The 106701-nt window shown below is 40.2% G+C and overlaps 4 protein-coding genes across 11 annotated transcripts in view; 2 read left to right on the forward strand and 2 right to left on the reverse strand.

Annotated features, from left to right (window-relative positions):
- Nucleotides 1–19114, forward strand: part of LOC127370674 (zinc finger and BTB domain-containing protein 7C) — a 20065-nt gene extending 951 nt beyond the window's left edge. Inside the window, exons 1-4 of one of the 2 annotated variants that reach the window (XM_051412935.1) lie at nucleotides 8258–8674; nucleotides 15120–15857; nucleotides 15961–16634; nucleotides 17092–19114. In XM_051412935.1, coding sequence (XP_051268895.1) covers nucleotides 15141–15857; nucleotides 15961–16634; nucleotides 17092–17713 — 2013 coding nt within the window. In that variant the 5' untranslated portion in view covers nucleotides 8258–8674; nucleotides 15120–15140 and the 3' untranslated portion in view covers nucleotides 17714–19114. Of the gene's footprint in view, nucleotides 1–8257; nucleotides 8675–15119; nucleotides 15858–15960; nucleotides 16635–17091 lie in introns of those variants that run through there. The other variant, XM_051412934.1, reaches the window with a different exon arrangement.
- Nucleotides 19115–32416: 13302 nt separating this feature from the next.
- Nucleotides 32417–36164, forward strand: LOC127370603 (sphingosine 1-phosphate receptor 3). Its single transcript, XM_051412814.1, has 2 exons — nucleotides 32417–32686; nucleotides 33119–36164. Exon 2 carries the CDS (start codon nucleotides 33193–33195, stop codon nucleotides 34336–34338), a length of 1146 nt encoding a protein of 381 aa, XP_051268774.1. The 5' UTR covers nucleotides 32417–32686; nucleotides 33119–33192; the 3' UTR covers nucleotides 34339–36164.
- shc3 (SHC (Src homology 2 domain containing) transforming protein 3) lies at nucleotides 36079–59501 on the reverse strand. Of its 2 annotated transcripts, XM_051412813.1 has the most exons (14): nucleotides 59487–59501; nucleotides 56403–56570; nucleotides 52158–54955; nucleotides 48158–48228; nucleotides 45010–45073; nucleotides 43422–43541; nucleotides 42378–42431; nucleotides 42080–42131; nucleotides 41864–41993; nucleotides 41608–41761; nucleotides 41369–41462; nucleotides 41069–41260; nucleotides 39110–39435; nucleotides 36079–38922 (listed from the first exon to the last, which is right to left on the reverse strand). In XM_051412813.1, the coding sequence occupies exons 3-14, from the start codon at nucleotides 52791–52793 to the stop codon at nucleotides 38794–38796; spliced, it is 2022 nt and encodes a 673-aa protein (XP_051268773.1). In that variant the 5' UTR covers nucleotides 52794–54955; nucleotides 56403–56570; nucleotides 59487–59501; the 3' UTR covers nucleotides 36079–38793. The 2 variants fall into 2 exon arrangements, with proteins under 2 accessions (XP_051268773.1, XP_051268771.1); XM_051412811.1 differs by lacking the exon at nucleotides 59487–59501 and having other exon boundaries at nucleotides 56403–58922.
- Nucleotides 59502–61537: 2036 nt separating this feature from the next.
- On the reverse strand, nucleotides 61538–101616 carry sema4d (sema domain, immunoglobulin domain (Ig), transmembrane domain (TM) and short cytoplasmic domain, (semaphorin) 4D). 6 transcript variants are annotated; one of them, XM_051412578.1, is made up of 20 exons: nucleotides 101444–101616; nucleotides 92066–92182; nucleotides 73972–74105; nucleotides 71966–72111; nucleotides 71826–71888; nucleotides 71591–71689; nucleotides 71373–71466; nucleotides 71092–71208; nucleotides 70749–70900; nucleotides 69708–69883; nucleotides 69401–69557; nucleotides 68972–69194; nucleotides 68561–68673; nucleotides 68045–68217; nucleotides 67765–67811; nucleotides 67067–67438; nucleotides 64981–65235; nucleotides 63590–63802; nucleotides 63361–63452; nucleotides 61538–62367 (listed from the first exon to the last, which is right to left on the reverse strand). In XM_051412578.1, the coding sequence occupies exons 2-20, from the start codon at nucleotides 92101–92103 to the stop codon at nucleotides 62347–62349; spliced, it is 2685 nt and encodes an 894-aa protein (XP_051268538.1). In that variant the 5' UTR covers nucleotides 92104–92182; nucleotides 101444–101616; the 3' UTR covers nucleotides 61538–62346. The 6 variants fall into 6 exon arrangements, with proteins under 6 accessions (XP_051268538.1, XP_051268539.1, XP_051268540.1 ...); XM_051412579.1 differs by lacking the exons at nucleotides 61538–62367; nucleotides 63361–63452; nucleotides 63590–63802; nucleotides 64981–65235 and adding an exon at nucleotides 84625–84683 and having other exon boundaries at nucleotides 65747–67438; nucleotides 101444–101615; XM_051412580.1 differs by lacking the exons at nucleotides 61538–62367; nucleotides 63361–63452; nucleotides 63590–63802; nucleotides 64981–65235; nucleotides 101444–101616 and adding exons at nucleotides 84625–84683; nucleotides 95587–96032 and having other exon boundaries at nucleotides 65747–67438.
- Between the last annotated feature and the right edge of the window lie 5085 nt (nucleotides 101617–106701).

Raw genomic sequence — 106701 nt, forward strand, 5'->3', positions numbered from 1 at the left:
TGACATTCAAAGTTATTTCACTCTTTCCACCTGTGACCCTGCCACCAAATTCACTTTTATGGGTATTATCAAAGGGTGATAATATACCATACCATACTAAATTAGATATAGGTATTGCATTGTTCCATCTTCAGATCTGAGATACTAGTGGATGATTAGTATAATTATTAGAATCTGCTGTATGTCACGTGTCACCTCATTTTCCTGTTTGTGACAATAGAACTGGGGCTTTAGTGGTTACTTTCAAATGAACTGGTGACGACTACATTTAATATTTTACTCACAACTCAATTCAGGTCCCACTTGTGGTCTAAAAACAGATAAAAAGGTGATATTAATACAGCTTATCAGCAGGTGGACCACATTAGTGACAAGTTAATCCAGGCATGTATTTCTGTTGTCAGACTCATGATGGAAAATTCATGAAATACAAAAAAAATAACAATTACTAGGCCAATGTATAGGTGTGAGGTAATAAAGTGTGAGAAAAACTGAATGAAAAGCTACTTTTTCTTTAAACCTTTCCATACTTCAAATCAGCACAGATTAAACAAACATGCTTCAGCTTGAAATCTTTATCAGCCTTAATCATTAATGAAAAAAAAAAGCAAGCACAATTTATAGAGCTCTCTTCCTGTCACATTGGGGGTTAGATGGGGATAAGGTCTTGTAGACTCTACCACACCTACTCTCGTCACACACCCTGACTACAGGCCTCTGTCTGCCTCTATCTCTCTCCAGGATTAGGTGAATTGAATCTGAACCTTTTGGTCTTTTGTTATAGGGGCTGTGTGAGTTTAACAAACATTACCTGAGGCAGATTTCATTCACACTTGTACAATCTCATCTATAGCATACTGTATAAGATAAACCAATATATGAAAGTAACTCTATAAAGGAACAGACATTGTATTTGTACCAAAATCTGAGTGTCTAAAAAGTGTGTGAGAGCGCAAAAGCACTTGATTGAGAGAAAGAGAGACTTAAGTGTTGTGGATGAATGTGTCAAGTGAATGAGGATGTAGTTTCATAATTGCAAAATGATGCAGTGTGTTCATTATGAGCCTGACAGAGTGAATGAGTCCACACGCCTTCTTCCCACCTGACAGTGTGTGGGCATGCCCATGTAACAGCATTTACACGAGGATACACAATCTGATTTTAACCTCCTATGGCACAGATGTCATCTTGTCACAGTTGTCAAAAATCACGTTCAGTGTTTTCAAATCCTGCTCGGACAACTAAAACTGAATCTTATCTATGCCAAAGACTGTCATCTAATTAGCTACCCCTCCCCCCTAAAAAGCACTTGTATTCAGGTTATTACATGCATCATGTATGTCCATAAAGGCCTGAGTAGCCATTTGTGTGTGCATGTGTGCGTGTCCGCCCTCATCCGTAGGATCGAGGTCCAGGTTTTGTTGTGTGTGTGGAGTTGGGCTGGGTGAGTAAGCCGCCCCTCACAGATGAATAGAGGATGGGAGGAGGCTTGAAGAGGCTGCCGTGGGTGGGAGGCCCGAGCCCTGCCAAAAAAGCTCCTTCTGTGGGATTTGTGTACTTTTGCGTTCCTCACGAAACACAGCGCCTGGCTCTAACGACAAAGCAGCCAGGGAGGCAGGCACTCGCACTCCCAGAGGTCGGCTCGATCGCACCCTCTCTGCTTTCTAAGCTTTATTCTTTCTTTCCGTTTACAATTTCTCCATTTCCACCGTGCTCCTCTTTTCTTCTCCCTCTTTCCTCACTGCTGCTTTTCATCGCTTTTCAGTATTTATTTTTTGAATAAATGACTGATTATGTTCACATACTTAAACAACAGCAACCTAGGAGTATGCTTGATTTGTGTAGAATCCCTGCGAGGATTAATAGTAAAAGTTAGTCTTCCTGAGACATATGAAATACTTTTATTTAACATTTGACTTCACTAATTCCTTATAATGCTATAGCACTTATGTCAGCATTACATTTACTAAATCACTGAGGAAATATACTTTTCAGTGTCTTTTCAACTTCCCCACAGCGTCAAAGTCATCAGAGAAATATTTTTTGTCATACATTCCAACATCTGAAATGTCAGTGGCAGCCACACTTTTGTTATGTGGTTGTGCTATGAAGCATTTTACATACAATTTGTAGGTGTTTCCTGAATGTTACCTAGATAATAGAAAATAGGCCCCTGTAACCACTGGCAACCCACCTAGCCTCAGCCTAGTGACAAGTGCAAAGAGACATGATTTTCTGCTTGGCAATCTTGGAAAATTATCACCTAGTAAATGAGAAAATTAAAGCTTTACTTTATAGAACAAAGCTGCAAAGATCATGCAGGAAACACAGAGTCGAATGTCATTCAGCATCAGGGAGTTAGGTGAAGAAAACAAGAAAGGGAAAAAAAAAAAAAAGAGCACGATTTCATAATGTCTAAAAGAAAGATCTGGGTTGAATAAGTGGGTCCACCCACCTGTGTGTGAGAGGCAGCGAGAGAGAAAGCAGGGCTGGATGGCAGTTTTAGAGACATGAGTGTGTGGGTTAGGCTAGCTGGCCTGCTTATGCTATCTAATCACTGGGAGAGAAAGGAGAGCAGCATGCCTTGATCCACCCACCCACCCCAGACAAACAGCAGTTAGCCTGCTAAGTACTATATGTGGTCGCCTGCAGCTCTGGGCCGAACATGGGGCAACAGAGACAAAATGTGACAGAGTCTACAGGTAACAGACATTCAGCACAATTATGTCTCATTCTGTGCTGGGGAGAAAGAGAGATGTGTCAATCTGGAAGCTACTGTGGGTCACGACTGCATGTGAGAGAGTGTGTGTGAGTGTGAGGCAAGCTTCGTGTGTGTCACTGGTGAACATGTTGGCCATGCTCCAGCAGGTTTCAGGTAGAAATAAAACTAATGAGAGTTCATTGACTGATTTTTAGAGCAAATTAGCCAAATTTGTTGTAACCTAAGGCTAGCCACAGAAAATAAGAAATGATTCACTCCTGAAACCAGCATATACACACAGGTCTGGTAACAAAAACATTAATGTTAAAATGTTCCTTGTGTTCGATTATTAGTAGCCTTATTAGTGCGATTTATGTTACTGTGGTGTTGATTTCACTGCTTCTCTTTTGGGTCAGATACAGATTAGTTACCTGGGTGATACCTGAGTGGGTGGGATGAGTCCAAAAATAGCTGACCTACGCATCACACTTGTGTATTTGTGAGTGTGCATGTGGTTGAATACGGTCCGCCACCTCGTGCGTGTGTGTGTATGTATGTATGTATGTATGTGTGTGTCATGACAGGCATCTGTCTCCCCTGCCCTGCAGCCTGACTGGTTTTAATTAGGAGGTGCCAGAGTGCCCGAGGGCTCTCCTGCTGACACACACACATACACATGCGCGCACACACACAAACATGCACACACACACACACACACACACACACACACACACACTACCCGAGGGCAGACAGAGGCTGTCCCACCAAGGCTGGCCTCCTTCTCGTTATCACCATAAGGAGTTGTCCTCATTCACCCCACGACCCTCCAAACACACAGACACGCTCACACACAAATATTCACACCGTACGCAAATCAAATGAACACAACACTGAAATGCATTCTGAAGCAGCGGTGTGGAAGTTGTGGCTCTTTGTACATTTTGTTTTCAGGACCCAGAATTATATTCCATATTTTAGCGTAAAAATAGAAAAGAGGGGTTTTATACATAAACAATAATCATATTTGTCTTCAAACATCAGCATTGGGGCTATACTCACACACAGCAGTGAATTCATACAATGTATTATGGCCATCTGTGAAACACTGTAACTCCTTCAGCACTCGCAGTTATAAATATGCAGCTTGTGTACTTTACCTCCCTTCTGGCAAAGCTTCCAATACTGATTAGGATGTTTGAAAAGAAGACAAAACAGGAGAAAGTAAAAAAAAAGCACAAACAGACAGGTCAGCAGAAAGTAAACGCCCTCATCTCACTCACCCAAATGGCATGCTCCAAGGTGAGTTCTAATGATCTCAGTGCAATGACAGATGTGGTGTGTGTCTCTGTGATTTGTCTGTGATTGAGCGAGGCAGCAAGTGTACAGTAGGTTTGCACACATGCCTGTCTCCATTTGTGTTTAAGGAACATTGAATCTTTGTGTGTGTGTGCCTCTGTCCTTGGACTTCTGGAGACAGGAGGTGTAGACCTGGGAGGCTGCTGCAATGCTCTATCTCTGGACTGTGGGGGGATGATTGCCTCCCTTTCCTGCTTCTCTCCCACACCAGGCCACACCTGGCATCCGACAGACACCAGGGTAAAGGGCATAAGTCGCGCTGGTTGTGTTTGTCTGTCTCTGCAGTTATTAATCCAGCGAAGGTCTGCTAAATGCTTCCCTGAACTCCTTTTTTCCATGTTATTTGCCATGTTCACATTGCCACAAAATTATAAACCTGTTGTGTAGAGTTGGCCAGTGAGCTGTTCTAGTAACCTGGGATTGAAGTTGCCAGTATGCTTCATCAGAAGTGTTTGTGGGATGGTCGAACAACTTCAGAAACCCCCTCCCCCAACACCTTTCCGACATCAGAATATTCACGCACAGTTCATGCAGGGATTGGCCAGCTGTGTGGAGGTGACAAAGGAAGAAGCGTCTGAACTTCTCTCTCTGGTTCTCTTTTCTCGTTCCTGACACAACCACTTTGGCCACTTTTGGAACAATATAAATACCTTCCAGGAGCGACTGTGTGAAAATGTGGGCCATCATCCCAACGAGTCCTCAAAATTACACGACAAAATACATTGTTTGTCCAGGCCCTCCAGAACGACACATATAACCTCTTTTTGTTAACCTTTAGGGAAACATGATGGTTTGGGTTGAAGTTACTACTACGCTAAGATTAAAGGATCTTCGTCATCATGGTTACAATAATAAACACGTGAGTCAGGTTTAGGGGATAATCGTAGTCATGGTTTAAAAAGAAACAACAATGACATATATTATTCATGTAATTTGAACATATGTCGTTTTGGGGAACTTCTTGAAAAAAACAGTGTTCAGGAGGACAGTTGGTTGGACAACACATCGTATATACATTGTAGTTCTTTTGGAACAAAACCCAACCCTTAACCAAACTATCTACTTTGTTTTTGTTGTACCAGTGCAAAGGTACATTTTTTGGCTCTGATAGTGCAAATAACAGCTGGAATATATTGTTTATCAAGAAAACACACTCATTAGTTTTGTGGGTGTTGCTGCGACACTGATGTAATTAATGCACACTTGTGTACCAAAACAGTTTTAAGGGCTAATGCTGTGGAGCTAACAAGAGCACTTGATTAACGTGATTAACTGAACGAATGATGCAGCTCACCAACAGTTTTTAATCAAACTCTCCTTGTTTTTCTCATAAACCTTCAGCTACAAACTGAATGGCTATTTCTGTGTGCTGTGTGTCAAACAAACATCACGCAATGAAGCTTTCCAGAGTGAGAAGTAAAGAGTCCGTCTGTTATGTCTGCTAATATTAACAGAATTAAGTGATCAGCATTCAGGGCTAGTAGCTCTTAACCTTCAAGAAACTGTATTTATCATAACGACAAGCCTGTAAGTGAGTGTGTCCTTTTCTTTAACTGACACATGCAAATTGGTGCTCTGTGGTATGTGGCTGTATTACAGTAAAGATATTCTGATGATTAATTTTTCGGAGAGCCAAATTTAGTCAAGTTCAGATTCACGATATGTTTCCATTAGTAGTCTGCTCACTGTGTTTGTGATACTGCACAGTAAGCCGAGTTATGTACAGCATCAAAGTCTCCATGAGATCAACTTTATGTAATGATGCTTCACACCCCATCCCTTCTCCAAATTGCCAATCTGGTGTCCTGGTACGTGCATCTTGCTGGGCGCAGCAGGAGGCAGTAAACAGGTACGTTGAGACGCCAGACAGACAGACAGACAGACAGACAAAACAGATGACTCTTACTCAGCCACCTCGAATCCTCGAGTCTTGTGACTGTTAGCACTCAGACTGAGCGATAAGACTCACTTCTTGGTGTAGGCTAACACTCCTGAAGGACGTAGGGGGGTGGGGGGAATCAATATTTAGCCACATAATTAGATTACAGAAATATAAAACACTGCTCTCTAGATGATAATATAATTGATGTAATGATTGCATTAAAATATATAAAACTCTCCATGTACAATCATCATGTAAACCAGCAACCTTTCAACCCTGTTACACTGTGTGCACATTGCAATTGGGATAAAACCCTTTACTAAAACAATTTACACCATAAAAATGAGCCGCAGAGCAATTTAGTGTATTTTACACCATTATTTTGCACCATTAGACCACTGGTTTATGCCAATCACAGCCTATGACAGTTTGCAGTTTTACAGAGTTTAGAACAAAGCAGTACACACAGGTACCACTTACAGTGTGTTGCTATGACGGCAGCGGCGTGTTTAGAATAGATAGCCGATCTTATAGGATGGCAAATGTTGTTTTTCTGGCAGTCTGGCTGGCCTGCTTGCAGTTAGTGGCTAACCCTGTTTATATATACTAGATGCCAATGTGAGCTGACCTCAGCTCTCACCCTGTACAAAACAGTGTAAACCACCGGGGCATGGGCTGTGGTTTTCTTTGGTCCATGTTTTCCCCAGGGGGAAGTGGGCATAGCAGTCTGATGTACACTCTGATGTCTACTTGTTTGTGGAGGCTAACTCAACACAATCTGACTGCTTTCATAGTGTGATTGTCAGTTATGATTTATGGATGGTTAGAAATATTTTAGTAGATTTGAAGGTCCAGTAACCACTAAGATAACAATGGCTGACTGCATATTCTACCTTTATGAAACAGCTGGGGCTTGTTCTTAATTGTATGTGAAATTCTTAAATTTAGTTTTAATATCTCTACCAACTGTTTGGGAAAAGCAGCCCTCTTTAAGTGCAAAATAAATCACTCAGGTGGTGAAGCCTTCCTGCTGTCAGCAAATTTAATTGAAAAAAATAAAGTATTACAAAAGGCGTGGTTAAATGATGTCATACAGGAAAGCCAATGGCTGTTTCAGATCCTGTGAATGTGCTATGTCATAACATTTGGCCTGTCTGTGAAAGCAAAGGAAACACTCTTTCTACCTTTTTATTTCTCTCTTTCTGTTTCTCACTGTGTCACAAACACGCACACACTTGACAGGAAGCAGTATTGGTAGCCATTCTCTATACCGTGGCATCTCTCTCTTATTGATGTTAAAAATCTCTCCAAACTCGTGCTAAACAGTTTTCCTCTGCTATACTGAAGTCTTTACAATCTCTATAAGCCTGTATAAGTCTATACAGAATGGTTTATATCGACACCTTTCTGCATAAACTTCCTCCTCCTCTCCACAGACTGAGGTTGTGGTGTTTTCTCCAACAGTTAAGTTTCTTTGTCGCTTTCTGACTCAAAACATGAATCTGACGTTGGCCTTGTTCTCTCCTCAACCTGGTTTTTTGAAACCCTTCGTTAAAAAAACGTTTCAACTAAAAGGAAAAAGAGTCTGTAGAGTCACTTGTGGCGTTTTTCAGTGTTTGTGGTGTAATTCTGTCTCAGATATAGTCAGCTTTTAAGTAATATTTCCGTTAAAATTAACACCATTGACTATATCAGTCAGCTTTACGGGGTTCTCAATGTACGGTGACACATGCCAAAGTGTGTTAATGTTTTCCAGTAATTTGTCTGTTGTGACTGAATATTTCTAAGGGCTACATTTACCTAGTGTGCATCTCATCGCCTCTCTTTTTTATCACATTGTCTGAACACATGCACAGAGGTTTGAGAGAGCTTGTTAAATGTTAGTTTGATTATAGAAAAGAGACAATGACCAGGCTCCAGTTTAAACAGGTGTTAAACTGAAACTAACCGGCTTTAAGTTGCACTTGTGTTTCTGCTTCTGTAGTACTACTTTTGGTCTTATACATCTCTTCATCTCAGCTTGAGACTAACCGACAGAGGTGCACAAAATAGTTTTCCAACTTTTCTCTCTCTTTCTCCTTTCCTTTTTTTTTACCCTCCCTCAGTCTCCCCAAACAACCCCTTCGAGTTTCTTTGCCCCGGTCCCTTTATACCAAAATCCACTCTAACACAACTAAAAATTCATTTTGTCTGACCTAAATCAGAGGGTGTCTGCGCCATGGGCTTATTACACAGTGCGCTTAAACTTGTGTTGTGGAGGAGGATGGGGTATTATTATCTTCCAGCTACCCACCCTGCTATAAAAACTAGTGGTGCGACATCTCCACAGCGCAGTGCTGCTGCCCTCCCTCCCTTCCTCTCACTCTCTCGCTCGTCCTACATGAGCCACACACAACAGTGAGCCTGACTCTTAACTCCACACCAGCCACTCTGCTACACAGACAGACCCAAGAATCACACTCTGCTCTCCTCTGTTGCGCTGCTTTTGCTTCTCTCCATTGGATATTCCTCCCTGGGTGTTTCTTTCTTTTATTTTTGTGAATGGGCATCCGTGGCCGGTGTGGGGAGCTTGTGAATGGACTGACTGCCTGGCTGACTGATTGACAGACTGGCAAAGAGAGAGGCAGCTGTGTTTCAATTAAAAAGGGCAATGCTGAGAGGTCAAGCGAGGAGCAACAGAGCCTCTTAGTAGTCTGGAAATACAAAGACACGTGAGGGGAATCGTGAAACTGAAGGTACGGTAGGTGATTGTTGTTGTAAGCTGTGGAATGCCGGGAAACGTATCAAGACATGTGTGAATTTATGTGGATGCCAGAGTTTTGGAGCATGCACATGGGTGTGTATCTGTGCGTATATGTCCATGATAATTTGTCACATTGTTACAGAGTGTGTATGTGTGTGAACAAGCTTGCACTTGTGCGTTGTGTTGCAGCGTGCACACGTGCATCACTTAGCGTCCCTATTTACAGAGTGTTTATACGAGTGTTGTAGCATACGGTTCTAGATCATAAAGGCCTGACAAGGTGCAAACAGGTCAGTAAAGTTGCTTAATGACTCATGTAATTATTTAGGCTGTAGTGTAAATATTGTGCTATAAAATTCTGGAAATAGCATGAGCGTTTATAGCATCACAGCACGTCTTGGAATTGTCAAACATGGTAGTTTTAGTGGACTTAAGTATGTGTTTTGTCTCCAACAGTAATTATACATTTCAATTTTAGATATTCCATATCTATACGACATTCTCCTTTAAATCCAAAATAAATACTCAGGTAATTCATAAAGTTAAAGGGGATGTTTGTGAGTTAGGACAAAATAAAAACATGTTATGGATTTGAGGTTTATCTGAAAATTACTATTTACAACAGACTTGTTGTCAGCCGGCTTATAGACCTCTTACCTCATGTAGTTACAAAATGCCATCACCGGTATTAACACAGAAATTGTTTACAAGGGGTTGTTTTTCATTAAGAATTAAGATTTGTTTGTACTCAATAAACCTTTTATTGAAATTATGAGCAGGGAAATTACAACTATAATTTGGTGCCAGGGGGAAATAAAATATAGAAAACTGCAAATAAAAACACTTGAATTGTGTTTCTGGTGTTTCAGAAGCTGGAACATTTATTAAGTCACTTACCTGTGGTTTAACTCCTACTCAACAGGCTCAAAACTGTGACAGGAAATATATTACAGATCAATGTCATAACAAAGACATGTTTGCTTAATCACATATTGTAACTTCTCATCTCATTAGCTGCAGTCAGTTTTTAATCCACAACTGCCAGTGCGTAATAAGGGTTTTTAAGATGTGTTAAATGTTTGTTTTTATTAAATGTTCGATACATTAGTGTAATGTTTTTAAAAGCTGACCTTTTCCCATTTGGGAAACCATTTTTTTAAATCAGAAAAATACAAATAAAGACACATACATTAATCAAGGCATAATTATAAAACCGCAATAATATCCCTGCTTCAATATGTAGATTTCTTAATTTAATACTGTACCATTTTCACTTTCTGTACTGAATTCAACCTTCTATTCAGTCCAAGCAAAGATGTGGAGAAAACATAAGGTGGTGTAAATTAAGAAATAATCTATCCTTCGTTTCACGGCAATTAGTCCAGGACCAACATTCTTAAGCACTTAACCGATATTCAGCAGCGAACCATAAACTTTTGTTTACTTTAGGGGTGAGACAGATAATGGTGTGTAGCTATGGGCCCCCCTGAAGGCTCAAGAGATGACAGTTAGTGCAAACAGGAGCAAGTTGAATTGGCCTCCAGATCTCTTGAGACCATATCCAGTGTTTATTTCAAATTCCATTTTAACATAGTTCTAATAAATACAAATTACGTATGAATTAAAGGCATACATTGTGGATTATCTGCTTACAAAATTGTGGTGAACAATAAAATATAACAATTAATTTATTGGTACACCTACTGAAACATTTAAACAATAATCTGTTGTTTAAAGCGAGGTTTATGTAGGTATAAGGACATTTGTTGAACTTGCAGGCCGATTTTCCCCTAAAATGACAGTAAAATGTATTATAAGTCAGTCTATACTACCATTAATAATGTGTATGGCAGTATAATAATTGTTAAAAAACCCAGTTTGTTTTATAACAGTGTAAATGTGGTGTAAATGTGCACCAGACGTTACATAAATGTTTCAAGAGATCCTCAAGTTTTAAGCGAAACTTGTGCATTTAAAGGCTCAAATGTGGCCCAGACTTTTCCTTATTATTGTAAAGATAAATACACAACCCATGTTTTGTAACTGGCATTATATACTGTTCGCCTCCTCAAATTGACAGCAATTACGATACAATTTAAAAACTCTCCCTATGCGGCCTATAGGCTCCAGACAATTGTCATTTAAAACACCAACCAAGGAAGTGTCTCCCCTCGAAAAACAGGTGCACTGGTGTTTTACTGGTGATAATGGACTACCTTACACAGTAGGTCAAATGAATGTCTTCTCCTAATAAGGGGGTGACTTTTGGCTGTCAATACTATAAATTATTGGCTGTGCAATTGTCCGTCTGTGACAGTTGTTTAGCAGGTGTTTGCTATGGGCAGTTGGTGACAGGGGTAAACTTTGGCTGCTGGTGATTTAGCATGTGGGTCAGGTGGATGCACTGGCCTGACAGGGATAAACTAGGCTTTGGGTGTCGTAGCTTACAGGCCAAATGAGTGTCTGCCCGTGACAAGGGTTGAGATGGACATTAGCTGCTGATTTGTGGCCTGAGCGGTCAGGGCTGGGGACAAGTAAGCCGCCCTACTCTGGGCATAATGATGATACAGCTGCAACAGGGACAGAGAGGAGGAGGAGGAGGAGGAGGAGGAGGAAAAGGAGAGGAGGAAGAGGAGAGGAGAATGATTAGTTGAGGTGTTGGTGGTGGTCAGAGCCCTGAAAGCAGATGAAGTTCTTGGGAGAAAGACGACACTGAATGGAGGTGACACATAATTTGGGGTGGGAGTGCTGAGTTGAAAGTGTTAGTGACTAAGTGAGGCATGAGAGGAGACGTGGCCGGTACAGGCAGGCGGAAAGAGAGGAAGACAGAAAGGCAAGAAAGTCCATTAGAGGTCAGTTTAATAATTGAGTTGAGCTCGGTGTGAATAGTTTTCACGCATGGAACGGAAATTCCTGTTAAGTAAATTAATTCAGCGATGCATGTGTGATAAACAGAAATAGGTGCCCCTGCTGATGACTGCAACAAAATATGCCTTTCACTATTTATTCATTAAAAAATGCTGTCACCTATTAATGGCACGTTGTTCTATTGAACCATTAAATGGTCAAATAAAAAAGGTATTGAAAAAGTTGGAGTGTCCTTCCGTAACTCTGCTGGAAGAGTGAGATGGATAAAGAGCCAAATGACTTAACCAGCAATTATCAGAGACCTTTCACAAGGCGTCCCCACCCTGGCTCCGCTGATGGGTGGAGGGGTGTGTGTGTAAAGGGTTAAGGATGTTTGGCTGATGAAATGTCGCTCCAGGACCTTGTGGTGGGAAAGCTGTGCCCTCCTCCCCTCCCTGTCTATGTGGCACATCCTCCTTAGATCCTCTCCACATTGTAATTAGGGGCCGGCCGCTAAGAGCTAGCGCTAGCTAGTGGCAGGCAAACAGTGGGAACCGAGGGGAGTGGTGCTCGCTGGGACACCAGGCGAACAAACAGCAACAGCAGCACGTGTCCCATAGTTCCAGGAGTGGGTGGGATGGATCGAGAGCAAACGAATGACAGTGGGTTCGCCAAGCCCTCCCAGTCAGACTCTTTTTCTCTCCCTCTTATCCACTCAGTGTTGTTCCAAGCTCTGCACTATTGTTTGCCTTGGCAGGCTGTTACAGGGAGGGGCCCCTCCACTGGTGTTTGTGCAACCTGTTAGGGAACTTTTAGGGCCATCTGATCTCTCCCTTGCTCTCTCACTCGAGATTCTCTCACCTTTTACCCAGGCTATTACTTTTATGGATGTTGTACATGGTGTGAAATATAATAGAACAAGGATGTCATTCTGTCTTTGTAGAGGCAACGTTAATCTGCAGAGGACACAACAGGATCAGTGAAAGAAGTTTTAATGTGGTGTGTGTTACCGGAGTTTATAGTACAAGATTTGTATGAAATTGAATACAGGTAGAATCCCTTTTCCTTTCATTATTCATTATTTCTATTTAAATATACAATTTCATCAGCTGGCCTTGCCACTGCAACTTTCTCTTTTGTTCCAGTTTTCCCATTGAGGTAGTTTGAGATAGTTCTGTGTTGTAGGTCTGTGGGCCTATATCCTATACCACCACCCCCTCTATAGACATTTTAATTATGTCCACACTGTATCAATGGCATGAACATAGCAACAGTTACCTAGCAACAAGATCGACAAGAATAAACTACATGTAAGATTGGTATCCAAGTTGTATACCTGCAGGTGAACTAAGGGATTTTCTGAAATTGTTTTTTTTATTTTTTCCTCCTATGGTGAGATTTGCGGCAGTACAAAAGAGAAAGCAAGACACTCTCTCTCTCTCTCTCTCTCTGTGTGTGTGTGTGTGTGTGTGTGTGTGTGTGTGTGTGTGTTGTGTTTGTGTGTGTGTGTGTGTGTGTGTGTGTGTGTGTGTGTGTGTGTGTGTGTGTGTGTGTGTGTGTGTCTGTAAGTCTGTGTGGCTTCAGCCCTAGCCCATTTAGAGCCAGTCAACAATGCAGTTGCGGTGAGCGGGCCCGCTTCAAAGTATTTATCTACACATGCCTCCAGTGACCACCGAGTGTGGATGGCTAAGTTTAAGCTCTATTCATAGATGTGAATGAATGAGCACTCTGCCAGAGGAGGTTTTATCACCGTATCTGTAAACAACAACACAGTGAATCAACAGGTAGGAACTCAGGCAGCTGTGGAATGAAGGTTTTGAGAAAAGTGAACAGAGACTTTTGTCTGTGCATTGAAGCAATATCTGCTGGATCGAGCTCTTACTCACTGTGCTGTAAATCACATGAGCGTGGAGAGGGCAGGCTGCAAAGTAAGCATTTTGACAGGATACAGTATCTGGAGTACAATCTGACCTCTTTTGTCGTTCTCTATATTTCTCACCACAACCCAATCACACTCTGTATTGTTCAACTGAGGGTATCAGCTTGCTGCGTGCTCATATCTGACAGAGACAAGGCAATAGGGATGGACATTACACAAAGAAACACTTGCGCAATCATCATCAAACCAAACTGCATGTTTAAATGTACAACAGGAAAAAAGTAGTGTTTGATTTAATATCTTATCAAGATGATGGGTTTCCCTAACTCGCACAGTTGCAACACATTCCTACAAGAAATTGTGATAGCACAGTCAAAAATAAATATTACCCGATGTGATGTTTGCTCAAAATGAGACATGCTGTATTTACCACTTGTTGCCTTTGCTGCACAGATGGCACACAAACAAGCATGCCTACGGTATATTTTAATAAAGCGAGGCTGTCACTCATTGTGTTAACAATTTTCAAATATCAAAGCTTTTTGAAAATCCTTTATCTAATGATGGGATGCTGCTTATTATCAGGGACAATTCATTTCAAACTGAGGCACAGGTGTGAGCTAAGCCGTGGACCACTCCTATTACACTCTTTAAATCAGTGTTTCAGATGCTATTACATTATCTGTTTTAACATGCCCTCATCACCTTCCTATCGGTGCTTCCGCCTCAGGAGAGTCCCTGCTCCAAAATCAAATGCTGCTTCATGCCTCTGATAACTTAAATGTTTATGATACTGACTCTTTGTTTGCTAAGGAAGTGAGAAACCAACCATGTGCATTTCAGAGAAGTGTCACTGACGGCTTTGTGTCATTGTGAAAATGAAAAATGAGTGTCCAATCATTAAATGCCAAGAGGAAATCAAAGAGGGCATGTTTAAATGAATCATTGTATAACATTTGCCAGGTATTTTCACATTTCTCCAGTGTCCGTCTGTGTGGAACTAAAGATATTTTATCAGCTACACACGAAGAACTATTTTTTACTCCTTTCCCAAGTCATAGCTCTATTTTTTTATCCAAACCGAGATGGTACCCTTGTGACATATTTCCTTGTTAATTAGTTTGTTAAGCTTTATTTATACAGGAAGTCTCATTGAGGTCAAATCGCTTTTGGAAGAAAGACCTGAGAACAAATTGTACAACATGAACTGATATTTAAAAGTTTTTATCAAGTATTATGTATATTAATGTTTTTGCGTTTTACTATATTTTTTGTAATAACATATTTTTGTATATTGTATAAAATGGAGATATGTCACGCTTTTTCGGAATTAGGAAATAGAGTCGCAACTCCGGAAATGTGTTAAAAATCTTTTTTATTGTGTGGTGGACTGAATGTTTTTGGATCGAGATCGTCAAAGGAATCTTTAAGGATTCTCAAAATACTTTCAAAAGTGTGAAATGACTTAATGGGGTTTGAAAGATTACCTATCTTATCTTTCAGAACAGAGGTTCAGCTCTCTGACTCAAAGTTAATGATATGACATGAGAGGCACAACACTAGAGACAAGACTATTAGTGAAAATAAAATTACAAGTGAGGATTAATGGAGGCTTTGAGAGTAAAATGTGGGTTCCACAGAGTAATGCCTTCTTCAGTTTGACCTTATTTAAGTGTCACTAAACAGCTCATTGCTATTGCCTTCTATCTAGATCATCAACAGAGAGAGGAGAATGGTTCATCACCAAGAAGAGGACCTGATTGGGATCCCCTTCCCGAATCACAGCAGCGATGTCCTCTGCAGCCTCAATGAGCAGCGTCGTGACGGGCTGCTCTGCGATGTCATCCTCATCGTCCGCGACCAGGAGTACCGCACCCATCGCTCCGTTTTGGCAGCCTGCAGCCAGTACTTCAAAAAGCTCTTCACAGTGGCCACCACTGACGGCGGAGACCACCATCAGACAGCGGCCGTGTACGAAATCGACTTTGTGGCTCCGGAGTCTCTCACAGCCATCCTGGAGTTCGCCTACACTTCCACGCTGACCGTGACGGCGTCCAACGTTAAAGAGATCCTAAACGCGGCTCAGATGCTGGAGATCCCCTGCATCATCAATGTTTGCCTGGAGATCATGGACAGCGGGGGTGGAGGCGGCGGAGGAGGGAGGGTGGAGGAGGGAGAAGAGGATGAAGAGGAAGAGGAGGATGCGGAGGAAGATGAGGAGGAGGAAGAAGAGGAGGAGGACGAAGAGGAGGACGTCGGGTCGAGGAAGGACGAGCAGGAGGAGGAGGAGGACAATGTCAGCGAGAGGTCACTGCAGTCGTCAGAGAGCAGGGGGGAGCGGACGCCACCCGGGATGGAGGACTCCCCTCCTCCCAGCACCTCCACGTACCGCCAGCAGTTTGATCTGTCGTCCCAGTCGCAGTCTCCAGACACCATGAGAGGAAAACAGGTATAGTTTCTGTTACTAATCTTGTATTTTCAAGACAAAAAATGAGACTTTAAAAGGACCATTCTAAAGTTCAAAATGCTGATGACTATGTCTTGTGTTGCAGGAAAGTATGGAGAGTCGAGCTTTGAAGGATTTCTCCATCGAGTCTCTCCTCCAGGAGGGGCTGTACCCCCGCATGTCAACACTGGACAGGAGGGCCAACTTCTCCCCTCTCCTCCCAGGCTTCTACCCCTCCATGTGGGCCGCGGAGTTCCCAGCCTTCCCCAAGCAGCTCCTGGACCCCAGCCACCACCAGCATCCCCACGCAGGAGCCTCACCGCAAACCAGGCTCCCCCACGCCTTCCCCACCTCCGCACCACTTGAGGCCTCCAGGCCCCTCGATCTAGCTGTGAAAAGAGAGATCATAAAGGAGGAGATGAAAGAGGAAGTCCCGCTCAGTCTCCTACACGGCAACTTCCTGAAGGAGTTTGTCAGCTCGGGCCTGGGCAGCACCATGAACGCTGGGTCAGTGCCGTCAGATGGTCACGCTCTGGGTCCGATCAAGGATGAAGCCGACTTCCGGTCGTACCTGAGCTTCCTGAGCTCTGCATCCCACCTGGGGGCGCTGTTCCCTCCCTGGCAGCTGGAAGAGGAGAGGAAGATGAAGCCCAAAGCATCGCAGCAATGTCCAATCTGCAACAAGGTCATCCAAGGAGCCGGGAAACTACCACGACACATGAGGACACATACGGGAGAGAAACCGTACATGTGCACTATCTGTGAAGTACGATTCACCAGGTATGTGAAGCAGCAGAGTTTCATATTCATACGCCACATAGTGGTGTAATCATGCTGACATCTTCTTGTTCCTGTGCGTTCTGACTACAAAGCCCCAGCTTATGTAAAACAGCAGGGTTAGCGGAAAAGTACCCCTTGCTCTTTTGGCTGAGGTTAATCTGTTTCACCAAATCTGAATATCAAAGAGCTTGAAGTGGAAAGCCCCCTCCACTTGTTTCTTTGCATTAGAGACATCTCACTCACCTACATCCTCCTGCTTTGGCATATTTTCCACCTGTATTTTAGAGAACAGAACAGAACTTTAATGCTGTCAGTGGAGACAAATCATCCTTACTGGTGGCTTTTAAACTCCCTTGTGCTAGATAAGATCAAAAAAGTGAAAAGAAATGCAGCGTTGTAATTCATGTGTTAACCACCCACAACATACTGAAAACATGTGGTTTTCTTCTTTTCTCAGACAAGACAAACTCAAGATCCACATGAGGAAGCACACAGGTGAGCGCCCCTACATCTGTCTCCACTGCAACTCCAAGTTCGTCCACAACTACGACCTGAAGAACCACCTGCGTATCCACACGGGTGTCCGTCCATACCAGTGTGAGCACTGCTACAAAAGTTTCACACGGTCCGACCACCTACATCGACACATCAAAAGGCAGAGCTGCCGCATCTCCCGCCCCCGGCGAGGACGAAAGCCAGCTGCTTGGCGGTCCACACCCACCAGCAACTTCCTTTGCCCCCCCACCACTGCCACCAACCGGTTTGAGGAGAACGGGTTAAGCCCTGCATACCAGGGAGTCAAGAATCACGGACTTGGGGAGATGCTCGGGCTCGGAAACAGGGGTCTGGGATTTAAGAGCGGGGACGGTGCGGGAAGGGAGAGCAGGGAGGAATGGCGAGCAGAGGGGAAGCACGCCACAGAGGAGGATAAGGCAGGAGCAGGGAGGCAGAGGGGAGTGTTTGCCTTCGCCCTGGCTGGAGAAGAAGTGCTTACCCACTCTCCATTTTATGCTTCGACCTCTGACCCCTGGACCATGAGACTTGAGCGTGCTCCACCCATCCCTGAGCCGGCCAAATGAGCTGGGGTCTGTAGAAGAAAAAAAAAGAAAAAAAAGACAAAAGAAAGTCTCTTTAATCCCTGTGTCTGTTCTGCTCCAGGAAGCTAAAGCACCTTTTTAAAAAGTGAAAGAGAGAGATCAATGAACCTTTGAAGCCTGCTGATGTGGCTGTAGTAAAACAGACTTTTTTTTTGGGGGGGGGAAAACACAGTCTTAATAAATAATTTCACAGATGTCATATTGAATAATTGTTTCAGCCCTGTGAATGTTTACAACAATTTTAATAGCATTTAACAAAAGGCAAACAGTTTGACACTGCTAGTGAGGAAAACATATCGGAATGCTGTTATATATATTGTTTGCATTATTTATCTACAAGGTTGTCTAAAATGCTATGAATTCAAAACTACATAATTATACAATGTCCTCTGAAGCAAGATGAGATGACGCTTCTATACTGAAAAAGTATTCATATGCAAGAAAATATAAATCTATACCCAGAGCAGAACCTATCGCAATTTTTACAACGGTGAATTAGTGACTATGATGAATGTAAAACAAATGATTACATGTACAAAAATAATCAAACATTTATTGTAGAAAATGTTTATTTTAGCATTTCATTATGAAAGGGAAGTGGAGTAGACATAAATGAATTAACTAACATTTAAATAAATAAGCCTTCATCCAAACAAATCACAATTTTATTTTGGATGGTTGTGTTAAAAAGTGTTAAAAAAGGACCAGTGCTTTCAAAAAATAAAAATAAAAATCAATAAAAAAGCATCCATTAAAAATGGTTTATTACCGCAGGGCACAGTCTGGCACATTCCCTGCAAGTACGTTTGATTCAAACTTGGTTATTTAATAATATTCCGAAACAAAGGGAACCCACTTGAAGTCTAATAAATCAGGATGTTTGATAATGTGTTATTATCCTTCCACTGCCTTGTTCTGATTTACAGTAAGCTCCTCGTCTGCACTATTGTACATAGACACAAACTTTTTGGCCATGGTGGTGTTAATTACGGTTGCGTTGCTGATAATGTAAAAAAAAGTTTAAATATTGCTCTTAAAAGACTTTGAGGCATCCATCCAAAGATGTGTACTTTGATATTTCACAGACTTGAATAAGACTTTGTTTTGATGTTAATGAATATGTGTCTTCAGAGGATGTATATTTCTGACTAATCAAATGCCGCTTTAGCTATACAGTATGCTTGTGTTTTTTCTGCTGCAACAAATCAAGAGGGTTTCCACCCTGTTTTTCATATAATGTTCATCTCTGATTTGTGTATAAAGAAGTTCAAAAATGATTTGAATTGAAACGGGAAAGTATTTTCTTGCTATTTATGTGTATTTAAATGAATGAGCCTTGGCTATATTTTGCAAATCTGTTTTATAAAGACACTAAATGTTGAACTTTGCTCTGGTTTGGGAGTATTATTTCATAAAATAACCAAGTTGTGTGTGTGTGTGCATTTTTGTACTCTCGTATCTTTCTTTCTTGAGGACCAATTTGAGATTTAGAACTTGACAGTGACAATATTTTTGGCACTTTAGCCGGTCTTCACTTCTTTAACGCATGAAGACTTGGTTTTAAGATTAGATTAAAAAATAGGTGGTGTATATCCAATAAGGTAAGTTTTGAGGTTTGGTATATAGTTATTGGATCTTGACAATGACAGAGAGAGAGAGAGAGAGAGAGAGAGAGAGAGAGAGAGAGAGAGACAGAGAGATAGATAGACAGATAGATATCATTATCATCAGAATCATTAATTTATTCAATGTTTATCTGTATAGGGACAAGTATATAGCATGGACCAATAGTTTGCAATACCGGTCCCTGAATGTGTCTCAACAAAACTCAACAAGAAAATATTACAACAGCACAAAACACAAACAACGATATGATACAACAAGCACCAGATTCATTCATGACAATGTGACTGATCACACTGTTTTACCCACAATCCATTCTGATCTGTGGGTGAGGAGGCCCACCTATTAATTCTCTGCACAAATAAAGACGTCTGTCCGAAGGAGGATTTACAAAAGGGCACCTTATTTGCTTCACTAAGCACCTTAGGAACTTGGTTATTTTGGCTTTTATGGATGAGTTTAATATTAGAAAATGTAATTAGCATATTTAGTATCTTAATAGAACGGCAGTAGTGGGATTGTATTGGCTTCCTGGACTAAATTTAAATTTCATGATTATATATCATTTTAAATGTTTATGTACTCATACATACACATAACACATAATCTTTGTTACCGCGGGTACTCTACACTACCTGCCAGCTAATAGGCACGTAGCATTTAGTCAAGTCCACGCTGAAGTCAACTGTGCATTTGTGTCTTAAATACGTACACATATGAAATATGTCATTAATCATTTATGATAACACACAAAGGTCGCAGAGAACAGACAGACAGGAAGTTGTGATGGGTGGGACACATCCGATATGCTAAATGTGAATCGAATAAATTGTTCAGGTTGGAACGCTCAATATAACTCAACACACTGTATGTGAGCTATGTATGACTAAGTACAGTGACACACATTGTGTTAAGAGCACTGATTCAATAAAGTAATTAGACATTTAAGCTGAAGGAAATTAGAATCAGGATTTTTTTTTTTCTTACACAAAAGGTGCTCATCAAGTAGTTCATAACATACATAATACTCTTTAAAACACTTTTAAAGAGGTGGAGTAATGGAAAAATAAATAATTTAATAAAGCTGATGATCATGCTGCTGAGATTCATTCAGTCCTGTCTGATAATATTGACCCTATGGCTTTAATATTTTATATTTATAGGTATCCATCAGATTTTTTTTGTTGGGTAATTCACAAAGGTGTAGTTCTGTTTTTGACTGAGTTTGCCTTGTAAATGCATGATTACCACAAAGCATGTTGCCTTTTTTTATAGCGCTAATGTCATTGGTTATGTTTCATACAGTACACTACTCGTCTGTTTCTTCACCCTGACCTCTAGTGGAAAATAAGTGGTACTGTAACTGACTGCTTATATTCCCTATATTAGAAGAATATCCAAAGTTATGCCTGTCTGAATATACTGTGACATTTAATAAATAGAATGAATGTCAAAGAAGTGACCCAAATATATTTCTGAACATAAGATTAGCACATTAAAAACTACTGTTCCTGACTCTTTCACTGTTTTAAATGATTTTCCACCCTGTGGCTCATTAAAGTAACAAATTCTCATTGGTTATTTGGAACGTCCATCCTGGTGCCGATTTGTCCCTCTGGAGGGCGCTAAAGTTTTAAGTTTGACTCCTATGGCAAGTCAAGAATTTGTGTGACTTCAGATCCTTCCATGGACGTACAGTGGAAGTTACTTCAAAGTTAGTCAATGATCCACAAGCAGCATCGAAAATTTGTCACAAAAACATGATTCCAGTTGATGAGGTGTTTTCATCCTTTTTCTTTCTACTTTAAACATTCTGGTAAAATAATGCAACATAAAATAAAGATTCTGTGGTAAAAGCTTTTTATAGGACACACATATAGCACACCACATCCTTTTATGTGGGACAGAGATGGTCTGCAGCAGCTGCTTCCTGATGGTGTCACTTATTTCTCTGCACAGGGTTTATTGATGGAATGAATGGTTGCCGTGATAAGCTATGCACCTACAATAATGACTAAGAAGTGACTCATGAAATGTCACAGGAAGTTGTAGGTTACATTTTAAATGAATTCAAACAGAGCAGAATTTCATTCTGTATAAATTTGTTTTCACAGCTGTCAGCCACTGTTTAGGTTTAAGTGATTTTTGGGGTCTGATGAAACAAACTTTGACCTTTATGTAATTTGATTTATTCATTTAATTTAATCATTGTCCTTTGACTTAAAGGACCAGTGTGTAGGAGTTAGTGGCATGTAGTGGTGAAGTTTCCAATTGCAACAAACTGAACACCACTGGCGTCTGTATTTGACGACCAATGAATGAGGCGACCCGTGACGTCACTCTAAGGTAACAAAAACACAACAATTCCAATTCCAAATTGCATTTCTGCCAATAGATCCTCCTAAATGGACCTTCAGCGTTTGTTAATCTCTTTACCTCCACAAGTCGATGGTGGGGATCAAGGAAATATGAAAACACTGGAGGCAGTTTCCCTAAAGGCAAAAGCAGTGTAAATTCTGAATAAATGAATATGCCTTTGGATGCACAGATAACATTCAGCCCTACTTTAACTACTGGACGCTTTTCCATATAGCTAATTTTTAGTTCATTTTGGAATATTTAAAGTGGAGACAAATACTATTTTATTTTATGTTCTGCACCATTATTTTTGCTATGGCCAGCAGCTCATCTAAGGTTATAGCTGAGGTAAAGGCAAACAGCCATGTAAGGATAGAAAATAATATATGTCTGATTACCCTTCAAATGTAGATTTTTCATATTACAACAGAATAATACATTTGCAAGCACTTGAAAGGAAAGTGTTAAACAGATTTTTTATCAGAGATTATTTATAAAGGTAAACGGTATTTCTGCTGCTGAGAAAGGAAAAAGTTACTGTTTTAGTTCAATAGCCAAATATGAATAGGCCTCTTTCAAAGCACTTCATTTTACTTGTCACAGTAAGAAGAGCATAGGTGGTAGCAATAATATTAACAATGGCTTCATTCTATTAAATTGTCCCAGTATTCAATTTTTTTTATTTCAATTCAACAACACCAAGACCTCGAAACTGAAGTAGTTTCAAGTGACATGTCATAATGTCTTCTGTGAAAAACATTCCATATTTTATACAATACATATTTGTTGTGTTTGAGTGAGTGTTTGATATAAATATTAAAAATAAATATCAAACCACAGAATAATATTTGAAAATAACTGGAATTAAGTCTTACTTGACCTAATTTGTGAACAGTCAATAAATCTTGCTGTGTCTGGTTGGAGCATTCATAAACTGTGAGTCAAGAAAAGTTAGTTGCGGAAAGTTTACAACCGCAAGACAAATTGCATGACTTCCTGAACCCCAGCCCTCCTGAGGTGTGACTTCCTGACCCATTAACCTGCAGTCCTTTCTGGGTTCCTCTCTCTGTTATTACTTAGTCAACACCCTGATGATCCGTATTGGTACACACAGTGCTCCTTGCTCTGTCTGGTTGTGTGTGTGTGTGTGTGTGTGTGTGTGTGTGTTATGCTTGCACACACAAAGCATTTCTAATGGGACATCCTCTGAGGAAACAGTGTGACAATGCAGCTACACAATGCAGCTTCAAGTTAGACCACAGGGACTGTTGGAGGTAACAGGGTCTGATGTCCTCTGTGGGGTTTCTGTGGGGCCAATGAGGAAACACCTTCAAAACAAAGGGCCTCGAAAAAGCAGTTTGCCTGTGACAAGATCTCAAGTACAAGGAACAATATGTAAGACAAAATTAGACAGTAGATTACTGACTTCTACGTCAGCACCTCCCAATTTACTGAGCACTCCAAATAATTCAGTGCTGATAGAAGACTTTATCTCTGTATTATTAAAATATTTTTTGTGTTGAATTATATAATGATCACAAGTTTCCTTTAGAGCACAAGTTAGTTGCACTGACCTTCATTCCCAAACATTTCTTCTTTCACATGAACACATGGAACAAACTTTAACCTTTATGCAATTTTATTTATTAATTTCATTTAATCATTGTCCTTTAACTTAAAGGACCAGTGTGTAGGATTTAGTGGCATCTAGTCGAGACGTTTCAGACTGCAACTAACTGAACACCGCAGGCGTCTGTATTCGACGACCAGTGAATGAGGCGACCCGCGACGTCACTCTAAGGTAACAACACCATTATTTTTGCCATTGCCAGTTGTGTTCAGCAGCTCCTCTAAGGTTTTAGCTGAGATAAAGGCCTGTATGGATAGAAAATAATATATGTCTGATTACCCTTCAAATATATATATTCCATATTACGACAGAACAATGCATTTGCAACCACTTGAAAAGTGTTAACAAGATTTTTTATTGAAGATTATTTGAAAAGGTAAATGGTATTTCTGCTGTGTGTCACTCTGGACAGAGAAAGGAAAAAGTAACTGTTTTGGTTTAACAGCCAAATATGAATTTGGGAAATTACATCTTTGAGAATAGATAGAAACAATAAACCTTTTTCAAAGCACATCATTTTACTTGTCACAGTAAGACAAGCACAGGTGTTACCAATAACATTAACAATGGCTTCATTCTATAATTAAAGTTTCCCAGTATTACATTTTTCATTTAAAATAATTCAGTGCTGATGGAAGACTTTATCTATATAGTGGTTAAATAAAGCAGTCATGCGTTTCCTTTAGAGCACAAGGAAGTGTGCACTGACTTTCAAACATGATGGTCAAACATTTCCTCTTTGACATGAATACATTAATGCTGTTAAAGGGCCAGCGTGTAACATTATGGACGATCCATTGACAGAAATGGAATATAATAGTCATAGGTATGTTTTTATTATAATATATGATATTATCATATGATAATAATAATACTAATAATATGAATTGTTGTGTTTTCATCACCTCAGAATAGTTTTTATCTATAAGAGGAAGTGGATCCTGTAGAGTTCACCATGTTGAACCACCAGGTTTCTACAGTAGCCCAGAACGAACAAACATAAACCAAACATGAGAAGGAGAGCGGACTATCGACTGTTTCAGTTCTGTGTGGATGAGCAGGGGACTTACTTCTCCTTTGAGTTATTTTGTAATACGTTTGATGATTAACATTCAAGGGAAGAAAAAGAGTGATACAGTGACATGCAATGTTCAAGGTTCTCTTTTTTGTCTTTTGTTTGGTCACCCTCAGAGAAGCTGAAATTATAATTCAGGGTTAGTTTTGACTGAATTATTTGATACTCTTGTATTAGGCAAACAAAACAAACAGCAACTTCTAAAACAAGCCATATGTTAGTTTTCGCATATTTAGTACTAAGTATTAAAAACACAGAGGATATAAGTGAATAAGGTTAATGGTTTAATACCTGTTGTAAACTTGTAAACTAAATGATACGTTTTAGATTATTGCTGGAATTGATCACAGTCTGCAAACTTACCAAATACATTCTTGCAGCAGATAGCAGTACTCGACTACGTTCTTAGAAAGGATGTTTACACTTGCAGCTAAATTCTTAAAATATATAAAGATATCACAGAGATTAATCTGATAACCACAGTGCAAAACCTTCCTCTTCCTCAATACACCAAACACATTATGAGAAGCTCACTGCAGTTACGGGACTGAATCTCTGTGAGCTGCAGACAGTATGTCAGCTCCTTCTCAGTCTTTTTTCGTCGGCACCAGACAATCACTTTGAATCCGAGACAATCCTCCCTCTCTTGTCAATGGCAGACACTAAAGTGTGTGTGTGTGTGTGTGTGTGTGTGTGTGTGTGTGTGTGTGTGTGTGTGTGTGTGTGTGTGTGCGAGTGCTCTGACAACATCGGGGCCAGGAAGGCACCAGTCATATGGCAGCTAATGAAATATGTATAGAGTTTGGGAAAGGGATACTGTATGGTCAAATCCCCTTTAAATGTGTACATGAACATCTCAATCGTGAAAAAAATTCCCCAGGACGTAAACTACAAGAAAATATCACAATAAAGTGAATGACTCCATGATGACTGATTCTGCTTTTATAGTTTATTCATATCTAATTTTAACAATGATGTGATGGAGCCACAATAACCGACAGTACTGCACGAGGTATTGTTCTCTTTCAGCCCTAATTTCACGGCATTGGCTAAAATTGGATTTTTCAAAGAACACACATTTTTATCCTCCTCATGATTATGATCATGATGAGTATGTGAAATAACTTCACATATCTGAAAAAGTAAAAAAATATATACATAATATTAATAAAATAAAATAATAAAACATTTTTTAAATAGTGTAATACAGTTTTGCATCTGCAGAAATATGTTGTTCATGTGTGAAAAACGTTGCATACACAGACAGGAAATTTGTTCCTGTCTCTCTCGTGGTAGACTGTGAAACCTCACTGTTAAAAATATTCATTAGAAAACAAAACAGTTCGTCAGTTACAAAAAAACGTTATACACATGTGCAAATCATATCTCTGTGAACAAAATATTTTACACACAGTTTATGCACAAACACATGCATAAAATATTACATATAATAACTACAGTATACAGTACATAACAACTCAATGCTAAATTCAACTGCTTTAAAATCAGTGGATATGTGAGGTACCTATACTGGCATTCGTGCTGTGCACACAGCAGGAGTTTGTAGTATAACCTAATGTACAACTACATATAATCATTCAACCTATAATGGTTTCCTGTACACTATGTAGGTTAGTAATTCCCTAGCAAGCTGAATAGCAGTTAAATTGATTCCACCAACAGGAAGCAAACATATAACAAATATTCTTTCTTGAGAGCAGTCAGCCTAGAGTCAGCCTTAAATCTCAAATGAAAAATTTATTTTATCCTGAGTTCAACTGTGTTGATAGGAGATTAAACCACACATACAGAAAACGAATTTCATAATATTGTACAGCAGCAGCTACCATGCTGTGTCTAGAGGACGTAAATGGAGATACCCAACATTGATCCAAAAGAACGTCTACTTCAGATAATCTTATTATATAAAACTAATGTTGTCTGGTCTGACTTGTGCAGATAAGCAATATGAACATGTTAAATGAGGCTTTTGTTGGTGTATTTTAGACATGGTTTCAAATATGCTCTTACGGTTACAGAATTAAGAAATGAATGAAAAATGAAAAGCAGTGATGACAGAAACATTGATCTGTGATGCATTTTGAGTTAAGTAAACAATTTGGCTCATCAATCATGTGGCTTCCCAACATTTGCTCAACTACAACATGAAATATTGGTTTTGATTAGTTCCTAGTTAATGATGTCAAAGCTTTTGTTATACTAATTGAGGAACAGTTTAAACTTCCAATTTAGTTTAGTTTAGTTTTGTCTTGTGGTTACACTGTGGTGACACCCACAGACAACATCAGCTTTTTAGTAAGTTAAGAATCAGCAGAGGACTAAAAGAAGACTGCAGAGGAGTCAGGTATAGGTTTGCCGCCAATTTAGAATGAAGCTGCTTGAGTCACTGCCAAAACAATGAACAAAGAACCCAGGTTTAAAAAATATATAATTGAACTGGTAAAAATTATTCTTTTCTTTATATGTATTCCTGCATTATACATCAGATTATATTTGGTTTCAGGGATGTAATAAGGAAAAGGACGAGAGGAGTTATGATCAATAAATAAAATGCATCTAAGAATGTGATATTTGGGGTTTGCTCCATGCTCCACAGACTCCAGACTCTTCTCTAGGATAAAGACAATGTAATAGCCATCCATTCAGTAGTTAGTCAGGCAATGACCAATGACTGCTGGACATCAATACAACAAGCTCTGAGTACTGTAGACCTAATGGGCCTGAGAGAGAAAAGCACTGCCCTACCTCGTGCTAAATGGACTATTGCTCTACACTCACATTAACTCTCTGGAAGGCCAATACAATTGCACTCAACACAAAAGAAAGGAAACGGCTCGCTACCTAATGCAGTTGCGGGGTAGTAGCCTGGACTACCAACTTATCGGGGCTCAACATAAGGTCAAGACAGGAGCTGAATTACAATATAAAGCACTGATAAGAAAATTGGTCTCAAAATCTGTCTAAAACTCCAGGAACCAATCACACTTCCCTATTTTGACAAATATTGAACAGATTTACCAACTTTCAGCACACGCTAATACCATACCATTCACGCTAATGGAGAATGAGCCGACTTTTCACTTGATTCATGAGATCAATAGACAATTCCCTAACAAGTTTATGGTCTCAGTCACTTGTTGTTCAAGTGATCTTCCATACATTATGTATGATTTGTAAATTATGGTCCAATTTAGAGTAAAATAGACAATAAAGCCGCGTATGCTTTTAGGTGTGGCTACCTTATGATTGACAAGTTATTCTCAGTGAGTCTGTCCAGCACACAAAACTCAGATCAAACTGTCAAACTGTCAACTAGATAGGTTCACACTTGGTTGTAACTGATGACTTGCTCCAACTCTTGGAGCCATTAATATGTCACGTTATGTCTGCATTAACAGATTTGTGGTTTAGTCCTCTACAAACTTGAATGGGGATAAAATGATTTAATCGTGCAGCTCTTCTATAAAATTTGTGACACCCAAGAAAAAACTATTCACCATTTGATGTTGCCATTGCTGCCATTGCTTACACGGTTTGGCCATTATGTTGGCTGCAAAGCTGACAAAAAACACAAAATTATCTAAAGCCACTGTTTGTTTTGTCCGTTCTGAGCTACTATAGAAACATGGCATTCAACATGGCAGACTCCATAGAAGAGATCCCATTCCCTCTGTAGCTAAAAACACTGATTACACCAGTGAAAACATACCTATGAATACATCCATTTCTGCCAAAAGACCATCCTGAATGTTACACAGCAGCCAGAGTTAAGTGCATGTCATTAGGGGCTAGTTAAGTTACCTCAGTCAGCCGTAAAGTGTCCAGATAAGCTCAGGCATAATAGTAAATGAAAGGGTGTGTATTGTGTTCTGCCACAGGAGATAAATAAAATGTCCCTGTTCATGCAACATTATTACAATGTTCCTGCATTCATCACAGCAAACTTGCAGCTGCAAAATGTTACCAGCAGAAACACTGGAACCCTTCCCTACTCCTGCAGGCTATCTTACAGCTGTAGCTACTCAAAACAGCCCAAACTCTCTTCATGACATGACGTGATATAACATTATTTAAATCAGCGCCAGTGATCTTGATAAAGGGGGAACAAAAAAGATGGACAGATTAGTCTGTGGATACTGCTGGAATTTCCCCTTGGGGATGAATAAAGTATCTATCTATCTATCTATCTATCTATCTATCTATCTATCTATCTATCTATCTATTTAGAATTGAGTACTTTATTAATGCCAATGGTAAATTTTAGTATTCCAGCAGAAAAGGTACCACTTTCTAATAAGTCACCATTTATGAAGGGTTTATAAGGGTTTTAAGTTTTAATTAATTCAGTAATGATCAAGTCATTTAGAAATGCTTTATAGATAGATTTACAGTTATAAGCCCTTATCAAGGGTCTACATGATCAATGAAGCATAAGTAAATAATGTATTAGGCATTAATAAGGTCATTGTGAACCCTATATGAATAGGGTGTACAGTGGTACAAAAATGTATAATATCAGATTCATTTCAAGATAATATTGCAGTAATATTCTCCATATTAAATGTAAAATATTTGGGTGGTGCTGGTTTGGATGGTGTATAAAACTGTATTTCTGATATTTTGTTGTCATATCCACGTACGTCGAGGTGAGGAAAATATTATGTGTGCTCACATGCAGCAGAGCAGGCAGTAACCTTGGCTGAGAACCATGCAATTATCACGGAAGCCCTTAAAGTGAGTCTACTACAGAAAAACTGTGGCTTCTGGTTTTTTTTCCATGTTCAGTGTTAAGTGATTTCAGTCCATTAAATTTATGCTTGTACAGTAATGGCAGCCAGTTTGACACAGGATAGTCTGGTGAGGACCCACTGTAGTATTACTGAAGTCAGACCCATTGGCAGAATTTAAATAAAACCATCCGATTAACCTCTCTGGAAGCATAAAATGGGAAATTAAAAGCACTGCAGTTATGGTGAAAGAACTAAAGGTAAGAGCACTAAATATCCCTTCAGCAAAAGGAAGTGACAGAACTAAAGACCTATTTCTGTTTGTGTGGCCTTCTAAAGTTGGCAGATCCTAGACTAAACTGTGCCACAGCTGAAATTATGCCTCAGTAATGTCTTCGAAGCCTTGTTCTGTTAAGTTGCATGCAAGAGACCGCCGTGCCTTGAAATACTGCCGCCACAAAAGCCACAGGGCAGGAGGGGACTGTCCGCCTCAGATTTGTAGCCCAGACTCACGGGGCGTGTTTTTGCCTCAAAATGGCGAGGGTGAAATTAAAGGCAGGGTTGTCATGTAATTGCACATGGATGTGCCCACTGCCCACGGCTCTGACCCCAGCTCTTGCACTCTAATGAAGGGTTGAGAGCTTGAATAGGGCAAACCCCGGCAAAGTAATGGCTACAGTGATGCTGGCCAAATAGATTTTGTAATGTGCTTATAGTACTAAGCACAGGGCCCTTATCTTTATCCTATCCGGTCATTCTCATTTAACCATTAGTTCTGTGCTTTGAATGAGAGGCTATTATATTACCAATTGCATAAACTGCATTATAATCAATTATGAATGTCCTTCGAATATTTTATATGTGTAGGCATTTGTGAGTGCGCACTGCTTTTATATTGCATTATGATTTATTAATAATGGATATTCCGATATGTTTATGTCCTGGGTCAAGTTAGTTAAACCCTTTCTATCTTCATCTACGGACAGCAAGCAAATCATGTACAAAGCTATTTAAATTTTTAAAAAATAGGTATATTTTATGTCAAATATCTCAGCTTTAATCTCTGTATTATTTTATTTGTTTTACTGTCGACATCGAAAAATCTCTAGCGCTGGAATTTAACAGTACAATTACTCAGGTGCTCTACTGAAGTAGAATTTTGAGGTAGTTGTACTGCAATTGAGTATTTACACTTTACCCAAGTCTATTTTTTTAAGTTACGTTACAAGTTGTTCACTCATCAGCAATAAAAACGGATTAATACAAAAATACTTCAGAATCTTATGGAACCTTTAAATTAAAGATCTAAATACTTCTTCCAGCCACTCACAATGTCCCCCATACTGCATACTGTATAAGGTCCAGGACAGGCTGTAGTTGAGCAGTGGAAACTTTCCCCGAGGAATGATTTTACCAGCTGTGAGGCCAGCTACTCTGAGGGAAAGAAGGTTATATAGTACAGTACCTTCAAATGAGGGGCTGTGGCTTGTAAGTTTATACTTAAATAATATAGAATTATAATGGCAGGAAATCACACATACGGTGTATTGATGATTTAGGGGAGATGTTCAGCTCCTGATGCTGGAAAATGGCAGCAATAGAGAACTTTAATTACTGTCCTGCTGACAAACATGACAGGAAAATTCAGCCTCGCTTAAACCAAAGACGTGGTTGCCTATATGTCTAACATTTTAGTGAGGGTGGTCCTGCAAAAGTGAAAAACCCTCCACCCATGCTCCTCTTCTTCTTAGTCTATGAATATACATAGACATAGACTCACTCTAACCACATATTATGGGTTTGTACTTGCTGATGGTTTCATATTTGGCTCAAAGTTTATGTAAATGCAGATGTGAGCCCAGCATCACTGCAGTTTGCTGAAAAACCCAAGGTTTTTCCGACCATGTTCCTGGCCTGTTAATCCAGCTGCCTTTACGTAGACCCACTGTGTGATTGGTCCCAGATTTGCTGCGGGTACAGAGTAACTATTTGGCTTTTTCCCTGAGATTTTCCCTTTGCTGCTGGCACAGTGTGACCTGCAGGAAATGACAGAGAATTGTGACTGTAACAATGGTAATGGACCAATGCCAGACCACAGCTGTTTATTCAACCACACAAAACATTCCTCTGAGTTAATAACCACAGACACTGGAAGAGATCTACTATTTAATGATTTGGTCTGTGACACAGTACAATATGTGCTTCGTTTGGGGAAAATTGCAAGCAGCCAAATGTGTGGCACCATATGAAGTAAAGCAAAATTCTTAGCGTTTGAGTCATATTCACATAATTCACAAATGCAGTCCACGATGCTCATGGCTCCATTATTCATGCCGCAATTTCTGGATTTTGTTTGAAAATAGTTTATTATTGTAGTCCCCATTTGGGTCATTTTATGTTTAGTCTTAAAACCTATGCAGTGTAGATTCCCACTTCACCACATCTATTTCAAAGAGTCATCATCTGTCTTTTCTGCCTCCCAGACTCTCTGAGTCCTTCTCCTTGCAGCCAGCCCTGCCCATCCTTCCTGGATATGAGGTCAGGACAGAAGGACCAGAACAAAGGCTGCAGTCATCTTAACTTAAACTCTTACAGCACACTCGCTCACTCGCTCTCTTCTTTTTTGTCCATGTCAAGGCGGGAAAAAAATCAGCTACTACAGACTCTAGGTCTTTGTTAAAGTTAGCTATATTTATGATCTGCAGAGACATGGCTTTTGTTGCATTGCATTCATTTTGTACTGAATATCACCGTGCTCTTAGTTGTTAGAGAGCGTGGTCTATTATTTCTCTGTCAGTCTCTGTCTATGCAGCCAGTTAGCTAGCTAGTTACTGTAGTAGCTTAAACTAATTTAAGCAAGCCACCTTATTAGCTGGTTAACTATTTTATATTTATTAAACATTCAAGCAAGCTAGTTAGCTATCTTAAATTCAAAGACTCAAAAGCTTTACAAGCAAATGAAGAAAAATAACTTTAATGAACCAATTTCTGACCCATGTTTTGCGAAGATAAATGACTAAACTTATAGTATGGACTTATAGTAGATGTGGCTGACTAAACACCTGAATCGATAAGAAATGCTAACAACATACTACCAAAATGTAATAAAAGCTCAATTATATAGAGTTTTTTATTTTATTTTTTAATATTCCTGGTTTTAACGTGTATGGGACACGTCTTAAAGGCATTATGGGTTGGCACATACCTCCGAGCTTCGATATGCTTCGTGGATTGAGCTGACCCCTCCAGCCTCTCTCTGCTCTCCCAGCCCGGGTTGGAGGAGGGGAGGAGAGGGGGGTGGTGGTGGAGGTGTGACTTCCAGCCAACCGTCGACGAGCTCCGGAGTTTAGAGATCAGTGAAAGATGAGGAGCTGCTCTCTTCCACGGAGCGAGGCAGAAGACGGAATTAAAGTTCAACATCAAATCACGGAAACACGGAGAAACGACAGCTCAGCAATGAAATGTATGTCTTTGAGTGTGCGTTTGACTATCAACTGAACCCTGCCTGCAAGCATCCTACGGTAAGTGGAGTTTAAACAGGAGTTTGCACACCTACTTTGTGAAATGTAATCGATTATCTCTAAAGTGTGTATTTGTGATTTAAAATGCAGCTAATTTCATGTCTAAAAAAAAAGCTGAGGTGAAGATTATTTACATTTTTAAATGAGCCTTTGGAAGTTTGGGCAGTGGTCCAAGATCCCTATGTAAACAAACAGCATCGTGGTATATTTTAAGTATGCTGTAGACTATATGTTTACTATATTTTCAAAGGTTCTCTGCAGGTATGTACTGGTTTTAATGACATCTTGTTGCCATAAGATTAAGGTAAACTTGATTATTCAGTTAAAATCCATCAGACAGATCTATGAATTGCTGTATTAGTAGGCCATGACAACATAATAATCTATGAATTTGCTCTATAATAACACCCACATTCCTCACATCCACTGCAGCTGAACCTGAATCTGCTGACACTGGACTCCTTGCTCACTTCTGACATCCAGTGTCAGCAGCCGGTGCTTTGAAGATGATCAATTCTCAGATATACCTCCACTACAACTACACAGGGAAACTGGACCACCGGCCCACCATCGGCACAAGCGAGGGCACCGTGGACACCAAGACCGTCGTTTTCCTCATCATATGCAGCTTCATCGTCCTGGAGAACCTCACCGTGCTGGTGGCCATATGGAGAAACCACAGGTTCCACAACCGCATGTACTTCTTCATTGCTAACCTGGCACTATGCGACCTGCTGGCTGGAGTCGCTTACCTGGTCAACTTGCTCCTGTCGGGAGAGAAGACCCTGCAGCTCTCACCCGCTCTCTGGTTTGTCAGAGAGGGAAGCATGTTTGTAGCACTTGGTGCCTCGATTTTCAGTCTCCTGGCTATTGCTATAGAGAGACACCTGACTATGATCAAGATGAGGCCTTATGATGCCAACAAGAATTACAGAGTGTTTCTGCTCATAGGGACCTGCTGGTTGATCGCTATATCTCTTGGAGCTTTGCCTATTCTAGGCTGGAACTGCCTGAAGAACCTCCCTGATTGCTCCACAATCCTCCCTCTCTACAGCAAGAAATACGTAGCTTTCTGTATCACAGTGTTCATGGTTTTGCTTTTAGCCATGTCAGTCCTGTATGCCCGCATCTACATCCTGGTTAAGTCCAGCAGCCGAAAGGTGAGCAAGCACAGAAACTCTGAGCATGCAATGTCCCTGCTGCGCACTGTCATCATTGTAGTTGGGGTCTTCATCGCCTGCTGGACGCCCCTCTTTGTCCTGCTCCTGGTGGATGTGGCATGTGGGAAGCACTGTTCCATCCTCTACAAGGCTGACTGGTTCATCGCAGTGGCTGTGCTTAACTCCGCCATGAACCCAGTCATTTACACTCTGGCCAGCCGCGAGATGAGACGGGCCTTCTTAGGTCTGGTGTGTGGCATTTGCTACAGGGGGAAGGTTTCTGTCAACGACAGCGGGAACAAGCAGTCTCTGGAGCCCAGCCGCAGCAGGAGCAAGTCGTGGAGCAGCCAAAACAACCCCAACCAGAGCCAGCGGAGCTCCAGGCAGGCGGAGCCGGAGAAGGAGCAGGAGACAGACACGGCCCATGGCGAGGTGTCAGTGGTTGCAGGAGGGGCTGCTCACGCCGTCCTTGAGAGTGACAGAAAAGACTGATTGAAGAGAACAAGATAGCATAGGAAGATGTGGGTGGTCCTAATGTGTAAACTCATTGAGTTGTGATTGATTTGTGGATTTCTTTAAGGAAATGTAGACATCAGGAAGAGGCTGCAGGGCAGTGGTTTCTCTTTTGTGTTATTTTATACATTGGCATTCCATATTTGGGACACTTATGTCCAAACTTGTCATTAGACTGATTAATTTATGAGGCCAATATGTTCAATTACACAATCAATAGCACCTCAGTAACACTACAAAGAGCTCATATTTCATCACCGTCCAGATAGAACAATGTATCTACAAATTAGGTTATTTTAAAGGAAACTAAAAGGTTAAATCCTTAATTGGTAGAGAAAATAAACAGAACAACTAAACTAAAAACCTCTTGGAGTATCTGAAAAAATATATATTTGTAGCTCATAAAAAGTGGATGTTTTAGAGGTGGTTTTTGCAGGACAATGACAATTTGTGAACAACTGGTGCTCTAACCTTTGGCAGAGGAATCATTTACCTCTGTGGTTACAGACATGACCATCCAAGACTAACAAGTGAAAGGTCACCTACAATGAATTAAAGTGCAATTATAGTTCTACAAAATAATGTAATGAAAAATGATTGTAGACAATTATTAGTGTAATGTCAAACAATAGTAATTATTTATTATTCTATGCAGTCTAATTTTGTATTTACTCAGTAATACTACAGTATACGGTGCAGTTACTGTAATTAAAACTGCATTATAAGTTGTATATGTGATGTAAATGAGATTGAAAAAAAACACTTGATACCCTTTCCATTATAACAGTAGCATCATTCAAACTGCGTTATTCTGCAAAGAATTAATGTAACTGATGCAGTTCATTCAACATCAGTAAGTCAGTGATACCAGAGCTCCATCTGCTGGTTAATGATGGTAGTTAATATCATCATTGCTGACAAGATACCTTCACAACATTCTGCATGTTCAGTACAGAATCCTGATTTTAGTACCAAATTGAAACTTAAATTGTGTGAGTGAGTGTGTGTGAGAGAGAGAGTGTGCGTGTGCGTGTGCGTGTGTGTGTGTGTGTGTGTGTGTTTTACCTGATCATTCCTGAAGTGGAAAACAAATGTAGCAACTTTAAAAGCATGAAGCTGGTAAACTGGAGAAAGAGGCATGTGAATGCAGCATGCGAAATAGAAATAGTGTGCTACGTGCAGCTTTTTATACGATGCGAAATATTATCTTTGACACAAGTAAAATGTAAGTAAACATACTGTATAACAATGATTCACCTAGATCACCCCATGTTGCCACAGAGTGCAGTTAATTCAGGTTGATTCACCCAAATGTTTAAGAAATTGTAGTGGTGTCTAGCCACGCAGGTAGTTTTGATTTTGTATGTCTAACTTTCGACACATCAGTTACTGCCACCATAATAAAGTGGAGGTGAATGGATTTTTGTTTTGTTGATAAAAATCAACATAATATAATAATAAATAAAATATTATAATAAATATTCAACAGCAACATATTTTACAGATATAGCCTCCCTGTTTCTGGATAATCAGAAAATCTAAAAATCTGGGAAAATACACAAAAACTACCTGGATAGCAAGACATCACTAGTAAGTTGGAAAATATTTTAATGATTTGGATTAACCAACCCAGGAAACTGTGATGACACTATGGCTAAATGCTGTCTACCATAAAATGAAATATGTTACTGATTATTACAGCAGAGAAAAAAACAGAGATTCTACACATTCACGGTTTTATTGCCAACAGTCATACAGAATAATGATAAACCCATACAACCAAAAGATTAAATCTGTAAACATCATTTGGACTTGTTGTTTCTTTGTTTTTATTTCCTTTTTTTTTTTTTTTTTTTTTTTTTTTACTATACCTGTTCCAAAATAGTGAGTTTCTGTGTGATTCCCTCCGACAAAGATTTATATTTAGAATCTGGAAATGATACATTTATAATATATAATAGAGAGGGAGGGAGGGAGAGAAAGAGACAGATAGAGAGAGAAAACAGTAGTCTCAAGCAGCAACACGCAGCAGGGCAAAACACAACCTCTAGTGAACAGGCATGCCCCATTGAAGATCAGCTATTGCACTTTGAAGAGAGAGAAAAAGAGAAATAAAAATACCATTTGTACAAATAAAAGGCACATTTTCATCAACAGAAATCTGGAAAGAAGCCATGTTCTTTTTGTGTCCCAGCGTGTTTGGTTGTATAATTTCTTTATGCCACACAGCTAATCGTCATGTTATCAGAGAGATTCAAGTATGGAGTTGTTCCTGCTGTATATGCTTTGTTCAAAACTTTGCACATTTTGCCAAGTTGATTCTACAAATTTGCTCTTTAGAAATAAAGACAGTTCTCCAAATAATTCTTTACATTAGCATAGTGCTTTCTTTTTTTCCCCTTTTTTAAATTTAGCGCATTATTCCTTCTCCCAAGATATTAGATTTGATGAAATTATGTCACCAAGAATTGGACAAAGTAAAAGTTAATGGCGGATAAGTGTAAAAAAAAAAAACTCAATTATTCTTTGTGTCCTTTTCTTCACACCTTTCTCTCAAAACTGCCTCTTCCCTTTTAAAGGGACACAAGGAATTAAGGAAAGTCTTATCGGCTTAAACCAAAATGGATCTGGTGCTGGATATTTTTTTTTTATAACAATCCCAATACTGCTCTTTGCTAAAATATGTGTTGTTGTGAGATGCATGTACTGTACACTCCCTCTTGCAGCAAAATACAGGCACGTTATATTACATTGCATCTGTCTTGTCAAACTCATTGAACACATGCTGATTTTGGTTCAACTGAAGTGGTCCAGTGCATATCAAATACAATGCCCCATTCATTTGGTATCCATCAGAGTATTGACAATAGTAAGGATGAGAGCATTTAAAAAGTCTTTTTTGCCAGAACTGCTGTGTACTATTTCTATAAGCCGTTTCAAAATTTTGATTCCCACTCTACAAAAACAGTCCGTATAACCTAAATACAGTAAACTGTTCTGAGGAACGATTGTGTACAGTGGACTGAAAAATGCAAATTAACGCTGACCTGGCAAGCAATAATGGTTGAAAACTTGCTTCTTAGAGTGGGATTTCTCCCCTGAACTGTAGTAGTTGAAGCAATACACAGCCAGCATCCTTTGCTACTTATAAGTGATAACACAAGAGAATTCAAGTGAGTGTGACAAGGGGGGTAAACAAGCATTTCTGTGTTGACATCTTGTGGCAATAAAGTAGTCTTACCATAAGATATCCACACACATCAATAAGTGACGGTGATCTAATATTAAACATTCTGCAGTGAGTGCACACTGTGTGAACTCAAACATTCCTCTAATTCAGTAAAAAGTGTAAATTACGTCTCAACACATCGGTAGTTTGTCTTGGTACAACTGACACAGATGATCTAACTGATCTAACTTTCTGATTGTGCTATTCATTTGTGATCATTCAAAAATGATAACACTAACTTTTAAAAGTTCACAAATTAAGCTGAAAATGTTAATTAAGAATGTGAGAATATCCATTGCATGACTCAAGCCCCCAAAACTAATCATTGACTACACACCTAAAAGAAGAATCCAGAGAAAACCAATTCAGAAATAATCACTGGTTGAAAAGCATAAATATTTTTACAGTGTCAGCATACACAAGCACCTCTTTCAAATAAAGGGGTATCAAGGTCTACGAACAATGTCCACAAGAACAGTTGATTTTAAGTCATGCGACTGCAGTGACACAAGAAAATACTTCATAAAAAAAGTTTATCTTTAAAGCCATTGACAGCACTATGAAGGATGTCTGTTTGCACCCCAACACTTTGTGACTACTGCAAAGCAAAACACATTCAGTTCTAATCCCCAATAAAAGCAGATTTCATATAGTGACTAATTGAGTGAGCTGTCACGCTATTGGTGAGATTAAAGGACATTTTCCCTAAAGTAATTCATTATAAATAGCATTTGTTGTCCAAACTGTTTCTGTGTCCTCCACCTCTTAGCCAATGGTTCCTGTAGAAATGTGGTTGTGCTTGACAGACAAAACTAAAATTTCAGGTTTTTATTCTAAAATACTCTTGTTAACACCTCTTTGAGGTTTGATTTGCACTTCATCTAAACTAAACTACAATTGTCTTTTTTTTTTATCTTTTAAAACACCAAATCAAGATATTATGTCCAAATGCACCTATGTCTTCTCAAAAATATAGCATTTCAGTCATCACAACAAAATAATAACAGTTCTATAAATTATTTTTCATCTTAAACAAATCTTGCGTCTTTCCAGTGCCTCCGGTAAAGTAACCACGGGCCAATTTCCCCAAAACACTGTCACGCATGGAGCCTTTAAGCATCTACTCTTCGTGTTTCATCTTCAAGTTTCAGGATGGTAGGAGAGACTGTCCAGAGCTTCCTATTTCCCATCAGGCATTGCAAGCATCACTGTTTCCTTCCAACGGGCTGTAGGAGACACAGTTCACTCCCAGCTGACACAATCGGCAGATTGTTGTCACGGTGATGGCCAATTAGATGGCTTATGCTGTCAAATACATGATCTTTTGTCCGTACCTGTGAAAAGAGAAAGATATGTTAAATGTCTGTTAACATATCTTTTAGCTTTAATTCATTTTCTCGCACAATCAAACTTCTTGAATTGTATGCATTCTCACACACTGACACCTTCACAAATCATTCACTTCTATTAGCAGTATCTCCCTGAAATACACACTCTACATGTCCTTTAACCCCGTCTTACCGTGCCCTCAGGGTCCACCAGCAGTAGGTGTTTGGCAAGTCCATTGTGCATGCCCGTCAGTACGTAGGACCCTGGGTTGGTAGTGCTCTTACGAACCAGGAAGTCCCCATCGTCTTTTAGCAGTTTTTCAGCGTCACGGCGGCTCATTTTGCCATGGTACCATGTCTGGCCCTCCAGCTCCTCCTGTGCCCGGAAGGCTAGCGAGCGCACAAGAAGAGGGCTCGAGTTGTCCACGGATGCTGCCTTGTGAAGTCCAGAAACCTGGGACTGGGCTTGCCCTTGGGACGCCGGGTGGGACTGCGACTGAATGGCATCCTCAAAGGGCTCTGGTACAGGTGAGGGCAGTGCCAAAATGATGAATTAAGAGAGGAAAGATGTAAACAATGCAGGTTTTAATGTAGGTTCAAAACGTAGGCTTTGCAAATACTTTATGAAAAAGGAGGTGCACTCCACACATTTGTCAGACCTCAAGGATACACACAGAGTGTTCTGGGGAGCAACGCTGCATGCAAGGCACCTTGAACTTTCAGGAAAACTGTCACTTCCACAGAAACAGGGAATCTGGTGGCCTCATGTTGCACCAGTAAGCACAAACCTAAATCTAATAATGCCACTTGTAAATGACCCTGATCCTCTGCCTATCCTATCAAATTAAACCACTCCTTTGGAATAGAGTTTAAAATAATTCTAATAATGTTATGTCCAACACAAACATCTTGTTTCAACAGGAAATACATCACATTAAAAATGTCAAGATCCTGTTTTGTCATTCACTACTGTTTAAGCTAAATGGGATAAAGCAGAGCTTATGGACACCTTTTACATTCATATGAGATGTTTGACTGTGATCCTCTGTGAGCTCCGGATTAATTCATGTTAATTTGTGTGAAAAATCAGGATATCTATATCAGATACTTCTGCATTCTGGCAATTTAGAGTTACCAAAGCATGTATTTGTATCATGACAGGATATGGACAGAGGTAGACCATACAAACTTTACTCATAAAGGACAAGAGCAATGTTTAAAACCCAGAACCTTCTTGATATTTGACAACATAACCACTAAGCTTATTTCAATAGTCTCTTACTTATTTAATTTTGTATATATTCATATTCTGTTATGCTGATGATACACAAAACAGTATTTCTAAAAATACTATAAAATGATTTTTGCTACTCTTAAACAATAAATATAATCCACACAATAGGATGAAGGTTGGGGATTATTTTTCTGCTGAGCTAATGGTGCTCACTTTTATGACTGACTAGTAATGGTCAATAAAATGTTCACTACTATCATATAATACTGCACTTAATTACTTATTTAATAACTATCAGAATCCAGTAACTGAATTGTTCCACATTGTATTGTACATTAATCTGAATCCAATTTGATTGAATTATGACTTTCTGTCATGCAAGTGCTGGAGTTTTTTGGCAGAGGAACAAAGTAAAAAGTGAATGTTAACAGTTAAAGAAATGCAATAGGTGGACAATTACACCTGAACTTTGATTTCATGTAAGAACAGTTCACTCCAATAATCGTATAGTTCACTGCTCACATGTAATTTGCTTCATGGATTCTTCATACATAGTTACACACATCTTTATTTAACAGATCTTTCCATGTATAATAATAGCAAGGCTAAGGTTGACTTCGAAAGGAAGAAATAATAAAGCTGTACACTGACATTACAACTGTCCTCCTATTGTCTTTATACTGATGGGGTATTATTATAATGCCATACTAAAGGACTGAGGAACAAAAGCTAGGAAACCTCTATAATTAAGAACTCTGATTAGAAAATCATCTTACGAAGTAATTCTGAATGCAAGATCCTGTTCAGATACTTTGTAGTGGTTCAACAGGTGAGTCTTAACGAGTACCTACAAATCCACTATTCAGTTCATGTGACCAACAAAAACTCAAACTTCACAACACACCAGCCAACACTTACTCATGTCAAACAGGTCCTTCTGTGGGCTCTCTTTGGCTGCAGCCGCCATGCCCTTTGTCACATTTTCCGCCTCTGCCTGGAGTGCTGCAAGCACCTGGGCGTCAATCTGCTGAGTGTTCACATACGCTGGCATCTCTCCTGTTTTCGTTGCCTGACCTTTACTCTCGGGCAGACTGCATATATCAAACGATCCTACAGTAGACATTTGGAGAAACAACCACAGCCACAGTATTTAATTGATTGAATAAATAAAATGAGGCTTGTGTACTTAGATAGTGGGAAGCATGGATTTGTTCTTACCCTGTTGTATGAATATGGGCTTTCTTTCTTCTCCCCAGTTTTCTCCACAGTGCCGCCCTTGGTAATACGTCTGATCTACTGAACCTGGGCCCATCTGATGACATACGGTTATCAGTTAAGATACATTACTCAAATGGAGATCCCGAGTTGACATTTAAAAAAGATTTGGCATTTTGCTATATCACGTGATAACACAAGATTTTCTGTTCAAGTTCCTGAGATGAATCTATGAGTTGTACCTGGCATCCATCTGCTGCTGCATTCTGATTGGTCAGCCGGGTGTCGATGAAGCCTCCGGGTGGTGGCATCTTGCCAGGGATGTTGTTATAGTAAGGATGTTCTGCTGACTCCTCCTCTTCCTCTGTCCATGGTAACTCCTCCATGTTTAATACCCTGTGGAAAAACATGGTTTGATCATGAAGCCCAACGCTGTCTGTGCGTGTACACTTGTGTATGTGAATATGCACTTTTGCGAGTGTATCATCAACGCCTCACCTGTCATGTGTGGAGGACAGTTTGCTTGAGGGACACTGCAGGTACTGCTGGAAGCGAAGGTCAAAGGCCTGGCCGATGGTGCTGATGACGTCCTGGGCCAGCCCGTCAGAGCATTCCAGGATGTGACATGCTGACGAGGGTCAGAGCAAAACATTGTAATAAGCATGTTGCATGTGGGATATGAGACACTCTATAATGAATTAAAAGAACACCTACCTCTTCTGTTAACAGGATCCTTTGCTACATAGGCAACGTAATCTGTTGTGTCCTAAAAAACAAAACAAAAGACACATTACAACAGTTGTAGGAATCTACAACTATAAAAAACACAATACCCTCATACCACAACCTTGATTTTCTGGTTAAGTCACTTTTTCAGTACCAATGATGGAAAGGTTTAAACTTTCCAAACATGGAATAACTAATTCACAATGTAACACATTCTGGATATTTGGTTATTAACCTCGTTGCCATGTTTAAAAAGGGATAAACATCAGGCCATTGAGTTACTTACAGGGTCTCCACCTGATGCAAAGGAGATGGATTGCATGTGATGGTTGGCTATGATCTGTCAAGAGTAAAATTATACAGTAAATAAGAGTTAGCCAGTGCATCTTTATACATACAGATAGATAAAAACGCACATGCATTAATTCTACACACATATACTGTAAAATGTATATCATAATTTCTTTAATTTCCTTCCTTTGCCCTTTTATTCAACAACAGAGGACTGTCTGCTATCTAACTATGAGGCAGCCATATTGGAAGTATTTATTTAGCTTTAAAGGAATAGTTCGACATTCTGAGAAATACACTTTCACTGACTGGACAGTAGGAACTTTAGGAACTTCATGTTCAACATATTTCCATTATAATTTGCTTCATGAATCCAGCCAGCTTCCTACAAGAGTTGGTTTAATTTCACCTTTCTTGAGCTGCAAATCAGAGATTGGTACCAGAAAGAAAAGAGGTTGGGTGAGTTGGTGTTTTGTCAACAGCTACTCTGAAGCATTCTCTGCATTATCACCAAAGGAACGGGCACTCAAGACATCAGAAATAGTATTCTGTCTTGTTTGAGTGACATTGTATAATAGTTGATTTACTCTTTACTTTGGCACCATCTGCTGGCAGTACCAAGAAGAACACTGTGGTAGACAGCAAAGCACAGTGCAACCACTGACCACCCATGCCACAAAAAAAAACTGACTAAATATAGTGATGTGCACATAGAAAGTCAAGTTGCCAACCTCCTCTGGTAATTCTAGCAACATCTGGAGAGATCATGTGCTCTTGCTTGTCTTCCTCTTTTAACTAACCTCATTAAACAAACATCCATAACTCTTTAAAAATATTTTTAGCAAGCGCTATGAATAAGTTTTCCTTTATTGCTGCTAAATTTGGAAACGAACATCCTCTGATCACTTTTTTTTTACTTTGTCTGCCGTTGAGATGTATTCTTAATCTTGACGACGGGGGTGCATTCATTTTTATCACATGTATGTGGCTCACATAATCCTATAATTGTTTACAAAGGTTGCAAAGGTTGCACACTGACCTGTTTGCCGTCGGGGGTCATCAGGTTGAGGCTACTGGTGGAGATATTTAGGTTGATGGACATGCCAGCAAACTGCAGGTTGCTCTTCCCCAGGATACTGGACAGAGCTTTGGACGGTGGCTGAGGATCAGAGGACACAGACAGACACAAATAAAACAAATTACAGCAACCAATTATACAGTATATCTTAAAGCAATAATTTGACATTTTTTTTGGAAAAAACATTTTTGTTTTTTTGGAACAGCTAGCCTGCCTCTGTCCAAAGGTAACAAAATCCACCTACCAGCACCTCTAAAAGTCACTATTGGATACTCTATGTCTGCAACTATTGCTTATTCACTGTGACTTAAAAAAAAAATTTACATTACACAAATTTGTACACCTTTTGCACAAATTAAACAAATGAGAAATAATGTGTTAATAGGTAAGCAGATTTTATTATATTTGGACAGAGCCAGGCTAGTTGTTCCTCCTGTTTCCAGTCTTTATGCTAAGCTAAGCTAACCGGCTGCATGCTGTAGCCTCATATTTATTTTCTCGGGGAATAAGTCATAAAAATGTACAACTATTCCTTTAGGGAGTATCCAATAAAGTGTAATTTTACCACTAGGAAATTAATACAGAGGAAACATTATTGTTCAATATTTGTATCGATTACAGATGCAAATTTCATCTAATAATGGGGGTGGGGGTGAAGTGTTGGATACTTAAGATACTGTTGTGAGAGGTGATTCTGATGAGGAGAGAGGAGGCTAAGAGGCCAGATAAAATTAGCCAAACCCATTCAAAATTCCCAGTATGAGGCTGATGTCACCATAGTGCATTTGTCACACAGCCAAAATAACATTATCTTATATCTTACATCTAGTCTGAAAGAGAAACTAGTCGGCACTGATTTTGTGTTATATACTCTTCCCTGACATTTGAACAAGCTCTAGAGAGCAGAGTAATGCTTCATTTCACACCCCACATTCAGACACAGTCTCCTCACACACTATGGACACACACCACGTACACGCACGCACGCACACACACACACAGAAGACAGACACGAGCACACACGAGCAAACACGCACACACACACACACACACACACACACACACACACACACACACACACACACACACACACACACACACACACACACACACACACACACACTAGCTCAGCCTCCTGATCACAGATATTGTGCACTACATGAGTCACTAAGCACTGTGCACGGTGTGCAATGCATCGTGGGCTGGAGCTACGCCCACGCACATACAGTCCCATACCTCTTCATCTCTCTTCTCTCCTCAGCCTCTCTCCTCTCTAAGTACAATCTCTCTCTCTCATCATTTCTTCCTCTCTCTATCTGTCTCCGTTTTCCATCTCTTTTTACATGAAGGAAGGAAGAGAGAGAAAGAACTTACAGAGGCGATGCTATATATAGAATGTGGAAGGGTAAATGAATATCTAATGCTGTTTCCTCTTTTTCTCTCTACTGTACCTTTCACTAACAATCATTTTTCTCAGCTCTCTCAGTGTGGGCATCACTTCCTCCGTGATCACTCCATCTCCCTCCCTCCTCCTTCCCTCTCCATGTACCTTTCTCTTCCGCAGAGCTCCTTTGGTCCCTGGAACAGCCTCACACACCAGGCTGATGGCTTCCCTAGAGGGAGGGTGAGAAGACGATGAAGCCAAGATGGTGACCATAGACAACCACAGAATCACAGATATTTTGGCGTTAAGTCAGACTGTATTTACAGTTACTTGCCATGATTACGTACATTGCCAAGATAACAAAAATAATATTTTGTTATCTTGGAAGTAACAAGAGTGCAAAGCCATGCTCTGTGTGGCTTAATTTAGGCACAGCAGAACTTGGCTAAAATGCAAACAACCCCATGCTTACATGCTTTCAATGACCTGATGTTTATCAGCTATAACGTATATCATGTTCAGCATGCTAACATTAGATAATTAGCACTCAACACAAAGTACACCTGAGGCTGACGGGAATGAGTTTTGCAGGTAGAAACCAAAGAACTGAAAAGTTAGATGACACGTTAAGAGATGAGCAGTTATTACAATTCATCCTGAAAGGGAGATTTCATAGTTATCCATACAACAGTTGTTGTAAGATTTCACTTAAAATGCCAATGTCACCCTCATGGTTCCCAGACAAAGCCAAGTCAGGGGTTCACCAAAGTCAGAAGGATTCAGCACCTGGGGACCATGAACATATACACCGAATCTCATGGTAATCCATCCAGTAGTTGAGCTAGTTCATTTTGGACAAAAGTGGTGGATTGGTAGATCCACACCTTTAGCTTGACTAAACATTTCCAACATTTAGGCTATTCCTTAATCAGTTATGAGAATTATTTCTACATGAGAAATCTCTATATTTTGAAGATTTTGGGTCCTCTTTCTCTCATATTTATAACATTTAAATTGTGATAACTGTACTCACTTGTACATGGGATGATGTTGTGAGGCAAACTGTCAGGCAGATTTTATTTTAAGGCACATGAGCTGGTAAATGTTTTAATTTTAGTGCTTTGTAATCGTAATGGTTCAATTCTTACTGATTCAATTGTTTCCCATCAATTACTCATTATTACGGATAAAAATGTTTAAATCTTCTGTTCACCTTTGCAGTCTAATCTGAGTTATTGGACTATTCAGGAAACCTTGGGAAATGAAATATTGACTAGATATACAGTAAGTGCAAGTTAATATTTTTCAGACCTGGCATGTGAAACTCTTGTTCTTATTTTAATTTACTATATTTCTTGTTTTCTACTATTTAATATTCTTGTTTTAATTACAAATCTTGTAATTTCATTGTCTTGAAAATAATAAAAGACAAAAAAGTAAATAAATACACTCAAAGAAAAAACAAAAAGACTGTATTTACAGTATGCCTGAACTCTACAGGTTGTTACACATAAAATGAAATCACCTTGGCCACAAGAGACATGAGTCAAGATTCAATATGCAGTGTAGAGTGGTTTATATGGTGCCATAGGGAATATTGCAAACGCACTGCACCTCTTGAAACCTCGCAACTGTATCTGTTATACAGTGCTACGCATCACAGACTGAAATCTAAAACTGTCTTTAAGATGGGAAATGAACCGTTTTACCTGCACCGGCCATCACCGTGCTTAATTTTTATGTAAAAGACAACAATGTGTGGTTTGAATAGTGGCTAAAGATAGAGCTTCTTTAATAAAGAAAAGTCAAATTCTAGTGAATATTCCAACGTGAATATTGGTTTCACATTAACGTTAATTTCTGTATCTACCTGGATAAATCCCACACAGCAGTAGGTTCTTTTAGAAAAGGATACATCTAATAATAGCAACAGAATGAGATATAAAGCTTTATCTCTCTATTTGTCCATCTCTTTCTTTATTAGAGGGAAACAGAAACACACATACACACATTGAGAGAGCCTACCACTGTGTGGCCCTGTAAGCTAACGTTAGTCTGGACTGACTTCAGGAAGTCAAGCATAAAAGTGGACATGACACAAACCGATTCACTGTTGGCCTTTGCCTCACTGCACATTGGTCAATGATTTCAAAGATACACATGGAGTCAGAAAATTCCCTGCAAACAAATTGTGATAACAGGCAACCTAAATGCATTTTTAGAAGAGGTGATTTGATTTAGACACATTTGGTTACATCAAACATTTTCACTGACCAGTTTGAACTGATAATATAGTCCATAAAGTTTTACTAACAACAATGCAACAACTTTAAATTCATCCATTTCTGCTGTTGCTTTCTGTTCTGCAGTACATTTTCTGCTGTTCTTCTTATCGCTTTTCTGCCCCCAAATTTACTCTTACTCTTTTGCCTGGACCAGCTATAGAGTCACCATTGTCTTGTTCATTCAAGACATGGCAAACAGTTATATATTATCTCATAATAACAGTATAGTTTGGAATAATAGTTTGGAATTTGGTCTATAAGAAGATCTTATAAACATAAAATAATGCTGATTTGGACATTCAGCTTAAATGTGTGCTATTCGAATCAATTTAGAAAATGCTGCATGAGTATATTTGGGGTAGTATTTTTCAACCTGGTATAAACAGTTCTTTCTGGATTTAACTGGCATGAATACATAAAAGACTATTTAATTCACAACAAAGTTGAGGCTTGTGTAATATAACTTTTGATGGAAAGATAGCTAAACTGCAGATCTTCATTAGTGTTACAATTTAAAGTAGAAAGGGTATGACAAAATAGATATGAAACTGGTTTCAGGCTGACCTTTAACTTCTCTAGTTACCATGGCTCTTTTTTTTTTTAGCAATGATGGTGTTGTACTTGTAGTAAGAGGTATATTAACTTTTATACAAGAATACATTTAATTTCAACAAAATTTCAAATGAGATACAATAGTCAATGTGCTAATGATTGTTGTTTGGAAGTGTCAGTAGATAGTAACAAAATAAAATTGAAGTAAATAGCTAATTTAACCCATGCAAGTTTTTTTTTCTTTGAGGTTAAAGTGCTGTACACAATAAATGGTGTCGAAATGTTTGACAACTATATTGCTAAATCTTCTGAATTAGAATCAAAACATGCGCCATTAAGTAAGATATTTTTACATTTCAAATCTCACACATACTACTAAGGCTTTAAATCAGCAAATGGACCTTGGAGCTTTTTTGATTAATTTAAAGGGAAATCAAATGAATCCTGAAAAATCTGAAAAATAAGTGCAAACATACCTTGTAATTTGTGATCTTGTGGTGAAATCCAGAGATCTCATTGACCGAAGGACTTCTATACAGCCCAGATACTGGAAAGCAAAAACATAAAATACACCTTCATTCAGATTTTCACCACTAGCACATCATCACGTACAGAAAACACACCTGATTTGTTGGATTGGACGTTAACATCCAACTTGACGCAGTTGTTCAAAGTTGTGTACAATTATGATCTCGAAGGTAGCTGGTCTTAAAGTTAATGCAGTTATCTCAATGTGTTGATATATTAAATGTATGTTCTTACACACTTGGGTTCAAGATCTGGATCACTGATCATGTGTATTGGAAATTAGAATAAATTGCCTATAGGTACGCTATAACAGTAAATAATAGTAGCCAACTTACATTACAGACTTGAAAAATTTTGTTTTTTCTTGAAAAAATACATCTCTTATCAGGCACTTAATCACTATGCAAACATATAGGTGACACAACCACCTCCATACTGTATGTCGGAGACAATACCATATAGATTTCTTGTCTCTCCCTTTTAACTGTAACTTCCAGTGAAATCTTGTAGCCCTTTCCATTTGGTTTAATCTTAAAGATTGTATGGTGCTTCTAATCTTTCACAATGCGGCCGTAGATATATTTATCTAAAAAAAATCTCTACACAATCTAGTTTCATAGACAAATCTAGTTGTATTAAAATACAAAAAATGCAGCAATAAAATGTATTGTATTTTAAAATCATCAATAAATTGCCTAAAGTGCTTTTAACTTTGTAATACTGGTTGAGCCCCCAGTTGAGAGTTGGAGCCTGAAAACTGGTCTGGCACCAGGGGTTAGGATCAATTTAACTTGCCATTTAGCAGGTTAGTGTCAGGACTTCAGTTGCCATAGTAACAGACACATTTTCAGCAATTCTGTTTTTTGAAACAAAAGCTTTCTTTGTTTTAAGACTCAAAAAATCTCTGATTTAAAGGTACCCTGTGGAGTTTTTGACCACTACTAGCGCTATGGAGCAGTGTTAACGTGTGTATGTGTTTATTTATTATTCACAATACTTCACAGACTGACCAAGATACTTATGCCAAGAAAAGACAGTGAAGAAGAAGGCTGCTACCTAGCAAACATGGATGTAAACAATGCCGGATTGAAATGAAATAGAGACTTTGCAAATGTCCTATGAGGAAAGAAATTCATGAATAGTTTGTTTTTATTGTTATGCATCAAGAACACATACAGTGCATTTGTTTGTTTACAATAAAAACTCCACAGGGTAACTTTAAGTTGCTTTTTGCAATACCCAATACTCTGAGTACAAATTCTTTTAATACGCATTACTGATCTTACAAATGGATATGTAAGGGATGTGACTGAATATTCAGTTGGTAATATAAACCCACCTTCATCTGCATGTGCAATAAGATATAAAGAATGTACTAAGACATAAATCTGTATTGCATCAGCAAATGTGTGTTCATAAACTTGCTGGTATCACAGTTTTCTACTTTCTAGTTGAAAATAGAAAAAATCTAGCAGGAGTCTGACACAAAGTTGATGCAAAGTTGGAATAAAGCATCAAGTCAGAGCTTGTTCAAAGGGATTTGGAAAGTGCATCAGTGTGTTACTATGCCACATAAGGTGACTGTAGTCCTATCCCATAAAACCATCTTCAGCACCAGCCACCTACTCACATTACAACACCTCTTCTGATTAATGTTGCACAGACTGGGAACATTTTGTGCTGACGAGTTCCTATTGTTATCAGAATCACATTCATAATCTGGCTGTAAACAAAACAGACATCCAGACACACTAGCGTTTCTATTTCCACTCCTTTTCAGAGAGAAGTGAGTTATTAGAATCATAACTTTCATATTATGAGGCCCCTTCTCTCCAGTGAGCGTTTTGCAAGTACCAGCAAACAAATACCATTTTGTCAACATGACGTTTGCACATTTTTAATGTTATCTATTTTAAGAACCGTGAGTTTGAAGTGCACAATTCAGCAGGGCCAAAAATATATTAAACAGTTCTAAAATTGGTATGGACCTATTCTGAGCACAACATGAAGGCATTTTTCTCTCATGCTGTACAACAAACAAGTACATGGTTCACACAGGAAAACTGAACTTCAAATTAATTATGAAAATCAATGGGAGGCCAGCTCTGAAGTGCCCATAAATGATCCCAGTGAACAACACAACTTCTGAGTGATGCACTAACAAAACCATACAGACCTAAATGTGTATTACACAGTACTGGCTTTATAACAGGCACATACCTTCTGAAACATTAAGTCATCTCACACTGGCTATAGCTGTTGCTTACTGGAGTTTAGATGTGCTTATAAATGTAAACATTTAGTTTATTTCCATATATAAAAAGTGACTTTCATATCATTTAGTTGCACTCAGGTTAAAGATGTCACAAAACCTGTTGTACCACAATTATGTTGTGCAGTTCTGTTCAATGATATGTCAGGTCAAGAGGATAAAGCACTTGTTTTATCAAGAGGCTAAATAAAATAGGTTGATGAAATGAGTATTAATAAATGTTGAATGAATAGAAAAATTTGCACCACACACGGATGATGCACAGGCATGGATTATAAGATGAGCAGTAAAGAATTACAATACACTAACCAATGCTAAAAGAATGGTGATTGCTTATAAAAAGGGTTGCCAAATTTGCAGTTCCCTAAGCTTTACGGAGCTTTATTGTTGAGGTTTTTAGCTCATGTAGCTATTTGTTGTGGGGCAAAATTTAGACTGAACGTGTGTTTTGTTTTTGCATAAACACATAGCTACCATGGGCTAAAAGTGTGAGTGTAAACAGTGCCACTGTCAATCAATGTCCCTTAGAGTAATGGTGCATGATGTGCGCAGAGTGACCACATGATGCTAATTAAAAGTGCTGTGAGCATAACACCACGTTGAACTCAATACACACAGGACTCAAACCACAGGAAAAGCAGAGGGTGGGGGAGCACAGACCGGACCCATTTCCCCTCTCACAGTGTGGCAGCAGCATTGACTGGACAAATAAGCGCTCTTGTCCTTAATGCAGTTAATGGAATGTCACAGATACAGTAGGCTTTGTTCAGGCAAGTTGTAGTAGGTGTCATATGATGGCAATCACACTATGTAACTTGATTTGGAATATAACACATGTCACCACGCAATGATGCTCAGTATGCTCTTTCAGCCACCCAAAAACTAAATGTTGCTTTTTGTTTAATGTGCTGCTTAAATAAAAGAAACGCTGAGGCAAATGCACACTTAACTGCTACATTACGGTATCAGTGAAAATGGTTTGTTCCATTTTTTTTTTCATTCACTTTACACCTTGAAGAGCCAGGGCTCAGCATCATCACTCCTCATACTAGTGACTCATTGCCGGCATGATGACATTCAAAGCTCTCGCAGTTGTGCGCCAACTTGTGCTCCTTTAAGTGATGTATGATGGCTGAACGACATTAACATGAGATATGGATGTGATGAGACAAACATGCGCTGCGTGTCTTTTTTTTTCCTATTCCACCATTTCACTATCTGCGAGCTAAAACAGCTGTACAGCTCATAGAGATGCACAATGTACAGAAATAACACATCACCATGGTTACAAAAGCATAACGCTGCGGCTCCACATACACAAAGACAGAAATGTACCATAAACTGAAATGTTTACAGCATGCTCAAAATGCTATATCAATGCTATTTCTGTTTTCCAATCACAGATTTTTCTCTGCTTTTCGCCAATGTTGACCTTCTCTATTTCCTGAATTATTCAATATCTATTTTCTGGTCGCTGCTCTTTCACTCAGCCTTCTGCTCTAGCCACCCTACATACACCTACTCAAGGGCATGTTGTGATGTGCCAATAAAACTACATTATCTACCCTTGCAGGTAGCTAAGCTGGAGTCATTGAAAGAAAAGAGAGAATGGGTGAAGAATGGAAAAGAGGCAGAGGACAAAAATGGAGACAGCATGAGACAGAGGGACCACCAACCTTCACAATGTATGTCACTCCTGGACCAGAGATCTTCTCGCTCGAGTGTAGCCATCCTCTGGAGGGTTTGTTCACCAGTCCACCACCTCCACCTGGATTCCAGTCCTCTCTGCCAGGCTGGAGCTCGTCCAGCCTGCTCTTCTTGCTCATGCTGACGGCTGGCTCCAGCTGTGAGCAGGGGGTTGAATGGGAGGCCGAGCTGCACAGAGAGCCGCCCACACCAGAGGCTGTCGCTGCTGTAGTCGCCACACCGGGGCTCGGGCCACTGGAGCTGCCTGAGCCCGATCCCCCACCCACCTGCAGCTTAGACACAGCCAGGTCCTTGACAGCTGAGGGCAGACCCTTGATGCCCAGCAAGCTGCCTGAGTTACTGAATTTCAGGCTGGACACCTTGTTGATGAGTGTACAGAGGGTGGTGCCTCCATCTTCCAGGTGGTCAGAGCCGTGGCTGGTGGGGGTGCTGGAAGCAGTAGTGGTGGAGGAGGACTGGACCTCAGTCGGGGGTGTGTAAGATGTCTCGGCTGCAGACTGGGGGGTGGCCGAGACCTTGGGGTTCATGGACAGGCCGTGGAGAAGCTCATCGACGGATGTTACTGACTCATTCCTGAAGCGGTTGTATTTGGTACGGTGAAGCATACCCTTCTCTCTCTTGCTCTCTCCCCTCTCTCCACCAACCAACACGCACAGCCTGCCTCTTTCACAAGTGTGCTGGCAGACGTGGCTGAGCCGTGCTGATTACCCTCTCCTGTAACATAGCAGCAGCGGTACAGGCAGCAAACGCCTTTTAGCAATCACAGGCCACCTGACTGTAATTTTCTCTATTGAGGTTACAGTGGTGGATGTGTTGAGCTGCTGCTGCTGCTGCTGCTGCTGCTGTCACCAAAGTCCAATCTGCTCTCAATGAAATCCAGAGCTGCAATCCAATCCGTCAGAGAGAAATACACAGACACAATCCATGGAAACACAGCATTGAGGCAGAGGAAGCAGAGGATGGAGAGAAAAAGGTCCCTAAAAGGCTGCCAGTGTTGTGGTGCAGCTTGTTTGGGTTCCAGCGGTGATGCTGCTGCTGCTGCTGATTTCTGGCGTCAAAAATCCAAAAAGTAAGAGAACAGAGAAAGGTCTATGTTGTCGATGATCACGGATACTGCGAGGGAAGAGCAAATACTCTCTACTGACTGCTGCCTGCCTGCCTGCCTGCCTGCCTGCCTGCCTGCCTGCCTGCCTGCCGGCTCAGAGCTAAAGCATGACTCACTGATCTGAGAAAACCTTCTCAACAAAAGGCTTGCTGAACACTGCAAATCACTTCCTGTCGGAGGGAGAAAAAAACCTCCCACTTACAGCACACTAGAACCCATCAATTTTTAAATTCCCTAGTCTGATATTTATTTCCTGTAATTCTTTCCGTCGTATTTGTTTTTCTGAGAAAAGGAAATGAGGAACGAGCGGAAGTTTGATTATTTAACTTAGCAACATAATTATTCATAATAATTTGCTTGAATTCCTATAATACTCAATATCTTACAAAATGGATGAACCGGTAAAAATTGCAATAAAAGTTTGACACGGACAACAAACTAATCACAGAGACAATAATGAAATAAGTAATGGGAACTAGCCTACACCTAATTTACAGATACAATTGTCTGCCAAAATAAAGACATCTTTGATTCAAGAATAAAATCTCTATTCAAACATTTCATTAAGATGTCCTTTTCCTTATAGGATGCAAAATAAACCTCTATAAATCACTGAAAGCAAAAACACAGGAAAATTTTGACATGACTGGAAATACGCAACATCATTAATATATTGTCCATGTTAATTTATAATAGCTGCAGAGTATGGGCAGACATCACTCCTGGTTCTCAGTTATGTACTTTCAAAAACCTATGACTAAATAATACACTTGTTGTTTCTGCACAAAATGTTTATAATCAGGCATTAAAGCAAAACTGAATAAAGCTATTTATTTCCATAAAATTGTTTTGAGACCATTTGTCTAATGTGTAGCACTAATTCTCCATTTGTATCCTGCAACAAAGGAATAAAACATTCAGTTGACAACTAGGAAGCAGATATAATCTAACAGCTAGTCTAAAATACACAGCAATTGGTCCAGGTTGAACTACATGAATGATATTCAAAAAAACACAACATGAATGACATGTTTCTCAGGCAGATGGGTCAATGAAACAACCAAAAGGATAACAGAAAAGGCCAATGAGTCTCCTTAAAACCAGCAGCAAAGAAGCATCTTTGTCTCCCCGGTAGCGGAAAGCACACAGCCAGACACCATTCATGTAAAATGTCCTCAGGAGCATCTAGCAAAGCCGAAAGACTGACACTCATTCATAAGCAGCTTCCGCTCTCACTCTGCTGCAGATTTCGCACTGCAGTCCCTCCCAACATCTCTCTTTCCTGCCTGGCAAACATAGAAAAAAAAAAAAGACAGCACGTCTGCCTTCTCTCCTCAGAAAAAAAGGCAAACACAAAAGCAGGGAAGAAAAGGCAGGCCCTCGCAAATCAAAAAAAGGAGGCAAAAAGACAAAGGAGGATAAGAGAAGAGGACAAAAAAGCATGCAATATTTAGTCTTTTATGTGAATGAAATAGCAGGCTGGCATACCAATGTTTCTGTGAATGGAAGCAAGGCCTTTCTGCCTCTGCAAGGCAATCCCTTGGGATGGCATGGTCTTATCCAATGAGGAGCCAGCTGGATGACTCATTCAGGGGAGGCTTGCAGAATAGTGGAAGAGACCATTCCAGACGCAGGTGTACATTTTGTTTTCCCTTGACTGCCCTTTAAAAATAATGCGTACATCGTCGGATATGAGATTCTTGCATAATTTATTAAGAGAATTTTATGTTAACAGAATGAGAAACAAGAAAAAAATCCAAGCAAGAAATTAGCAAGTAAAAATGCCACCCCCATGATTTTGATTGTCACCATTATCATTTTTTTTTCTTTTTTCCCACATTCATGTGAACAGTTACCACCTACACATTTAATTAGTGACTTACTGTTTATATGTATGAGGGTAGATAGTACAAATGCACCAGAACAACAAATGTATTTTGGGTTGACAGATATAATTAGATGTATATTTGGACAACTTGAAAATACATAATCAGCATCCTGTATAAATGTAATAAATTGTAATGTGAACTTAACTTAGCAATTTTATTTTTAAATTGGCAAACAACAACATCAATGAAAATTAAAAATGCAAACTGGGCTTTTTCATTTGAATCTGACATCAGTATTTTAGCTATATTACATTATTAATATGAAATATAAACAAAATGGAAATTTTGCAGTTTGGTGGTTTTAGTTGAATGATGCCAGCATTTTACGAGGCTTGTTTTGTATAATCTGTCAAAGTCACAGGACAAAAAATCTACATCTTGTAAACCCCTCCTCCAAAACAATGTGTGTCCAATCATGGCTTAGCAACCCACCGTACATAGACATGGCAGGTCTGTCAAGTTTCGGCTTTCTCCCATGGATGTATTAAAAGAGCTGAATAAAGGCCATTAAGTTTTGCTGACAATTTGTCCCTGTGGCCAACTGCAAGTACTGCAAAAAAAAAATAATCCCCTGCAGCCCAAAAAGCATTTTCCCCATAGAGGAGAATTATAACAGAACTGTTGATATGTCCATCTGAAAACAAGGTCAATTATTATTATTTATATAATATATTTTTTTAAAACATTAAGTATTCATGTTTGAGTTTAGAAAAGCTATTTTTTGTGTGATGCCGAAGCAAACACAGAACCTAGTCCATCCATGATGAATGACATGATTGATATGGTTCTCCACATATTGAAGCAGTGTGCATGGGGTTGTTATAAAGGCTATACCAAAACTGGGGAGGATGGTGTCTTGTTTTCTTTTTCTTTTTTTTGCTTTTCTAAAACCAAAAGCACAACAGCAATGTAAGGCATGGATTTTGTGGGGCAACAGACTGTGTTATAAAAGCCTTAAGTAGAACGTTCACTACCTGCTACTATATCACAATTTAACATATGTAGGACCGTCCTGCACTTTAGTGGATTTGGGGAGGTCTACACAACAGCAACCTTAGCATGTTAGCATTGTCACTGTGAGCATGTTAGCATGTTAATGTTAGCATTGAGCCCTTTAATCTGACAGCCACTACTGTTATTCACATAAATAATATCTAACATGCAATCATTTTCTGAGGCTATTGCATTGTCTAAATGTGGAAGTGAGAGAGTGCACCCACCGTTTCCCTGCCCCTGTGGAGAGAAACACAAGGGTGTCGAGTTGAAAAGAAAAGGCGGGAATATCTGGAGAGGCTGACAAACCCAGTCATCCCTCAGCAGGAGTTGGTAGTGCAGCAGGTTGCATAGGCCACATGGTGGAGCTTCCTGTAGTGAATGATGGGATCCATCTGTGGACAGTTCAGAGAGCGTCTATAACAAATCATAAATAAGATGGCACAAACATAAAGGACAAATTATCCTGGGGTCCTCTTTTCCAATGTTGTAAAGTCTTAACGCGCAGGTAAGTGACAGGTAGAGCTTTCAAAATAAGAGTGCTCTGAAAACATAAACAGAAATGTCTCTTCTGATAATTAACTGAGAACATACACAAAATATACATATAAGTCATCCAGATAATCAACCAAATTTCATAGCATTTAATAGATTTATAACAACAACTAACATAATGTTCCACTGCAATTCAATATCAGTTTACTATCTCATTTTTAAGACATACATTAAGAGCAAATGAGAAAGGAGAGACAGAGGAAAAGAGCATCCGTTGGCAAAGGAAAGCAGCAGACACTTCTCCACTTGACTACTGTTGCCAGGTTACCAAAAACATTCAAAAAAGCAAGAGTTATTTTCAGACTAGCTAGAAGCAAAATAACCAATGTTACAGAAAGGGCAGACACTGGCAACTGGTAAAATGTGACAATTTTTTGTCATTATTTTAAAAAGAAAAATGCATTATACAGCAACAACACCAAAAGCTCCAGAGATCTGGCTCATGATTTAAGTTTGTAATGTTTGCACTCGCAATAACACTCACAATAAAACATGAACATACGGCACAGATAAGAGTAGACTATGAGCAACATTACATATATTTTAAACAAGCTTTCTTTAAGGCTACCTGATATTCATTCTCCAGAATCTGACCAAAGATTCCCAAGATTTAACTTCCACAAGTGCAGAAGCCTTTTTCCCCACCCAAAGTGTAGTCCTGGGAGAATGTTGGGCATTGGTCTTCAGTATGTCATTCCCATATAAGTGGTAGCCTATATATCATTGGGTTACTGCCATGAAAACTTAACCACCCCTAATTTAGGCTCAGTTTATTGTGGCTACATGTCTGCTTCCACAAGGATTTGTGTCAAAAATAAGTTTCTGGATTCCAAGTCGCTACAGTTGAAAATATTTTGAACAGAAACTGCTTCTTGGCCATCTGACGCTGTCGGTTGACATCGCCGCAAATCCAGAGAGCACAAGACAAATACAAAGTTGATCCCTGGAGTTTAAGGTACTCTTGAGGAATCTACACTTTACAGTATGAAAGCCTACTTTTGGTTCAAGCTTCAAGTATTGGACAAAAAAATGATGTACACGAAAAGTCAAGATATTGCCAAAGTGGCAATAATTCATCCTGAGGGGCAAGAATGTCTGGACCAAACCACTTTTCACTAAAAAACACAAATGTGAACCTCATGGTGGCGCTACTGGAAAAGTCAGTGGACATCCAAAATCCCCAGAGCACGGCCCCTCAGGGAAGCATAAACGTCTGTACAAAATTACATGACAATCAAGTCAACAGTTTTTCAGACATAGCTCGGACTAAAATGATTTGTTTGTAATGAGTTCAACATCTAAAAAAGTGCAAGCTCAGTTTTGATTAAATAATATTCGAGAAAGAAAAAACATTTAAGTCCATCCAGTTTGGCGCCACTCATTTGCTTCATATTTAACACAGATACTTTATGTTCATAAAACCATCTGCTTGTTTCACTGTGTCTTACATCCCAGTACAACTTTTGTTACAAGTTATGGAATAATGACAACAAATAACTGACCTATATATCGTCTATAAATCCCATGGACCAGACAAACCTTTGTTTGACGAAAATATAAATAAAAGTTACATAACATTTGATTACCATTATGTTCACACTGAATGGAATTTCTAGACTCATTTTCTTGGCCTGTCCATGACCTAATATAAGCATGTTTGTGACCATATTTCAATAGCATTATTGCCTATGGTTATACAAGTGTGTGTCATGTTTCCGAAAAGCTCAATGAAACAAAATCAAATGAATAGCGAAGAGGAACAATGTTGATAGCCTTCTTGAAGAGAGCAGAGTGATGTAAGAATTTCCTGTGTGGACAATAACATCCACGGCCTTGAGAGCTCATTTTCATAATTATGTCTGAGGTATCATTTGAGCTTTCTGTGAATGCTTCATTAAAAAAGCGGCAGAAGCAGTAGAAGCATCAAGAGGATCATAGGTGCATGACGACCATGCAAGCCATTATGTAAACCAACTAACCAAATAGTGATAGAAAATTCAACAAATTAGTAATTGTCATATTTAATTTAATCTATTTAGTGTATACTGCACACCATATGAGTTTATTGTGGCTATAATATTAACACAGTACAAGTGCACACAAGACCTGTGCAATACAGGAAGAAGTCTTTCCATGACGTCTATGTCTAAACTATACACTATAAACTATATGCTATTTGTTTCACTATTTTTTATGTGATAGAGATGTATAGAGGTATATCCATTAGTAATGTTTAAAAAATTACATATGTAGTGGGACCATGCAACCAGCCCGTATATACCATATTTTTGCATAGGCCTAGATATATATGTTTTTTCTGTAAAAAATATTGTATCTATGAAAAGACTTATTAGGCATTGACATGCAAAACATGTGGGAACGAATCAAGGTTAAATTAATCTTAATTTGGCTCTCCTAAATAGTATAAAACCATTTCGCACGAACTAATGTATGAGTGAATTGTTGTCATTTACTGCCAAATATGAATGAACGAATGAAATGAAATTAAAATATAGCCCCAAAGGTTTTGAACTTCTTTAATGCTAAGAGTTTGTTTTTTTGTACACATTGCATCTGTGCTCCTAAAAACTACAACCCCATGAAATACACATATTCTCCGTTTCAGATAAAAAGTTATGATAAAACAATTACCAAAAAAAAGTATTAAACACATGACAACTGAGACTGAAACATATTTTACAGACTAGACAAAAAAAGTGAGAGAGTGAAAAGCGATGTTAACATGAATGACTCACCTGTTATTTGATGACGGCATGGAACCTGGATGGCACGAGATTCTGGTCACATGACCTAAATCATCCAATCACAGCTCTTGTGACATTTAAAGCAATACGTTAAACGGCAGGTGTGACTTTGAAACGTTACCTTAGTTAGTTTGTTGTAAAATTTCTACAAACAAAGTTTATAGTATTCAAACAGGTACAACGACGACTCCTGCCATGTCTGTTATAACTTACTGCAAACATGGAAGTTTTAGTTTTAGCCATTCATTCTTCATGATTTTTCTTTTATAAAATATAAAAATGCTTATTGAAAACATGTTCGTTAAAGTATAAATCTCACTTTAGTTAAGAACTGATAATGTCTTTTTAGTTTTTTAAAGACCAGACATGTTCTGCCTCCTGTAATGGCTAAATATGTAAAATGTTCTGCATCTAATGTCTGAAGACGACAGGAGACACCTGGGAGTGTACAGTGTGTAATAACCAGTGATGCCTGCCTACTAAATGGGGTCATCCAGTTTATAAGGCCCCGTGGTATTAACAGTGACATGACTGCTCCTGCATATTTAGCTAACCCCTAAACGGGCCTGTAGTATTTGAATATTGTCACTTAACTTCTGCTGCTTGACTTTAGGGAGTAAGGATCATTAAAAACTTAACATTAGTCACAGAAGAGATGCAGCTTTTACAATTAATACTGGCCCAGAGGGCTATAAGTATTTCTTATCCCTTACCCCCTCCACTGAGGAAAACCAGATAACTACGTCATATGCCATCCAAGGAAAAAAAAACCAGCCTGCACTACACCACTGTTTAACCGTTATTGGGTCCCACAAAACCTTCAATGCTCACTTGCCTTGAAAATACACTACTTATTTGTTCTAAAACAACAAATTTGAAGTAGCAACCATGGTCCCCTTGAACAATTAAACAGGTGTGCACTCTCACACAGTGCAGCAATCGGTACATATCATTTGTCTGTCATTGTCCTTTGAGAGACGCACATCCTCGTATTCAGAAGACCTCTCTACCAATACACCATCCTACTGTCACTCATCTGGAAGATTCCTCCTGTGATTTTAGTATACAGTGAAGACTTTCTAGCTCCACTTAATTGGCTGCTGTGTATTAGCTGTACTTTCTCAGCCACAGAGCTCAGACTGTATAAAGATGTCTGTTGCTCATTGCAGCATATGGAATCCCACTGGCCCTGCTGTTGTGAAACACTGCATCTAAAGTGCCTGAATGATCAACTAGTTGAAACAATCCATAAGACCGTTTCTGTTACTGAACTATGTGTTAAAGGGAGCTGCATTAGTTCACAACACTGATTTCAATCATTCAGGAGGAAGATAAACTGTCTTGTGACTTTGTGCCAGGATCAGAAATTTGGGCTGAATGTTTGGATGATACAAAAGCAAATAGTTTAAATAGTAATGCTGCTTTTTTGTGATAACTAAAAATCTACATGGCTTTAGTTATTCTTTCTGTGTGCCTGGAAATTGTTGGTCCACTATCTGTGTTTTCTGTTGTTTTTCCTTTTTTTGCTTGCACTCCTTTATTTAGTCACAAGAGGGTGCCATGGCTCCAGTTGTGTAGAGGATGCTATGAAAAATAAAAAACCATTATGCAGCCATGGTGAGCTATGGAAACTTGGCCTTTAAACATCACATGTAGGGTTTTCCTCAGTTGCATTTGTTACACATTAAATGTCTAATACAGCTATCTAACCTCTAACTCTCTAACACTCTTCTATAAATGTGTGGGACATAATCGTCTCAGCATTGTATAAAGTAAATACATTTTCAATCAAGGATATTTTATATGCTCAGAAAATGACTGACTTCAGAGGAGAAAAAGCGCAGTGGAGGTTGGTTAATAATTCACATGGTAAAAAGTGTTCCTGCAGAAAAGGGCTGACTGGTCACCGTGGCACTCCTGCAGGTTTAATAACTCGTTTATAATTGGATCTATCAGCTGATATCAAAAGTGATAACCATGCTTATTCCAAACATGCCAAAATATGGGATGCATTGATGTTTTAAGACAATGTAAGCAACGGATAAAACAAACTCCATTTATTTCTGCATCAAGGGCAAATATGTATTCAGTTTCAATGAGAAAAACTAACTGTAGACAGAAAGCAGTAAGGTGCAGACTCTGTTACTCTATTATTCAACCTGTGCCATCCTTGGCATTTCAGGTGCTGGTTTTTTTTTCATATTTCAATTGTGGTGATATAATCTTGCTTAATGCCAAACACAAGATGTGTACTGTGGTTCAAAAGAACCCTGCTTCCCACAGTAACCTACGCTGAATAAGCTTGGGCTCTGACTCTCTGTAAGGAAAAAAATAAAGATTAAGGGCACTGTATAATCTAAAGTGAAAATGTCAAGACTGCAAGGTAGCTTTGAAGGACCAAACTGAGGCTTCAGAAGGCAGTAAAGGTGCAAACATCTGAGACACATGTAAAATAAAACAAACTACAAACAGGCCTGAACTGTCATGGATGCTGCATCCCTTACAAATACAGATCAGTGCTCCTCATATACCATCCGTTTTATTGTTCCATACAAGCACTTCTTTTCAGGATGTTCATTTTCATCAGTAAAAATAAAAATAAGCTTCATCTCCTTGTCAGTTTTGGAAGGAGTCCCAACACCATCATCACAACCAGCCCAGGTGAGCCCCCTGCAGAAGGCAGGTGTTGTGAATTCTTTGCTGCATGGTCCATCAAGCTCCTGTGTAAGAAGTGAACACTGACATCGTATTCCATCTGTTTATCATAGTTTAAGTGGCAAAGATGTGGTCCACCTGGGCTGAGGACCATGTTAAGCCAACACAAGTGAAGCTCAGGACATCCTCTCAGAGCTCAGTGGCCTTCACAGCTTTCCTGTGGAAGGGAAAAACAGAGTTGTACTGTGCAAGTAAAGGAGGATGTAAACATGGAGGTTTAGGGATTGACCTTATTAATATTAATAACAAAAGGTTAAACTAGCCCGGTTCTAGACCTCTGAATCGCTGCCCACAACTCAGATTTTATCAGTAATTCAAATAATATTTAAACAAAATGGTAATGGAAATCAGGAGAAAGTTGAGCTGTTTACCATTTGGAAACTGCTTTGCAATGAGGCAGCTTGCAAAACTTTATACATGCATGTAGTCCATCTCCACTCAAACAAAACACAGAGACAACTCTGAAACTGAATGTTTATCCAAATGTGTAATGTTACAGCTACAGGTGGGTGTAAAAACAGAGAGTCCCTTTTAATGTGAAAGACACTACTAGAAAAAACCTGCTATAAAAACTATAACTTGATGGGGGGGGGGGATTAGAAACAGGAGAAAGAACTGTGATGTAACTGAACTCAAATCTACTGTATATTTATAGATCCAATAAAAAATTCAATAAGTTCAGACTTGTGCATGTTCTTGGAGGAATGCGTTAGTAATCCTTTTAAAAAAGGAACACAAGTGTTTCGTTATACGCAACACAATAAGCTGAATGTAGTTAATAGATATTGAACAGAAAATGTAGTTAAATGTACTGTAGTTAAACGTAATGGCTTAAGTAGTTTAAAAAAAGCAGACTGTGGGAAACGCAATCATTTGCAGATTACTAAACCTGTTTATTTAATGGAATATCAATCAGCTGGCTTTAGCTTTGTGTCCCTAATTATTTGCTGTTGCCCCAGTAAATCTGGACTTTGCACTTCTCTATTGCTCCTGAGAAAAATAAAATCCAGAGTTCAAACCAGTTGCCTAAAGCCAAACATGCAGAGCAGGTTAAAACTGGTGCTCATGATGTAAGTCGACCCAGGCAACCGCACAGCCACTTTTATGAAACTGGGACAAAACACACTCACATGCATGAACATAGACCTACCCAGGCCTTTTCCCATCTTTTTAGCAGTTGCTCATGCTCTGTGAGTGCACCTCTCCACTGGTTCAAATCCCTGGATGGAATGCTCTCCTCATCTGTCGAACAACAACAGCCTTTATATATAGAAACCATAACAGATGCCCATCGCTGGACTAATAAAATAATGGCAGTGCTGACAACCAATCCCAGGCACTCCATAGCCAGCCATCACAACAACATCGGGTCCAGATACCTCCAATAGTGAGGCGGAGGTCCACCTCAGACATATCATTCCCTGTGCTGGCCTCCGCGACACAGTGGTAACGGGCGTCCTTGATCAGCGGCCCCTCTCGGAGCCAGCTGCTCACTAGTACCTCCCTCTGACCCAGTGGCTTGCGGTACTCCATTATGGGGGTGTCCAGACTGTGCCCATTTATAAGCCAGTGAATGTGGACATCACTTGGACCTGAGGGACAGAATCAGACTTCATGTTTGACCCCTGATGGTCGAGACACTGACACGCCACTGACACTCCACATAGACGTGCTGTACATGAAATGGAAATACTTGCCTTCAGTAGGTCCATTTGTGGGGTTCAGTTTCTAGAGGTTGGACTGGATATACATGCAGTTTATATGTATGCACAATGCCTGATATCAGCTGATATTCAGTGCATTTTTAACAGTTTGAGACAAAGCTGTACACGTATATGTTTGCATAGAATTTATATAATTCGAAGGCTAATTTGTCACTAGGAAGAATAGCTGTATTTCCATCAATTTTTCTGCTCATATTTTCAGTATGTGCAATGGGATCCTGATCTTGTAGCCACATACAGTAGTTTGGTTCTGGGGTACATTTTGCCATTATGCTCACAAATGAGTCCAAAATACAATGCAGTCAAAAAATTTAAGCAAACGAGCCAGTGTTGAAAACATTTGACAAGATTTATTTAGCCTCCCTACCAAGAGCAATAGTCCCAGAATGTCTGTCCCCTAGATTTATGTACATCTTCAAAGGTATTTTTCCATATATACAAATATATTTACATTTGTTTACAGGCACAAAAAAATGATCCAGATAAAGTATTGAGATGTAAGACATTTGAGCATACTATAATTTGATCTGAGGAGAGATTCTCAACCCCTTGGATGAAAAAAAAAAAAAAAGGATCTAAACTTCACACGTTTCACATCAGAATGCTGTTAAAACAATAATATAAACAAAACTGTACCTTTCGTTTACATAGAGTTGAGAACTGTTTAAGAACCAGATCACTGAGAGGTTGACAGTTTAATATCAGAACCCAGCTTTGTCTTTTTAAAACATTCACTCATTATACGAGACACCATAAAAAAAAGGAGATGAACAGGGACGCCTGTTCATCTCGAGTCAGACACCTTAAAGCAAAGAGCAGGCTAGTTTTAAACAAAACCAGAAACGCACACATATACACACACACACACACACACACACACATTCCCAGTTAGTTTATATTTGGGAAATGGTAACATGCAAGGTGTAGAAAGGAGAGAGAATGAGTGAAAAAAAATAATGGCACAAAAAAAGAGGGTTAAGATTTCCAAACCAAGCAAGAGCAAGAGGAAGAGTTTGGATTGTGTCAGCGTCACAAGCACCACTCACCCAAGGCCAGGCAGAAGAGCAGGAAGGCCTCCTGGGCATGAACCCCCCAAGCTTGGTCCTTCAGCAGGGGAGGCAACAGTCTAACCTCTGCCTCCCGGGCCTCCACATAGTGGGGCTTGGTGGAGGAGGAGGTGGAAGAAGAGGAGGAGGAGGAAGAAGAAGAAGAAGAAGAAGTGGAGGAGGAGGAAGGGAAGGCGGAGGGAGTGCTACTTCCAGAAGAGGACAGGGAAGATGAAGTGTCGACAGGAGAGGAGGCTGTGAAGGAGGGAGTGATGGGAAAAAAGAGAGAGTATTGAGGAAAATAGGAAATCTAAACAAGGGGATGACATGCAAAACAGACAGAGGGGAGACTAATGAATGAGGGCTAGGATCTAAAAAACAAAATTGGCTGCAATAAATAAAATAAAAAACAAAAAAAGGGGAAGATCACGACTACTTACACAATAGACAAAAATGATATTACCACAGACGTGACTCATCTTAAATAATAATTCTCTGAAAATGTTCTAAAACTTAAAACATAATTACAAAAAAATAACTTCAGATTGTTTCCAGGGCTGTTTTTAGAAAAACAACAAGTGATGATGGATATCGCCAAACATCGTGTCATTCTGAACATATTTATGTTATTAACAGACCACAGCGAAGATGACTAGTAGAGGTTAATACACAGAACCGTCGGAGTTGTCACCATGTAGGAATGTCGAATTCACAGGGAGCGAAAAAATAAAATACAGAGAAACTCAACACTGTCACTTTAGACAACTCCACACAGGACAGTGGTTGGATTTATACCAGCATTTTTCTAATGCGCAATTCAGCACTTGTCCGCTTGTTTTTCCTCTTTTTCTGACCTTCAAACCCTACATTGCCACCGCACTGGGTGAGATTAAGGCCCACATACCAGGTGCTGCAGATGGCAACACTGTACAACAAAGCCAGGCTATGATGTACTGAGCAAATCTTCCCTGAGAAATTACTGTAATGTTGAAGCATTTACCCATGTCCAATAGCCTACACATTGCTTCGGAAAAAGAAAAAAAGAAATTAAGCAAAAGCTTCAAGAGATTATTTCTCACCCAGGCTGTACAAAAACATGACTCCAATTTGGAAAACATCAAGGTAACTTACCAATTTGGTAAACAATGTTTCCAATTTGGAATTTAAGAAATAGCTTTTCTTGCTGGACTAAGCTGAGGGGGGGCAGCTTTCGTGGATACAGTTTTTGCTTTATCATCATTAGCCCTAAATCAGACAGCAGGATTTAAATCTCTACAGGCAAGTGGGGCGCCTGACTTAAGCATTATAATGATTAAACTTCATCTGATGCTGTACACTTAACATACTTTCACATAGGAGGAAACCACTTAGACTTATAAGTTGTGGGAAGATGCAGCAAAAGCGTGACCCCCATAAATAGTCTCTAAGAAAAACAAAAACAAAACAGAGGCTTCTGGCTAGACGTAAAGTTAATCTGCATCTGCAAACTGGATGGGCTGAGATTCACAGTCCACATCGAAGGGTTTCTCCTGGGAGGGGCTGTCATCTCCAAAGCTGTGAGAGGGGATCCGACCATTGCCGCACTCCGGCTCGGTCTCGTACCCAGTGTCACGGAGAGCCCGGAGGTTCTGAGTGGCTTGGCTGCCGTTCTGCGTCGGCTGCTCCGTCATGTTAATTTTGTCAGTTGCAGACGCTTCCATTAGACCTGCTTCACAGGCCCGATACTCGGGCTGATTGGCGCTCTTGTGACTGCCCAGCAGAGCAGCTCGCAGCCGCAGGCAGGGGGCTGGGAGGTACTGCATGTAGCAGTTGTACACCAGTGCGGCCAGGAAGAGGAGGAAAAACAGGAGGAAGAGGAAGAGGAGGGCGGTGCTGTTGTTGTGCTGCAAATACTCAGCCGCTGGGTCCTGGCTGCCTGGACGAGGAGTGCTGGAGCTCGGGGCCAGATGTTGGAACTTGATTGTGCTGCTGGGGGGTGGGGTTAGTGATGAGTCAGTTTGGGGTGGGGAGGTGAACTGGACTGTGGCTGTGAAGCTGGGAGGGGCGAGGGCCGAAGTTAGTGGGGCTCTGTCTATCTTACCATTACCTTCAGCTGCGTGTGCGCTAGATATCTCCTGGCTGCCGAGGGTGGTGGTCACGTGGCCTGTCTGGTGCGGGGGTCTGGGTGGGAGATCCAGAGTCAGGACATATGCAGCCAGAAGGCGGCTGAAGTTCTTCCCGGCGGCAGGGGCCCATTCCACGGACCAGCACTCGTAGTGACCTTGATCCTCTGGAGCCACGCTGTAAATAAGGAGACCATTTTCGCCTATGAGGTGGAAGCGAGAGGCTTCAGTGAGAACCGAGCCATTGGATTTCCACATCACCTGGGCCAGGTTGGAGCGCACCAGGCACGGCAGCTCAGCAGAGCTCCCCGGTTTCACTTTCACACTATGGTAGTCCTTCAGAGACCGACCTGACACTACAAGGCAAAACAGAAAGAAAATAATGACTTTTGGGCAGTTTAAGTCTGGTCTAGTCAGAGATTTACAAACAAGGCTTATAATTAGGATTGAGGATGAACACAGCATTTAAGTTATGTTATGATAATTAAATAATCAGAATCCAGGATGATGTTCATCAATGTACGCAGTGGGATGTTTGATGTTGCTGCAATTTTGGGAAAAACAATTTCCCCACAGTGTTGCGTCAAGAAGGTAGTAAGCAGTGATCGCCTACTTTCGACTCTCACTGTTCACGTTACAAAAGGTTCTCATTAGGTTGTACGTGAGCATGTTGAACCCTTACCTGAAGGACACTTGTCTGCGTCACCATTCAGGCTTTGGATTAGACTCCTGAAAAAACAAACAAGCATTATTTTCGTGACGATCTAAAATACATACACTCAGACAGTCTGAGACAGTAAAGCAGGTCTGACTGGATGGATTATCAGCAAAGATGTCTCTCGATAGTGGGTTTTGCTTTCGTTAACCAGTGTAGTAATGCATGAGTGGAGTACCGGTATGTAGAGGGGAAAAAAAGAATGATCGAGAGTGAATGCTGTAAATCTAGCTTAATGGTGAGTTACCCATTGGGTTTGCTGGGAGCATCAAAGATGTTGACACAGGCAGCAGTGTGCAGGTCCCAGGCGCAGTATGGGTCACGAGCCAGGACACAGTCATCGCAGGACAGATACCTGCCGCAGAAGGCCGTGGGTGACTGGACTACGCCCGAGTCTGAACCAGCGTACAGGGATCGTGTCTGTAGAAGCACAAAGTTGTTCACGTAAATATGCCACAGAAAGAAGTGAACTGAATTTCAAGTAAAAAAAAAAAAAAAAACACATATCAGATGAAAAACACTAGATTCAAAAGTCGAGAAAAATTTGTGTCTGCAAAAGTTGTACCCGCGTGACTCCAACCACAGTAAAGATAAATATGCAGTCTCATTTAATTTAGAGAACTCTTCTCAGCAACTTCCTATTGTGTTCTTTTTTACAGCAGAGTAAACACACACGCTCACACTGCATAAACTGCTGACTGAGTCTTACGTCTGACACCTACTAATTCTGTTACTGCTGTACAGTTACTGGGAAGTCACTGACCTCAGAGGACAACAGCAGGTTCTTGATTGACTCGGAGTTCTTCAGGAGCTGGATCTCCTCCACAATATGCACTTCTCCTTCAAACACCACTGACTTGTGCAGGACACCTTTATCTAATGATGGGAATGGAGAAATGTCAGTCATTCAGATTCAAACGCCAGATATTAGCCAATACAGGATGTACTAAATGAACTGTATACCAATGTGACCAATGTTGTAAACAGACATTATCCACAAGTTCTGCTGTTGAGACATGTCTTTTAAAAAGTTTGCAATTATTTCAAACTGGAAAATGAAATCTGTCCAACCCTCTTTGACAGCTCAAAATGTAATCTATGTAAAGATAACACACGTAAACATAATAAAAACATCCTTATTTACAGTTTCAAGGGTTAACTGATGTGTATTCACCTGTTCCAGTGAAGATGACATCATAAATGTTTTGATCGAGCGCCCTGACCCTCTCCACAACGATCTGAGTGTAGTTCACGTCTTTGGTGATGAGGCGAGGCCCGTTGCCAATGGGCAGGACGGGATCCTCCAGCAGGGGGTGGTCCTTCACAAACTGAAGGGTCTTGTCTGGCAGGTGGAGAGAGCTGCTAATGTTCTGCTGTCGCATCAGGTTGTTGATACACTAGTGGAGGTAAAAATGCATGACATTTTTTTATTTTAAAAGTATGTTCACCTCCACTGTATGTGTAGAATAAAATTAGACATGTTTTTCTGTCTGTTTCATAGTTACTAAATAAAGCATTTACTGGACCTGGACTACACAAAATTTGAACAAACATGACACAAAACTGAACTCTTAATTATTTGTGCAGTGTTGAAGGTACTTACGGCTCCTGGACGCGGAGAAGGAGTGATGCCGTTGTACCGGACCCACTTAGTGTGGGACTGCTCCACTGTGGCCTTCTGCATGTACTTGCCCTTGGAGAAGACCTCTTCCACAGCTGTCATGTTGTAAGCACACACTGCTGACAAACCCACATTACCCCTGGGGGATGAGGATGATGATGGAGTCGGAAGAGGAGTGGGGGAGGAAAGAGAAGTGAAGTTAAGGACCATGCATTATATCAAAATATAACACTTTTTCCCCTCCTTTTCTGTCCCCTACTGATCCTCTACTTAAGATCAGAACACTGACCACTGGGAGGTGAAGACCCCATAGATGACCGTGTCCCTCCAGTCTGCCCCCTTTAGGATGAAGACATCATGTACTACGTTGAAGACGAAGTTGAGCTCAGGCATGGAGCACACCAGCTTAGCTTTCAGGAAGGACGTCCATTTCTTCTGCAGAGTGCGCTGCCCCCCGAGGTCACCCTGTGGAAGAGAGGCCCATTAGGCGGTGTGGGTGGAGGAAAAGTGGTGGAAAGAAAAGAAACGAGAAGCGGGAGAGGGAATGGCAGGTGATGATGAGTATGTGTGTAATTTCCATTAGGGGTGGGGGAGGGGGTGTCCCTCACTTTTATTGTGTCCAGTCGATTTTCTTACCAAAGTCTTGTCAAAATTCCCCAGATAAGAGAATTGTTGACAAATATGGCTGATACAATCGTCTGAGCTGCCTTCAGTTATTATTGTTACCTCGAAGCTATAAGCCCAAGCAGTACTAATCAATGCCATGACTTTTTTTTGCCCCCGTTTTCGCCTCTCAGGCTACCCTAACATATTGGTGAAGGTTGCCGGGGCTGTATACGTCAGATAGTATCAATTTACCCTTGAATATGTCTGACCAGCTTCTCATTATAACGTTTTTATGAACTCTCACAGGAACATTAGGATTAGTGAGGTAAAACATTTATTTTCAAACTTGGTCTTGATGCTAAGGCATGTTTTTGGAAGGGAACCTTATTTTGTCACAGATTTATGTGTTAAGCTTAGGACACAAGTTCTTTGTTTGAAAAATGTTTCACTACTGCAGTAGTATTTTCTTCACTTATCGTCCATGTGGGCTGGGCACTTGAATGAGCATGACACGATGACACAGTGAATAACATGACTGACTATCTGTAACTGATTTGCACCATGATATGAGCTCAGGTTAGATAAAGAAAGAGATACATGATAACAGAAGGAGGCAGAAAGAGGGATCTAGACAGAGAAACACATGCACGCACAGACAATGGGAACATAAGGGCTAAAGACGGATGCTGCTGGTATGTGCAGATGGTACATGACGTGTACTGACCTTACAGACGCGCGCCACCCTGGGGATGAGCAGCTTGCCAAAGAATTCATACTCCACTGACACCTCAGTAAAGAAGTAGTAGATTTTATCGTCATCACCATCTACTCGGTTTGTCCCTTCCCTGATCACGTCGGCAAAAACAAAACTGGGCTCTGCAAGGAAAGCACAGAGAGGGGGAGAGGGAGAAACGTATTGGTAAAATGGAGTATAGTAAAGGAAGACAGAGACAATGGATCTGCTATTGCGAAAACCTCATTGTAGTGTAAAAAAAATAATAATTCCCGGCAATGTAACAATTTTTCTTTCAATTAATTCTAGATGTTCACATGTTGTCCCAACTCACCATTGAGCCATGATGTGGAGTACTCTGTCCTCAGCAGAGACTGCGATGGAGAGTATCTGGAAATAATCGGTTCACTGCCTAAGAAGTTATAAGCTGTCCCCGAGTACAGCTCTCCGTCTGATAGAAAAGCATGGAACAAAACAAAACAAAAAGTAATTTATTGTCCAGCATTTGCCCCCCCCCCCAAAAAAAAGATTATTGGGGATTACAATGTATTTTACTGCAGGGCTGATAACCACAATAGCTCTTTGTGAAATGACACAAAACTGGCCTCAACTCACCAACCATGACAGTAGTAAAGCTTTGTGAGGGGTCAAAGGAGCACTTCCCCCTGCCATCTTCAGGTCGACCGTCCAACGAAAAGTCTGCAAGGTTCTGAAAGAGGGAGTTCAAGATTAAATTTCAGTTAAAGGTTGCTGCAATGATTGGCGAGCCAAGGCACATGTTTATTTGTGCAGTGTGATGTTACCACTTAAGAGGGGATTGGCCATTAACCTACCAAGTAGTCACACTGAGGTTGAAAGGCGTGTGTGCCGCAGACGTACAGACGCTCATCGTCTACGACTTGGAGCACTCGAATGTAGTTTAGACAATCCCTCTGGAAAGCAACATTCAATAAACAAATTAAAATACTCTCATATTCTATTGTAGACTGTTAGTTTAAAACACTAGAAAGTGTGATTCTGACACAATATAGAGTAGGTTAGGACAAACATATGAATTATTGAACTAACCTCTTTTGATTTTCCTTTAAGCGTGCACATCATCATAGGGTGCTGTGCAACTGTCCACTGAACCTAAAATGAGTTAAGAATATTAAAATTTTGTAACGTATTTCATTTCTGTTGTCACAATCTTATTCATATTTTGTTACCTTGTTGTTTCTGACTGTCACATTCTTCTTGCTGAGCTCAAAGATGGCCTCCCGGGCTCCCACATACAGTGCATCCTTTTTTTCACTCAGCAACAACGTAGAATAGTTGAAGATGTCAGGCTCTGAAAACTCCATCAGATCTAAATCTGAGCACAAAACCATTGGATCAAATTACTTTAACATCCAAGATGACCATAAACTACAGTAAACATGCTTAGTTTTACTTTTAACCTGTGCATTCAACAGTATTGAGAATTTTATTTAAAGCTGCTATAATCAACAATGGCTCAAATGACATTTGTAATGTGAAAGAGGTTGTTTGCAATGACGAACCCAAAGATAATTCTCAGCCATGCTCCAGTTCCCCTCAGCTTTACAAAGCGTTTTAACATCTTTCAGCTTATTGTTTTGGTTTTAGAGGTGGGACTGATTCCAGTTGCATTAGGCAGGTTTTTAGAAAACAAAAGCTCTGATAAACCCACAATACACTACCTGTTTAGAACAGTCACTATTAGCAACTAGCTGGTGAGCATAAACAGAGCTGATCTCTGTTTGGTGGAGACCAAAACAGAGCTGAAAGAATAGCAAACATTGGACTGACATCAGGTGGGCAAAAACACGACTCCAAATGAATGGTAACATTGCTCCATGTGTGGTGAATGTATAAATACTTGCCATTTTGCACAACTAAATAAGCTAATTAAATGTCAGTATAGTTTTTACAGCCTGTTTCCACAGCCCACAAGTGGCCAAAAACAAAGAAAAGTTAATGCACCTCGAGTTCTTCAGGAGGAGTAAATGGGTAAATATAAACTATTTCAACAAAAGGTGATGTAGTCTTGAGATAAGACCACCAAAACACAACTGCCTTTCTAAGTGAGACAAATAAGTATTGTGGTGAGTGCATCTCTCGTTATACTCTGTGATGTGATTCATGGCAAACCTAGCAGAGAGTTCGTGTCTGGCTGGCTTTGGTTGTACCAGGTGCAAGTGGGTTCGGGTTGCAGGTGCCTGGACATAAACACCACAATGATGAAAGCAAATACCCTCACTGACTGACTGAAACAGTGACTGTGCCACAGCGAGTGGAGAAACTCGACTTTGTTAAAGGGTGAGCTGTGCTGGTTCTCACGGATCGAATGAGTTAGTGGAGCTATTTATGTAAACGGAAGTATGCAAACAGAACTTTCAACTGACAGTGAGTGCTCTAACTGGAGAGCCTGTGGTGAGCCTGAGGTGAGGCTGAGTGAAGTCCCTTGAGATACATTAAAAAATTTCAGTGAACCATCTGTTGTGAACCTTGATATATCTATATAGTAAAAAGGCTCAGTTCTCCACGCAGTGCTAGTAAAGCAACTGAACTTGTGAACCGAAGATGAAGCAAACTTGTGAATACCAACTTACCAAATTGAGTGCCTTCAAGCAAAGTTTCAGTTTAAATCACAGCGATTTCAAAAGAGCATTTACCTGAAATAGTTTAGATTCTTGAGAATTAAATTTAATGTAAAATGCACACAGATGTATAGGGATGTTATTTTTATTTTTTTTCACATATTTCTATGTACATTATAGTATATTATAGTGTTCTTGTTTTTATGTCTATTTATATCCTCCTGTAACTTGTTCTTGGAACTGAACTGATACTGAAGTATACTGAGAATAATAAAAAACCAGAGTCACATTCCTTGTAAGTGCACAAAATCTTGTCCAAAAAAGTTGATTCAGATTCCAATATAAAAAATATGTGATGACTTGATATATTTATCAATTGATTGATTTGAGAAAAAAAGAAAAAAAACACTAACTTAAAATAAAAAAGTGTATTTTATATATTAGTAGTAGTAGTAGTAGTAGTTTCTATTATCAGCAATACATCTAATGAATGATTTGTTCACCTAAAGAATGATTATCAAAACTGCTACCGATTTTCTGTCAAATGCTTAACATTGGATGGATAAATCTTTTACATATCTAAAATTAATTATTAATAATACATTCAGCCTTACCTTGGTGTCTCCAGGAGGTTCGAGGCACAGCATGGGGTCCATGGGTGGAGACCTCTAGGAGCAGCCCCAGAAACACTCCCAGCACACCAAATCCCATATTGGACTCTGATAACTTTGGAACTGTGAAGTTTCCTCTGTAAGACAAACGTGACGAGATACAGTTAAAACCTGATGCATTAAAACAAAAATATTTTACAAGCATATAGAAACAAACAAATTCCTCACAGGCTGATCTTATCATGCAGCACAGATACTAACAGAGAGGCATCAAATCCACTTCCCTCATACTGAAAGCTGGCAGGACTGATTCATCCTCTTTTGTATCGCTTAGGAGGTTAGTACAGCACGTCACATGCATTTGAATAAAATCAATGAAGACATTTTGGACAGAAATAACACAAACAGAGGGAAGGGTGCAGCACGCTATGAGGTCCTGTACTAAAGTGAAATACAGTGGCTGAAAAAACCCTACTCTTGTTTGCACAATTATTACACACGCACAGTTGGTCTGACACTATGGCATGCAAATGAATGCATATATTTAAAGTCTATTAAACAGCGTAGTTACTGTGGTGTGTCTTATAATCAGTGTATGACACTTCGGTTTTAAGAAAATCCCCATTTTACTGAACACATATTATTCTGCACCGTGTTACTGTTGAGACACAGTGATAGGTGCATTTGTTTGCCTCGGACGATGATGATGGCGACATCATTCCTGGTAGTTATCAGCTCTTATTAATATGCGGGTGTCATTTTCCATTTGCCAATTAGCATTGTGATCTGTCTGCCTTTTAACAGCCCTCTACATTCACTTCAGGATGTGCCTGATAAGGACTCCATTAAGCAGCTCTTTGCAAACTGTGTAAACAAAGTGTTTATCTTGTCCAGACTGACCTCAGGAGGTTGGTGTTGTTATGTTATGATTCTATACACTAGTAAAATCAATAAGTTATTCCCTTCCCATTCCCCTGGGGGTATAGCGTTATATCACTTATTAATTCCAGTATAAGTACGTAACTGTATAATAATTGGTAAACATTCTCTCGGTTTTGCTTTGGTTGCAGTATCACCTAAATATAGAAGATGTGGTAACTATAACTAATAATATTTTAGTGTTTTCGGTCATTTTGTTGGGACTCATTTGTGTAAAATGATAATATCTTCTGGTTGAACAAACGCCTGTTTTAGGTCAGCAGAAAAGCAGGGGGGGAAAAGCTCATGCTTTAAAGCTTAAGTAAAATATTAAAATAAATCTCTAAATCTGTTCTCAATCCTGCTTGTAATACATGCAATGTTTGCCAAATTTACTCCAATGCAGGGGCATGTGCAAAATAATCTTGAGGTCAATTTTCATGATTGTCAACCGAATTCCCTCTGACATTGGACGGAAGACTGATTACCTTCTTTTACTCTGCAAATATTATTAACACTGAAATGACATTAACTCAGAAAGTGATTAACTGACATAATTCAATTGTAAGGATCAAGTGCTTCCTTTCTCTTGATCCAATCATGTAAGAGGAGCAGTGTGGGATGTTTCAGCCTCTTTGTACCGTGGATTTTCTCTCACTTAACAGATGAAATTGGCCTTGATTAATATTAGACATGACTCTGGATTTCTTGCTGGCATGTGTGTTCACTGAAAGCAAGTAGTAGGCAGAAGGCAGGTGGGTCAGGCTGGTCAGGTGACTGCGTGCACTTCTGAGCAAGTAAAGTGATTTAGAGCAAAGCAGGTTATTCTGGTTTTCCACAACATGCTAAAAGGAAGCTGAAATACCCGCAACACACCTCCGCAAAAAGGGTGGGTCGGTCACGCGAAGAAGAATAAAGGTTATCGGATGTCTTTTAAGATGAGGTTGGAGATAACAAAACCTTTTCTCTCACAGGAACTAACAAGCAGTCTCGTAATGTCCCAAATTATGTGGATTTAATTAAAATAATTTTGTTCACTAGAAGTTGCAATCAAGCGGCTGAAGGGAGATTTAGTGAATATAAATGACATACAAGACAGAAGTGTTTTTACTACTAAGAAAGGTAATTTGTCTTAATTTTAGATTGTATAACCAAAATTATAGAACAAAAGATAAGGTCAAAGGACAAATAAATCATTGTCAACCACGTTTTAATGACCCAGCAGCACCATTGGGGCTAATCCCACTCAAATATAGGTTAGTAATCAGTCACCCAGCCAAGGGGGAGATATCATGTGGTACAGCAAGTATAGACAATCAATGAGGGCCACCACAGCTAGAGAAAAAAAAGGAGAGAATGATAATTGATTATTGATGTGGTTGTAAATAAGAACAAATAGCCCCAGAGGTATGACCCTCCTAATACTGGCTTTTTACAGAGTGTTTCTACCATCTAAATCTGGCAAAGATGGAATTCCATCCCAGCTTCAGCCCTAGCCATGGACTCCTCTCTGCTAAAGAGGGGGTCAAATATACAAGGACCTATTGTTTACTGAAGATGAGGGTAGCCTCCACTCCACTCAACCCCCACATCATCACTGCAAGAGTATTCAACAATGAACACAGAGAGAGAGAGAGAGAGAGAGAGAGAGAGAGAGAGAGAGAGAGAGAGAGAGAGAGAGAGAGAGAGAGAGAGAGAGAGAGAGAGAGAGAGAGAGAGAGAGAGAGAGAGAGAGAGAGAGAGAGAGAGAGAGAGAATCACTTCTCCATCTCGTCTAGTTCTTTTACAGTCTTGCCAATCTAAATGCCAGGACAGCTTAACCCTGAGCCAAGCCAGTGTTTTCAAAGATCACACAGGCCCATGAGATCTGGAAGCACCCCGTAAGGATGCTCCATAAACTGTCTGTTGACGGCAGTAGAGACTGCTACTGTTGAACAGAGGGAGAAAGAAAGGGAGTGACGCAAGCACAGTGTGAATGGACGAGATAACAATACTGAATCAACGATGAAAACCCCAGACAGACAAAAATTATCTTGTTTTGGCCTTTGAAAAAGCCTCTATCGACACACTGAAAAGCCTCAACCATGACTCATCCCACTATCTGTGCACTCCTGATGCCCTCCATCAGTCTTACCACTCTGAACCCCATTTAGGGCAAAGGTTTTTAAAAAAAAAAAAAAAAAAAGCTCCAAACCCCTTTGAGTCAGTGTTACAGTAGCCGAAAGAGCATATTGGCAGCTACCCTATGCCGCTGAGAGATTTAGGAGGAGTGGCCACACTGGCCTGGGATATTTAAGACGGTTACCATGCTGGCAGGTCTCTTTGAGCCCTTTGTGTTCCCCTCTCAGCTCCTTTGGTCGGGCAGGGAGGTTGACACCTGCTTGGGGCCTTGGGGTTCCCAGCACTGTGCTGTTAACTGGGCACACACATTGGCAGGCTGCCCACTGAGGACAGGGGACAGAGAGGGGGCTCTGCCTATCGGTACACAAGCACTCAGAATGTGTTGGTGAGTATGAAAGAGAGAAAAACATAAATTTACTTACTCCGGGAAGTGTTTTTATGTCTTTATGCGACACCGTGCCAACCATTTCATTTTGATTGAAGCCAGTCATCATAATAAATCACTGTAACTAGATTTAACTGGGTTGGGGGTTTGCAGCTATGTTTTTTTTTATTATTGTTTCTTTTTGGCTAATTACGCATGACCACAGTGAATTACCATGGCAGCCTACTACAAACCACACTCTTTCCTAATTGGCCAGATCTAAAGCAAACGAATACAGTTTGTTTGGTCTTACTCAGAGAGCAGGGTCCTCGTAAAGGACAAAATGAAAAAGAGATACAGAGTGGCAACTTGACAGCCAAACAATCTTTTTTTTAAAATGCTAACAGTTGTTACAAGATAAATCCATAGGACTGTAATAAATGGGGAAAACATAAAGAAAAACAAATTCCCTCTTGTGGATGCAAATGAAATGCTAACTCAAAGTTTTTGCAGCACAAAAAGACAACAGACTACAGTGCCTGCCAGAAAGTGAGAACTGGGCTCAACACAAATCCAGTCCATTAGGCACGATAGCAAAAACCTTTGATTCCAACCAGGTGGAAATTTTGAAATATCAAGGAAAACAAGCTGGCAGCTCACAAATAACCAGATGATGTGTTTTAACACTCCAAGAAACTGGTTAGAAAAGTTGGGGTATTTGACTGGTTCAGGTTCAGGCAGCGCTGGTTGCCATCTTCTTGTCCGATGAGTTTTTCCTTCTAGAACCAAACTTTCTGCTCACGGTGAGCAAATACAGTGACCAGACAGAATAGTCTCATATTCAGCAGTAACAGTCAAAACACGATACAGCCTCATCATATATGATGCAACAATCAAGTGCAAGCTTGTGTTCACCATAAATCTGGCTTAAGTGGGGGATCAAACCAAAAACAGCAACGTGCAAGTGCAACTCTGAAAGGTTATCATGGCGGCGACTACTATTCCTTTTATTCGTCACAACGGTCGTCTGGTGAACTGTAGAAATACGCCGTTCGTGTTACAAAGTAATCCACCAGGAATGTACACTTGCAAGTATTTGATCGGTCAAAGCATGATGTGACATTGCAGCAAAAGTTAAGCCTGGTTCGACTTTTTTTGCTTGCATTATTTTGCTGGATCCCCGTGTCAACGGCCTGGATTCATTCAATCAAATGGAGGGCTCAAGTCAGTTTGAACACATCTGATTTTGTTTTCAGTGATTGTCATCCATTAAAGTAATAGGAAAGAATGGGCTAATAAGTAAATAGTTTAGGTCAATTGAAGCTGTATTAACAAAACCAACTCAAAAGGGAATCCAATTCACTGATGAAATGGTGGGATGACTTGTCACGTAAGACCCCATGGGGGCCAGTGCACCGCTTGCCACTTCATTTCCAATGCAGAGAGAAAAGAAGCGGCACATCCTGTGAGCGGAGAGTATGTGAGGATACACAGAGTGTGATGGAGGGTGATGTGAGGGAGTTGGACATTCAGTGCCTGCCAACAGCTCCAACCCCTCACTTCTTTCCCCTCACTGGCTCTCTTTTCCATGTACTCACTCACCATCAGCATCAATGCACAGAGATGCTCTTCTTCCTTTTGCTGCAGCACGCCAAGAGGCTGCTTCTCATTTTTTTTGTCTGCTCCGTCTGTTGCTTTAGTACCAATTGGTCTAACCGCGCGCAAACAAACAGTGTAATGGGAAATGTGCTTCAAGTAGCTGATTTTATGGAAAGAATGTCTCTTCTGGCAGTTTAGTATGACATGTTCATGCTGTGCTGCACACCAACTTCGCTTTAAGTTGTTCTCCTTCCCCTTGGTTAAAATAATGGTTACTTCTGCAAACTTCAGCATTTTGTGGTGCTATTGAACCGCATTACATATGATTATACCAACAGGCGTTTCTATTGTTTTGTCCACCCCATTTATATCAACATGGGTAGGCTAAATGACAGGAATTTTTCTTTGTACAATGTAGTACAGTTCCAACAGCACCACAAACTTCCTTCCAAAAGGATCAAACAGTTCGAACACCACCTGTCTTTAACAAAAGCTGAACATTATAACCTTTATAAAAAGGTAGGATAGATAGCTAAAACTAATACAGTCTAATCCTTAGTGTACCTAATAAACCAATAACTGAGTGCATATAATACAGTTTCTTAGTTGTATGATTGCTGACTTAATCCACCGGACCATCTGTACAGTACCCACCCAGCTGTGGGAATAATGATAACACAGCACTGACAGTTTGTGCAAATTAGGGTGCTTTGCTGAAGGTTTTCTAATAACCCCATCACATCGCGGTACACAACTGGTAATAATGTAACGATCACGTGACTGTCGGGTCAATATTGCTGCATAATTGAATCAAGAGCTCGATGAAAGCACATCTTTGGGTTTTGCGCTGTTGTTTGTTGTCGGACAAAACATTTTAAAAAAGGTCACCATGAGCATTTTGCTTGTTGTTTGATCGATTAATTGTTGGTCTATAGAATATCAGAAACTGAGAAAATAATCTGTAGATTTAAAAGAGAAAATGCCTTTAGCATCCCCCACAACACATTTTATGTATTGCATATTTGTCAGCAATCACATGGCACAAACCTTCCTTAGACTCGCATCGGAAGGTTTGTTTTGCAATAGAAAAGAAAAATGTCTGTAGGACTCAAGTACTGTTGGTCCTTCCTTCTATAACAGCACTAGGGCTTGATCTTATATTCCCCAGGGGTATTGTGGGTTATTTGGAGCCAGGCCTGGATGAGAGTGAGTGAGCGAGAGAGCCTTCACTTGAAACAAAATACTGAGACCACAGAGGATGACACACTGATGGGGACAGATGTCTGCTCCAATGTCATTTGCAGATTAATGGCTATTGGCTATAGATGTGGCAGAGACTCGAGTGCGCTCACATGTGTACACGATGATGCCAACTGCGGGCATTAAATCCCTTCCTATAAGACCAGACAGGGACCAAGAGCCCATCTTAAACTACTGCCAGCTGCATCAGAGTTTTGGGTTGCGTTTCCCCACAGGCTGATGAACTGTTTTTGACATTTCGAGTGTAGACAACCAAGGCTGCTACTATAACTCCAGCTAACTATTACACTTCCATCTGATGATCAAGGCTACAGTCGGTCTCCAGTTTTTGTGCCACTCATGGGCAACGTCTTAAACTACTCGCCCCGATTTAGCATTACACTCCTGTAACATTGTCAGAGAAAATATAAAATCAAACCAGCGAAACAAGAGATACAGCTTTTTTTTTATTCAACACACTTCCTTGTAAAAACGTGGCACCTTCATTACCCACAATGCAACACATGCGGCAACATGTCACACTCACTGTTTTTGTCTTCAGCCCCAACTGATACAGACCTAAGTGACATGTCTTGAGGCAATATTTCAGACTTCACACGCAGCTCCCTCTGAAGCCACCAAAGTTTTATACAACTTTTTTCACATATGCAGTCCTGGTACTCCCCTAGCACTGGGAATAGACTTCGATGTGTAAAAATCGGTGGAGTTCCCCTTTCTTTCAAGACCAGTCAGTCAATTTCTAAAATTATCTGGATAAACAGACACAACAGTTCAACCTGCAGCTCTGGTCCGTGTCCAAACCACATGGAATTCACTGAAGACATCAATCTTAACGTGCAAAGTGCAAAGATACTGTGTCATGTTAACATAAAGTCATCTGAAAGCCAGTGAACAGCTGTGGGACCTCCACTATGGACTATTGGAGAGTGGACTATTGGTCAGATGGAGAAAAACCATCATTAAAAACTGCAACAGATGATGCAGCAGTCATCGCACATTATCCACGGTGAGCTCAATGGATGACAGATGGGAGGAAAAGTTCAACTTTTAAAAAGCCAGATCAAGGATTACCAGCATGATCTGCTGCAACATCAATTCACATTTAAGGCTGCGTGATGACAAGAAGGACACGATGGACATTTCTGATGTGTAAAAGGCTGGAAACTGGTACAGAAAATGAAGTAGGCAGAATTAAAATCTAGGTAAACCATCAATGACAACCCAAATGTCTAAATTGAGGAAAAATAGCTTGTGTGAAGGCAACACTATACAGGGGATGTTAAATAGAAACCCTCCTATATAATTACTAGTTGTAGGGCCCCTGCTGAGCTAGCATGTCGACCTAAAGTGGCCACAGCAAAGGCAAATGAGAGGTCAGGTCCAGTAAAGGGTATATTTAGTCTGTCGATGGCAAGCTTTTTAAAAACAACACGCCCTTTCCCTGAGTCACATGGCTCTGGAAGATCTGAAAAACTTCCCTATAAACATACAGGCAAATGAAGTAAGCTAACTAGAGGAACAAGGATTGCTGTGTGGTGTTCCCCGTCTAAGTACCAAATGTGCCTCTGTAGCCTAACATGAAAACATAATGACCATGCGCTTTTTCTTTTAATTAAAAAGGAGAAAATAAGTGGAGGAGTTTTACTATTGACATCTGCAACAGCAAAAATAACAATAAAGGGACTTTTGAGGATCATCTGCTTATGCATTTACACATCTTAAAATTGCTTTTTATATGTCGTCATCTGGTAAGTATACAGTTTTCAGACAGCAAGGCATCACTCCTGTACAAACAGCCGTTTCCCTCTGTTTATATAGATATAGGGTTTCAGATGCAAAATGTCAATATTCCCAATAATGCACACAGTAGTAAATGGATTTAAAAAATATATTTTCCTGGACGAAGACAATTCAAACTTTCAAAACTAAGCTAAGCTGCTGTGAGGAAAATGCACAGGTGATACTGCTCTTCAATAAAGGTGCCATTGAAAATGCTGTGAAAAAAAATTGTTTTGTCACTTATCTTTGGATGAATACACAATATAGCCTGGGGTCACATGAAAGCCACCACTCAAAGTTAAGTCATAAACCTTTCACTTGATGTAATTTCCTTGAGGCTACTGTGATGCCAGCCAGGCCTCGGGGCGTATAATGTGGGACTATTTTGGGAAGCTGCGAAAGCCCAGCTGAAGGTCTTGTGGTCCCCAGCTGAAGGCCTTGCGGTCCCAAACTGGTGAATGGTAGTTGCATTGGTGGTAGCTTTTAAAACAGTCCTCTCCAAGGGCAGGTGACTTCAGCTCCCAGAGTGGAATAAATCTCTAGGTCTGTGTTTTGAATCAACTGATGTGGGGGAAAAAAAAAGAGAACCAAATTTGATTTCCCTTTGTTACAATTGCAAACATTTGACAGATTTTTTGGGCGCACTGCTGAAAGAATACAAACAAATCAAACTGTCTGTCGCATTACAGTTACTAGACTTTCCCACCAGTCCGGGGACATTTGACAGGGGTTGTAAACATCACTAAAAACCCTGCTATATTTTCTCCTCTCCTTTCTGGCTTTAAGAAGGAGTCCTTTCTCTTCTGCTTTTCTCTCAGCGCAGTCTTCAGCAGGCACTGATTTCATGGTGGTAATTTTGGCCGGCAGAGACAAAAACCTCCTTTGGAGTGCTGTGTGAAATCTCACCCCATCACCCACAGGCTGCCACAACACTAACAGTGTGTCCTTCTGAACTTGGCATACCAGTAGATAAAACACTAATTTTACCGTTTCCTTCACAGCACAGAGAGGGGTAAACAACACAAAGCCAAGCCCAAAACTTTAAAAACACTTTCATGGATTTCTCGTGATCTGGCGGGCAGATTTAGGGCACACTTTCGTCATCATGGTAATGAAAATAATTGAAAGCATTTTGGAAAATTGGATCACTTTGAATTCAAGCAGCTGAATAAGCAAAATAAGTTGAAAAATATTACTCCATCATAAAAGTAATTGAAGAAAAAATGCATGGGGAGCACTTAGGAAAGTCCTGATCCCTTGGAAACAGATGTTGGCAGCAGCTGACCCTTCAGTAAGCCCCTCTTCCCTTAGTTACTGTTGCTATGAATGTCAAGCATTTTACTCTCATGGCAGATAAGCAGTTTGCAATAACAGGGGCAAATTTACTGGAAATTCAAAGTTAAAGTTACTTTTTTTTTTAAACAATGGGACCTTGATTTCACACAGAAGTCAACAAAAGCATGCCAATGACAGTTGATATGTTATTCATTGTAGCTAGCCAGCTAATTATTATAGATTTTGAGGTGTTCATGTAGTGCAGTGTAGATGTAGGTAGGCCTAGTAATATAGTTTAGTATTATAAAAATGGAATTAAAATGGTATTGTGTTTTTCATGTTTCATTTATACAAGACAACTTTTGAGGATAAGGATTAACCAATTTGTGATACTTTTTAGGAAACATAACGCTGTTATGGGTAATGAGTTATTTAGTTGCTGGAGTACAAACTTTCCAAAACCGAATAAAGAGCAAGACAGAACTGCTATCATTACTATTAAGCATTGATATTTTGGCTCTGATTAGGTGAATGTGGACATGTAGGCCTAAGCAGAATGCTTCCTCTTTGGCATTGGAAGTAACATTAGGTAGCATACTGGTTAGCCTGAAAAGCTAATATTGCTGACAAACACACTCAACTTGCACTCGTGTATTTGGCTTTGTTTTCAGACGATAAAGAAGAAACCACCCTCCAAACTGTTGAGTTTAGAGCGCCATTCACACTGCTTCAGCATTTAGAGAGAGTCAAAGCTTACCAGGCCTGCTGTGCCTTGTTACCGTTGCTAAGCTATCATTGGACAATCACTGTCCAATCAGTGGGGAGGGGGTTTAGCAAACAGTCAATTGCAGAGCAAAGGTACAGAGCATAGCTGGTTATCCAAAAGGCCAATGGAAGCAAACAGCTGTGTATATGTGTGTGTACATCATGGATGTCACTATAAACATAATTAGATATAAGTAACACAGCAAAGACCATCAGCTTGCTTCCAAGCAGATATAAAACAAGAGAATCCAGCTTAAAAGAGGAAAGGAGAACCAAATCACATTGTGAAGGCAAAAGACAAAATGAGTGGGTAAAAGGAAAGTATCATTGCAAAGGATTCAAAATTTGCACCACAAGCGCCAAAGAAAAGCAGGATAAATTCAAAGTTGGATTGCCAAAGGTGTGGACAAGCAGGGAAATAAAAAATAAAAAAAAGGAGTGAAGGCCTGAGGTGGTTATAAGGGAGGTCGGACAAGCATGCAGCATTCGTGTTGAAGCATGCGGGCCCACGAGCAGCTCAGTGTCGGTCTGCACAGCAAAAAGGTGGAGGGAGGGAGAGGAGTAGAGTTTCTGACCTGTGGCTCCTTACAAGATGCGACGCTCTTCCTCCGGAGAGAATTATAAAATCCTCAAGCTAGGGAGGGGGGGAGAAGACAGAAAGATCAGACCAGACAGTTATGTAGAGAGAGTGTGTGTGTGTGTGTGTGTGTGTGTGTGTGTGTGTGTGTGTGTGTGAGTGTGAGTGTGAGTGTGAGTGTGAGTGTGTGTGTGTGTGTGTGTGCGCGCGCTTACAAGAGAGGAAGCAGTTCGTGTGAGCATGTTGAGTGCATATATGTGTGGTTAGCTGTCTAGACCTTGGTTAGACAGATTTGATGATCAATGAAAAACAAAATGAAACATTTTGCACAATAAAACTTACATAATTTACATACAGGAACACACAAATATCACCCACTTACCCAACACACACAGACAGACAACAGGACAGACAGACACAGACAGACACAGACAGACACACACACGGGTGAGGGTGATCACAGCATTCTGTGAGGGACAAAACAATTATATAGTGACTTAAATATCCTCTGACCGCTAAGCTGGTGATATCATATGATGTCTGTCAGGATACTGTGCTAACTTTTTATAACCAAGGACAAATAAATGGTGAGCAGCCAAATGATAAACATTATCCTGTGTGGATAGCATCAGAGAAACCCGAGGCTGCAATATTAATTTCCTCTTCCACTTCTTTGTCTACTACAGAGGTCTGCTCTTCGCTGTGGCCTGTCTGAGATATGTGAGCACAAACGTTTAGGTTGTGGTCAACCACGTCTGCAGGTCAACCAGATGTAAATCAAGTGAAAACACTATCCCCTTCAACACTTTTGATTTATATCTGCTCTATGTGAGCTGACCCTATGAGAGGTAAGCCACAGCCAAGCCTTAAATCTGCACAGCTTTTACTCTGAGAACAGGTTGTGCAATTTATGAGATGATCGATTTGATAGTGGAATGTTAACTTGCATTATGCATTGGCTAAACTTGTCATTAAGACTGCTCTGCCTTTATATCTTGCTTATACATTTTATTATTATATTTCTGTGTACAAAATGCCAGAACAGATCAAAACCCAAATATATTCCGTCAGCCATCATGTATAAAGAAAATCCTCAAATGCTCAGATTTAAGAAGAAGGGTCCTGCAAAAGATAAATAATATATAAAATAAATAAAATTGTTGCAGATTAATTTTGATGTGATGGCACAATAAATCATCCAAGTCATTACAATGCATCCTGAGGGGAAAATTAATTTGGGTACCAATTAGCCGTCGAGACATTTGACCCGAAACCACAAATGATAACCTTGCGGTGTCCCTAGAGGAAAAGTCTAGCAACCATCAAAATCATCAGGATTCACTGTTTTTGGAATCACGAACGTCTGTTCCAAATATACCAATCCATGTAGTAAATACTGAGATGTTTCACTGGATAAGTGGAAGCTTTAATCAGTTAGTAGCGCTAAATGAAATGATGGTAGCGCCACATCAAACCCACTGACATTGCCACCACTAGAGCCTTGCAACCAACATGGCTGAAACATTGTTATATGAAGTGGATATTATTTGTTAACACTCAAATACTTAACATAAGCAAACAACCAAACTATTGTCATCAGATTTTGATCCAAACATGGCCTAATCTTGGTGCCTAGAAGCAGCTGACATCCCCTTTGTCAACTCTGGGCCACCCACTTCAAACCACTGACAGGCAAAAAATATCTCAATTGAATAAAAAATAAAAAAACTCTTCTAGCTTTAAATACTGTCTTTATGAAAGACCACATCTTTCACAAAAAGAAGTTGATTAAGAAAACAGGTGTTCAGGGCACTGCAGTTTTGCATCACTAATGAATCAAAACCAAAACAAAGACTTTAGGTAATAATCTGCATCAGCAGTAACAGAACAGTCAGCTGGAAAATTCTTTTACTTTTCTTTTCAGTGCATGAAAACAAGATTTCATAATCCAAGGAAGGGAAAGTAGAAATCTTCTTATTGCCATTGTGACAGATGGTTGGGCCTCCATTCACAACACTTTCCAGTCTGTTCCCTTAGACTGCTTCCCTGAGCAAAATGAAAACCTTTATAACAAGGCTGAATACATTCTCCCTGCACAAGTACACAAGCTTTATTCCCACAGTCCACTACAATCCGACTCTGTCTGAGTGGAAAACATGCACTTACATATTTACTTTGCTTTGACTACAGTTCAGTTTCTGACTCACCAGTACTTTTTAAACAGAGAATCGATCCCTAATTATCTCCACTGCCTCGAGTTTTTCGATCTCTCTTTGAATAAATAAAGATAAACAAAAAGTCAGTCAACTCCCAAGATAACAGACTAAGGCTGTCAGAATGGATGTTGCTGGCAAAGCAACAAATGGAGACAAATGGACACAAAAGCACAAATCTTCCAGACAACTGAATTCAGGTCACCCAAATCAACCCAAATATGCAGATTCATTAGCATTTGCTTGGTGGGGTAAGCTACTGTAATGCAGGCCCCCTGCTCTACTGTATAAAAGAATAATCAGATTATGTTAAGCAGAGATGATACACACCAGACTACAAATGTGGGCAGTTCACTTACAACGGATCATATTAGGACAAAAATATGTGGATGTGCATGAACATTAACTGCATGTTAAACGTGTTTCCTCAAGGTTCACATTAATAAACTGTGACCACAGCATCCTGTAATGAGTTGGCTGCGGTGGGGAATATTTATCCATGTTAAGATTGCTTATTGCATTTCTGTCATCAAGTATAGATTTTAGCTGACTGTAAATAACATAACTTCAGATCAGTTTCAAGGTTACCATCAGTTTCCCCAAACCCACAGAGGATGGGTACTCATGTAGATCAAGGTCAAGAACCATTCTTAATGGTTGCAGTGTGTAGTCCTTCAATATGCACAATGTATCACCCTCTGTTTTCCCATCTTCCTCCAGACTTTCCCACTCTCAAGTCACTTTTTCACTGAGACACACACACACACACACAAAAAAACATGTATGCAAGCAAGCACAAATACACAACGCAACGAGTCCCTGCCTCTCGCCCTCCTCTGACAGCATCAATGGACCGTTGGGAGAAGATGACAATTGCGTAAGATTGATGAGCCATAGGCCAAAGGGTGCATCCCCCTCGACATCCTTAGGAAGCACTTTGACTTGGCTTCCCTCGGCTCCCACAAAACCCTGTGACAGCTGATACAGAGTTTTTACTATGCACCCACGAATCCCTATGACACCAGTGACACCCTGCCTTCACATGTCTCAATTTAGGATTTCTTGAGTGGGTGTTGAGCCTGGGTGCGAGCCCAGCCATGCCCCAAACCACGCCCCTGGTGACACCGTGGTCTGGAGAGGGCACAGAGAGGAAGTGGAAATGTCACGGGTCTGGGTTTTTTTTAAATTGATGAGTGGACTTGAATGAGGACTGGGTAAAGCTGGTCTTTTGAAGACTCCTCAAGCTAGAACTAATTTATTAATAGGCCCTACTTCAGAAACTTAGCCTATGGTAAACATACTGACAGGATAGGATATTGAACTCACTCCACTGTGACACCTGATTTTCCCCCTGAGTTGACAAAAGGCCCCAGATCGAGCTTGGTCAATATCTTAGGGTTCGCACAGCTTTTTAAGGAGTAGAGTTCAAGCACTTTTCAAGCTACCTAAAACAGTCTTCTGAAACGTCTATATTGTCACTATAAATGCAATTGTGAAAAATAAAATGTACACAATTCCATTATACCCACAAGCAATCAATGTATGTTGTCACTGTTTATTTTATGACCTGTTCGTATTAACTTTGATTGTATGTTGTGATTTCCATTCATTCAAGTATCATAAAAAAAAGTAGTATACAGCCACCAGCAGATTAGTGAGGTTGTATTTGGGCACAGTGGTTCTTTGGACAAAACTGCTGCTACGAACATGCTAATATGCTTGCGATCTCAATATCAACATGCTGATGTTTAGCAGGTATTGTGTTTACCATGTTCATCATCTTAGTTTAGCATGTTATGATGCAATCATTTGCTAAGTAGCACTAAACACAAAGTATAATCCTGAGAAAAACCCTAAAAACCAATGTGGAGTTATTGTTGCATGGTAATGCAGTTAAAGAGCAAATACCACATTAAAACTGTTACATTCATGTGCTTGGTGGAAAGTACGAAAAATGCAATAAATAATCTACAAACATACTGTCAGATTGAAGATTGCACAAGAAACAGCATGTCTGTGAAACATGTACTCATAACAAATTGTTTTTCAAGCAAAAAATATCAAATGTGACTGCAACTGGCTTACAGTACATGTTGCAGTTTTGTGTAAGTGACAGTTAGAAAGCTCTTAACTAGCTTCTGATAGTGGTTTTGGATCCTTACTCCCTTGAGACTGACAGGAATACACACACAAGGGACCTCAACAGATACACAAAGCAAACAGACAGAGGTTGGGAAAGGCCTCCGATCTCTACGACAGTGTGGTCATTCCAGTAAAAGCCCCCCAACCCCACCCGAACACACACACACACACACACACACGCACACACACACACACACACACACACACACACGTGCACCCACCCTTACTGTCCATCTATAAACATCCAAAGTGTCTGACAGGGCTGTCAGCGTGCACCACCACAGGTGGGGGAGGGAAGGAAAATGAGAGGGACAGAGGACAAGAGAACACAGGGTTTGCTATGAGAGAGGATATTTGAGCATGCAAATTCATACAGTAGTTGGAGAGAAGAGCGAGGACAAAGAGAGGAGAAATGAGTAGGAGGAGGACTCTCCTTATGGAAAACAAGAATGGAACCGTTGCATCGAGAAACATGAACATATGGTTCATTTTTCCATCTTGCTTTTGTGTTTTTTCCCCAAAAATATAGACACCCAGTTGTAGATACAAATCACTGCAGTGAGTTTTACACTCAGGTGTAAATAACACACTTTCTTTAATCTGTCAAGTGACATATTTTCATATGCCTACATTCTCTCCGTGCCTTTGGGGCATTGTCTTTGTGTCCTACTTTCATATATGATGCAATCCACTGAACCCTGGTGCAAATCATTTTGAAAGAAAAAACATCTAGGTGAAATTCCTGTTCATTCAAATCCTGGTTGGAGGGTGCATGGACTCTGTACTTCTGCACACAAACATGCACACACATACAATGCAGTGTGTTCAAGAGGATTATGCAGGCTTGAATTTCAACAGAAGGAATCCCAGTCTACAAGCACTACGGAGCAAATCTGGCTTTAGAAACTTTCCTCATCCCAGAGCATCCTGGTACAATAGGAGGCTGAACTTAAAATCCTGCAACTGAAACATGTTCATTTCTGAGAATGCAAGAGCACTTTTGCAGATGGATAATCGGCTCGCGAATCAACAGCAACATCTGCATGGAAAACACACAGAGGCGAAGCTCTTTCACTAAACAAAGATTGTGAACTTGAGGGTCATATGCACTTGTGTCGGAAAATGTCAGATAATGATATGCCTGCAAACTAGTGTGTATCTGGGAATACCAATTGGAATGCACATATCTACAGGAATGTCCACTGATATCCAGCTATGTGTAAATGTTTGCTCATGAGCGAGCTAGAAGAAAAAAAAGGGGGCATTTGTGTGTGTGTGTGCGTGTGTGTGCGTGTGAGAGAGAAAATAAGAGGCTGTCTTCTTCTGCCTTTGTATGAATCTTAAGTAGTCCCATGTTGAGGAAGGCTTTGTTCGCCGTCACTGTCGGGGGGCACGTCCTCCAACTTCTCCCCTCACTTCCTTTCGCCGTAACATTTATCATTCTTCCCCAACGAACAATCATCCTACGACATGGACTAGCATCGAGCGCACAATAAACTTACCACACCACCCCCCCTCGCCCCCTTTTATGGTTGCTCGGATACCTTTCATCCAACGGGACAGCTTGTCAACAACATCATCACTTACTTAGAAACTCCCAACCTTCACTTGACTTTGCTTTGATTTGGTGCAGCAGAGCCTTATTAAAAAAAAATACTGCTTCATCTTCTTAGCAAAATAAAGGTTTCCAAGAACATATTTTTTTTCCCCCTTTTATGTTGCATCCAAAACACTTTCAAAAACTTCCAAACCTAAATGTCTGGCTCTGCAAAAATTACCATGCATCCTTAACGGGACGGCTGAAGTGGTGCAACCTTCTAATTTGCAAGAGAAATTCCCCTCCGGGCAAATATAGCATTATCTGGTTCTACTAGATGCACGATATTTTATACTGACATTATACTGTGCTGGTGTTAGCCACGGGAGCTATCCTGAGGCCTGTTTCATAGAATCTCTCTCTCTCTCTCTCTCTCTCTCTCTCTCTCTCTCTCTCTCTCTCTCTCTCTCTCTCTCTCTCTCTCTCTCTCTCTCTCTCTCTCTCTCTCTCTCTCTCTCTCTCTCTCTCTCTCTCTCTCTCTCTCTCTCTCTCTCTCTCTCTCTCTCTCTCTCTCTCAAAGGGTCAGCAGGTGCATTAGTAATAAGTACACTGAATCACATCAACCTCACTTCATCTACCAACACTATCTTGGAAACTAGTCATGCACATAAACCTCTGCCTGGACAAGCATCCATGATCACTATGACTCATTGTTCTGAAAACAACCTGTTTCTTCTTTTTTGTTGCGGGCCCAAACTTTTTAACTGCCCCTTTCATTTTCTGTAACTCAAGCACATAATAGGCCTGGCTTTATTTGGCCTTCGCCGTGTTTTGCGCCTATCCCTTTCAGCTGACTGGCCTGCACCACTTATTCCGCTTATTATGAACGCTGACAGCAGATTATTTTGCTTACTGCACCCAAATTCTCCATCCTCTATAGATAAAAATCCAACAAACACCAGGCCGAGAGACAAAGGCAAAGTTGACAAAAGAGACAAAAAGAGAAAAGAGATAGGGAGTGGAGAGAACGGGTCCAAAATGAAAAGGGGGAAGGGAAAAAGATGAAGAAGAAACTTAGAATAAGAAAAAGGGGGAGAATACAGAGAAGGACCGAAAGGAATGGTAGTACAGCAAAGGCTCAAAACCCTTTAAACGACTGTGTTTTGTCAGGGAAATAAAGACCAACTAACAGCAGTAGCAACATACCAGCACAGTGAACGAGAATGCAAATCAGCCCTGATGCAAATGTCATACGTCTTCAGGGGCAAAACAGGCTGTCTTTATACCAACCCCCCAACACAACACACTTCTCTCTGTGCTATCTGAACCCCCCCCCCCCGACTCTCCTCCAATGCTGTACTGAGACACGCTCACACAAACACTTCCAGAAGACAATCTTGTGCAAAGCGAGAGAAGCATAACCACAAGAGACAACATCATCTTCTTACTTCACAGTAAACAAAAGGCCAGAGTACAGTGAGCTCTTCACCAAAAAAAAAAAAACAAACCCACACAAGCACGCTTTTGTAAAAGATAAACCTACTTACTTGTCTGTCATGGCGTCGGCTAGCGAATACTGATTCATTAAAACTTCTTTTCACTTGTCTTCACACAGTTGGAAAAGGTTGATTGAGAGGCCCAGGGGCTAATGGCACAACACCAGTCTACGAGAGAGGGAAAAAGCAACATTAGCTTAGAAATCATCCACTCACACCTACAGTAGGTTTCCTACACAGAAATATATAAAGTAGCTAATAATGGGTGTGCAGCATAATATAAAAGTGTTTGTAATTCAGATTTAGTCCAAAGTTTTCAGTATTTTTATTACTGTGTACGTTATTTTGTTTTACATGTATGTAGGTCAAGTAGCTATATGATTCAATGCTCTCTGAACAAATACTTTATAAAACAAAAATGTCTGAGCAAATCACTTTTATTGTGGTGGCTATTGCATCTTTGCAAAAAAAAAATCAATGAGGACAAAAAGTAATCCAACAAACAGGCCACGGTCCAGGCTCGGACTACACAGATAACTTTGCAGACATGCTTCACTTGCTCACAATTAGCCTAGCAAGGCCTGGTCTCTCCAACTTTCTGGGGGATACTGTTACCATAGTTACCAGGGCAGCCGACCAGCCAGCCAGCTAGCATAAATAGAGTGCACCAAGAAATCCTCCCGGTAGCAGGCAGACAGTATGAATCCAATCACAGATGAAGAATGCATTGTGTGACTTGAGGAGCAATGATGACTATTTTGGATGAGTGCAGCAGGGTGTCGTCCAGCATCACATTTACATAGAGATCATAAAAATTCCAAATTATCAAGAGGGTGTAACAAATTATTTTTTTTTGTATAAACACACCTCTGCTAATGATGCATATTTAGGAATGCACATAAATCAGCAGCTGTTCACTGCCAGCGTTCGGATTTTTGAAATTTTAATGAGGCGATGAGACAAGGCACATCCTGTGTCCTGCTGCCTGACGAAGAGCAACCTCCAAAACCTGCCATTAGCTCTTCAGCTTATCTGCCTTTAAAAGATTACGATAGCAGCACATTAGATTCATAGATTATATGCTGTTACGTGTTAACACCAGAATAAAACACAGATTGTGACCCGCCAGAGTGGGATTTAGGTTCTATAAGCAGATAAAGGTTAGGTACCAATTCACAGACAAGTCAAGTACACATAATAGACCTGAAGCAGAAAAGGAAAGCTTCGAAATCGTGTTTTACCTCTAAAATATTATCCATTTCAGTTAATAATCCAGCACTGATTAGTGGAGGGAGACAGAGAGGTGGAGGTAGGGTCTCAACCCCACCCAATCCTATCAACCTCAACCCCAGACAGCCAGCCACCAGCCTCAAGCCAGCCAGCGGCAGTCTGTCTGTGTGGGGACCATAGCTCAGCGGGCTGATGTGCCTTCTTTTCCCTGCTTTCCTTTCACCTTTTCCACACTACATCACCCCTGAATTCTGAACGTGAACTGATGCTCCAGTGCATTTGTTTACCTGCCAGTCTGTCTTTTTTCATTTTCCTGTCTAATGGCAGCTCATTGAACTTTTGTCCATGTGTTTGTCTTCATCGCAGCAGGAATTAGCCGTATACACCCAAGTAATCTCCGGTAATCAGTTTAGTTCCGTTTCCTCTGCTCTCTCAGCCTCTGTGTTTATGGGAAATATTTTCAAAAGAAGAAAAATAAAAAAAAAACTCTCAAACATCGCAATCACCTTCAGGGAAATTATTTAACAAATTGGGGTGATGTATTTGAATGGATGGGGTTGACAGTGCAAGGTTATCTGCCATTTTTTTTTCCTTTGTTGGGTTATAAAAGAGGCGACTATACAACAGAATGTAATGGATGAAATGTCACAGCCTTTCTCTCGAGAAGCACAATAACTCCATTTCCAAATGACATTACTGAATTGTTGAAATATGCAAGAATTCATTCTTTTGCACAATGTGGCAATCCACCCAAGTATGAGAACTTCATATGAAAAATCTCTCATGCTAACTGTTGTGATGATGTATTTAGTTTTCCTGCAAAGCAAGGAGTTTCTTACCCAATACCCCAAATTAAACTCCTGCCATCTCACAATAAATACAGTGCCAGGATGCTTGCGTTCAACACAATGCTGGATGCAGGGAACGCTAAAGAGCAATCAAACTGTGCTGCAAGGTATTTGCAGCTGGTGGCTTTAAAAAAAAAAAAAAAAAAAAAAAAAAGGTCACATGAACGACAACAGAGTGGTTTCTACTAGTGCACTGCCGAGATAGAGACCTACTCACAGCGGGGAGAGCAGTGCTCTTTGAAGTGAAGCGATAGCACTTGAAAAGACATGCTAGCATTCTTTGATCTACCTGAGCCAACAAAACTATCAAACCAAGCATCTTTTTCCAAGCATTTTAATGCCCCATTAAGGAGAGCAACTTGTGGCATGGCAAAGGAAAATGTCCAAGCTGGGAGGGTAATGCCACTCCTTCTGCTCTCAAGGGAGATTTATGAACTCCTGACAACAGCCAGCCAGGGGAAAACAAACTCTTTCAGCATCTAAAGCCTGGCAGACAAACACTGTGTGATTTTATTTATTGCATTTGTTTTAATCTGTCTTTCTGCGTGGCCAGAACCTGCCACTTTAATGCTCACACTGTGTGGAGCAATTGACCGCCCATGGTCACACTGAAGGTAAACACAGAACCCCCAGTTGGTTATGTGTAGTGACAATTCCAATAAACTTCATTAAAACAGGATGGCTGCATCCTCAATGCTGACAAAGAGAGAGAAAGGCAGTGTTACATTGCGCAATTCTATTATGAAAAAGAAATGGAGCTGCAGACAATGTGCATATGTAAGCAGTTTCCAGACTACAGTTTAGCCCCAACATGTAAAATATGAGTGCAGTTTGGAACAGATCTTTGGACAGCAGCCGTTGGTTTCCGAGGGAAATTGGACAGTGGAACTGCTCAAACTGCACGACAGCCGACTAAAATTTCTAAGATGCCAGAAATCCATTGATTGTCTGCAAGCCAGATCTTTGAGGCAATTAATCGGGCATCATGACCCTCCTCAAACCCCACTCCAAACGACAACCGATATGGCAAAAATTTGTCTCGATTCCAAAATTAGTCTGGGGTTAATTGGCTGAATTCGCCTGGCTTTACTATAAACAAAATATCGTCAAAGTAATATAATAAAAATACCGCCTTCTTTCTTCTTCAAACATTTTAAATCATAATTCATACAGCCAAAGTGAAGCAAAAAGCAGCTAATTTAAGTGAAATTTCCTTGATAAACAAATTTCTTTGATCCTTTAACTGTATGGGTATTTCCTCAAATAAAAAGGCACAGCAGAGTCCCACTCACTGTATCATGAAAACACTGAATTATTCAGCTCCCAGATGAGATTTGGGTAAAAATAGCACCCACCGTACTGGAGACTGACTCCACTGCACAGAGTAAACATAAACACATATCAGATTGCTATGGCAGAGGAAAAAGGTGTTGACACCGTGAGATGCCAGCAGTCAACACACTGCGCACAGGCTGTTTGCGACGTGAATCTTACCATAATCTGAGAGTGGGAAGCTCCTGCAGGTTGAGAGAGAGATACGCTGAAAGAAAGGCTCCTCCAACCCAGCTCAGCCACACTGTTATTACTGGGAAAGTCACCACTGGTTTGCATGACAGATGAAAAAAAAAATAGAATATGATCATCCAGCACGACTAGTCTGTCACCTCCTCCCTTACCCTACTCCCCAGTCATGCTCCTTCTCTCTCTCACACACACACACTCCCTCCTTCGGTCTCCCTGTGCCTCTCTATCTTGCACGATAAACACTAAGAAAAAAAAAGGGGAAAAAAAAGAGCACAAGAGGCTGCAAAGGGTGGAGAGATAGTGCTTGCATTAAAGGCAGGCTTCACTTTAACGCATGTCAGTGGCAGACTGTCTCTGTCTGAGTGTCTAACGAAAAACAGCCAGCGTTGCCTTTCCCGTCACAGCAGTCAAACGCTGCTCGCCAGTGGAGAGCGACAGCGCAGAGATCGCGCCTCTGGAAAGCGTCAATGCTCACAATTGCCGAGGAGGGGGAGGGGGAATTTGGGGTGGCGGGTGAGGGAAGAGGGGGGGAGGGGGTTGAGGTTAGGGTAGTATGTATATGTGCGTCTGTGGGGAGTGTGTCTATTGTTGTGGGGATGTTTTTTTTTTTTTCCCCTCTCCTTTAAGGAATGAATGGGGACTGCAGGTCCAGCTGCTGCCCTCTCTCAGCACTGTATTTAGCTCTCGGTGATATACACTCAGTTGCCTGCTTATTAGGTACAAGACTAGTGCAGTCTAATCCAACAGTGCTGCAATAAACCCTACATTCATGAAGTTCAGTTTCTTCGGAAACTAGTTTAGAGGGGTGTATACGTAACTGCATGGCTATTTTGGAGGCTGCAGTTTGTGATGCTGTTAAATTATGCAGCAACATACTGGGAAATGTGTCAATTATGATCTTTAGCCCATTTATATCAATGAGGGTAGATTAATAAAAAAAACAGTTCTATCTAAAACAGTTTCAACATAAATTAAATATTACAAGCTTCATGAAGATTAGATTTCTTGCAGGTCTGTTGCACAGAGAATGGAACTGTAACGGTGAAGACGGTTTGCATCCACAGGCAATGGATCATTGATGTTGGGCCTCATTTCTCACTATGCAAACACTAAACAAAGTGAGTGACAACATGCTGATAAAAGGAAAACTGATTAAAATCTGATGACTGCAAATTCAGTTTGCGTCACGCCAACAACTTCCCTATGCAAAACGTATGTCGTAAATCGCTATGCGTAACCTATAAACAAATGCTACTGAGCATTTAACCACTGAACCGGTTCATTACAGGTGATAGTTGCACAAAAGGCAGAGAGCACCTTCTCCATTCGGCTGTGTCACACAGTGATATCCTCCACAGTAACAGAATGTACTGTATGTAGGCTAGCTCCCCGCTCCATTCCCTTCCAGCTCCCTGCTCTCAGCAACACAGCGCTGGGAGCCTTTTCAAAACATCAAGTAAGCTGTCAATAGCACTGCAGCAATGCATCAGTAAGCTTCCTGCACTCTCATCACTAAGGGTGCAGCATCTTGGGATTTCCTGTATAGTTTTCATTAATGCAACTACTGCACGCAATTTCAAACAAACAACTGTTTTGCTGTGGCTGTTAATCCTAGAACTACTGATGGCCAAAAACATTAAAGCAACTGAGCCATGCAGGGTGTGGGCTGTTCTTCACCTTTATCGTTACCTAACACGCGAAACGATGAAAAACAGGAAACCAGGATTAACGTACAGTGTTTACAGATTTGAAACCACCATTCAGTCATGAGACAAGTTTGCTGAGACATCTCTGGAATGCTGCAATGCATTATGCACGGCGAGCAACACACAGGCACACACATAAAAGTGCTTACACATGCCACTGTCTGCTGCTGATATGGAGCCAGATGCTTCTCTGTTTGCCAATAGGAAATTATTCCAGCCTGAGGGGTGTTGGGGTACTTGGGTGTGGCAGGGGAGGTTTGTGTTGTGTGCGTTCTCAAAAGGAGGTGGGGGTTGCCCCAGATGTCTGTTTCACAGAGCCGAGAACAGCACACCTCAACATCAGAGCGTCATAGACTGGCCCCTGACCTCTACCCTTTAACTCCTGCAGGACCACAACAATGAAGCTGCTGCAAGTAATACATCAAATTCGCCTACCTCGTTTCCTAAAAAACGGAGACATCCAAAAGGTTCATACGAAAGGTCACTACCATCGTCATGTCTCATCTTTTAGTATGCAGAGCATGTGGGAGTGTTATTTGCTGACTCGACTGCCGGGAGATTCCTGATAATTAGATTGCTAATGAGCCAGAGGGAACAATAAGGGGACGTATGGGTCTGTGTCAAAGACATAGCACCTTTTACAGTGACCCCCACAGCAGGAGGCTGAGTGCTACAGCCCAGACCATTTGCAGGTATTCCGGCCTTTTCTATCAGAGGAGCTGGCTGACGACCAAACCCAGCAGAGGGGATGAGAAGAAAGCCTCTAAAAAAGGCTCATGAATGGTCACCCTCAAATCCATTAGGAGTTTATTCAATTACCTGACAGTCGCTCTCTGAAGGCATGTGAAGAAACGTGACGTCTCTTAAAGCGGGGTCTCCTTTGAGGTGGTCGAATAATTGCATTTGGATTTGAAGAGTAACACACAAACGCGGCATGTGTGCTTAATGTGAGCTCCTATAAGCGGCGCTGGATACGCTCCAGTAGGAACCAATTTCCAACTTTTTACAAGAGCGAAATTTGACAACCGGCCATGGCTTGTTCTGAAACCCAAACAAGGCATCCAACTAAATAACCCCTGACATCCAAAACAACTGCCATTTCTGCACAAAGTTCAGGTTTAAAACAAAGATCTCTTTCAGCAACGCCACTCCTGACTGAATTCTCATTCACCACCCATTTTAAATTGATTATTGATTTTTTTTTTTTTTTTAAAGGACTCTGAAGACAGGCTTGCGTGCTTATCATTAACAAGCAAGCGCATTCTGTGTAATTTCATTTAGCACATGTGAGTCCTGTGCTTCCAATGAATGTGGGAAAAAAACTAAAATAGCCCAGTTTCTCCACTAATAGAAATAAAACAAATCAAACACAAACACATGTGTTAAAAATAGGCTTTCCTAAAATGGGAAAGCTATTTTGTGTGCAAAGGTTTCCTCCCATAAAAGCAGGTAAGGGAAGTAAAGGTCAGCATGCAAAATGATATTAAAAAAATTGTTTCTCTCTAAGACTATGTACGTTGGATGAAAATATATTGATTACATTCTTACTCCTATCCATCCATTTTCTCACAAAATAATAAATCTACCTGTCTACCCTTCTTCCCAACAGCCAATTCAAGACCTGCAAGAAGCAAACGACAACCTTGCAACGCAAACACAAACTGTAACCTGAGGGAATGTCAGAGTGACATACAGAAAATGCCTGAACCGCTCAGCGACACGCAGCCACTGGTTTAATGATTTGTCTGCGGCTGGTGAATGATCACACAGCAATATCCTGTTCTGGCTAGTTCTCCGGGCCCCCCTGAGGCTCTGGCTGACATGATTCTGGCTTGCCCGGGTGCCACTGAAGCGCCAGCCAGCCGATCATATTGACAAGATCCGGGCGGCTGCCCTCATGCCTGATATGACCCAGCCAAGGACCTGTGGAATCAAACTCGATGAGGCAGAAGAATTACTTATTGAGGCCGCGAGGGAAGGGATGTCACAGCCAATGCATTTTGGTGAAATGCCGGGTGGAAGAGGAGAGAGAGGAGAGAGAGGAGGGAGAGGAAGGGGTGGGTAATGTCACTAACGAAGCTGTGGAAAACAGATTTAGAAAACACAACAGCTGTATTTAGGGACAAACTGAATAGCTGGCATGGTCCAAAAATTCCACAGTGCTTATGCAATATAAACTTAGCCCATACATTATGTGGAGGGCGTTTCTTTACTCTTAAGTGAAGAGCATTCATTCATTAATACATTTCCCATGTGCATCTGTGAAACGTTTAAGAGCATGTGGGAAAGACAAACGCTGTGTAGGTTCAGGATTCAGGTTAATCAGGAACAGGGCTGCAACTAACAATGACTTTGATTAACAACTGGTTGCTTGGCTTATAAAAACCATAAAAAAAAAACAGAAACAATAATGGCCATCACAATTTCCTGGAGCCCAAGGTGACATCTTCAAATAGCTTCTTTTGTCTGACCCAAAGTCTAAAACCCAACATATTCGGTTTACTACAATGCAGGGCAAGGAAAAGCAGCAGCTTTTAACATTTGGAAAGCTGGAACCATCAGACATTTGTTTATTAGTTGTGATTAGAGTTGATTCAACAATCATACAGGTAGAACCTATTTGATAATCAAATTAATCCTTCAAGTAATTTTTCCAGGAACAAACATTTGATGGTTCCAGCTTCTCAGATGATCTCAAATGTAAGAATTTGCTTGAAGTCCTCAGTTTAGACTCAAAGTTGTGATGAGCATTTTTCACTACTTTTTGATGTTTTATAGACAAAAACAATTAGTCAAACTGCAGACTGATTAATTATGAAAATGATTGTTAGCTGCAGCCCTAGTTCAGTTTACTAAAGCAACTGACAGTCCTAACTATTGAGTTTACTACAATGCACGACAAGGAACAGGAAATATTTACATTTGAGAAGCTTGAATCATCCAACACCTAGCATTTTAATTTGAAAGATTGCTTTAAAATAATGCCTATTCATTTACTGTCCATCAACTCATGAACTAACTGTTTCAGCTCTAATCAGAAGCAATGCACAGACGAACGGGGCCTTGCGAAGGCACCCGCCTCGCCTTCAGTAGCTCAAAGGTCTGTACTTGATTTTAGGAGTCCAAGAAGGTCAAGAGAAGCAACACGGTGATGATGGTGTAGTTTAAAATTATACAGCACAGAGCCAAGAGAGTCACACGGAGACACAGGACTTCAGTTAGCTGAGGCCAGAGGGCAAATGGTGAGACAGAAAAGCAGCTCCATAACTTCTTATTACTCCCTCCAGTCCATGCATCTCCACACCAACTAAGACTAGACATGCATGCAGGTGAAAGGTTTATGAGCACCCACTGATGAGCCCCAGCTGCACCGGACTGCCCTGCAAACACACAGCTCCAGAGAGAACATTGCATGCTGCAGGCATCTGAAGGCAGACTTGGATGCTTCAGCTAGCCTTCATATAAACTGTGGTTAGGTGCATATGTGCTTCAGTGCTGTCAATACTAAGGTCTTTTGTTTGCAGCAGTGAAAGAGCACCCTTGATTTATGCACGTTAAAGGGTAGAAACCCCTGAATGACCTCTGGGTGCCAGAACGGCATTTTGGAAAGTGCAAGGGGAGTTTAATCTTTAAAAAGATTCGTGTGTGTGTGTGTGTGTGTGTGTGTGTGTGTGTTCACGGATGGTGGACACGTAATATCATATTCACCAGTTATGTTGTGCTTCAAGGACAGTTGACAGCGACTGCGTGGACTCTTTGCGCAACAAGTCGCCCGCTAACATCTTACTTCGTTTTTTACGCAGTTCGGCTTTGAAACGTAGCGGGAAAGTAATATAAGTTTTACGCGCAGTCAAAACGCAGAAGAGCTTAAACACACACACACATAAATATATATATATATTTGCTGTGTCTTGCCTTCTTTTGTGCCCCAGTGGGGGTTTTCACCGGGCTACAGTGCAACAAGTGCAGCTGAGCTTGAAGTCCGCGACAGCACGCATGAATACGAGCAGCGGGGGCACAGGGCTGAAATAACTTTAGAAGTTTTGAAGCAGAACAAAAAAAAAAGCTCCCGACGGTAATTTCAACAGCCCCCCCCCTCAAAAGCATGTGGCAGTACTCACCGTGGGGGGAAGTTTTCCTCTGTGTCCCGGTGTGTTACGGAGATGAGCGTCGGTGCAGCAGCAAGCCTGACAAAGTTTGATGTGTGTGTCGCTCTCTCTCTCTCTCTCTCAGCTCGGCTCGGCTCGGCTCAGCTCAGCATGGCGGCCGACTGATTCAAACCTCTCCGGGCTGTGATATCAACAGACAGGGGGAGGGTGCAGGGGGGCGGGGGTGGAAGAAGTACACACTCAGATATTTTACTTGAGTGAAAATACGCTGTTACACGTAAAGAAAAAAGAAAGAAAAAAAAAGAAAAGTCAGGCATTCAAAAAACGTATTGGAGTAAAAGTACAGAAGTAGAGTAGCTAAGGTTTAAGTGCTCATAATGCAGAATGGGACATTTCAGTATAATGTATTTTAGTATTAGCAGTGGTGGAAGAAGTACTCATATCTTTTGCTGCAGTAAAAGTAGAAATACTGTAAGTAAAAGTACCTAAACATTGCTCTTAAGGACAATAGTTGAGTAAATGCACTTACTTTCCACCACTGATTATTAGATTATAATTATTGATTCATGATGTATTATGTGTAATCACTTTAATTGTACTGCTGGTAAAGGTGGAGATCGTTTAAATTATTTTATACACTGCTGGGTAGCGTGTGGATACAGTCTTATATTAATCAATGCCTCATCATTTATTTGTTGATCATATTTTTTATTATTCACCAAAAAAGTATAAAGTTATCACATACATGTAGTGGAGTAGTAAGTATTAGGCCTATATAGTAGCAGAATATGAAAATACTGGAAAGTAGCCTACCTCAAAATTGTACTTAAGTACAGTACTTAAGTAAATGAACTTAGTTACTTTCCACCACTGGAGAGACCAAGGTATCCTTCAGAAAAGTCCACAGGCAGCTGGACTTTTCCCTTTTTACTTAGCCAGTGGTGGAAAGTAACTGAAGCTACTCAAGAACTGTATCCAGTTGTGTGGTACTTTTACTTTACTTAAGTAAACCATTTAAAACTACTTTGATACTTCTACTCCACTACTGAGGTGAATGTACAAGTTACTCACATACAACGACATAATCAACAAAAGAATAAGACAGTATATAAAGTGGTTAAAACTTCCTCCAGCTGCAACATTATGCAGTGCTCAAACACTAATGCATCAATTATTAAAATACAGTACAATATTAACTTGAAATGGGGCATTCTGCATGGCTCTACTTTTGTAGCTACTTTAACTACTCCTACATTTTGAATACAGGGCTTTCTCTTGGAGCTTTTTACATTGTGGTGTTGCTACTTTTATTTAAGTACTGGAATACTTCCTCCACCACTCTGCCAATATGGTGCTTCATTTTTCTTTTCTTTTTTTTAATGACCTTTCTTTGTATGTCACAGGGCTGTAGCCAGGATTTTAGAAATACTAAGGACTCCACAACGTATATTTAAATATATATATATATATATATATATGACAAGGACATGACCTCTATGTCCTCCGTGGCAGCTAGCTCCAACCCTGGTGAAAAATCAGTTACCTTAAACCTTTGGCTGAGGGGACTCTGTAGGTAGGGCCAGTGGGTTTAAAAGGTCACTGTTGGAGGTCAGAGTTTATACAACATTTTCATAAAGGAGAAGTGAATCAAAAACACAGTGGAGGAAAGACAGGCTGACCCTTGTCTCATTGTGCAGGGCAGAGGAGGAGGGAGAGGGGCTTTCCATGGCACTGCGGGCTGAATACAATACCATCTTTGAGTAAAAGACAGATTGCTGCTGGTGGACGATAGAACAGCGTCGCAGTCTACCTCTGTGGCTGCTTTGTGGGTTCACTGAATGACAAATGTTGAGAAATTAACCTGCACATGTTGAGCTGCAATAAGCCCATAACGTCCTCTTAACTTCAAGAAGGTAGAAATAGGCCGTATCCTTAAATATGCCAATACTTCCAGGCATCATCAGTAATACTACAAATTGTTTATTTTCATATCAGCCCCTGGAGATTTGAGAGCTTAAAGTTGAAGGCTGGCTGGAGTTAAAAGGGGACAGTAAGTGCTGCCTGAAATGAATACGAAAAGCAGCTGGGTTTATCTTCACTCACTCCGTGACATGTGCTGCTAAGAGAAAACAGGTGACTGAGGAATGTGTGCTGAAACCCAAACGTAATACTGGAGCTCAAATGATTTGTTGCCACTTAGGCAGATCTGCATTTTTAAAGATATATTTGAGTTACTTATCTGATTTCTGTATGTCAAAATGTCTCTGTAGGTCTTTCTGGTCTGTCTACTTGTCGGTGGTTCATTTGCTGTCACTCTGCATAAGAATTAAATGCTTAATTTGTGTTGTTCTTAAAAGAAGAACAACAAGACACCACACAGTGACGTCTGCTCTAGATAAAAATATCTGATAAACGCCTAACATGTAAATGAAACACACACAGACACACAATAGATGAGAAAGTAATAGAGATAGGTGTAGATTTCCTGTGTAAGTATATGATCTTCATGCCTGAGCTCTTCAGACACACCAGTTGGATATATTTAGAGTCCCTAGCTGGTGTATCCATGCTACAAGGCAGACCACAATCATTCACAACACTGGAAGGGCCAGCACTGGTCTGAGATCAGTCAAGAGGAGTGTGTGTGTGTGTGTGTGTGTGTGTGTGTGTGTGTGTGTGTGTGTGTGTGTGTGTGTCGACTGGTACGGGACAGGATTGACACCACAAGACTCAGAGGTCAGGGCCACTCATGCCAAAAGTATATAACTCAGGGGTTTGATGCAAGGCTTCAGATTTAGGACACTGCCACTTTTATGGATAATAATATTTTTAATGTATACTTATGAAGGTATACGGTCTTACGGCTATAAACAGGCAGATACTAATATAATATATAATATGTATAATGCAAAATATAACTAATATTCAACTCAACTAATGATGATGAATTGTAAATCAAGCTACCCTGCAGTAAAGCAGTTAAAGTTAGCCCCATCTGTACCAGTTGCAACATTAAAGTGATATACCTATTAATGCATCAAATTGGCCATTCTGCATAATGAGTAGCTTACTTTTATTTTTGGTACGCCTATCTACGGTAAGTCTATTTTGATTCCAGTACTACTGTACTTTAACTTAAATTGTTTGAATTCAGGACTTTTTATTTGTAGTATTTCTGCACTGTGATATTACTACTTTAACTTTAAAGTAGAAGATTTTGAGTACTTCCTCAATCACTGCTGGTGTTTATGTTGTAACCTTTGCCTGGCCTGCGCACTTTCATTGTTAGATAAATACAACTGGATGCATTACATATTTCTTGTACTTAAGCTTAATTATCAACCAACAAATTTCCCTAAACCAACAACAGTGTTGTGTATAAAATGTGGTCACGTTGGTTATTTCATCATTGCAGGTTGACTAACACCAGTGTGGCAAAGCAGCACCATCTAGTGGCCAAATACCTAAAATGTCATCCCTATAATTAATTAACCATTGCTGTCCGCGCGCACACGGCTGCATCTTGCGCGTGCACAGACCATAGGTGTCCCTGTTGGCGCCTTTTCTGCGTCAGTTATAATAAAAAGTGTTTGTGCTTCTGTTGTATGTTTTAAATCGGTTGTTTTTTTTAGAGATGATGGTGGAATTATATTTGTAAGATTGTGCCAGAGGGTGCATGGTGTTTTTGTTTTTTTTCACCGGAAGTCCCGCCTCACATCTCCAGGAAACCAATTGACTGTGCCCCCTGGCGGGCAGTTACAGCTTCATTTTTACAATGTTTGCAAATCCGCAGTGGGGAGAATATCAGTGTGGTGTACTTGACCTCCAGTGCCATCAGAATGGTTTTAAAATAGCCTGCCTGACTTGAACCATAAAGTGAACATGAACTGTGTTATACAGCACTACATCTGTAAATGGACTTTGGCTGCAAGTTACAATAAGGTGAAGGTGTGTTTAGTTCATTGAGAGTTTATAGGTTTAGTTACCCATGATGTAGCTACAAATAAGAATATTAATCAGACATGTTTGCACAGGGAGAAAGAGAAACCCTATGCTCTTTGGCTGCTCAGATGATTTGGCTGAAATAAATTCAAAGTGAGCATTATCATTTAAACAATAATAAAATATTAAAAATAAGTTGTTAATATTGATATGGTTTTAATTGTCTCTTTAAATGTCTCAGTTTCTTTTCAATGAATAGACAAAAATACATGTTTTAAGTTATGGAGTGAAATCACAACATGACTGCAGGTACACACTTTCAAAACAGTGTCACTTTGTCAACATTAGTATTAGTATCAGTGCATTAATATAATAAAAGTATTATGATCAGTTAGGTCCAAGTCAAGAGTAGCAGAGCACAGTGGTGTCTTTATACAGCATATCACCTGCATCAATACAGGACACTTATACATTAAAAATGTCTTAGGCAGTTCAGTTCAAATATGTGCATGTAATGCACATGGAAACAAGTGCTCATAATTTAAACTTTAAAAACAACACAACAGATAAAACTTGTTGTGTTTTGTTGTGTAATTTAGCAGATCTTTTACCTTGAGTTGTGTTGTGTACATTCACACTGGTCAAAGAGATACTGTGATTTAATTTTGTATTTGAACGCCATGCCAAATTGTCAATTACTCATTTCATATTATTGTGAGATGCAATAGGTAAAAACTATTTTGTGTAACTATCTGCTGCAGCACAGGAACCAGCAGATTGAAGAAGAATAAAATGCTGATATCATCCCCTCTTTACTAAACCGCAGTATCACACCACCTGGGTTAGATTATGTGCATCAGCTTGAATATAAAATACTGATGAATTTATCCATTTATTCTTTTAATAATTTAATAATAGTTTGGACTATTGGTTGAAAGAAACAAGCATTGTGAGTGTGTCACATTGGGCTCTGAGTAATTGTGACAGTTTTTCTCACTATTTTCAGATTTTTTCAAACCAAACAATCAGTCGATTAATGGAGAAAATAATCAGCAGATAAATCCACCAAGAAAATAATACTTAGTTGCAATACATAGTTGCAATTCTATACAAAATAGTTCAAAGTGATCTCCACTTCAACCAACAGTAAAATCCAGCTTCAACATTAATGCAAACATAATAATCTAATTATATAATATATAATAATATAACAGACACATGGGACATTTTTCTGCATTGAGCAGTACTTTTACTTTATGTATATATTTTCCTGATAATACTTACATACTTTTATTTAAGTAACATTTTCAATGCAGGACTTGTAACAG

Source organism: Dicentrarchus labrax, unplaced genomic scaffold, assembly GCF_905237075.1.
Source record: "Dicentrarchus labrax unplaced genomic scaffold, dlabrax2021, whole genome shotgun sequence".
NCBI lineage: Eukaryota > Metazoa > Chordata > Actinopteri > Moronidae > Dicentrarchus > Dicentrarchus labrax.

Coding starts and splice junctions, on each gene's coding strand:
- LOC127370603 (XM_051412814.1), top strand. CDS start 33,193: ATGATCAATTCTCAGATATACCTCCACTACAACTACACAGGGAAACTG.
- shc3 (XM_051412813.1), bottom strand. CDS start 52,793: ATGCTTCACCGTACCAAATACAACCGCTTCAGGAATGAGTCAGTAACA. Junction 42,432..43,421: donor TGACCCCCGACGGCAAACAG/GTCAGTGTGCAA, acceptor TACTCTTGACAG/ATCATAGCCAACCATCACAT. Junction 41,463..41,607: donor CAGCAGCAGATGGATGCCAG/GTACAACTCATA, acceptor GTATGTCATCAG/ATGGGCCCAGGTTCAGTAGA.
- sema4d (XM_051412576.1), bottom strand. CDS start 92,103: ATGAATCAGTATTCGCTAGCCGACGCCATGACAGACAA. Junction 74,106..92,065: donor GCCGACGCCATGACAGACAA/GTAAGTAGGTTT, acceptor TTTGTCTTACAG/AGGAAACTTCACAGTTCCAA. Junction 71,209..71,372: donor CTTTACTACTGTCATGGTTG/GTGAGTTGAGGC, acceptor CTTTTCTATCAG/ACGGAGAGCTGTACTCGGGG.